Source organism: Anastrepha ludens, chromosome 2 (genome assembly GCF_028408465.1).
Source record: "Anastrepha ludens isolate Willacy chromosome 2, idAnaLude1.1, whole genome shotgun sequence".
NCBI classification, from domain to species: domain Eukaryota; kingdom Metazoa; phylum Arthropoda; class Insecta; order Diptera; family Tephritidae; genus Anastrepha; species Anastrepha ludens.
In genome coordinates, this window is record NC_071498.1 from 4,574,857 (window position 1) to 4,696,752 (window position 121,896).

Sequence of the window (121,896 nt, forward strand, 5' to 3'; positions counted from 1 at the left end):
TTTAAAGTGTCCGATTAGGCGGGGTGACTCCAAAAAAATTGATAGATTAAATAAACATCTAGATTTTTTGCGGTCATTAAAGTTGCCGGGAAACGCACGCGTTAGGTGCATCGAAGGTTTCCGCATAACGATTTTAGCGATGCAAAAGTTATGCGAGGAACTTTTTATTGAGCAAAGCTCCCTCAAATTTATTTTCACCGGGAAAATAAATCAAGATGCGTTAGAAAACTTTTTCTATCGCATACGAGCTAGTCAGGGTATGAATACCCACCAAACAGCTCACGAAGTTCAATACATAGTTGCGCGACTGATCTCAATGAAAATTTTACGCCAGAGATTTGAGAAAAAAGGTTCTTACTGTGCAGATGATGACGATACAAATTTAGATTGGAATATAGGCCCCGAGATTCGTCATCTTGAGACAGCAGTAGGAGACCAGCGAAATGAGGATCTCGTTTTAGAAGAGATTGATGGGGAAGACTTAAATTTTGCTGAAGAAAGTAATGAAGCTGAGGTACAAGTGCAGCGTTACTTCACTGGCTATGGTATTTACCAGAAAGTTCTGTGCAAGTTACAATGTGAAAAGAGCACTCACGCCATGACGAAAACAAAAGGGGAGCTGAACTTGCATTCAGAAGCCCTGATAAGATCAAAAAACTTCACGGATGACAGCGATTTAAGGCTTGTCAATCATGAAGACAGGGTTTTCGAAGTGTGTCGACTTCAAATGGTGTGGTACCGTCAGCTCTTCGCAAAATATGTGTACATTGCAGGTTTTAGATGTTTAATGTTGTCCGCTCTAAAAGAAAAAACCCAAACATTATTTCCCGACTGGTTTGTAGGAACTGGCGAGTGTAGAGATCATCGCGTGAAGCTATTAGATTTTCTGTTAACTGTCCTTTTATTCAAGAATGCAAAGCAGCTCTTGCAAAATGAGGTCAATAGTGTCAAAGTAAGAAAACTCCAAAATAAATTAAAAAAAGCTGTAGTAGGTTGTAAGCCAGGGCCCCACGAAAAGAGATACACCGTTCACTCAGGTAATTAATAATCTATTAGCTATCTTTTGCATATGATGATACCTATTATTTTATTTCAGGGTTTTCCACTTTTCTATATTTCAGGTTTTTTTTATTTATATATTTTACAGGTATTTTCCGTTTCAGGTTTTTTCTATTTTTTAGTCTACTTTACAGGTTTCTTTCTTATTTTTTCTTCTCTTTCAGGTAGCATCCGAGCCTAGATTTTTAAAGCACTACAATTTTTTCTTAATCATGATGGATTGAGAGTAGTGTTTTAAAAATCAGGTAAATCGCAATGACTTAATCGATGTCAATATCGAAGTCGTGTGAGAAATTGTTATAGTATGAGAACAATTTCGTAATTCGTGCTTTCACAATTTTATATTTTTTTTTTTCATTTCAGGAAATGTAAATACCTATTATTTATAGTATTGTAATATATATACATATACATATAAGAGTACTTAAATTACTTGTGAATAAAAATAAAAAATTAAGATAAAAAAACTAGTTTTTCATTTTCTTAAGGATAATAATATTTATTTGGTAAGAGGAACTTAAAGAAACATATACCAATAATATAATTCGACAGGATTTCATTACAAAATCAATACCCGGAAGGAAATGTTGCAAGTGGAATGCTTATGTCAACAGCACTGCTCCCAGAGCGCTTCCAGTGCTCCTTCTCGAGAAGTGAGTAGGCAAGGTGTTACAAAATAAACTGTCCGCTACGTAGCTACGAGCTAACGTTTGTATACACAATTGTCGAAATTTACAGTTATAGGGGTACAAACAAAAAAAAGCGACGCGTTCATTTCTGTAAATTTATTAAAAATGTATTTTTGTGATGAAAAGACGTGCTTCGGAAAGTTAGAAATAACTTAAGTAAAACTTATAATAAAAAGAGTGAGTGTAAATTAAATAAATAAAAAGATGGGTAGAAGAGGAATGAGCGCGAGTTCTATAAAAAGAAAAATTTTAAAGGAACGAAATAATTTAATACGCAAACTTAAGCTATGTGAAAAAAAGAATGAAAAAGTAGAAGCTCCAAAAAAAAAGTGTAATGCAGAAAAAATCAGAAGTATACTTTTACAAGAAAGTGATGAAATAAATGTTTCTAGTTTTGGTGCAGTAGATAACAAAATGCAAATAGATAACCAAATGCAAAAGAATTTAATTGATAAATTAAAAGAATGGTACAGCAACTACCATCCAACAAGGGCTTGTATACAAGCGGTGTTAAATATTTTAAATTCAGAAGGACTAAATGTGCCAATTTCCCTAACTGGACTTCTTAAACATGGTAAGTCAAAAGCTGTTTTAAGAACTGTGTTCCCTGGAAAATATTTGCACATTGGGTTAGAAAAGCAGCTAAAAAAATACCCGAATGTGTTTTGTCCGATTATGACGAAATCATACTTGATATTGGAGTGGATGGACTACCACTTTATAAAAGCAGTTTAGAGAGTTTGTGGCCAATAATTGGAAGAATTGTTAATATCCGAAAAATTTAAGTATTCTTGATTGCAACCTATATGGGTAAAAAAAAACCGCATAATGTAGATACTTATCTTCACGACTTGGTAACTGAACTAAAGATATTAAAAGAAAATGGCCTTGTGCTAAATAGCCGGGAATTTAAATTCGAAATCAGAGCTTTTATATGTGATACACCAGCACGTTCCTTCATGTGTGATACTATGGGTCATAACGCTTTAGCAGGCTGCGGTAAATGTTACCAGAGAGGGGAAAGAATTAAAAATGTTACAACTTTCAAAACTAAATCATCGCTATTAAGAACCGACAATGACTTTAATGAAAGAAAACAACCTGATTTTCACAAAGAGATGTTTAAAAATAATCCAGCAGTCTACAAACAATAGGCATAAAAATGATCACACAATTTCCGTTGGAGTCCATGTACTTGTTGGCCTTAGGCGTTATGAAAAAGATGTTGCACATTCTATTTAATGGGAAAATAGATGTTTCAATCACCACCGACAGAAAGGAAATGTTATCCACTCGGTTATTATCATTAATTTCATATACTACGAACGATTTTCAGAGAAAACCGAGATCTTTTGACGAAATTTCACGATGGAAAGCCACGGAATTTCGTCAATTTATTCTCTACACTGGACCAGTTGTGTTGAAAAATATGGTTGACGAAAACTTTTATTATGAATTTTTACTCCTTCATTCGGCATATAGATTACTATCTACTCCTGCGAACGTCGCTTCGATTGTTATTACAGCAAATGAGTTATTGACCTTGTTTGTCGAAAATTTTCCAATAATATTTGGTGAAAATAGTGTTACATTTAACATACACAACTTACTCCATATTAGTCAATGCGTGGTAGACATAGGTGTATTACCAAGTTTTCCAGCATATTATTTTGAAAATTTTATGCAAAATGTAAAAAAGAAATATCAGAAAACCATGTAAAATTTTAGAACAAATCCATAACAGATATTATAATGCTGATATTGGTTTACGTGAAGAACAGGAGAGATTTATAAGAAATCGACATGGCAGAATTATAAGCTACAGAACTAAAAACTGGTTCCTAAGTACTAACTCCCCAGATGATTTCTGTTGTATGAGTATAAGCCCATTTACCCTAATTAAAGTGACAGGCTTCTTGGATGGAGCTGGAGGACGTGTTAAAGGCTTGAAAATACAAAATTTAAAAAACTTTTTTGACGAACCACTGCAATCAATGACGTCTTAAGGCATCTGCACAGGAGAAATTAAATCAGATCTTGACGACGACATTCTTAATGTCAATGAAAATGTTTGCAAAATAATGTGCTTACCATATGAAAATACTCACGTGCTTATTCCTCTACTACACAGCTGTATGCAGTTAAAAAATTCTAATTCAACTTTGACATAATTTTAAGGCAAAAATGGCAGAAAACAAGAATGTTTTTCGGCGAATGGCTGGCAACTTAGGCGTTACGAACAAATAAATAAATTTGAATTGGAAATGAGTGCCTTAAAAGCGCTGGTAACTCAACAGAACGAAACTATAAAACAACTGCAAGAAACTTTTTTAAGCCAAAATGAATTAATTGTGAATGAGCTAGCATTCATAAAAATATACGTTCGCCAGCTAGCAGCCAAAAATCAACAAAACTCCCACATAATTCAAATGTTTCCATTAAAAAACATCGATGAATTGAAGCGACTTGAGGAAGAAATACCAAACCTTGCAGAGAATGAATTGGTAAATAAAAAGCCTAATTACTTTTTTACAACATATATTTATATGAAACAGATAACGAGTAAGAAACCCACACTAAAAATATTTTAAAAAACTTTTTTGATCGTTACTCCATGACTGTAAATAAATACTTCATTCAGTTCTCCATGTAATAGATGAACTTGTAAATTGTCTTTTACTTACAGATTAATACCATAACAAAAATATGTGAAAGGGGTGGCATTTCCAAAAATATGCACAATTTATTTGGAAAAGACGTATTCCCTAATTTCAATTACGACGGAATACAAGGAAAAGAATCATTTAAATGTTATAAAAACGTAAATGATATTTTGTATAGAAAGTTGCAATAACAATAATCATTAATCCAATGTCTAACATAAGTATTTCCTTTTAATTGTACAATATGTTGCAGAAAGCGTAATAACATGGGACAACTATATTGTTGAACTTAAAAAAGCTTTCAAAATCGCAAAGAGTCGAGTACACAAGACTACATGCCTTGCTAAGAAAAAAATAATTTAATTACATTTATTTATCTTTTTTGTTTAAAATTCATATTTAAATGTATACATACAAATTTGTAAAAACAGATGCACGTATATGTATAAATCATCTATTAAAATACTTATAATTATTAAAATTAAAATACTTTTTTGAAATTATCGTTGCTGTTTGGAAGTAAGATAACATCACATGACAAAAACGGGTTCCTGCAGCCCTTACAAAGTAAGCGAGCAAGAAGGACGTACTGCCACCGCTTGAAGACAACTCCTTCTCAAAAGCATTCTCGTACAAGCGGTGGCATAATGACTTGCAATAACACCTTCTATAAGATGTTCCGTCACAAGCGAAAATGCAATGTCTTGCGTTTTGGCTCATTTCATATAAAAAATAATTAAGGAAATCATGCAGATGGTAAGGCCCTCCAGATTCCAAAGAAGAGCATCTGTAATCGCTTTTCACTCCTTCTTTTTCTACTGGGTATATTCGTTCAGCTCAATAAAATAAATATCTGCATATGAAAAATCGTTCCTATGGACGTGCAAAAGCAAACACGCATATATAGTACATAAATACATGCAAGTTAACGCCTCCTATACCACACACCACTAACCCAGTATGTAAACAATTAACCATAGATTAATAGCGCTTACCATTAGCGAAGGTGTCAAACATGTCATTGACACTTTGCTAATGGAGGAAGTGGACATCATATATCACGTATGGTCCGCTTTCAATAGAATTAAGACATACATAGAATTAACCTAGGATTTAAGCTTCACTTATGAATTTAGTTGTAAGCAGATTCTGTATAAATATTGAAATTAATAAAGTTTTTTTAGTTTTTATCCGTTGTGCATTGCGCGACAAGCATCACAATAAAGACTCACATTTTTTAAAAAGCTTTTGCTATTGAAGCAAAAGTTAATTGGCGATCCTGCCAGGAGCTGTTTAAGTTCTGGTGGACCAAATAAATTAAAGTTGTGTACTATAATAGCCTATAAAAAGGCAGTGCATAATTTAAATAAATAAGTACCCCTGAACCGGAAAAGGGAGAAAAAATTTAATAAACAAATCATTACAGCAATTTACAGCTGCAAAAATTATTTTTTATTGTGCCAAAGGAAGTGCTATGAAAAGATTGTGTAAAGACTAAAAAAGGAGAAAACCAAAAAGTATCCTAGTTCTAAAAAAATAATAAGAATAAAATATCGATGCAATTCTGAGTAGGCTAGATTTTGCCTTCGCTGATAAGAGGCCGTGTCACATAATAGAACAGGAAATGAGTGTGCTTAGGCAAGGACCTGGTACCCTAATAGAGTTCTACAACGAGGTCAATAAAAAACTGACGTTATTAATTAATAAAACGATAATGACGCACGGAACGAATTTTCAGAACAACTTAAGGTATCCACCAAGGAATATCCAAGCAAATGAGGTCAAACAAAATCGTCCAGAGCCAATGGACGTTGATCCATCATTACAGATCACAAATAGGCCCAAATCGGTACAAACGTACCAGCAACAGGTGAGAGGCAATAGAAATAATTCGCAGACCAATTATAATTATCAGGCAAATGCTGTGCCAAAGAGGTCGAATGATAGTGCGCAAATAAGTACGCAACCTCAACAGAAGGTACAAAAAATTAATAACATGGGAGAAAACCATTTTTTAGAGTAAGGTCTGATTTGCCCTACATTGTCAAGACGGATAGGAAGACGGGGCAAATCTTCAAAATCTTAGTTGATACGGGAGCAACAAGCTCATATATACGGGCCGGGCTCTATGTAAATAAAAATGTTTTAGAAATTAAGAAGAGGGTAAGAACCATTCATGGTTCGACCATCATAAACTTTTTCCATAATATCAATTTATTTGATGTTCAGGAGCGATTTTACGAGATTGAAAATTTGGAAAGTGATCTCTTAATTGGAATCAATTTCTTGAGTAGAATCGAGGCCAAGATTGATATTCCAAATCGGGTGTTGATCTATGGTAATAACAAAACAGAAAAAATTCATTTTCTTGATGATTTTGATATACCAAACCCCTCGGGACAAGAAGGTCCTGAAACGTCTGTCGAAGATGTTATCAATAAACCAAACGGGAAAAATAATGAAAGAAATACCAAAAACGGTGTGAAGAAAATTAATCAGAAACCAGTAGAGAAAAAAGGTCAGAAGGGGCTTGCCAAAAATTATACTAGAAACAAAAAAAATAATAATAAAAATTTGCAAAAAAATATTTCGGAAAACCTAACTCCTAAAACGTTAGCTGAGGTAGATACCGCGAAAATAAAAAAATTGAAAAATCAAGATAAGAATGAAGATTCCCAAATTGGAAATTCATTGAATAATTTAAAGTCGGAGTCCTCAAAGATATCCTTTGAAGTAGATAGGTCGAAGGTTTGCAAAATAAGGTGATCGAAGGTTTGCAAAATAAGGTGATTGAGGAAATTTCAATAACACATAGTGATGTTAATTTAGATTTACCTTTTCGTACCGACGTAAAGGCGGAAATACGAACTTTTGAAGAAAGGCCAATTTGGTCAAAACAATTTCCTTACCCAATGTCAGTGAATGATTTTGTTAATAATGAGGTTCAAAGCCTGTTGCAAAAGGATATAATTAGGGAAAGTAAAAGTCCATACAATTCTCCAGTATGGGTGGTTCCAAAGAAAGGAGTAAATGATGACGGAAGTCCTAAATTGAGATTGGTCATCGATTTCAAAAAAATTAATGAAAAAACCACATCTGATAGGTATCCAATGCCTAATCCGGAGGTTATACTTTCGAATTTGGGAAAGTCTAATTATTTTTCTACAATAGATTTGGAGTCTGGATTTTACCAGATATTAATGAAAGAAGGTGATATAGAGAAAAAGGCATTTTCGGTAAACAACGGGAAGTACGAATTCCTACGAATGCCGTTCGGATTGAAAAATTCACCAAGTATTTTTCAACGAGCTATGGATAATGTATTAAGGGAATATATTGGAAAGTTTTGTCACGTTTATGTCGACGATGTTATAATTTTTTCAAAAAATTTGGAAGACCATAAAAAACATTTGAGTTTGGTAATTAATATATTAAGGGAGGCAAATATGAAAATATCCTCTGAAAAATCTAAGTTTTACCAAAGAGAGGTGGAATTTTTAGGATATATAGTGGCAAAGAATATAATCAAAACGGACCCAAGAAAGGTTGAAGCCATACAGAATTATCCTATACCAAAGACATTGCGTCAATTGCGGGGATTTTTGGGGCTGACAGGCTATTATAGAAAATTTATACACAATTACGCGGTTGTGGCAAAGCCATTAACTAAGCATTTGCAGGGGGAAAACGGAAAAATTTCCCAGTATTTGTCAAAGAAAGAGATAGTTAATCTAGATCAAGACGGAGTGGCTGCTTGTGAAAAATTGAAGAATTTACTGGCTCAACAGGTTGAATTGACACAACCTGATTATAACAAAAAAATTGTTTTAACAACCGATGCATTAAATGTAGCTTTGGGTGCAGTATTGTCACAAGAGGGGAAACCTATTGTCTTTATATCAAAAACATTAAATTCTACGGAGCTTAATTATGCTACAAATAAGAAAGAGTTGTTCGCAATAGTCTGGGCTTTGAAAGCATTGCGTAATTACCTTTACGGTGTTAGTGATCTGGAAATACACACTGATCATCAACCTTTGTCATTTGCAATTTCGGAAAGAAATCCGAATATTAAGATTAAGAGATGGAGATCATTTATTGAAGAATTTTCTCCAAAAATTATTTACAAACCAGGTGCAACCAATGTCGTTGCTGATGCATTGTCGAGACAAATGCTTAATAATTTGACGGATTCCGAAGAACATAGTGACTCCGGTGATTCGTTAGCGGACACACAACATTCTGCTGAAAGCAGTGATGAATATCAGATTCATGAAACAAAAAAGCCATTAAATCATTTTAAGCAACAAATTTTGATAGATAACTTGGCGAAAATAACCGTGTTAGGGACAATTTCTTATTTTAATAATAAACGATTTTTGATCGAATACGACATACCGGAAAATATTGTTGGATTTTTAAAAGAATATATTAACCCAAAGTTGGTTACGGGAATATATTGCACACCTGAGGTGCTTTACGAAATAACGAACGTATTGAGGGAGGCATTTCCAACTGTAAAATTTGTTCATACGAAATAGTTCCCAAACGATATTACTAATAGAGAGGATCAGGGAGCGATTATTGAGCAAACTCACAATAGGGCACATAGAAATTATAGGGAAAATTTGGCCCAAATTAGGCAACAATATTATTGGCCATTGATGATAAAACAGTTCAAGCAATATGTAAAAAATTGTAACATATGCAACAGTAATAAATATGAAAGGCACCCAAAACTTATTCCGATAGGAGAGGCACCTATTCCGGAAAGGGAGGGATAACAACTCCATATTGATATTTTTTTCGCGCAAAAATTAAAATTTTTAACTTGTATAGATTCTTATTCTAAATATTTAATTGTAAAATATATTGGGGATAAGCTTAATTTGGAGGAAAAAAATTTGGAACTTCTGAAAACATTTCCAGATGTTAAAAGTATGGTTATAGATAATGAACCAGGTTTAGGTACGATACAATTCAGGTCTTTAATGGAAAGACTCAACATACAAATCTATTATTGCACACCACGTTATAGTACGAGTAATGGTCAAATAGAAAGGGTTCATTCCACACTTATAGAAATATCTCGATGTTTAAAAGAGGAACACAGTTTAGTTAGCGATTTCGAATCGATTATGAGGGCGGTGCAGCAGTATAATAAAACTATACATTCAGTAACAGGTAAACAACCTTGTAATATTTTGTTTAATAAAGAGAAGCATGAGAATATAAGGGATATATTAAGAAATAATCAGGAAAAAATGTTAGAATACCACAACAAAAAGAGGCTTCAAAAAAATTACCATAGGGGTGAAATTATATATGAAAAAGTATATGGGGAACGAAATAAATTAAAACCCAAATATAAAAAGCAAGTAGTAGTAGAAGATTTGGGAAATAAAGTTAAAATACAAAACAGAAACAGAATAATTCACAAAGATAACATTAAAGTTTAATTGCATTATTTTTAGGAAAAATGGGGAAATTAGTGACACTTATATTGATATTTTCATATATCAATATCATTACAACAGATATAATTGATTACACAAGAGAAAATTTTATACTTGTAGAAGAAGAAGATGCAGGAATTTTTTAATATTATGGATCATTATACCATTTAACAAATTTATCATTATTTGAAAATGTTGTAAACAAATACAAAAGCAACGAAGAAATAATATTAATTGATAATTCAAGTATGGATTATGAAATACGAATGATAGAAACATTACTAGGACAATGGAAGGTTGATAACAAAAGATCGAAAAGAGGTATTAATGAATTAGGTACTGTTTGGAAATGGATTTCGGGTACGCTTGACCATGATGATTTTATGAAAATAACGAATAAAGTAAATGATCTAATAGAAAATGATAATAAGCAGTTTACAACAAATTCACAAATATTCAAAACAATCACAGAAATAACGCAAATCCTTAAGCAATTACAGGGCAGTTCTAATGAAAAAACTGTTTTAAGGCAAAGAAATAAATTAATAATTACAGAGCTTGAAAATATAGTGGAAACAATTACCTTGTCAAAAGTAGGAATATTAAATCCTTTAATTTTAGATATGTCAGAAATAAAAGAAATAATAAGCAATGAGCAAGTAAATGTAACAATATCAGATCTTATAGATGTTTCGGAATTTAAAATGGTACAAAAAAGTAATTTAATAGTTGTTTACATTAAGTATCCAAAAGTAAAAAATGTTTGTAAATTGTATAAAGCAATAGCTGTAGCGCAAAATGATGGAAAATTGTTGATTGAAAAATGAAATAATAAAATGTGGAGATAAATTTTATTCAGTCAAATTTTGTAAAAAGGAATTAAATAATGCTTTTTTTATGATAAAAGGAAATAACACATGTTTGTCCAATATGTTAAATAATAAACATGCCAACTGCACAAAAATAAATGAAGCAAACGAATCAATAAATATTGTAAAAGATGGTGCTATAATAGCATCAGGAAAGCATAAAATTAATAATCACAATATAGAAGGAGTTTATTTGATAACTTTTCAAGATAATGTTATAATTGACAATAGAAAATATGAAAATCCTACAGGAAAAATTTTAAGATATTTAAGAGAAGGAAAATTAAAATATTTTTTTGTAAATAAATACATTGAAACAAAAAATATTGATTTAAAACTAAACAATGAAATCCTGTTTGGTGGACATTTACCACTTTAATTGTAATAATATTGTATTATCTGCATATTTTGTCTTTACATTTATCATATACATTAATCTGAAAATTAAATTAAAAAATGCAAAAGAAAAAGAAGAATTATTATTGCAAATATCAAAGAGAATTAATCACTTAACAGCTTTATATTCGAAGACGGGACGCTTCGATTTAGAAGAGGGGGAGTTAGTTAACGCCTCCTATACCACACACCACTAACCCAGTATGTAAACAATTAACCATAGATTAATAGCGCTTACCATTAGCGAAGGTGTCAAACATGTCATTGACACTTTGCTAATGGAGGAAGTGGACATCATATATCACGTATGGTCCGCTTTCAATAGAATTAAGACATACATAGAATTAACCTAGGATTTAAGCTTCACTTATGAATTTAGTTGTAAGCAGATTCTGTATAAATATTGAAATTAATAAAGTTTTTTTAGTTTTTATCCGTTGTGCATTGCGCGACAAGCATCACAATAAAGACTCACATTTTTTAAAAAGCTTTTGCTATTGAAGCAAAACTTAATTTGCATACAAACTGCCATAGACATACTTGCATATGTGGCTGCGAGCACTTGCCAGAGAAAAAAATATTTATTGCTGTCGAGAATTTAGAAGACATACATATTTATGATGCATACATATGTACGGAGCCGCGGCCACTCGACTTGACAAATTCAAGATTTAACAAATATTGGCAAATAATTTAACGCGAAATATTAAAATATTGACTATTTTCGAATTGACGAGAAAATTGTCATATGGGCATATGAGCATATGAGCTCGAACTTAGTGTTATAGAATATTATGGATTTTTCAGCGACGTTGCGACTAAAAAAATCATGACCGCTACGACTGCGCCTATGAATGTATTTTGATCTTGCAGCCGCTAGGCTTATAATTTTAGCTTTGCTTTGTGTGTGCTTTTGTATGTATATACATATGTGCTGTTGTATGTATATACTATAAGCATAGTTTTGCTGGGAATCGAGAATGTATGTATATGTATGTACGGACATACATACAATAGGGCATCAAGTGTGCACACTTACTGATAATTGCCTTTGCATTTGTTAGACAGCAATTCGGTCACAACAATATGCCAATACGTGAGGTAGGTCATGGTTGCCTCAGTACATTGAACTTTTGCTTAATTGTTTCTTACATGTGTATGTATATATGTATGTACATACATATGTATGTAATAAGAAACAGTTTAAACAGATTTTTTTACTGATCCAAATATACAGTGACGAACAAAAGTATTGGCACAGCAAGATAATTTCACTTTAACATTACTTTTTGTCCACTTATGAAGTGATTTTTAATCGCAAATAAAAAACGGGCTAGATAGAAGAACATATTACCAATCATATTTCCTTCAACTCATTTTATTATCTTTTATATTTAATTAACACTAATTATAATATAAAACAAAAGTACTTATTATAACGAAACAAAATTATTGGCACACTTAAGTTTTATCAGGCTTTTTCGTCTAAATTTTATTGATCTAGCAACTTTCTTTCAAAAGTCCCGTTATGTTCACACAAGCAATTGAGTTTTTGTCAAAGTTCAAACTACAAACAGCATAGTGCCTTCAATTACACCAAACTTTGCTTAAATTTTTGCAAAATGAGCAGCAAAAAAAGTGAAACCACCGAATCTCAGCGCAAAATAATATTATATTTGAATAATCAGGGCAAATCATACGCTGAGATTGGTGAAATGATGGACAGAAGTCGCTACACCATACGAAACATTGTTCAACGTTTCAAGAGCGTTTCATCTTTGAAAAGCGTGAAACGTACGGGCAGGCCTAAGGCTTTAAACGACCGCCGCCAAATAGTCAAGAAGGTAAAAAAAACCCAAGAATATTCTCCACACAAATCGCAGCAGAAGTTAAGGAAGAGATGGGAAAGGATATTCATCCAATAACGGTCCGGAGGGTATTGCATGAGGAGAACTACAATTCTCGCGTGGCTAGACGCAAACCTCTCATTTCTAAAGTGAACCAAAAGAAGCATTTAGCCTATGCGAAGGAGTACTTAAGCAAGCCAAGTGACTTTTGGGACAATGTACTCTTCTCGGATGAAAGCAAATTCAATATCTTTCAATCTGATGGCCGCCAAACTTTGTGGAGAAAGCCTAACACCGAACTGCAAAAACAGAACCTTGCTGCGACTGTAAAACATGGTGGTGGAGGAGTAATTGTGTGGGGCTGCATGTCCGCTGCAGGTGTTGGTGAGCTGGAATTCATTGACGGCATTATGGATAAAAACTATTAATAGGACTATGAATAAGTTCGTGCGGTTTTTTTCGAAATTTGAAACTTTATTGACGTAAAATGGTTACAAATTTAATATTCAAAATATTGTCCATCGCTTACTACTACTTTTTCCCATCTTTCTGGCAATTCACGGATTCCCTTTGTGAAAAATTCGGTCGGTTTTGCCGCAATCCACGAATCGATCCATTTTTTGACTTCATCGTAATTACGGAAGTGCTGGTCAGCCAGGCCATGTTGCATCGATCGGAAGAGATAGTAATCGGATGGCGCAAGGTCTGGACTATACGGCGGGTGGGGTAGGACATCCCATTTGAGCGTTTCTAAGTATGTTTTGACCACTTGTGCAACATGTGGCCGAGCATTGTCATGTTGCAAAATAACTTTGTCGTGTCTATCGGCGTATTGCGGCCGTTTTTCTCGCAGTGCTCGGCTCAAACGCATCAATTGTCGTCGGTAGACATCCCCCGTAATCGTTTCATTCGGTTTCAGTAGCTCATAATACACAACACCCAGCTGGTCCCACCAGATACACAGCATAACCTTCAGGCCATGAATATTCTGCGCCGACGTCGATGTTGAAGCATGGCCAGGGTATCCATACGTTGCCCGACGTTTTGGATTGTCGTAATGGACCCACTTTTCATCGCCAGTCACAATTCGATGCAAAAAACCCTTTCTTTTGTGCCGTTGAAGCAGTTGTTCGCATGCCATAAAACGGCGTTCAACGTCTCTTGGCTTCAATTCATACGGCACCCAATGGCCTACCTTTCGGATCATTCCCATGGCTTTTAAACGTTTGGAAATGGTTGATTGATCAACTCCCAAAGTTTTTGCAACCTCTTCTTGCGTTTGAGCCGGATCTTGATCGAGCAATTCCTCCAATTCGGTATCCATGAACTTTGGCGGCGCACCCTCGCGTTCTTCGTCTTCCAAGCCAAAATCACCACTTTTAAAGCGTGCAAACCACTTCTGGCACGTTCGCTCAGATAGAGCATGCTCACCATAAACTTCCACCAAGATACGATGACTTTCGGCTGCTTTTTTCTTCATATTAAAATAATGAAGAAGAATTCCCCGCAAAAACACATTATTTGGCACGAAATTCGACATTTTCAAGTGTGGTAAAAATATTGTTGTTTACGCTTCAAATAAAAAACTTATACTGACGTTTGTGCCTTACGACAGTAGCTCTCCAATGAATGTTTGGAAATGTGGATCGATGGAATAATAATCAAGTTACGCCATCTGTTGTAAAACCGCACGAACTTATAAATAGACCTATTATATGGAAATCCTGAAGAGAAACGTCAAAAAAAGTGCCGAAAAGCTGAAATTGCCCGGTTCATTTTCATTTCAACACGACAATGACCCGAAGCATACTGCTCATGATGTGCGTATGTGGCTTGCGCACCACATCAAACATTCATTGCCGCATCCGCCTCAGTCGCCTGATCTAAACCCAATCGAACATTTGTGGGAAGAGCTAGATAGGCACAACAAAAGCAGAGTTGAAGGTGGCACTGGTGGAGGAATGGCAGAATATTGGGGCAGAAACCACCCAAAAATTGGTTTCATCGATACCAAGACGGCTGGAAGCAGTCATCCAGCAAAAGGGCTTGGCTACAAAATATTAATTTGTTTATATTTTACTATTTTGTTTTTTTATATTTTAATGAAGTGTGCCAATAATTTTGTTCCGTTATAATAAGAACTTTTTTTAATATTATAATTAGTATTAATTAAATATAACAGATAATAAAATGAATTGAAGGAAATATGATTGGTAATATGTTCTTCTGTCTAGCCCGTTTTTGACGTGATAACGTCTTATAATTCGATTTAACAGGCTGCACGCAGGAAAAAATGTGTCGTTACCTTGCTCATTTGTCGTTACCTTGCTCATTTGTCGTTACCTTGCTCATTGCATTGAATGAACTGCAAGCGAAAGCGCGGAACGAACGACAAAGCAAACAAAGCAAACGAACGGCAACGTTCGACATCTTGCTCTCTCCTACTTAAGTGAGCGTATATATGTATGTATATGCGCATATGTACATATATAAATTCCCGTATTTGTATTTGCATATGCCTTCTTATTGATTATTATTAATTTGATTCACTTGAAGAATTTAAAATAAAACCAAGTTTGTTAATAATACCTGTTGTTTTAATGTTATTATTATTAATTTTTTTATTATATATGAAGGAAAAAATTTATGGTAATATTTACCATATACCTTATAAGATATGTAGTATACTAATATATGTATATAAACATGCATATACATATACAATTTCGCGCAATTTTCAAAACGAACAAATCTATATGTAAAGATGCATACAAATCATATGGACATATCAAATATACGAATCTATTCCGTACGCAAGCAAATGTAAGCTAATGTGCTTGAACTGCAAGCGAGAGCGCGGAACGAACGACAAAGAGCACAATCGGCCCCCGCGTTCGGCAACGTTCGACATCTGGCTCTGCCCTACTTGAGTGAGCATATATATGTATGTATATGCGTATTTGTATATAAATGCACATACAGTGCACTCGCGATAACTCGAACTAATTAAAACAGGCGCTGTTCGATTTATCGAATTTGTTCGACTTATCAATTGAGTGTGCTATGTTAAAAAAACAGTCATCGATATCGATTTTTCGATCGATTGTTGAAAATGGAAGCCAGTAGAAAATTTCTGTAGTATAGTTTCGTTATACGAATTACATTTTGGTCCATTGGCTGGATCAATGGTGTCACATTCGGCGGCATAAACATAGTTAAAATTAAACCATCCTCGGACTTTAATTCGATTTCGTTGGGATGTGATGGGGCATTATCAATTAGAAGAAGAGCCTTCTCAGGTAGTCCCCATCTTTCAAATTTTTTCTTACCTAAATATTAAAGTCATTTAACTTGGTTAAAAAAATTGTTTTAATGAATCTGGATTTTACCTGCGGCACGAACGAATTATGAAACCAGTCTTTGAAAATCGCCGAAGTCATCCAGGCTGATTTGGAATTTTTGTACTCCACCGGACAGTTACAATTTTTGAAAACACGAGGATTTCTTGCTTTGTCAATAACGAGAAGTTTAAGCTTATGGTTGCCGGTAGCGTTAGTGCAAGCCATAAATTGCCTTATCTTTCTTTTTTATAAGACTTATGGTGGACTTGGCTACCCCATATTCCTTCGCTAGAGAAGTAACACTACGTCCACGTTTAATTTTGTTAAGGACTTCAGCCCTCTCTTTTAATGTTAAACACTTCATCCTTTTACGATCCATTACTCACGTGCACTGATATACTACAAATGACAAATTTAAAGCAATTTGGTCAATGCAAGATGTTGTTCCCAGAAAACTAACGGGATATTAACGTCGAAATATTCATATGGACAATACACTAGTATACATATAATTTATATACATATACTATTACATATGTATCTATGTACAAAATGTAATTACATGTTTGAAAAGAATGTGCGTACAAATAAATTTGTTTTTTTGTTCGAGTTATAGCGCTTTTTTATTGTTCGAGTTACAAAGAAGTCAATAGGGGAAAAAATGTGTTCGAGTTAGCACGTCGTTCGACTTAGCGGCTATTCGAGTTACCGCGAGTGCACTGTACTTGTATTTGCATATGCCTTCTTCCTGTGTGGATGGTAATGAACCATTTCTCTGTTGAGAATAAACGATGATAGCAAAAATAGGAATTGAAAGGGAGTGTTTCAAGTGTAATGTGTCTTGAGAAAGTCAAATCGATGATGATGCCTCTTCGTGTTGTTGACTTATTAACGTCTGATACACAATCGAAATTGAAGATATCTTTCATGAATTTGATAAATGTTTCGTCATTTTTCACGTTTGTGTAAATGTAACTTGACCTATTCCATTTACCTCCTCCTCTATATCCATACAAAATATCTATCAAACAAATAAAATTAAAATTTTGTTTTGAAAATTACAACCGTTCCATCAATATTTTTTTATGACGTTGTCACGTTAAACTATCGTCAGTAAACCGACTTTACAGACAACCTCTTTTTTTGCGATTAAAAATCAATTCATAAGTGGACAAAAAGTAATGTTAAAGTGAAAGTATCTTGCTGTGCCAATACTTTTGTTCATCACTGTACATACTTACGGTAACATACGAAATTGCTTTTTTATCCGATAAAATATGTAAATATGGAGGATATCTTGGGTTTGTTAAAATTATTCTTTTATTTATTTTGAATATCCAAACTTGTATAAGTTAACCCAAGCCAAGTTAGCAAACTCTTTGCTTCTTATATTTTTCATTTATTCTTTTTAATTAAATTGCTTATTCAAATTTCATACTGATTTCTGCAATAAGCTTATAATGCAAGTATAATATTATAAAATTGCTTACTCAAATTTCATATTGATTTCTGCAAAAAGCTTATAATGCAAGTATTATAAAAATGCTTATTTAAGTTCCTAGAATGAAGTCACGCCACTATTTTTATTAATATAAATTAAGTAGTTTACTTGTTTAAGCAGCTTTTTGGTTGAAGAACTGTGAGTGAATAAAGAGCGGTCAGTTGGACCAATAACAAAATTTTTTTTTTAGAAGTTTTCAAGTTCTTAACTTATACAAACCATGCTTGTATACCTCCTGCAATAGGATGTGGATGAAAAATTACAGAACAGAAATTAAAACGTAATGCCTCAAATGCCTTACAAAATGCTGTCGGTCAATTTTATTTCAAACAAATGTATAACAATGCCTATTTTCTTTTTGTCCAAAAATAACAAATATATACAGTTATGTGAAAAATAATAAGGACAGTTGTATTCACCGTTTTTTGTGTTTACGAATTCATGTAAAATGAAAGAATTTGTGCTAAAAGAGAGTTGTATAGGAAAGCTTGTAAACGACATTGAGAAATCCCGTTACAATTTGTGTGTCTTTTTCTTTCGTTTAGATAACAAATTATTTTCTTTAAGAAGTGCGCGATTTCTGCTGTGAAAAATAATAAGGACAGTTTTTCGTTTTGGTAAAAATACAATACTAAAAATTAGAGAGACTTGTTTTTTTAAGTAAGTGCGTAAAACAAATTCACAGCTTCACATTAATTGCTAAATAAATTGCAATTTTGTAACTTTTTAGGCAAATATGGGTAGAAAAACGCACTGCGACCACGCTACTAGAAATAATATTAAAAATTTAAGTAAAAGCGGAAATTCGTACAGAAAAATTGCACAAATGCTCGGTATTTCAAAAACGATGGTCGAAAATGCTATTAAATGGATTCCCAAGGATGAAACCCGTGGTAGAAAAGCAAAAATTACACCTACTATAAAGATAAGTATTATTCGATGCGTAAAAAAAGATCCATTTATCACATCTAAAAGAATAAAAAATGATTTAAACATTGACGTTGACACATCAACGATTCGAAAAACACTCATCGGCGAGGAATTGAGAGCCCGTAGTGCGAGAAAAGTGCCATTGTTATCCAAAAAGAACATAAAACAAAGATTACAATTTGCTAAAAATCATATCAATTGGCCTAAAGAAAAATGGCGTAACATTCTGTGGTCCGATGAAACAAAAGTAAACTTGTTTTCTTCTGATAGAGGTGTCCACCATGTAAGAAGGCATATCCATCAAGAATTCAATCCAAAATATACTTTAAAGACGGTCAAACACGGTGGTGGTAGCATCATGGTATGGAGGTCATTCTCTTATTATGGTGTGGGTCCTCTATATCGCATCTAGAACATAATAAAATCGGCTGATTACATTGAAATTTTGAAAAATACAATGCTGCCGTATGCCAAAGAAAATATGAAACTCATATGGGTCTTCCAGCAGGATAATGACCCAAAACATACGGCAAAGTCCACAAAGAAGTGGTTCCAGGACAACAAAATCAATGTTTTAGAATGACCAGCACAATCCCCTGATTTGAACCCCATAGAAAATTTGTGGAACGAAGTTAAGAGGGCAATCAGGGGAGAGTGTCCATCAAGTTGCGACCAGCTTTGGCATCTTATTCAGGATGCGTGGAACGCAATACCGGTACATGATTGTCAAAATTTGGTCGACTCAATGCCTAGAAGATGTGCTGCTATTCTGGATAACGAAGGATACGCAACAAAGTACTAATATGGCACTAAGGGTTTATGCAACAATATTCAGTTAAAATATTCATTTAGTTTTACTTAAGTTATTTATAGCTTTAAGATTTCATGAAGTGTTCTTATTTTTTTTCACACGTTAAACTATATAAATTCATATAAAATCACAAACAAAAACAAAATATATTATAGGAATAGCAAAAATTTTGTTATTAATCTTTTTTCTACCGTTTAAGAAAAAATAAATCGTTTAAACAGGAAAGAATTTTCGATTTTTTATTCGGTCGTAAATATAATATAAGTTTGGGTAGGCAGTGTCCCTATTATTTTTCACATAACTGTATATGCAAATACATACGTTTCTTTGAAGTTTTCTTTTATTTATTTTAAATTTCAAAGTTTTATGCTATCTATAAAATGCATACATATATTATTCCATGTAATAAATCTAAATTGAAAAAAATTTCGTTTGCAAAGGAACAAATGAATGCATATTCAAATGTAAATATGATAAGGTGGTGCGTCGGGAGATAGGCCATTGTTGCTCCAGTGCGTGTGCACGCATGTAACTCTATAAGAGTTGAAGATGCAATTGAACTTTTGCACAAACATAACTAACATACAGTGCTGGAAAAAATAATAGAAACGACAATCACTTCATATTTCATATAAAATTTTTAGTTTGTAAGTATGTACCTATTTATGCAGATACACACTGTGTAATACTGTTTGATAACGGTACTTTATTTTGTCTTGTTTTTATGTGCATAATCGCAAATATTTAGGCTCAGTATTCTTTTTGGTGCAGAACCGCGTGTTTTAGTTGGAAAAAAAATAGAAACGTTTCGGAAAAATTTGAATAGCTACAGTTAAAATTAATAATATACTGTTATTTTTAAACTGTTTGATATTTTGTGGGAAAAGTATGTAAAAAATTATATTTATTATTGTCTTGTTCATAAAATATTTCTTATCTTATGAATATTGCATTCAGAATGGGACGTGGTAAACACTGTACTGTTAATGAAAGAGAAATTATAAAAAAACTAAAAAGTGATGGCCTTTCTATGTCACGGATTGCCGATTTAATGAAATGCTCAAAAAAAAGGTGTTTTCTGCGATTAATTTTAAAATTACAGAGGAAAAACGAGGACGAAAGCGCGCAACATCAAAGAAGTTTGACCAACTGCTTATACGAGAATCGAAAAAAAACCATTTTTATCCTCAGAAGAATTGAAAAATGTTTTACAAGCGCCAGTAAGCAGTCGAACAATCCGAAATAGATTAATATCTGGGGGATTAAAGGCCTATAGTGCAAGAAAAGTACCATACCTTAGCAGAAAAAACATAACCTGCAGATTATCGTTTGCAAAGAAACATCTACTGCGTGCAAATTGGAAAAACGTATTATGGTCAGATGAAACAAAGATTAAAACTCTGCATACGATCCAAAGCACACGTTGAAGACCGTGAAGCATGGAGGTGGTAATATACTACTTTGGGGATGTTTTTCGTCGGCAGGAGTTGGTCCTTTATTCTGGATTAAAGATAAAATGTGCGCTGCGGACTACGTAAATATTTTAAATAATGTTATGCTTCCATATGCCAAAGAAGAAATGCCATTGATTTGGGAGTTTCAACAAGATAACGACCCAAAACACTCCTCTAAACTGGAGAAGAAATGGTTCCAGGATAACAACGTAAAGTTAGTAGAATGGCCTTCACAATCCCCGGACTTGAATCCAATAGAGCACCTGTGGGGCATTCTGAAGAAGAGAATTGCCGCCTATAAGGCAAAAAATAAAGCACATTTGTGGGAAAAAGTCCAAGCAGAATGGATTAGTATAAACCCATCAGTTTGTGCCAAGTTAGTGGACTCAATGAGCCGGCGTTGCACCGCAGTCATTAAAGCCCAGGGTGCAACAATCAAATATTAATTTGTTTACAATTTTAAAAGTTTTGTTTAATTATCTTAAAGAAAAATACTTATGTTTATTAGCTTTAAGGACGTCGTTTCTATTATTTTTTCCAAGGACAATAAAATGAACTTCATGATTTCGTTTTTACAAAAATGTAGCAAGAGTTGAGTACCTCTATTTTTATATATAAAACTGTTTCTTTATACAAAGATATGAACTTCAACAGCAAAAATTATTTTGCAAGAAATATACCCAAAAGAAAGAAATATTCACATCGTTTCTATTATTTTTTCCAACACTGTATATTGATATACATACATATACATCAATATACCACACACTTGTATGCTCTATGAATTCTTGTCTAAAATTAATTTCGACTCGAAAAATTAGTAAAAATTTTCATCAAATTTGTATGAAGTTTTAAAACAACTAAAATTTTTGTTTAAATTCATCTTTTTAGATTAAATCAACAAACAAAAAGTGATGAATGTTGGCGCATAATTTCATAATTGTATTTGTTTGAAAATATAAAGTGAATAAAATTACGTTTCTCAAGGGAACACAGGAATGCACAAGCAAATTCTTTGCAAAATGCCGTCGGCATTCGTCCGAAAACTGAGCGGAGCCAATGTACTTGTACACAATTCATTGTAATCAGATCTGTTAACCCTTTCGCGATATTGTTGCCATATGGCAACAGTAAACTTTAAAAGGCCGTCAACACTCTCTTGTAAAAAATATCAACTTTTTTGTTACATATTTTCAAAAATTGAAGTTTAATGGTTAAACAGAAATAAAATAAATAATAACCGCCCATTATATATCGGTAATACAACATTTTTAAAGAAAGCCTTCTGGCATATAGCACTTCACTCTGAAATTTGTATTTTGCATTTTTAGATTTTTGAGGCATTTTGGGCAAATGTTTTCAACAATTTTTGAATAAAGTATATAGAAAAATGTTCAATCTGTCATTTGGCATATAAATATTTTTTTGCCAGCAGCTTTAAAAGCTGTGCTAATTTTTAAAACTAAGCTTGTTGCCATATGGCAACAAAGTTCTCGTAAGGTGTTAACTTGCATTAGATTGCAGAAGAAGTTTATTTGCGATTGAAACGAATACACAACATTTGTTGCCATATGGCAACATTAAAAAAAAATCACTTAACAAAAAAAAAAAAAAAAAATTATTTGTATTGTTATTGGTCCTAAAATAAAGACTCAGACAAAAATTTGAATTTTTTGGATGGCGCAATAAAAAGATGTACCGAAAGGGTTAAGGGGGGATTCTACTGTAAAAATCAAATTTTCATGGATTTTGTTTTCATACTTGTATTAATTTAATTAGTAAAAAAAAGTTTAGGGTTACATAAACACAGGTCTTGAGTGTACAAAAAAATTTTTTAAATTTATTTTCATTTCAAAATGGCAGCTGTACAGCCGCTCCCCCGAAACGCCTTTTGAAATCTGCCCACACTGTCGCGCATTTAAAAAAAATCTGAAATGAAAAAAAACAATTTTTTTTTATTATATATCATTATTTTTAGTTGTTAAGCCTATTACTTGCAAAAAAAAAATTTTTTTGTAAAATTTTTGAAGTTTTTTAAAAAATCGACATTTTTTTGTTGTCATTTTGTTATTAAAAAAGGGGTTATAAATAATAAATTTTTTCCCACCATAGCTTTAAAAACTAGTAAATATTGTTAAAAATATACTATCAAGGTTTGAGCTTGATATGTTAATATAATTTTTCACGGAGCTGTGATGTGGGCAATTTTGAAAACGTGGTTTCGAGAAAAACACGCTTAAACAAGCGCATTATCAAGCGCATATGACCGTAAACGCTCGAGCGCTCAGTTTATACCTGCTTTGCTAAAACTTTTATAACTTGAAAACTATTCAAGATTCCTTTTTAAGATTTTCATGGAACATTCTGGAGTTGTTTCTGAGTATGTTTCAACAAAAAGTAAAAAATCGATTTTTTTTAAGTTTTACAGTAGAGGCCCCCCTTAAGAACTTCCCCGCTGTCGAGTTGAGCGCGGTAAAAAAGTGTTCGCGGTTTCACTTCATTTTTGACAATTCACACTATTCGTAGCTCGTGAGAATTCTCTATCATTAACGTTCTCTGAGAGAATATTATAGAAAAAAAAGGCAGAGAAAAAAGTGAAGAAAATTACTAATAAGACCGAACGAGAGAAGCGAAGCAGAGAAAAGATTGGAAAAAAGCATAAAAACAAACAGAGAAAAGAAAAAAAGTTTTGCAAATCTAGTGAGTAATACGCCACCACAATCAGATGACGACTTAGCCGCAGTACCTCCAGAGAGAAGACAAGTAGGTAGAAAAATCGTTCGAAAAGATAAGGCCAAAGCATACCAAAAAATAAAAAAAAAACAGGATAAAATATAATTGAAATAAAGCGGAAAATTGCGTCTTTAAAGGAAAAACTAGTAAGAAGAGACGCAAAAATAAAAACTGTTCCAAATCCCATCAACAAAGTTGATGCTTTAATTAAAGATATTACTGTACCTCCTGAAGTACGCAAACAACTTATATTTAGCGAAGTATTGACTAAACAGTTGCAAGAAAAGGCTGATGTTTCACCAAAGAATTCAAAAGAGAGAAAAACCTTTCATAAATGTATCAGTGGAAGCACTTTGCGAAAATACAAAATGCTACATATGGCCAAAAAGATTTTACCAACTAGACCGAAGAAAATAAACTATACATTAATTTTAAAGTCTGATACCAAAGTTCGCAAAATTGTTTTAAAGCAAGAAGTTCAACAAAAAGTCATTGATTTCTTCGAACAAGATCATGTAAGTCGAATGCGCCCGTCTAAGAGAGACTCTGTGAAACATAATGGTATCAAAAAAACAAAGACGCGTGCTTTTACACTCAGTTAAAAACCTGGTGTAAAGATTTGTAAAAGAAACTGGAATTGTATTATCACACGCAACGCTGCTGAGAGCAAAACCATTTTGGGACGTAGCGCCAAAATCAAGGGATCGAGAAACATGCTTGTGTATCAAGCATGCAAATTTTGAAGAAAAGTTCAATAAACTGAAATATGCAAAAGAGTTTAAACACGCGCGAAGAGTTGATTGAACAATACACTTGTGATGTTAAGTGTCATGACTGCATGAATAGTTTATGTGAAAAATGCAAAATTCCTGAGTTCGAATCAGAAGATAATAGAGATACTTTGACATATTTCACGTGGAAGTCCGTTCAAATGCGATAAAATTGTAAAATAACAAAAAAAATCTTGATTTCGAGTACAGTCAACGAATTAAAAATTGCTTTAATTGAAGATATTCCGGCTATGAAGAAACACTTGTATGGCATTTATAGTTACAAGAAATTGAAAAAAGAACTAAAAGACAATTTTCGATAAAACGAGGTAATGATACAGATAGACAGATACTACGAAGTACGCAAATGAAATACAGTCGACACATTTTGCTAAGAACCAATTACACTAGTTTACAATTTTTCACTTTCAAAAATGGTCCTCAACCAAAAAGCGTTTTTTTTAACTAATTTGAGGTCGCCGAAACTAAAAATGAATTTTTTTTTCCAAAGAACGGTTTCCAAAATATTCCCAAAAAACCTGTTTTTTGGGCAATAGTGCAGTTATTACCTGCAATCTCTAAAACAGTGCGCGCCATTTCTTTGAAGTGCGTAAATTTCGAAAGGCACACATATAACCTACATGGCAATATATAATTCGTGTCAATGGAAATCGTAGTTTTCGGAAAACAACTGTTGAAAGTTAAAAAAAGGCATTTTTGACGTTTTTTACTAAATTATCAACGTTTATTAACTTTTTTCTGGAACAAAAAGTTTTTTGATATCGACATAAGATAGGTTTTCTGAAAGACAATTTTCTCACCTACATTTGAAGCCTAAGTTTGTCTGAATCGACGAAATATTGTAGAAGTTATGGCCCTTCTTAATACTGCAATCCGTTCGGCAACGGAACATTCCAGACAAGAATTTCAGGCCCGCATAGATGAATTGACAAGCAGGCTATCCAGGATTGAAACTCCAACTCAAGTCGTTCAATATGAACCAGTCACAATCGAACCGAAAATAGTATGTGACGAATCCTTAGATCTGGTAAAAACCATGCCAGAATTCAAAGGCGACTCTACCCGTTATGTATCCTGGAGACAAGCTGCGCATTAGAGCGTCTCGCCCTACAGGCAAAAAAAAAAGTCGCCCGTACCTCCCCTCATATGAAGAGTTTTTGAAAAAAAAATGTTTTTTTCTGGCAACCCTAGATGTCGCCCAATTGCATTTTTCTTCATATCTTCGGCATTTATTGTCGGATTTTAAAGTGTGATACACCAATTTTTTTGTCTCAAGGAGTGGGTTTTTCCTAAAAAAGCTCATTGATCACAGGCGCTCCGTTGTGGTACCTGCCCACCATATCTCAGTTGCTACCACCCTAATGTACCGATCTAATAACAGCAAATTAAAGACCGTAAAAAATCGTAAATCTTTTACGAAAAAAGTACTTCAATTAATTCAGTAGAACTCGAAATAAAACCAATTTTGTTTTTAGTTGAAAGCCATATATTAGGTGCCTTATTTTCTTTATACATTTTTCGGCATGCTCCACCTAATTTTTTATAAATTAACTGGACTATTGTTTATCTACTTTTTTCTGTTTTATGTTTTGCCCTTGACATCATAATCAATTGTCATTCTACTTGGTGCGTGTTAAAAACTGCAAAAACTTTAAAAATGCGTTTTGTTGATTGTGATTTAAAAAACCAACTGCCAACTAAACGCGATATTATTAATTTCGGGTTATATAATATTATATCTTCGTCATAGAAGTGATCGGCGTAGAAAGTTGGGAGTTTATAAGCAAGAAATGTTAAGGAAAGTGCGTCTTTCGTGGCAACGTGCAGGTATTCCAATTTTATCTAACAGTGTTACGCGTAGAAAATTAGATAGTGTTGTGAATAAGTACTATAACGTAGTAAAACATCCATCGAAATACGATGAAAACGAGTGGAATACATTATTTGTGATATCGCGTTGCGTATATATTTTTGAAAAAAATAATTTATGTAACTGCACAACCTGCAATAAAATTCCAGATGATACTAAAACTTTTTTCATCGATCAGTGTGGTCCACGATTAATGACTCTTGATAATGTAGATGTGAGGTCGACGAGCGACATACAATAAATGACGACAGTTTGTTCATCAAACACTATACGTACCGACGTTTACTCTATTGAGTACTTACCAGACAGCGAAGAAGAACAGGAATTTGAAGAAAATGTAAGCGGAACGAAAAAAAAAATGTATCGATTAGGATATTTCCTTGCGTAATTTTTGTTCGGCTTTGGACCGCAGCGACACCTCTGTTCGTTACGGTGCAATGCTTGCGACTATGCTGATAAAAGATTTGAGAATTTCAATTGCTGCAAAAGCCAAACAGGAGGAATCAGCAGAATCACTTGCACAAATTAATGAGTTGTTTGATGGGCTTATCATCGACAAAAACAAAGTATATAGGGAACGTGTGAAGTTCCGCAAACAAGCATTAACGGTGGCCAAATGTGATGACTCTGTAAAGTGTATCTCATTCGATGGCAAAAAAGAGAAAGCTTTAAAAAGAGTAACAGAGGCAAATGTGATCCGGAATGTTGGGTTAAATGAAGAACATATCACCATCGTAAAAGAGCCCGGTTCGAAATTTCTCGACTATGCCACGCCCACTGAAAGTTCCGCAACTGGAATACAGAGGAGCATCGTAGGATATTTAGAACAACAACATATAAGTACGGATGACTTGGTTGCCATTTGTTGTGATGGAACTCCTACCAACACTGGCTACAAAGGCGGGGTAGTTGCAAAAATGGAATGTCATCTACAGAGACCGTTGCAATGGTTTGTGTGTCTTTTTCATTTTAACGAATTGCCTTTTAATGCACTATTGAGATCCTTGCTTGGAAGACAGAAAAGTCATGGGGTATGGCCGGGAAATATCGGAGCTTGCATTCAAAACTGTATGCTTTATTCTGTATGTTTATACAACCTCTGTTTTTAACTCACTTTGACTTGTCTGTGTTGTCTCAAAACCAAATTTGACAAGGGATTACGGAAAATCGTTCCAACACTCATCATCTCTTTGACTTGTTTCGTATAAGACCATTAAAATTACACTGTTATAGTTTTTTGACTTTTTTTGTCCGCAGACGGACGATAGGTCATTTCTATATCATATCGATGCGCTGAATTCATTGGTGTTATTTTTTTTTGCAAATAAATATTTTTTCCTTATAAGCATGGAGGCGCCTCGATATTCGCAAAGGAAACATTTATTATTATTCGCTTACTTTGCAGACCGGTTAAAGCCATTGAATTCATCGTATCGAAATGATATAGAAATGATCCATACCACGTCTGTTGGATTTTTCAACTATAACAGTGTTATCAATATATTTTTTAACTTGTTTTGTTTTGTTAGGTTAAAAAAAATTTCCAACGCATTCCAATGGGTGAGATGCCAGATAATATTGAAGACTTCAATATTCGGGGCGACCAATTATATTTATATCGTATGGTCCGGGCTATTCATACAGGAGAGTGAGACGAGAGTTTAGCAAGCGAAAAGCGCGGTGCTATGAGTACAACCCGTTGGCTGACAACAGCGTCTCGAATTCTTCGCTATTATATAACGTGCGAACAACCCTCAATAACACTAAAAACACTTGCTGACTTTATTGTAAAAGTTGATGCTCCTTTCTGGTTTCTGGTTAAAAACTAACCACTTGCAATTCACGGATGTCGTCACGTTTTCAAATACATCACATGGATTCGCCAATTGCCACAAGACATTCAAAATATTGTCCGTCCGGTCATAAAAAATAACTCATACTTTCTGCACCACCCAGAAAATATTTTGATATCGATGATAACCGATACAGATCCATTCGTACGTTCAGATGGATACACGAAGATCTTAGCAGCCCGCAGAGAAGCTAATGGATGTGTTCGTCAAATGTTTGGTCCGAAAGAGGATAATTTTATAAATTTTTATAGATTCGAACCGGCTGAACCACCATGCTTGCAGTTCTTCGCGAAAGATCACCTCGAAGCATTACAATATTCTAACGAAATAATTGAATTACCAGGTATGCACAACGAAAACCATAAATTTTTCTTTGTTTCTCTTTTATCGGCTTTTTCACTGATCTTTTTCACAGAATATCCTTGTCATTCCCAAAATACCGAGCGATTTGTTCATACAGTTCATGAATCTGCAATGGCGGTCACCGATGAACAACGCATGGGCCACATTTTATCTAAGCTCGACAGCCGGCAGAAATACAGCAAGCTTGAGTCCCGACAAAATTTTGTGGACTAAAATTTCCGTTACAAGGCAAACAATTCACTGTTTCGCGAGCGAGGAAAATAAATAAAATTTACTTCTTCTTGTATGGCTTTAGACTAAAAATAAATTGTTTATATTTCTGGTTCTACTAATTGAATCGAAATACTTTTTTCGCAATTACATTAGGGTGGTAGAAACTAAGATATGGTGGGTAAGTACCACAACGAAACGCATGAGCCCAATCAACTTTCTTGAGAAAAACCTCCTCTTTGAGACAAAAAAGTTGATGTCTCACACTTTAAAATCCGACAATAAATGCCGAAGATATGAAGAAAAATGTAATTGGGCGACATATAGGGTTGCCAGAAAAAAATTTTGTTTAATGTTTTTCAAAAACACTTCATATGAGGGGAGGTACGGCCGACTTTTTTTGGTGATACGCTCTACTGCGCATACTGCCTATAAGGTTTTTGAGAGATTTCAAGGTAGCTCTAAACACTACCAAGCCGTAGGTATTATCAGGAATAAGGTGGTAGGGGCAGCAGATGGTGTTCTATCGTCCTTCAACACCGTTTTAAATTTTCAAGCAATTATTTCACGGCTAGATTTTGCCTACGCCGATAAGAGGCCCATACATTTGATAGAGCAGGAACTCTCCACCTTGAGACAGGTGGCCTGCCCATCCGAAACACCGCCAACCAGACTATTGGACAGGTAGCACCACGACCAGAAAAGAGATCACACGGGAGTGATCAACAGCCAATACAAAAGGTACAACGAATAAACAACCTTGTCCAAGAACACGACGAACTCGAAGAAGAATATGGTAATGATGCTCTATATGACAATTACTACCATAATGTAGAGTGGAACCCAGTCGAGTGTCAAGATGAACCCAAAGACGACGTGAATTTTTTAGGACGACATCCCTCTTGCCCTATGTCGAGCGGACAATCGGGGGAAGAGGCATACAATTCCTTATCGACACCGGTGCCGCAAAGAGCTACGTAAAACCGCTCGAAGACTTAAGGGGAATCAAACCCGTAAGGCACGCCTTTACGGTGAAATCAATCCATGGCACCACTAGGATTGACAAATACTGTACCATAAACATTTTGAATAGAAACACCAGCTTCTTCATCCTACCCAGTCTTAACACCTTTCACGGTATTATAGGTTTCAACCTACTCAAAGAAGTGAACGGTAAAATAGATTTGATGAGTGGACTTTTAAGTTACAACGGTGGACAGGAAAAGCTTTTATATCACGATTGTCCTGACGTTAATAAATTAATAGAAACGGATGTCGAAACGCCAAATAACGAGTTAAGTATTCCTGCATTGTTGAAGCGGCACGCTAGAGTCTTCGCGGACCCTAATGAAGCACTACCATATAACACTGACATTGTAGGAACAATAAGGACCACCGACGATCTTCCCATTTACTCTAGGAGCTACCCATATCCCATGGCATCAGCCGAATTCGTCAATAAAGAGATAACGAATTTGTTACAAGACGGTATAATAAGACTAATCCAATTTGGGTAGTAAGTAAGAAGGGCGTCGATGAAGATGGTAATAGGAAGTCACGACTCGTAATTGACTTTAGGAAACTAAACTTGAAAACAGGGAGTGACAAGTATTCGATACCCGACACGTCTGTAATTTTGGCAAACATGGGAAATGCTAACTTTTTCTCCACGATAGACCTTAAGTCTGGTTTTCACAAGATTAAACTAGCTGAGAGAGATCGAGAAAAAACTGCATTTTCGGTCAATAACGGAAAGTACGAGTTCTGTAGACTTCCCTTGGGCCTAAAAAATGCTCCCAGTATTTTCCATAGGGCCATTGACGATGTACTTAGGGCAGAAATCGGAAAAATATGCCACGTCTATATAGATGATGTCATAATTTTTTCAGAAAGCGCTGAGCAACAATATGCTAGTGTCCGCCGACAATTCTAAATTCTTTCAGGAAAGTGTCGAGTTTCTAGGCTTTACAGTATCCAAAAGGGGTATCAGGACACGCTACTCCCAAATCACTAAGAGCTTTACGATCGTTTTTGGGATTAGCTGGCTATTACAGACGATTTGTAAAAGACTACGCTTCGGTTACCAAACCCCTAACAAAATACCTACGCGGGGAAAATGGAAACATTGGCACTAAAAAATCTCGGAAAATAGAAATAAACTTAGACGAAGAAGCACTCAACGCGTTTAATAAAGTTAAAAACATTCTTGCATCAGAGGATGTACTACTCCTTTATCCCGACTACAAACAACCAATTGACTTAACAACGGATGCTTCTTCACACGCAATAGGCGCCGTTTTATCCCAAAACGGCAGACCTATCACAATGATCTCAAAAACCCTTTCCCCAATAGAAGAGATCTATGCAACCAATGAAAGGGAACTCTTGGCAATAGTATGGGCACTACAAAAGCTTCGCAATTATTTGTACGGCGTAAAACACCTGAATATCTTTACGGACCATCAACCGCTCACCTTCGCTTTATCCGACAAAAACCCAAATGCAAAGATGAAAAGGTGGCGCGCTTTTGTGGAGGAATATTCACCAACGTTCCATTACAAACCAGGCAAGGAAAATTTTGTTGCTGATGCGCTCTCACGGCCACATATTATATAAACACATTAGGCCACGAGCTAGACTCGGAAAGCATGGTCGCTAACAGTAAGTTGTCACTGACTCAAACGATACCCACGGTAAAAACACCGATTAACTGCTTCCAAACCCAAATTATTCTGGAAGAGGGAAAGACATTACCAGTTAGCACGACTATTATTTTTAGGACACGAGTTAGGCATAAAATAAGTTTTAATAACTTAGGTGACCTAATGAAATCTTTAAAGCAATGTGTTAATCCGAATGTTGTTAAGGGATTGCTATGCGAACTCCCTACTTAACTTAAACAAATTTTTTATATACTTCAAAACACGAATAAAAACATGTAAAAACTTTAAAACGATCGCATTTTTTTTTTTTTAAAAGATTCATGAAAAAAACGTCGAAATTTCGGTCGTTACACCGTTACCTTCACTACTACAAAAAAATGTCAAAAAATTGTTTTTGTATCCTATATGATGTCAATAATAACATCCAATAAAATCAAAAGGATCGCATTTTATTGTCTTAAAAAAAAAATCCCAAAAAATAACACTGAAAGCCTTCTGAATAAGACAATATTTTTCTTTTGTGTTTCAGGTGAAAACTACGACCGCAATCTAACAAGCCATTTTACTAGCGCGCAAAGAGAAGCTGAGATGAGATCCTTCATATGTCCGCCATTTTGTTTTTTTTTTATTTATGTTAAAAAATTGTTTATTACCCTTCAATCCTTCCTTCAAATAAATGCAAAAGATTATTCCTGTGTGTCGCTTTTTTCGCCTCAAAAAGAAAAATTAAGAAAAAACACCTTTTTGAAGCCACTGATAAGAGGCCCACCTTAACTCATTGTAATTTCAACCACCCTCAAGTGAAGTACAATTTGCAAATAATCTAATTGTTTGGTAATGCAGAAAACGAAAGCAGCACAGTCAGCGCAATCAACATAAACGCGGCCCTCTCTCATCTACTCTAACACAAGTATAGGTATATCTGTGCCTAACAGCTGCAGGGCAATGGCACTCGCAATTTGATAATGTACCACGTCGCGCGGATCAGTTTAAGATGCCTTAACTTTGTATGTGCCTTTACGTTGAATATAACACATCATATATTACGTATATGAAATATCAAATATCATAATGCGAACATTTCATAAAGTTGTATCCCACGGATAAAGGACACTTCACGCGCTACAATAAAGGATGACGGCGCATCAACCAAAATAAGGAATTTTCCCAGCACATGCATGTGCAACGTGACCTGGCCGAATTTTGGGGGGGTCGAATTCAGCGCCATTTTTTTAAATTATTTAAATTAAAAAACATTTTTTTTTAATTTTTGTATGGGTTGTATATGGTTGTATGTGCTTTCTCCTCAGGCCTACCACAACAACAGGAGGTATTGCACATACAGGACACCAGTGTAGACTCTAACCTACATTCCTATGGGTATTAAAACTCGTCACGACGTACCTATTAGGCAAATTCATTATTTACCCTGTATTTTGGCTCCTCATGAGTTCTATTATTATGCGCAATCCAGTAATACAACAGTCGCAGCCTATGCCAACAGACACAAGCCCGAGTTACTTGATGAATATGATGCAAACAATTTCACAAACCACCACATATTACACAAGTTTAAGCGTAAACTCCAGCCGTGGAGCTATGAAGAGTATATCGACTCTATGGACAGCACCAGCAAACAAGGATTTTATAGCCGAGTTTACCAAGAAATACAAAATGGACGAAAAATCTCGAGTGGCATGAATAAAAAAAAAACCCGTGTGGAGTTGCCTGATCTCCCATCGGGCGCGTCCCAGGTGGTGGATAGGGAAGCATTGACATCACACGAGTGGCCTTCCCTGATGGGGTGGGTTCAACACTCGAGTGATGACTCAAAGTTGGCACAGAATCAGGGTGCCGCGAACCCAACTGGCTAGGGAGGAATCCCGAATAAAAACCAAAAACCGGGTCTACGTGCCCAGAATCCGGGTATCAGCACGAGACTTTGGCGAGTCCCCTCGTACACAAGAGCAAAAACCGGGAAGGAAAGGAAGGGGCTACTCTTGTGGTGCGAGTGGATGAGGCCAGTGTTGATTACATGGGCTCACGGTACGGGAACCGTCTGTCACTTTCCATGTCTATCCCAAAGGAGTGGCTCGGACGGTTCCTGTAGCTACCGTCCCTACCGCAGCATTCCAAAGCCGCTACTGCACTACTAAGTAGAAGGCTTACCCAGCTGCACACATTACCCCACATAACAACAGTGCAAGAGCCCTGGGTCTTTGGGGGGCGCCTCTGTGGCTTAAGCACGTTGAAAGGGGCCACGTTATTATATGACAGGAGTTCGAGTAGACCTAAGACCGGTCTTATAGTATCATCCCATCTCACTGTGACGGGTCTTGAGCAATTTTGTTGCCAAGACCTGGTAGCGGCTGAGGTGTGTTACAGAGGTAGACGCGGATGGTCGAAGTTTGTGATTGAATCTGCTTATTTTCCTTACGATACCCGGGAAGGCCACTAGTCTCGTGAGGTTCTGTGAGCGGCGAAATCTGGGCCTCATCCTATGTTGCGATGCTAATGCCCAGTAGGGTGGTCCAAAAAAAATTTGTATGCTGCCGCCCCCCAAAATAGTAAAGAATGAAAAATAAAAAGACCCGTATTTTTTTTTTTTTAATCAGACCATATTTAATGGTGCCGCCGGAGCTTTGAAATATCCCATGTATTTTGCATGGGAAAAAAATACTTTTTCGTAGATTTCATGTAAAAACCTGGAAAATGAATATATTTTAACCGGATAACTCAGTTTCTCTTCATAATTGGTCAGGGAATAACAACCAATTATGAAATAATTAATTTTTTTTGTATTAACTATTTTTTATAGAACCCCAAAAAGCCCCCATAAAACGAAAATCTAAGAAAAAATCGAAAAACAATATTTTATATTACTTTTATGATATTTTTTTGTGAGATTTGGTTGTTATTCCCTGACCAATTATGAAGAGAAACTGAGGTATCCGGTTAAAATATATTCATTTTCCAGGTGTTTACATGAAATCTACGAAAAAGTATTTTTTTCCCATGCAAAATACATGGGATATTTCAAAGCCCCGGCGGCACCATTAAATATGGTCTGATTAAAAAAAAAAATACGGGTCTTTTTATTTTTCATTCTTTACCATTATGGGGGGCGGCAGCATAAAAATTTTAATATAAATTTTTTCCCATGCATTTTTGGACCACCCTAATGCCCAGCATACAATCCGGGGCTCTCGACTATTCGAATTTATCGCGTCATCTCGCCTAGACATACATAACAAGGGCTCACAGCCAGCGTTTGTAACAGCCAGAAGACAGGAGGTGATTGATCTCACCCTATCAAACTCAAAACTTGTTACTCATGTAACAGCAAACAGCTCATTCTTTTTTAATTCATATAGAAATTATGGCATTAATAAACAAAAAAATTGTTGGTTTTTTGTATTCGGGTCATTGATGCCGATGCTACAATGCCCGCCAATTGAGAAGCCCCGCTGCGGCCTTCCTGGAAGAATGGAGTGTACATCCGCAATTTTAAATGATTTAAATAAAAAAAATTTATATTATTTTAATGTATAAATAAACTGTATGCCAATTTAAAACAAAATATATTGACTTCTTCATTTAATAACCGACTTTAACAACCTTCTGACAAAAGATGAAGGCTAAAAGCAATATGTCCAGCAAATTGTAAGCAAATGCCGAGCATTATATCCTGTCGTTTCCTAAACTACTTTAACAAAAGCTATAGAATAGATTAGATAACTATGTATCTGTGTCTGTTTTGTTTATTTTAAAGTAAAGAGTGTCATTAGACTTATTGGTATTGCTTGGTTTTTTTTTATCTTTTTTGTCTACTTTAATCTCAAAAATATACCAACAAAATCAAAATTTATCACTTAATAATAATATATAATTGAGGTTAAAGGCTGTTGTAACTCGATTTGACCTTCCCCCGCTGCGACCTTCCTGGAAGAATTAAGTGTATATCCACCATTTTAAATTAATAAAATAAAAAAAAAATTATATTATTGTATTTTAATATTTAATGTATCAGGGAAAAAATTACCGTTTACAGGTATCTGTCCCCTTAACACGTTTAGTGCGGACAGCGTCGAAAGACGCCCTCCGCTTCTGTGGCGGGAGGCGAACGGCGTCTTTCGACGCTCTCTGCAGGATTTCTTTATATACTTTAGTAACTCATCAGCGTTCGAGCAGCGATGTTGTGTTGTTCTCCGCACCTCGTAAGCGTGTTGAAGTCGTGAAAATTTGTTGCCGTTTTGTTCCGTAATGTCTGATAGTGAGGCAGGGCCCTCAGAGCTGAAACGCTTTAGATTAGACAGAAAACCGATTACACAAAGGGTCCATTTAACACAGGAAGAATTAGAGCGATATTTGCTTGATTCGGATGACGATATTGGTGATCCTGACTATGAGGAATCGGATGACGACTATGACGATTCCAGTGATAGTGATGAGGCCGAATTAGATTTGTCTACAATTATTGACGCTAATTTTCCCGCTAATTTGGACTGTAATATTTCTGTAAATTTACCAACCATAGTAGGAACCACTACAACGCCTACACAAAGTTGTGCCCAAGCCTAAGCTCCTGCAGATCCAGTTGTTTGGGATGCAAAAAATTCCGATTTCAACCAAATACCATTCACAAAACAGAGAGAAACTAATAGTTCAACCTGAAGGTATAATTTAATTTACTAATTTAAATTTTTCATCATTATTAACCTTTTTTTATATTGTTTTAGAAAATGATGATTTTCTGGATTTGATAATACAGGAAACTGAAAACTATGCCGAAGACATTTTTCTTTTGGAAAATATTAAACAAAATTCGCGAATAACTCATTGGTCGAAATTGTCAAGAGAGGAATTGAAAATATTTATTGGCCTTGTATTTCATATGGGTACTATTAGGCTGAATAGACTACAGGACTACTGGAGAAAGCATAGGCTTTTCAATATTTCTGTGTTTTCTAACTATATGAGTAGAGACCGTTTTATGCTGATATTAAGATGTTTACACTTCACAAGGAATCCAAGACCTGAAGATGCAAAACCGACGGATAGATTATACAAGATAAGGCCTGTTATAGAATATTTTAATACAAAAATGCAAGAAGTTTATTACCCAGAAAAAGGAATCGATGGTGCTGTAGCGTGGCCATTTAGTTTTTCGCCAATATATTAAAAATAAACGCCACAAATATAGAGTAAAATTATATTTGCTAACGGAGCCAGATGGTACGGTTCTAAAATTTTCTGTCTACACTTGTACCCTAGATGATTTTGGCGGAAAAGTACATGCTGCCAATGTAGTACTCTACTTTTTTTTTTTTTTTTTTTTTATTCCCCATTTATTTTATACATCTGTCCTTTGACATTAAGTATGTTGTTTAACAATTTGGTCAGGATTTATATACATCGCTTAATGGCCACTGTCAAAAAGCGATAAAATTAAAATAATCGAAATAATAGCAATTAAATAATATACAATAATACAATACAAGTTTCACTTTACATGATTACATTTTACAACTATTTTTAATTATTTTTTTTTTACATATTTATGGTTTTTTAGCATTTATCATACTAGGTCGCTTGGTCGGGTTCTCTTTAAACGCCTTTTCCCGTTTCTTTCCCTTTCAAGAAGTTTGTTGATTTCTGCATTACTGTGTGTGTGTATTTTTTCAAAGTGCCTTGTTGTTTTCTTTTTGATTTCTTCGTCTACTTTTGCTATATTAAAAGTCCTGTGGATGTCATCATTTTTCGTGTACCTGTCAGACATGGTCAAAATTCGAGGAATCTTTGATTGCTGTCGTTGGATTTTTTCTATATGAGTTTTTTTAGCCGTTCCCCACACCTGTAATCCATATAGCCAGATTGGTTTAATTATAGTTTTGTACACTAACAGCTTGTTCTGTATAGTGAGTCTGGATTTGGAGCAGACTAACCAATGAAGTTGTCGAAGTTTTTCTTTTATTTGTTTGACCTTTTGCTTTATGTGGTGACTCCAATTTAGTTTGGAGTCCAAGTGAATTCCCAGATATTTAGTAGTTGATTCTATTGTAATTGCTTTATCATTTATTTTAATTGGAACTGCGGTAAATTTTGTTTTGTTAGTAAATATAACCTGTACGGTTTTGTCTTCATTTATTTTTAGGCACCAGTTATCAAACCATTCCTTAACTGCGTTTGTATATCGCTGCAGTTTTTGAGTAGCGATAATTAAGCTTTTGTCTGATGCTAAAAGTATTGTATCGTCTGCGAACGTAGCAATTGAAGAATTAGTTTCGTCAGGAGGTGGTATATCTGCGGTGAATAAAACATATAGTAGAGGGCCAAGAACGCTTCCTTGCGGAACTCCAGCAGTTATTTGATGAATATCTGAACATTGATTGTCATATTTAATGTAGAAGCTTCGGCCGGTTAGATAGCTTTTTATGATGAGATAGTAGTCAAAAGGTAGCATTCTTTTTATTTTGTGGAGTAAGCCTTCATGCCACACTTTGTCAAACGCTTTAGCTACGTCAAAAAATACTGCGGCACAGTATCGATTGTTTTCAAGGTCTTATTCGATTTTATTTGTAGTTCTATGGATCTGTTGAATAGTAGTACTCTACTTGATGCAAGAAAAACTGGATGTAGGGCATTCACTATATTTAGAAAATTTTTTTAATAGCTATCACCTGGCGTGCAAATTATTGCCTAGAAACACATATTATACTGGTACTCTTAAGAGTTGACCGAAAAGATAATCCAGTTGAAGTGAAAAATGCTAAATTAAAAAAAGGAGAAACGATTGCATGCTACTGTAATGGAGTTATGATCGCTAAATGGAAAGACAAAAGGGACGTCTTCTATATATCAACAGAATTTGGAATAAATATTATAACAGATGGCAAGAGGAAAAAGAAAAACCGGAAGCTATTTGCGAATATAATAAGTTCATGGGAGGTATAGATAAAAAAGATCAAATGCTTTCGTACTATCCCTGTGATAGAAAAACTTTGCGTTGGTACAAAAAAAATTGGAATTTACGTTTTCAATATGCTTTTAGTAAATTCTTATTTTTTGTTCAAAAAGTACGAACAGCCAAGAGTATCCTCGTATGAATATCGACTTCGTGTCCTTGAGTACCTTCTTCCTGAAAAACAAAGCCCTAACCCCGCTGAAAATCGACGTGCAACGAACCATGTACCAGAATAAAATCCTCAAACCGGAGGAAAGAAAAAACATGCCCATCGAAAGTGCACTAATTGCTGCAAAAAAAAAGGTTCGCAGGGAAATCTTGTCCTGGAAAGCCGGCCTTGTGTATAGAGCCTTGTTTCGCTGAGTTTCATAAGAACATGAGCTATAATTAAATTTTTTTAAGATTTCGTTTTATAAATATGTTATATATGTATGCGAGACATCTTTAGACGTCTTCCGCCTCTAGTGAAAATTTTTTAGCAGGAGGCTGACGGAGTCTTTAGACGTCCTAGCCCTAAGGACATTACTTTTGAGTTTTTTAAATAAATATATGCTTTTTCAGTTTTTTATTATCGAAAGTGTGTATTATTTCCAAAAAAACTATTTCAGTTTCTGGGATGGGTATCTTCATTCTAGTCAGCAGTCAATGTGTTAAATAACAACAATTATGTTTGGAATATACATTTTTAAGAACAACATTAGCGTTCCTGTGAGATATTAAGCCTGTTTTTATTATACCCTTCGTGAGTTTCAAACTTTGTGCGACGAATGGCGCGGGTTAATGTCGTTTAATCGAGCTCAAACTTCAGCTACCTCAATATCTGGAGAGGGGATTGTGGGGTCCAGATGAACGAAATTCCGTCATTTTCCCCCTCTATGAGATCCGGTCACCCTAATATTCATAGATGAATAACCTTATCTATCAATCACTTTAGTATATATCCATATATGGGCCACTAAAAGCTCCCACATAAACCAAACATACCAACAAACACATAAAAACACAAATATAAATACACCGATGTGACTTAAATGTTAACAAGATGCAGGTGCATCTTCCTTTCCTTCCATCGAAGATAACAAATAAGAAATGGAAAAACCAACTGGTTCTCAACATATTTTTAAGCGTATAATAATTATGTCTCAGCATAATTTTAGCTTTTAAGAATAATTTTTGAATAATTAAAAGTTAGTCTAAGAATATTAATCAAGTGTTTCACTACAAGTTATCTACATACGAGTATATCCGTTGGAAATTTACACTCCTGCAGATCACTAAAGGTTCGCGTTCAAAGGTTTTAATGGGCATGAAAGTAATGAGACGGGCTCATAAGATTAGATTGCGTAAGTATTAAATGTTTGCATTTTAAAAATACTAAAATAAAATTGGAGGGGAATAATAAATCATAGAATCAAAATATGTTAATATCTTAGTTGAAGGACGGACGCGTTTCTAAACGCGACACGAGAGTTTTATAAAAAGGTTTGCATTTTTAAACAACAAAACGTGCATTCATATAACTAACTAGTATCCAACATGCTATGCTGGCGAGTCTTAAAATGGACATGTCAACATGGTCAAGTAACCGTAGTATCCCAATGTGATTAGAAATACTGAGATGTTTCTTTTTCATTTCATTTAACAAAAGCTCACTTTAAATAACGCACAATAAAATTACGCATTTTCGGACATTTGCATTCACCGTATACGGCAAACCGTTGCCATGGTATGAGCATTGGCTGTGTTGATTTTTATCGTATATGCTGAAATTGTATAATGCATTACCAATAGGAACAAAAAAGCAAAAATGTGTAGAAATCATAAGACACAAATAAGAGAAATCATACGATGTTATTGTTATTACTAGTGAAATAAATAATATATGTTGCACAGTCTGGCAGTACATTCAGAGTAAATCCCACTATTGCTCAACCGCAATCCTGCAATCGCTGATTGGCCGATAAAAAAGCTAAGAAAATGGGAGCAGTTTAGCAAACCGGGAGCCGTGTGCGCAATGAGGCATAACGTGAATAGAGGGCAGAGCGATAAGAACTATTTTTTAATCTTTTCGTATAAAGTTAAATTTAATGAATAAATTCTTTACGGATTCTACAACAGAACTTATTTTTTAATCCTTTTGTATAAAGTTAAATTTAATGAATAAATTCTTTACGGATCCCAAAAAAAATTTTGTTTTAATATATATATGTGGGAGTGGAGCGACAAAACTACTGTCACTTGACTTCAAGAGAAGAGAAATATGAGAGTTGGAGTGAGTGGAAGACGAGCGCGCATAACGTGACGAAGACGAAGCGACGTGTTGTTCCTTTTGCTAAATTTCGTACAATACTTTGTAATTTAATTTCCATATTTCTTTGTACTTTAATTTCCATATTTCCGTGTAAATTCAACTTAAACAATCATTAAACGTTTCATTCAATCTAATCATAATAATGAAACTTTAAGCGTGTATTTAATTCTCAGTAAAAACAGCGTAAGTAAAGCCGAGTACATCCTACATATGTATATAAGTTAACACCAGTAAAATTCAAATTCAATTTATTACTTTCCCATAGAACTCGAGTGAACTCGATACTAACAAAATTGTAAGCAGACATTAGGTCAGCATAAAATAATGAACCGTGCCAAAAACGCAAAGGTATTCGTATCGTAGTTACCAACGGAAATGCAAACGTATTCGTATTGTATTTACTAATAAGTTTAATTAGACAAATAAGTTGTAATAAAAAAGTATTGAAAGTGTATAGTCAGTCTGAAGTTTGAAGTGAAATAAAGAAGAGCTAAAAGTTCTAACTATTTTTTAAAAACATCAAATTAATTATAATTTGAAAACTGGCGCCCGAGCAGGGACAAGTCGCGGTTCGTGAAAATCAAGAAGTGTAAGTCTGACATAGTCAGCCGCGTTCGTGAGTGGATAAGCAAAAATTAAAGGAAAAAGGACTTTCCTGCACTCAACATTCACACCATCATTCCGGAGGACTCCTGCAGCAAAAGCAGCAGCCGGTGTAACCACTAAGCGACTGGTGGCATCAAATAAGACTCTGTAGTGCCCGTCCGCAGAGCGCTCCGCAACACAGGATCCTTAGTAGTACAACCAAAAAGGAGACATCCTAACAGCCGGCGGAGAAATACAATAGAATGCTACCTTTAAGCCTAATTCATTGGAATCAACCAATGCCAGAACATAGGCATGATCAACCCTCACCTATCCAACAATGGCAACGACAACAAAATTTAATACACGGCCACAAATATTTAACCAACAATGGCAACAAGTTTCTCCTTGACCTTTTGCACCTAAACCATTACCAAAACCTGAACCAATGGATATTGACCAAAGTATCCAAACACGAAGAGTTAATTACATAAATCGACCAGCACCGAATGCCTTTTTAGGAAAACGTCCCCCCCATCCAACCCAACAACTACATAAGCCCAACAAATTCCAAAGGAACTTCCCTATAAATTCTGAAATACACGCTAGAATGAAGGCAACAAAATTGGCTGAATACATTGCAAAAAAGGCAAGTAAAAAAACTTTGTCAGTCTTACAAACAAACAAATTTTCTATTATTGTTGACGAAATGACATTTGACGTGGGACATTTTGTACGAACGATTTGGAAAAATGCCGTGGGGTATTGGAAGCGTGTTCCTGCGTTTCAAAAAACGCAACCCAACGGATGAAAACGAAATAGGTTCAAAACTGGGGAAGTGGAGTAGGATCTCGGCATTGAAGACATCCTCGAAACCTCTCTTAACATCTTGGACGAGAAGGTGAGTGAGCTGGAGCAAGTATCCAACCCCGTGAAGGAACCAAAGCCTGATGCTGAAGGTCCTTCAAATTAACCTTCACAAAAGGAAGGAAGCCTCAGTTGAGCTCCTTCAAAATTTAAATGGGTCAACTACGACGTGGCTCTAGTCCAGTAACCATGATTCAGTTCGGGAAACCATTGAGACCTCGCAGGTTCAGCTCATGTGTTGAACTGGAAGAGAGTGTTAGAACGGTAACAAGGGCAAAGCATATCACGCAGCATGCACTCCCCTACGCTTAAAACGCAGATCACAACCACCTTGGTGGAACAAGGAGCTGGGGCCAAACAAACGCAGCGTTACAGTATTCTATAAGCTGGCTCGAGTAGCCGATATTGAATCCTGCTGAGAAGAGTATAATAATCTACGACGAACATACACCAAAAAGGTGCGTAGAGCCAAGAGAATGTCATGGAAACACTTCTGTGGCAGTATAGAAAGTACAAAGCGGCTGGATTCAGGAAACTGTTATCAAAACACCCGACGAGGCCTAACTTAATACTTTAATCCAACAGAGACTGGACTGATAGTTGTGAAGAATCACCACAAGATCTATCTAGTCAGTACGCATTTTCCAGGATGCATAGACTACTTAGGTCAGAAGCCTGTAAGGAATAACGCAGTAAACATCCCGAAAGACATTATTACAACGCAAAAAATTGAATGGGCAATAAGCACTTTTAACCCATTTAAATCACCAGGTTTAGACGGATTTTTTTAAACCATGCTCCAAAGGATGGGCAATCTGTTGGTACCCACGATACCTGAAGTTTAACTAACTGTCAATACTCTGGAGAGAAACAAGGGATGTGTTTATACTGAAAGCCGGTAAAAGCAACCCCACACCCTCAAAGGAATATAGTATTCATTCGATTGAACTCTTTCTGTTCTCCAAAACTATGTATGTTAATTGTGTTTTTGAGTTATTCAATTTTTTATTAGTCTTAAGGCTTAGAAATGGAATACCCAACATTTTCGACAACTGCTATTCTTTGCTTTTCATCGATGTCAAAAAGCCGCCGAGTATACAGCACGGAAAGTTACAAAGTTCAAAAATGGCGACTTTGACGTCGATGACACGTATCGCAGGGGAAGGCCTTCTGAATTCGATAAAGAACTTCTCAAATCACTTTTGAAGGAGGACGGTCGCCAAACCAGTCGTGTATTGGCGAAAAAAATTAACTGCGATCATAAAACGATTCTCAATCACCTTCATTAAATGAGATTTACGGAAAAATTGGGAGCCTGGGTGCTACACGAGCTCAACGAAAAAAACGAAGAAGGTCAATTGCTTCTCAGCATCTCGCCCGCCATCGAGCAACACGCGGTCATAAACAGCGCCTTTTGTACCGAATCGTCATGAGAGATGAGAAATGGTGGGAAGAGGTTGTAAACAGCAACGGCGAAAATATAATTGATTAACTTATTGATATAATTATTGTTTTTTGTTTAAGGGGGGAAGCTGGTCTAGAATTTTGAAAAAATCTAAACATTTTTTTTTGTCTTAAAAGGTGCTTTAGGGTCTTAGAAATAATATACCAAATGAGGGATGCCAGCAAAAATTTCTAAATGCCCAAATTTTTCATTCGACGGCAGTGCCTCGCAGGTATGCCCCGAACGCTACTTACAACTTTAAACGCGTTTTTCTCGAAATCACTTTTTTTAAACTGGCCGAAGACATAACTCGAACAAATCTTTACCGATTCTTACGAAATTTTGACAATACATTCGAAATACCTTTCTCCGGAGACGTACGTAGGATTTTTTATTTATATTACATAGTTTTTTTTAATCAACAATTTTATGTCGTTCTTTATAGTGAAAATTGTAACTTTTTGTTCAAACGTGCACCATTTCGCGAAAAAACAAAATATCGAAAAAATCCTACGTACGTCTCTTTCTGTTGTTATATAGAAACTAAAAAAATTTTATTTTTTGATCCAGGACAAAAATTAAGGAGTTTACGTCTTCGGCAATGGACCCACTAGAAAAAAAGGCGCCTTAGGAGAACTGCTGGACAGCGGCCATTTTGAAATTAATTCAGACGAAAAATTTTGTATTTGTACCATGAAAGCTATATTATTAAACCTATTTCACAGATTTTCGATTGATTCCTTTGTTGAGTCAAAATAAATTCATAAAATATGCCCATTTTTTGCGCTCTAAACGCTTCGAACTTATTCCCCAACCCAATACATTGTGTTAATAGTTTCGGGAGTGTAAGAGTATTGATTTATGTACGAAATGTACGTAGAAATCTTTTTTATAAGTATTTATTTTAAATAAATTGACGTCTGAGCGAAATTTGTGAAAAAGAAAATAAAGAAATAAAAAAATGTTTACCCAAAAAATTTTAATACGATTTCGGCAAATTTCTAGCCGCCACAGAGTTCATCGCTTTTAAAGCCGAATTAATTTCTACAATGCATAACCACTAATCAACACATTGCAAGGCATTCACATATACACTGTTTTGTATTTCTATCTACGTAATTCAGTAGTGGCATAAGATTCGAAAGGGTATTCACGTTGGTTGTTGAGTTGCAAATCACTTTTTTATGTTATTTTTTTATTGTTTTTAATACCATTATCTATGTGCAGTAAAATTTTTTTAACATTTGCAATTTGCACCATAAAATTTCACTAACTATAAATATGTAGAATATACGTATCTACATATTAACTTTTATTCTAATTTTTTTCTATATCTGAAATACGCACCACAGCAACGTGAATTTCCCCCGAACGCATAAATTGTTTTTGTTCTAGAACGTAAGTGTCTGCTGCTTAAGTAATTGTCTTTTCCTTGAAGTTTATAATCGTAAAGAATCAAGTAACTTTTCTTAGCTTATTTGAATGTACTATTTAACGTAAACTATAATTTTTTCTTATTAACTAGTAATTATGTAATTAAAGCGCACAATTAATGAACTTTTATCTATACATATACATTAAAATGTTGCTTTAAATTTTTGGTACCGCTTAATTGTACAATGCGTTTTTGTATTTAATACTAATTATAAATATTTACCGAACTTCAAAAAGCCGGCCGTTTTTGTTTTTGTTTTTTTGTTTTTTTTTTTTTGCCTTTTTTTGGTTTTTTTGTTGAGCTTTTATTCGTCATCTTCTTAGCTTATAATAATTGAAACTAATAAATTTTTGGTTGATATATACGCAAAGCGCAAATGACTGATGGAGACGTGCGAAGAGTAAAAAAAGAAGAATCAACAATACATTGCTTAGTACTTTTTTCATTTCTTTTTTTCAAACACTTTGACGTTTTTTTCTCTTTCAGTTCGGCATTTCTAAAGCCTTTGGCTTTCGTTAATTTACAGTAAATTTTGGTTTTGTTTTACAACTTAATACCATTGAATTTGTGGGGCTCTTCTGAAAGCCATCTAACCTAACCTACTTTCAATACTTTTTGTATATGTATTCTTGCATGTATTCATACACACGTGTATGTATTTATGCTATGACTTACCTCACTGTGCAGCTACTACATTTAATACTCTTACTTTCCTCTTTAAACTTGCATTGCAATGGTTGACATATCCACACTTCTAATCCGTCATGAGTGTGCTTATGTGTGTGTGCGTATATATAATTATTTGCTACTTCGGTGCGTGCCATTTTTTGTTGCTTCTTATTTAAAGAAAATGCGTTAAATCTCATTCGTTGACATCCTCTTCGGATGATGAGCTAGCAGGGATTGTAGAAAACCATGGTTCACGATTGTTATTTTTGATTGGACTGAAGAGATAAAAATAAAGGTACAATTAAATTTCATACGAAACTATTTTTGAAAAGCGTCCAATATTAAAAAGTGGCAATTTCCAAAGAGTTTATAAAAAATAAAAACTCATTCACTGCACCCTGCTTGATTTTTTCAAAGGCGAATCGATTAAAGGTGGTGTTGGTAAATCAGCTGAGTTGATTTTTTCTTTCGCCGTGTTCATGTGGCTGTCAGCTCAGAATGAAACAAAGCGAATTCATTATTTCTTTTTAGTTTCTCAATACTTTGCTGTGACAATCAAACGTACAGAACATTGTTGTTGGTCTAGCGCCACCACCTTTAATGAATGCGCCTTCATTTTTTCCGTTGCAGAAAATACTGTGACCCATAAATGGCTAATAAATGGCTTGAATTGGCAGATAGAAACTTAGCATACGTTCATATGAAGAGCGTACCAACACAACAAACAAAATTTAGGCTAGTAGCAACGCACTTTTTTATCGAACCGCAAAACTTATTGAACAACATAGTATACAACTTTCAATAAAGACAATTCTCACTACACTCTCGAGATGTCATCGCATTCTAAAAATAGCACTGTTTGGTGTGATTGGCACTGTTTGTGTGATTTGGCCGTGTTTATATTGCCAAAGGAATAATTTCTAAGGCTGAATCTGACCAAGCATTCATCGGACGCATCATTACTGGAGACGAAACGTCGGTTTATGAGTACGACAAGCAATCCAGACATCAAGCGATTGAATAGAGAACTCTGAATGAATCATGACCATAAAAAAAACGTCGTTTTCAGTCAAAAAAGAAAGCGATGCTCACGGTTTTTATGGATTACAACATTATTGTACACCACGAGTTCTCGCCAAAAGCTCAGACAATTAATAAAGATGCACCGTCGTGCAGTGCCATCATTATTCGTGAGTTTTTGATCAAGAACGAAACGAATACCATCCTACAGCCAACGAATTCAGGTGATATGGCTCCCTGCGATTTTTGTCTGTTTGATTGGCTCAAAAAACACCTACGAGTTACGGAGCATGCGTTTTAACAGCCGAAGGGAAGTAATGGAAAAAGCTACGAAAATATAGTTCCAGAAATGTTTTGAGAGCTGGATCGAACGTTGGCATAACTGCGTTATTGTTGATGGGGAGTTGATGCGGATAATATGACTTTTGAGGAATAAACTTGTATTTTGAATTTTCTGAATATATTCCGGGAACTTTTTGGTCAAGGTATTATAACATCGACATTCCCTCCACGGCCAGGTATAGCGAAATAATAAAAAAAAAGTTGTTTATGTTGTTAGAACGACAAACAAAAAATTTTTTTGAACATTTTAAAGCACTTTCTAATTTTAAGTGACGCAGTATTTATCTAGCATAGGTTTGAAACCATAAATAACACTCACGCATTCTTTTTAGGATTCGTTGGTAGTGTATGTGAAATACGATAATATGCTTGCTCTTGCTCGTCCTTATTGTCATCCATCGATTTACGTTGCAGTGTCATTGTCTCTTGCGGTGCTGCCTCCACTTCCTCAGCATTCAAATAATATTTGGCGCTCTGTGCTATTTTACAATTCTCACACTCACTTAAGTAATCATCATCCAAACTTGTGTCATTCGGTAGAAAATGCTCCTTCGGATTGAGGCAATTCTTAGAGGTGGTGCAGACAGGTAAATGCTTGGCAGATGATAATGTATTGCCATCAACAACGCTGGAATTGAATTGTGTTGTTGCATTGGCTGTTGTTGTTCTTGAACTTAGGGTTTCTTTGGCATGGTGGCTAGTATACTGTTGTGGATAGGCGGGCATATTACATTGCGACACTGGTGTTGTGGATACTGCCGCTTTTGTCGGTGCAGATGAAATGCTATTGGAAGGTGGTGACCTATTATTGATATTAATGCTGTTGCTGTTGCAGTTGCTGCTATTACTAATGTCTTGCTGTTTTTTGGCACGCAATATCTTTGGCAACGTTGTGCTACGTCCATTTGCATTGACACCCCTCGATAATGATGCTGAAGTGTCATATTTGCTGTTCGTGGCACTTACATTATTACCACAGCCACTATTGTACTCATAGAGATCGACTTCGCCACCACCGATTGGAATACTGATCACCGAAGGCACCTTGCTCACCACACTTGCAATGGTGCTATTCAACGAAACTTTTCCACCGATGTGTTTTGGCAGTGTATAGGTCACGTGGCTATTTTGCATCGGGTAAAATGTGCTTGAATTTATTTTACTCGACTTCTCAGTAGAGTGCGAGTGCGAGCCAATAGCAGTGTTGGAGCTGACACCGTCGTTACCATTGCTGTTAATTGCAGTACCAATGCTACTTGCCATCGCAGGTGATAGCGGCAATGTGAGTGATGGCGGTGAATTCTTGCTGGTACTGCTGCTTCCACCGCTGTTGCTTATTGGCTCGTAGTTATTATGATGCTCCTTGCGCGTCGAATGGGACGCGGTGGACGTGGTTGGTTTACTGAGAGTGTAGATCGTCTGCACGGCTGTACAGCTCGACGAGACAGTGGCAGTGGCAGTTGTGGTGGGGGTAACAGTAGCAGCAGCAACAGGCGCAGCAACGCAAGAAATCGCTGTTGTTGGAGTCGTAATACTATGATTGTTGTTTGTTGTTGTAGATTTTAAATTCGTTAGAGATTTGTGTAGTTTCGGTGGTAATATTGGATTTGTATCGTTGGTTTGTTGTTGTTGATGGTGGTGGTGGTGCTGCTGCTGCTGCTGTGCGTGTATGGTGTTGAAGTGTTGTGGCTGTGGAAAGTTCAGGTAAGCGTCGCCCTATTGTTGTGTATGAAGTAAAAAAATTCTATTTAAAACAATTTCAACGAAAAAAATGTTAAAGCATATTGCAGAGTGCTCCAAATAACTATAAGGGTTTTCTTTTAATTTAATTTAATTTATTCAAACTATGGCATTGCAATCTAGCCTATAGCGTACAAAGTTTGTTATTATTTCAGTCAACCGAATAATAGTACCTTACTGTCAAACTAATTAAAATAATTGTATCCTAAGCTACGGCGCCGTAGCCGAATGAGTTGGTGCGTGACTACCATTTAGAATTCGGAAAGAATTCTCTTAACGGAGCATTTTTAGAGTAATTCGAACTGGGTATTCGCACATAAAACATTGAATAGTGTCTAAGGTTACGCTAAAGTGGAATCTTGCTAAAAGAGATGCATCCATTTACGATATTAATTAGATACGATATTTATTTCTAAGACAGTTCTGCTTTTCATGATTTCGAGATTAGCAAGCTGTCAACGGGATAAAAGGACAGGGGTTCTGTGAAGTTAAATGAAGAGCAAATTTTATAATAACTCTTTGTATACGCTCTATTCTGTTGATATAGCGTGCATGGTAATGTATCTAGGTAACGACGTTAAACGTAATTCAATGTAAATTTGATCTCACTAAGATCTTGAACGTAAAGGGTGATCAGATTGAAGATACTTTTTCCCAATAGGATTTTTTTGGCAGATCATGCGTGACTACTAACTAACGTTTACAAAAACGTACAATTGTCTTACGAAAATCGACGCACTATTCGGCAAGCCATAGGCAAAATTGAGAATAATTTGACATTATTGGATCGAGTATAATCGATTAGACTATGTACAGCCCGAAGTGAAGAGAATATTGCCGCTGTAACTGAGAGTTCTGCCGAAGGCCCAAAAGAATCGATTCGGTACCGACTGTTTGGACCTACTTGGACGATTTTACGCAAATATCTTGATTTGAAAGCGTATAAAATGAAGCTAGTCTTAGGTTTGAAGGCGGCCAATCTTTCAAAGCGTCATAATTTCAGTCTCTCGCCTCTTCAAAAACTCGCTGAAGATCCGCATTTTGGGACCCGACCCGAATCTTGTTCAGCGATAAGGGCCATTTTTGGATTAATGGCTACGCCAATAAACAAAATTGCCGTATTTGGGCTATAGAGCAACCCGAAGCCATTCATTATATTCATTGAAAACAACCGTTTGGCGCGCCCTTTGGGCTGGAGGAATCATCGGCCCATATTTCCTTCAAAGACAAGGGTGGCGCCAATGATAAACGACTTTTTGATGCTGTCTCCAGGAAGGCATTCAAAATTGACCGGATTACGGCGCAGATGTGGCCAACATTTGAAAGGGATTATCTTTGAAAAATGCCATGAATATTTCTACAAAAAAAAAAATGCGTTACGATATGGGATCGAAAATGGTAAACCATTACGTCGAACGATGGCTAATATAGCATACGGATGATACGAGCACAACTGATATACGAAGAAATTTGAATTTTGTGTCAAAATAAAGAGCTAAGGCTTTAACATCAGTTACTTGCTCGAGCCTGGAGTCCAAAATGATGTTTTAGATTGTGCGTTCCAGTGAAGGTGCAATGAGAGCACTTTTCACAATTTCAGGCCAAATGGTGTCCAATTATACTCTTCCCCGCTTAAAATCTTGTGGTATTGGATTACTAGCCTCACGCGGCTAGAATATGACCGCTGTAGCCCAGACTATACAACAATTCGGGTAATTAAGGATCGTAACAAGTCAAGCAATTCACGGAGCAATTGAATGCAAAATATCAACCATTTTGTTATTAAGGAGTCGTTTCCGTAATGTAGAATGGCACTCGTAGGAAAGTTAATTGGCCATCTGCTTGGGCAGTTCCCTTGAAGATCAATGTTATGCGAGCAGTATGAAACTAGTCAGGCCCTAATGGAGCCTGGTACCGTTGATAAAGTCTAAACAAATTAGTTTAAGGGCGGAAACCAGTTTGGACTGATCACAAAATCGACTTTTTTTATTGTATAAATTGTTAGTATAACTACTCAAGGATATGTGGTTAAAATGTTAAAGCGAAATTCGCATTATTCCCAATTCTAGGAGCACTTAACTGACCGCCCGTCGGCAACGTAGCGCGCGGTAGTTAGAAGGCCGTGTTTCTCGAAACGACTTTTTCCAACAGGTGGGCACTTTAGCTCAAAAAGTTATGAACCAATCGTTATGAAATTTTTTCTGAGTATTCTTTATACAACTCTAATTCATATTAACCTAATTCTGGAATTATATTATCATTAAAAATATATTTTTTAAGCAAAATAGATGAAAAAATATGAAATGAAAAAATTACACTGTGTTGAAGCGCCTCAAAAACATGCAATTTTCAATATTATTTTATCACAATTAGGTTCATATTCCTAGTAAACATGTTGTTAACGAAAAAAAAAATTGTTGTTGATTAAGAGAAAAATTGCAACTTCAGGAAGGCCCACCAGCAAGCCACTCGGATGGCGATCGTCCATGAACAGCACTCTCTAACGCCACTATTTCCGGCGGAAATGGTTTGAAAAAAATTTAAAAGTGTATTTAAAAATATGAATAAAATACCCTCCAAGTTTAAACAATTTCTGATTATTCCTTCCTTGTTCAAAATATTCACGGACAACACGAAAATTTCGGCTTCCTAAACCGGTTTCCCTCCTTAAAAGGATGAGTACCGCAAAGCCAGTAGAAGGAACGACATACATTTGTAAATCAAATCGTGTCACATACTGCGAGCGTCAAAATAAAGTGTACAAAGCATTTTGTTATAATATGAATTTTATTTCAGTCTTTTATAACAAAACAATATATTTTAATTTCATGTTTTTTAAATTAGTATTTGATTATCTACTAATTACTAGAAAACAACAAAAAAATAAATTACAACAACAAAAGTTGTAAGACAAAAACAAAATTTAGTGCATATTTTACGCGTCAAAATAAAGTGTACAGCGAACATCAGTAGCTTTTTAGCGATGTTGTACGGTAAAAAATACCGTTATATTTGGCTGTTTACTTCCTTTTTCGATGTAATGAAACTTTTTTCATATTGTATTTTAATTGGTTGCAACCGGCAGAGTGAAAAGTTTTTGTCTACAGTAAATTAAATTCTATTATTTATTTTTTTTTAATAATGGGTAAACAAACTTCGACTGATGTTAGAGAACTGGTACTAAAGCTTCGCAATGAAGGTAAAACCTTTCGTGAAAATGGCTCTATTGTCAACAGAAGCCATAATATATTACTGTGAAAAAAATAGTTGACAAATACAAAAAGTTCGGCAAAGTAGAAAATCGCCCAGGTGCAGGCCGTCTAAAAATTTTAAATGAGATTGAAGTAAGGTCTATAGTGCGTGATGTGAAGAAAAATCCCTTTAAAAGTGCGGTCAAAATATCAGAAGAAGTTTCAACTGCACCAGATACTAGCATAAGTGCCAGTACAATACGTCGAGCGTTGCACGCAAATGGGTTACATGGTCGTCTCCAACGAAAAAAGCCGCTAATATCGACGGACAGTTAATAAAAAAAAACGTCCTGATTATGCAAAAAAACACGAAAATCGGGATGTTTCTTTCTGGAATAATGCCCTGTTTAGCGATGAAAGTAAGTTCGAGGTCTTTGGGCAGAAAAAACCGGTTAAAGTCTGGAGAATCAAAAATAAAGAGTATGCCGACCAAAATTTGATAACCACAGTTAAGCACGGTGGGGGTTCGGTAATGGTGGGGGATGTATGGCGGCAAGCGGAGTTGGCAATTTGGTTTTTATTGAAAGTACCATGAACAAAACAGATTATCTGAATATTTTACAAAATAATTTACTAACCAGTGTGCAGAAATTAGACTTGCAGGGATCTTGGATCTTTCACCAAGATAATAATCCCAAGCACACAGCAAAAATAGTAAAAGAATGGCTGCTTTATAGTACTCCTAAGACATTGGATCATCCTCCACAGTCACCGGACTTAAACCCTATTGAACATTTGTGGGAGCATTTAGACCACCAAATCCGGAAAAGGACAATCATCATATGGATATTCTGAAACTCGCTATAAAGGAAGAGTGGGATAAAATTTCATCTGACGTGACAAAAAACTAGTTGAGTCGATGCCCCGAAGACTGTCTTCCGTTATCAAAGCAAAAGGGAAATCAACAAAATACTAAATCGATACCATTTTTGTAAAATATATCTCTGTACACTTTATTTTGACGCGTAAAATATGCACTAAATTTTGTTTTGTCTTACAACTTTTATTTTTGTCTTACAACTTTTGTTGTTGTTTTCTAGTAATTAGTAGAGAATTAAATACTAATTTAAAAAACATGAAATTAAAATAAATTGTTTTGTTATAAAAGACTGAAATAAAATCCATATTATAACAAAATGCTTTGTACACTTTATTTTGACGCTCACAGTAAATAAGCGAAAGGTTTCCTACCTTAATGTGATTTTAATTTTATTTGTTGTACAAAAAATAAACCTTGCACTTGGAACACTCTTTCCTACATGCAAGTTAAATGACAAAATTTTGCTAAATTTAATAGTAAAACGATATTTTTCTTTTAAATAGGAGTAACGGGCCAAGGTGACGCCAGTTCAACGACAAAGCTGCCGGCAACGTGGATGATAGCTGTACTTGTATACTCTGCTCGACTCAGCGGCAGCGACGTCAAGCAGCCAAAGCGGAACTGACTCAGTAGAAGTGGGCGCATCCACGACGGCCGCGCTGGGGAATGACAAAAGCGAAGCAACAATGACGATGGTATACATTCGTTTCCACGACAGTCGGTTCTACGTAACCGGAACGACCCGGATTTATATTCGACCAAGGACTGTCACTTCAGCTGCATTCCCCGTATATATGTATGGGAAATGTTTATGCTGCTACAACAACAACAACATTGTATACAACGAGCGAGTAATAGCAAACACGGACGCGCGGACGCCGAGGCAGAACCCACAGTTTATAAAAACCGGTCAAATGATAATGGGAGCACGTTTAGAAAACCAGCTGCGGATATTACACCTAGAAGCCGAAATCCACAGACTCAAAATGGGCAGAACAAACCACACCCTTCCGATTGAAAAAGTATTCCGAACAATAGCGATGCCAATCAAATTATCGTATGCGCGTATGGACGTTATCACGAATTTTGCCCGTCAGCCGTCAAACTGAGTGCTCCACTTTTCCTATGACCACCTTAAAATTACGCTTTAATTTGTTCAGCGCCGCTATCTCCGACTTATTGGCGGTTAGGAAAGTTTACTTTTTAATCATTTTTCTTTGAATGAACAAGAAGAAAGGTATCAAATTCTTACTTAGACTCCAATGCTGAGGGCTATTTTGAGTTCTTCTCTCATGCGAAATGCTACTCTGGCAAATGCATTATTTATTTCACTCTTGCATAAGCATTTTTTGAATGAAAAAAAAAATGAACTGTATAGCTCTTTTGCAGTAGTTTGTATTCATAGTCAAAAAATTTTAAGCATTTTCATATGTACAGGTATTAGTAGAAAAACTTCTATGTATTAACTTCCACCGTCAAATTATTGTAGGGTTGCATCAAAGGGTATTATTTTTAATAAAAACATACTTAAAAAAACTTACTCTTATTTTCAAATATGTAGGATACATTTTCTTATCTAAGCAATACATTTCTATCCAAAAGATTTACATACATATATATTTCTAGGCTACTGGCAACGCTAGACGAATTGCGTACATTGATGAAGCATATTTCTGGCAGACTAGATTTTTGATTTGACAAAATTCTTGCATAGGTGTGATCATCGCCAAGTTTTTGAAGATGGAACCAATGTTATCGTTAGCAGTAAGCTCTCCAGCCAAATGATTCGTAATTTTTTGATTTTCCACGCCAACACCCAATCATCTGATTGATAAGTGATTCCAGCAAGACGGTGAAATAAGCTAAATCGTGTGAATCCATAATTGTATGGTCAAATTGTTGACAAGTATCGGCTTGTAATTGACCGCCTATGTTGTTATTATTGTAACAAATCGGTTCATTAATCTTCGAGACAATCCCGGATATATAAGTCAGTCAAGCGCAAGGGCACAAAGGACCATGAGGTCGAAGTGCAAACCTCATAAAAAATCTAATCTAAGTCAGTCAGGCAAAAAACCTCAACTACGAGGAAAAAATAGTTTAGCCTGTAATTTAGTTGATTATTCTGTAAGGAAAAACATCACATATCAATTTAATGCAGATGCCCTCTATTTGAAAAAGAAACAAATCGCAGAAACCTTTCAACCATTTTGAACATTCTTCACGATCTTGGTATGTCTTAAGTCCAGCGCCGAGAATAAGCACGACACTACGTGTCTTGTGCTGACGCCAGTTTTTGGAGCTCTGTGTAGCTAGAATAGGGATGAACTTGGTTTCTTCATTATAAATCTAAGTCGAAACACGCGTTGATGTGTTGGCAGAAGAAGGATGAAACAATATCTAAGAAGTTCAGAATATTATTTATTTCTAAAAATGAGGAATAAGCTTCGAGGAAAATTTTGTGTTCGTAGTGATGCTATTCTGAAAGCCGAAACAGAACATTTTTTTTTATTTATGATAAAAATAAATTTTATAAAAGATCTGAAAAGTGTGTTCGACTTAGGGAATGCAGTCGCGGACAAGAATAATAGAAGTGCTACACATTGCTAATTTTTGATTTTGCTAATTTTTTATAAAAATATAGTTCATACTTTAAGACCAAAATCATATATATGTATGTATATAACTAAAATTTTCAAACTTCTGCATATGCGATTTTGCAGCCCATTCAATTCTGTGTAGTTTGAAGTGGCTAAAAATTTAGCTTAAGTTTCAAATTTGATGCAAACTTTATGCATATTTTTTGTAATTTTGCGCAAATTTCAAAGCTTCGAATTATATGTTTTTTTGTAGTAAACTTTTATAAAACGATAAAAAAAATTAAATACAAAATAAATAGTCAAAACTTTCCAACATGTCGCGCTGCTATTATTTTGGCCGCTCCTGTATATCGAAAACCAAAACATTTCACACCCTTTCTCTCTTTATTCCAAGAACTTTTTGAGCTCCCTAGAAGATTTTCATTACAGCTTGGCATAAACATAAAATAATAATAGGGCCCTTGTCCTAATCAAATTAACAAAATTTTGTCATTCTACTCGCGTCATTTTGTTTGAGGCTAAAAATTATTGCTAAAATAGATGTACATATATTCTTCAATTGTACCTTACCTCATCTACCACTCACCTTTCCATTCAAATAAATCGCAGCCGCGCTGCTCTCCAACTGGTGTGCGTTACTGTTGGTGCTGGAACGACCACTACTAGCACTGCGTGCACGCTCACGCTCCCTTTCGCGCTCACCACTAGATCGCTTTTGCACACGTCCCAGCACAATGGGCATACTCTCGTCATGTGTCTGTGTCGGCAATACAACAACGCTGTGAGCATGGTGTGCGTGGTGCGCATGATGAGCTGCGTGATGATGATGGCTACCTACTGAACTACCGTTTAGGTCTGCAGCAGCGCTATCGCCAACTTGTTTAGAAATAGTTGCAATTTTCGTATCATAACTGCCAGAGCTATTGCTGTTATTGTTGTTTTTGTTGTTATTAGTGGCTGTGCTAGTGCTGGTGCTAGTGGTGTGCATGATGCGCTTCAAAGTGCCACCTCCACCAAAGCTATTCACATCGTTGGCCGACGGTTGTTGCAAACTATTGGAGGATTTCGCACGTTGTGAGTAACCCAACGAAGTAGCGCTGTTCGAACGCGCCGAATTGCTGCTGCCATGCGAGGTGACTAATGTAGATGACGCTGAGGACGTTTGGGATGCCGCTGACGACTGGCTTGCTGCGTTCAATTTGCTACTTAATGCCGAGAGAAGCGCGCTATTGCTGGCACAATGCGCAGCATTGGTTAGTTGCGTAGCCGCCATATATGACATTGGCACATGTTGCACTGGGCACTGACACGTGGGTTTTTTGGGAGCAGATGTTGTAGCCGTCGTAGTATTGTTTACGCCAATGCGTGTGCTAGTATCTGATTTACTTTTACCAACGCCATAAGCTTCTTTGGCACTCAACGGATCGGTGAGCGCGAAGTAACGCGGTATGGTGCGATGGTAGCGGCGTGAGGAGGAAGGGGTTTTGCTGCTTTGACTGCTGGGACTGTTGGCGCTGCTACTGCCACTTTTGAGCATCTGTGTGTGTGTATTTGTGGGCAGCGTATGAGGGCCAGCAATAGCGCTTAGTGTAGTTTGTGTAATGGAGTCACTGGTATTGTTGGAGATGGTGGCAATTTCACCGCCCATCAATGGCAGCACATCAATACTGGGCGTCGAAATGGCGCCTGCAATGGGCGATCCAACATATTGCGATGTTGTGGGCACCGTAGTCGAGGTGAGCATTTCGATTTCACTACTACTGCCACCCATACTGCCGTTACCACTCGGTAGTGAATGATAGCCAACGGTGGCACCGCTGATTTCAACATCAGCAACTGTTACAAATTGCTGTAGCATATCATGTGCCGCATGCGTGGCTTGAATTGGAAGTATAGTGCGATGCTGTGGACGACGCTGCTGAGTTCCGGCCACAGCCGATGCTGATGTCGACGGTGACTCTGATGTGGTGCTGGTGCTTATATTGAGATGGCAATTCTTATAGCTGCACTCGTTGCTGGTCGATGGTGACCCGATCGTAGACGCCATTGCTTGTTGTAACGCCTGACAAGCGACATTTGCAGTGAGCTGATTATGATGATGATGCTGCTGCTGCTGCTGATGATGATGATTCAGCGATTTGCTGGTACCCAGCATTTGTGTAGACTGAGAAGGTTGCTGGGTGCTGGAATTGGCGATTCCGCCGCCGCCGCCACCAGTGAGTGTTTGTACACAAATTGAATTACTGGGCGCGGCGGCAGTCAAGTGGAGTCGTCCACCACTGCTATTGGCTATGTGAGTGGTATTTATTAATTGTTGTTGATGTTGCAATGTCTGTGATAACTGTTGGTGATGCTGCGGTTCCTGCATAACATTGCCACTACTCTCGTGTTGCAAGCTGAAAAAAGAAAAAATCATATAGATATATTACATACATATATACATGTATACAGAGTTGCATAGTAATAGCGCAACGCCATTTTGGCGGGGTTTATCGCTAGGCAAATACAAACACAAACGGTCGCAACTGGGTAAAAATTACCACATAATACATAGGTGTATAATTAATTAAATATTTATTTTACGTTGGGAGCGCATCTTTTGTTTCTATGCAGAAAGGTACTTGAAGCGGCAGGTCACGATATTTTGTAGAAAAAAGTTAGAAGTGGTTTTATTACCTCTGTGGTATTTTTTACCCAGTAGCGACGAACGCGGGGTATGGCTTTGACTAATTTTTTCTTATAAAAATATAGGTTATACTACAAGAAAACCCGTATAACGTATAAAGTTTCACACTTTGTACCAAATTCAATCACCAAAATCACATTTCCTTTAAAATTTCAAACATTTTAGTAAGAGTTTTTAGGAGTGTCAAAAATCGCATTGCTTTTTACACTAGCGCACTTTTTATACCCGCACAAAATAATGGTTTACCAAGATTTCGTGTTTTTGTACGCAAAGAGAAATTGAGAGAACAAACTAGCAAGGCTTTGCTGGATAAAGATTTGCCAGTAAGAAAAACAGCTGTTCACAAGCATATACGAGATGCTCAATTTTGGAAAATTTGTGGATAAAATAAGTCTTTATTGGAGCACTTGCAAAACGCATCGAAAACGGGCTATCGGATTCCCAAGATAGATTTGAACAAAGACTATAAAATACGAATACCTGACAGAAAGGATTGGCAGACTAGAGTCAAATCATATAGTGGTGGATAGTGGTCCCCATATTTATACTGACCGCTCAAAGATGGTCAATGGCACTGGATGGGGGGTGTTCTCGGAACAATTATCTTTAAATTGCTTCTTTAGGCTTCCAAACCGCTGTAGCGTCTTCCAAGGTGAGATCTACGCTATAGACAAAGCAGCAAAAACGATAAAACTAATGGACTTACCTCCGGGAAACCTTACTATTTTTGTTGATAGTCAAGCAGCGATCAAGGCACTGGCCACAGCGTTCATCAATTTAAGATGCATTAAAAACATGTAGGAGGTCCCACTCGCTTATCCAACAACACAACACCACAATTAGTTGGGTTCCCGCAAAGTCTGGAGTTGAGGGAAACGAAAGAGCGGGTATGTGTGCAAGGAAAGGCCCTGAGTTTGATCTTCAACAAGTGATAGAGGGCATTTTTCTAAACGAACTATATACTGCGTTTGACTTGAGCGTAATCGCAGAAACTACTAACTGTAGGGTCTCCAAAGCGCTCTGGCCAAAACTGAATCTTAAAAGAACAAAATGTCTGTTTGGACTCAACATATCAACTACCAGCGTCCTCACAGGTGTTATAACGGGTCACTGCACTATTGGCACCTTAGTCAGTAGAATGGGTGTACCTCACCAGACTTCTGCAGGATTTGTGGAGATGAAGAAGAATTTTAGTCGGTACAACACCTCCTCTGTGAATGTCCTGCACTTCAAAGAAGCCGTGCCAAATATCTTGGCGATTATTTCTTCGAAAACCTGGGAAATTTGCAAGATGTCTCACTGGAGGGACCAGTCACCTTCTTAAAATGATCTAAGTGGTTTAAGCAACTTAGTTAGGGGATGGAAATCAAATGCAGAAGAATCTTCGAAAATTAGCTGCTAGCAAGCTACTGGAAAAGAATGGGAACACAATTATTGGCATGGATGTACTTGCCCGTACTCCTATCACAATTTTGTAGCTAAAGAAATCGCAAATACCATAAGGAAATTACGATATTGCCAAAGCGGCTTAAATAAAACATGTATTTCAGCAAGACTCGGTATCTGCTCACCAGGGAAGTAAAAAGCCGGCTTGGCTCCACAGCAGTCTTCTCTGCGACTGATAGCCACTAAAATCTACTGTTTGGTGTGGTTTTGAACTGGTAGAGTAATTGGCCCGCTCGTTTTTCTCCGAAGTTTAAAATCAAAGAGCTGTTACTGTCAATGGGTATCGCTATGGACCACTGATTGCAGATTTTGAGTGGCCTGATCTTGAAAGAATAGACATAGACGACCTTCATTTTCAACACGAAGGAGCCACAAGTCACACAACATAGGAACATTTTCCATTATTACAATCTAAGCTTGCCTGTCGATTAATTTCACGTAATGTGGTATAAACTGGTCACAGATGATGCGATCTAATTCCACTAGATTCTTAAGAGCCGTATTTTGAATAAAAATAAAAAATAGTTTAAAAAAACTAAAAAACACGCTTTTATTGCTAATCGAACTAAAAAGTAGAAAATAAATTTCAATGACAAAGGGACCTATAATGAAGTAATAGCAAATCGAACGATCAGTCATAGTCTACTACCTCAGAACAGAATTATAACAATAATTAAGATACAAATAGAGTAATTCAAATTAGAGTTAAAAGCGTGGGATACTTGATATAGTAAATATTACAACCATTCTATTGGCAACTACCTATGTACAGAGGGTTATGAAAGTGAAGCAAAATGCATCCCACGCTTTTAACTCCAATTTGAATTACTCTATTTGTATCTTAATTATTGTTATAATTCTGTTCTGAGGTAGTTGACTATGACTGATCGTTCGATTTGCTATTACTTCATTATAGGTCCCTTTGTCATTGAAATTTATTTTCTACTTTTTAGTTCGATTAGCAATAAAAGCGTGTTTTTTACAATAGTTTTTTTAAACTATTTTTTATTTTCTAATTTTTAGTTCGATTAGCAAAAAAGCGTGTTTTTTAGTTTTTTTTTTAACTATTTTTTATTATGAATGAAAATTATTGTTATCATTGCAGTCAGTGAATAAATGATTCGATATATTCGTGTTATATTTAGTTCCTTTCTTATCGACTGTGAGTCTAAAGCTATGCAGTTATCGGCCGTGATAAAGAAGTAATCGGGATGAAGAACTTATTTCGTGGAGGGAGCCTAAATAAAAATTTTTCATTTTACAACCAAATTCACCTTACTTTTTGCCCACAGTAAAAAAAAGAAAATTTTAATCCTGGCAATCCTAATAAGGATAATGGAAAACTTTTATCAAATTATTGCATTGTCATCGGTCCTTGATAAGTGTGCAAAATTTCAAGTCGATCAGATTTTTAGAAGCCAGTGAAAATTAAGCTCAAAGATTCCGTTACATACATACATACAACCCGAGCTAATAAAAGTGTATTAATAATGAAACCTGAAAGAATTTAAATTTATTCTTGTTTTATTTTAAAACAACATCTAGGCACGCCTTTTGAAAGACTCTTTATGAACAAAATTAGGCCTATAAGATCCGCGTCACTCAACGCGCACACTTGTTGACGGTATACATCATACAAGAAACACTGTAAAGCTTTTACAAAGTTAAATATGTATATAAAAAAATCAAACGGACGCACTTTATTCGCGCTTACAACTCTTTTTGGTTCGTTTTTGATCACACCCAAATAGTCACAAATAATACCCTATTTATTAAAAACAAAATAGGGGTTTCCGAACTTTGCATTGAAGTGAATTTAAGCCTAAAGAGGCAAACTGAGTTTTAAGCGCAATCCGTGATCCATGCTTATGCTACGGCAACTTATCAAAGACTATTGAAGAAATTTCACTATTACTTGTAAAAACAGTTGCACCAACACTTCTGCGCTTATCACTCTTGCGATGTCACTTTTCTGCAGCGCAAGTCTCGTACTATCTCCCTTCGTACCCCTAACCAAACAAGTGTAAAACAGCTATAGAGCAATTGAATTTGTGCTCTTGAATTTTGCGGTTCCGTATATATGTATGTATGTATGTACTAATACCTAGAGCTCAAGTTTCGAGAGCTGAAAAGTTAAGGCACAAAATTGCCTTGCGCCTACATTACAAATAGTGATAAGAGATTGAATACATTTGATTGGTTGTGCAACAGTATCCCAAATTTTTAGAAATTAGAATTATTAAATTAATTCGCCTTCATTGTAGCCAGCACGCATTTTAACTCTAATAAGCCGTTTTCTTTCTTTACTTTATTTACCGACAGGCTGAAATCAAAAGCGAAACGCAACCTACACTAGTCCAAAGGGGGTCAAGGTCATACGTCACAGGAAACTGTTAGGACAGGTGAGCTAGCTAGACAGAAGTTCCATAAGGTGGTTTGAAGTTGCCTCGACTACCTGTGAACTGCTACTGGAAAGGTGAGCTCCGCGTCAACTCATTGAGCACTGGGCAAGTGCGCAAACGTGCATGGTCGCGACATACTCCTGGCCACGGGTAGATCGGAGGAGCTCGAGGGAAAGTCTAAAGCTAAGCGAAACTGAGCTCTCGATTATTGCGGATATCATATTAGGGAAACTTTGCACTACTGCGAGTCCCTTCAGCGGCAGATGAGATGAAATCATAACAATATATTCTCCTCAGCTGTCCTGCCTTTGCGTGACTGAAATTTGGGCATCTTGGTGCTTTGGTTCTTATTTTTTTTTGCTGCGCTTGCAGATAAAGAAGCATATCATGCCTAATGGATTTCACCAGTATTATGAAGCACACAACCGTAATAAGTCATCGATCGGTCTTTTTTCATAACCCTCCCTCCTCCTTATCTCTTTCCCAATTTTTTCTCTCCCTTTTCTCCCCCAAAGTAAGAGGACCATCTCATGGGTAACCATAAAACATAGTCTAACTATAATAGGCTCCAACTCCGATAGGCTATTAAAAGTTAATAAATAATTGACGTGTACACTTCTGTTAGCTGTTTCGTTGAGTTCCTAATGTTGTTCCACAAATGGAGAGACCTACAGTTTTAAGCCGACTCCGAACGGCAAATGGTTTTTAAGAAAAACTTTTTCATGGCGGAAATACACAACGGACGGCCAAACGCTATTAGGAAAAATGTTTTCTATTATTTGATGTTCATGCACGGAGATTCGAACCTACGCACTCTCGAATGATAGTCACCCAGCAACTCATTCGGCTACAGCGGCCATCCTTCCAAAACTTTCAGAATGTAACGCCAATTTTTGGTACTCCTTCAAAAAATTCAAAACTTTCAAAACCTTTTACGATGCTCCCATATTAATCTTCCACTCTTTTGTCATTATAAAAATAGACGTACGTTATCAGAAATCGGAAGAAATATTTACAACCGAAACAAATAATAATAAATACTAATCAATAATCTTGAGCGAGAATATCTCAATCCCTGCTTGAGACTCCCATCGTAAGCATTTACCTGTACGGCGGTTGATGATTTTCACCCGTGGCAATAGTGGTCACATTGCCGCCACTATTGATATTAATATTAATCAGGTTGGTTGTGCTTTGAGTTATTTGATTGTGTGATTGTTGATGATGTTGCTGCTGTGCTGTTGACGTCAGTGCGCCAACATGATGTTGCATTGTCTGTGTAGCGTTAGACATGCCGGCAACGGAGGCACTATTACCATTTACGCCTCCAACGCTCTGATGCGATGCCGGTTGATGTAAATGCATTGAATGTTGTTGGACCAACGTTTGTTGCTGTTGCTGTTGTTGTTGCTGTTGCTGCTGCTGCTGCATATTGCGGCGCATTTCGGCAGTCAACTCAACCGGTGTAACAGTTGCATTAAGGCCCATAGCACGATGCGCTGTTGTTGCCACACTAACCGTGCATTGTGCACTTAAAGCTTCCGCTTGTGAAATAGCAACAGCCTCCTCGTATGGTGGCGGCGCTTCACCGCGCGGGAAATAACCACTTGCTGGCTTCCACAGTGGATAGTGTGAAGCACCACTAGCGTAGGAATAATCCATGCCGCTCATATTGCCCTCCATATAACCCATATTACCGGCTATATAGCTGTACAAGAGAAATATATTATTGAAATTTATTTGTAATGGGATTGATCTTTTGCTCGCTCGTTCACTCACCCAATGCTACCGACTATACTACGCTGATCTTCGGCATTCTGTCGACTCTCACGTGCGCGTATCTTTCGCTGTCTCAGACGATTTACCAGAAAGAAGAGTAAAGACAATGACAGTGTGGCTGTAATGCCACTGGCTACCAGTCAAATACCAAAATCAGTACTACCATCTGTGAACTGATCATCGAGGCAAATTACTTCGCAACAGTTGTTGCCGCTACCCACTTGAAAAGATTTGCATTTACTAAATGCCTCACAGAGCACCATTTTGCAGGCCTTCGGGAGGCCACTGTCACATATACATAGACGGCAAGAGTCCGGTCCGGGCATGTAATGCATACCCGTTTCATAGAGTTTTCCATTGTAATCGCGACAATGGCCGCCTGGTATGAGACTCGAGCTAGCGGAGAGTGCACCTGTGAGAAAGAAAAAATATAGAAAATAATTTTTGTATTGTAATAAAATAAATTTTTGCTCTAGTTGCAACAGTTGTAACTTTTGGGTAATGCTGCTGAGTGAGAGTCTTAAGCGTATACTTAATAATTAAATTAAAAATTAATTATATTAGAAAGTTGTGACAGCTGTCAAAAATATTTAACTCCTACTAAAGTATCTAATACAGTCGCAATCGTACCCCCGAGTACAGAGTTTACCTGCAGCACTTTAGGCAAAGAAATTCAGGGTGATTTTTTGGACGGTTTTAATATATGCAACATCCACTTGATCAATGGTGAGTAGTAGAATTTTAGAACAATCAAATTATTCAATTAACAATAAATTATTATTCCTTTCGAATTCTCGACGTGATCGAACGCCACAGGAATATGAAAAGCCTTCTTGAAGACGTCAACACGCTAATAAAGGGTGTTTTTTTTAGAGGTTAGGTTTTCAAGTTGGCACTACTTTTTTCGTAGATGGTCTTTTTGACAGCTGTCACTTGATTTATGCTCAGTTTGGTTTGCCATTTCATAATGAATAGACTTACACCTGAACAACGTTTGCAAATCGTGCAAATTTATTACGAAAATAATGGTTCGGTCCAATATTCGGTCGACATAATCGTCCATCAGAGTCACTAATTCGATTAACCATGGATCGGTTTCGCACTACGTTTGCTCTAGTGGATAATACGCATCCTCAGAGACGTCGTACAGTGCGCACCGAAGACGCTATTGCTGCTGTGGAGCAGAGTATCGAAGAAGACCCGAATGAGTCCATCCGCCATCGCGCGCAGCAATTGGAGATGTGCCCATCCACTTTATGGAAGATTTTGCGGAAGGATCTTGGTTTGCGGGCTTACAAAATCCAACTCGTGCAAGAATTGAAGCCGAACGACCATCAAGCGCGTCGCACGTTCGGTGAATGGGCCCAAAACGAGATGGCCACCGATCCCGATTTTCACAAGAAAATTTTGTTCAGCGATGAAGCTCACTTTTGGTTGAATGGGTATGTCAATAAGCAAAATTGTCGCATTTGGAGTGAACATAATCCACAAGCCATTGCTGAAACGCCGTTACATTCTCAAAAAGTCACTGTTTGGTGTGCTCTATGGGCAGAGGGAATCATTGGTCCATATTTCTTTAAAAATGAAGCCGGCCATAATGTTACAGTCAATGGAGAGCGCTATAGAGCCATGATTAATGACTTTTTCGTGCCTGAATTGGACGATGTTAATGTGGACGACCTTTGGTTCCAACAAGACGGCGCTACATGCCATACAGCCAACGCAACAATCGATTTATTGAAGGAAACTTTTGGTGAGCGCATTATCTCGCGCCGTGGACCTGTGGCGTGGCCTCCAAGATCGTGCGATATAACACCGCTGGACTATTTCTTGTGGGGCTATGTGAAGTCGCTTGTCTACGCAGATAAGCCCGAGACGATTGACGTCTTGGAAGAGAATATTCGGCGCGTTATTGCTGACATACGGCCCCAATTGCTGCAAAAAGTGGTCGAAAATTGGGCCTCTCGGCTGGAATTTATTCGAGCCAGCCGCGGCGGCCACTTGCCCGAAATCATTTTTAAAACATAATGGCAAACCCTTATCTTTATAATAAAGCTAAATTCTTGGCCATAACATTAAATTATATACGTTTTATTTCATCTTGAAAACCTAACCTCTAAAAAAAACACCCTTTATTTGCTAGTGCGGCCTTTGCCCGCAAAGTGGTCTTTTTAAATCTTAAAATTGAACTTATAATTTTTCAATGAGCCAAGTAAAGTATTTAATTGCTGCAGAGGAAATTAGTTTCCATCAATAAGACATTTTAATTAAAGCACCGCAAGACTTCAAATTGTTGCCGATGTATGTGGTCAGGTCAATACATACCTATGTTTGTACCAGTGGCAAACGCAAATAGGAGTTTATGGGGATTCAAACCCCTGAAATGCCTATAGAAATATTTAGAAATTTTTCTTTCATTGGTTAGTTTTGGTCTGGATTTTAACGTTTTTCGAAACTTTTCAAATAGTCAAATTGCCGTGTAGTGTACAGTATACAGGGTTTGATTGAAAAGTAATGAGCCTTCCCGCGCGGAGCGTCTGCCAAGCGATCAACCGAATCGGCTGGTGGGGGAAAATGATCGTTGGACCTTCCCCTTCCAGTAGAAACCGGTCCCAGTTCGCTGGCAACAGCGGTGCAGTCAACATCGCTCCACGCGTGAAAGCTGTTTTAAAAGTGTGTTAGGATTTTGCAGTGGCGAAAATGCAGCGATCGTTGAAGCAACGTTACTCGATCAAATTTTGCGTAAAGCTAAGCAAAACGGGGACCGAAACCATTGGGCTACTCAAGGAGGCTTACGGGGACCAATCTCTGTCCAGTGCCCAGGTAAAGCGGCACACGAGCCAGTCGCCACGAACCAAGAAGGCGCGTATGTGAAAATCCAAGGTCAAAACCATGCTGATCATCTTTTTCGACTCTCGAGGCATCGTCTACAAGGAGTTTGTACCTCCAGGAAGCACTGTAAACGCGGCATTTTACAAAGAAGTGCTCCTTCGGCTGCACCCGCGTCGCCCGGGTTCGGCCCGACCTCGTCAACAATTGGACCCTTCATCACGACAATGCACCAGCGCACACCGCCTTCCCCTGCGCCTCTGCATTGGCCAAGATGGGGGTTCCGGTGCTTCCCCACGGATGAGTTTAATAAATGTTTTCTGAAGTGGAAGGACCGCTACCACCGGTGTATTGACGCTCAAGGGTCCTATTTTGAAGAATATTAGTTGTATAAGCCAAAAGGTTTAATAAAACTGCTTAAAATAAGGCTCATTACTTTTCAATCAAACCCTGTATTCACAGCTCTCTGCATCCCGCAAATCACGGTTTTCATTTCCAGCGACCGAATTTATACATTCACGTTCTTGCAAGTTCCATCTAAGATGTGTTTTATTTTTATCGCCGAAAAATAAGCTAAAACGAGAATATAAAAAAAAAATAAAAATAAATAATTGGCGCGTACACTTCTGTTAGGTGTTTGGCCGAGCTCCTCCTCCTATTTGTGGTGTGCGTCTTGATGTTGTTCCACAAATGGAGGGACCTACAGTTTCAAGCCGACTCCGAACGGCAGATATTTTTATGAGGAGCTTTTTCATGGCAGAAATACACTCGGAGGTTTGCCATTGCCTGCCGAGGGGCGACCGCTATTAGAAAAATGTTTTTATTAATTTTGCTTTCACCGAGATTCGAACCAACGACCTCTCTGTGAATTCCGAATGGTAATCACGCACCAACCCATTCGGCTACGGCGGCCGCGAGAATATAAACTGCTTGAAAATCCATATTTACTTAATAAATCTTGGAAACAGAGATTTAATGGTTTAGCTTTTCTTAACATCCAAAAAGATATAGAATGGCGAACGAAGAAATATTGAAAAAATTACCAAAAAAAAAAACCAGGCAATTTACATAAATTTGTAACTGAGGAAACATTGAAGAAAAAATTTAAATAGACATATTGGAACTCGAAACTCATAATTGTTGGAACTGATTGAATGGAAAGAAAATACATTTTTTTACCACCTCCCCTAGAAAAAAATGTCTGCCTTCGCCCACGCTGTGTACATACACATATACATATGTAGCTTATTGCGATAGTCAGTGAATAATTGACTGCCCGCATGCATAATTGCTTTAATAACGATTTCCGCTACGTATTTTAATTAGAAGATGCAAATTATTGAAGAAAAAGTAGAATGCACTAACAATTAGCAATGTAATGGGAGCACCACATAAGACACCCTCATCACATAACAGAAATGAAGGCGGTCGGCTTTAAAAACTAAACTTAATTTCAACTTAAATTCTATTTCAGCCAAATCTTAGCTACATACAACTTAAGATTTCTTTTAAATTTCCGTTTCACAATTCATACTTAAAGCATGGAAAATATTTGATTCAAAAATATGGTAGCATCGCAGCAAAATACTTTGAATACATATTTTCACATTTGTCCACATGTGAAACAACTGAAGAGAGAGCGGTTGTGGTTTTTCCTTTTAATTTAAAATATCACATAATTAAGTATAATTGTCATTTTTAATATTAACATAAATTTTCAAAGTCAAACAAAAAGTGGAACACCCTAATTTTTTAGTATATTATATTTTAGTAAAGTTACGCAATACAAACTTTTTTCATAAGTGAACTGCGAAAGTTAGTTTTATTGCTCACATTTTGCCTTTGACATTGTAAGCTTTTAAGAGTGAAGATGAATAAGCAAACAAGGAAGGGAAGGGAAAAGTGTGCGTCAAATCGCCGAAATTTTGAAAAAACCCAAGTCTACAGTATTTAGTATATTGAAAAATATAATTAAAACCATTATCTTCTTAGAAAAAGTGGTACTGGAAGTGTTTTCAAAATTAACTCAAGAAAGGATTGTACGTTTAATAAATGAGAACCCGAAAATATCTGCAGCTAATATTGCCAAATCATTTAAAGATTCGTCAATTGTGAAGATACACCTACAAACTATCAAAAAATTTCTGCACAGTAACGAATACATAGCGCACACTCCTTGAAAAGTGCACTTCTTGCAAGGATTAATGTGAGTAAAAGCTTGACTTTGCTAAAGAATACGTTAGCAATCTAAATGAATTTAGGAGCAACTTATATTTCACCGTAGCTTTGTCGGGAGAAGGGAAGGTACGGCGCTCAATCCGTCTAACGAGGCTGGTACTGGTGGCGGACATGTTATGATTTGGCAATGGTAATGACGGGAAATTGGGTGGGCACGTTTTGTTTTATTGAAGGCACTATGACTAAAATAAATTATCGGGAAATATTGAAGGAGAATATTCCCAAAACTGTCGAAAAATTACAATTGCGTTTACCTTCATGCACGACGACCCAAAGCATACTGCGCTGATTGTAAGGGAATGGTTGCTTTGCAATGTAAAAAAGTATTGCCCCCTCTTCCTCAGAACCCAGATCTCAATCTCATTGGACTCTTGTGGGCCCACATTGAAAGAACATTGCGCAAATGGCAGATTAGTGGTAAAAATTACCTAAAATCAACCATTGAAGAGACATGGGAAAATATTCCAGAAGATGCCACCAAAACTTTAGTAGACTCCATGCAACGACGTTTACAAGTTGTAAGTAGTGCAAGGGGATACTGCACAAAATATTAGCATATCAATTTTCCTTTCTTTTCATTACTGTCCCACTTTATGTTTGAGTTGTAAAATTAAGTTATTATTTTGCTTAGTGGAACACCTCCAAATAATTTAAATTTCCCTTTTTTATAATAAAATACTGTATTGAATATTGAGTATGGGAATAAGTTTCCGTCCTTTCTTAACCAAAGTTACGAATTATTTAAACAAATAAATAATAGATGATATTATGTAAAGTATGTGCCATTGGTAGCTACAACTTTACTCCATCTTTCAGGCAGCATACGGATTCCTCTGACGAAAAATTCCACTTCTTTTGCCTTGATCCATTCATTTAGCCAGTTTCGGATGCTCTCGTAAGAAGTGAAGCGCCCTCCAATGAGGGCTGACTGCATTGATCGGCAGATCAATTTACTATTTTTGTTTAAAATACGCCTCTCAACAATTATATGGGAAAAATTAAATCATTTAAATGTCCATAATTAGCTGAGCACGTCTCCAGGTAAAATCCACCAGTCGATTCATGACTGCCTAATTGTTAAGAACGGCCAGATATTGAAGGTTGTTTAGCAACACTTTGCGCTTAAGCAGCAATAATCTCAACAGAACGATCAGTTTGGTCTGTCAATCCTTCTTCTATAATCGACAGAACCAGTTTCTTGAATTTTTTTCACCAAACTTTAAATTGTCGACTCATTCGGACCATTTTTGTAATAGTTGTTCCTAAAGATCGTCCATTTTCATAATATGTTTCAATAGTTTTAGTTATAAATAGTTGACAAATGTCAAAGATAACATAAAAAAAGGTCTAGGAATTATCCTTTATTGGCATCTAAAGTCCCTTTACTGTTGCGTATTTAGTTTGCTTACTGATTCGAAATCTGTCACGAAAATTTTTTTTATCATATATTTGAAAAAATCGTGGACGGTTCACCTTGGTTCTTCGCACTACACTTTTATTTATACTCGGAATCACTGCCTTGACGCAGATGTTCACGACTTAAGTTGAACTTAGGTTATTTCCAAAAAAGGTTGGTTCAATGCAAATATTAAGGCCGACTTAAAAGTGCAACGTAATGCTAAGCCTAAGGAAAAAATATTAATTTTTAATTAATTAAAACTAAATTTTAATATAAAAATTTTACATTATAGTTGGCTAGCCAGTCTCACGAAACTAATTTATTTGAAAAATGTTGTTTTCAGTTTCAGCTTTTAACTTGAGATAGATAGAAGTTCATTTTATTAACTATATAATTTATAAAAGAATAGTAAAATACAAAAAAACTAGGGTCTGTCAGACTCACGCACGGTAGAAGTGAAACTTCTAAGTTGGTTGTTCCATGCATGGGAGCCCCGGTTTAGATCTCTCCCCCCTCTCTCGTGTTAAATTCAGGTTTTCATATTTTTTTTTCTATATCACTCCACATAAATTTGTACTATTTATTTTTGTCCTTATTAGCTTCAAATTTGACACTTGGGTGCAGTGTTGCACTTGACGCTGACATTTCTTTGCACTTCCAATGGTATTTTTTGCCTACTTTTGGCGCGATAATCAATTTGCTTTGATCACCGAAACGGTTGAAATGTCATTTTACAACCTTCTACTTCAACTATCGTCACTCGTTTGGCAAACGCACTCATTGTATCGCTTCGTCTCCTCCATACCTACCATCTATTTACTTCACAGCAGTTTCTTATTGCTTTCCCGCTTACACACATTCAATCGGCGCTTTATCTGATACTCACACACAGAACTCATTTGCACGGGCTATGGCTATCTATAATACCCGTTGTCGGTTGTCGATTGTCGGTTGCCTGCATGTCGCCAGTCTACTTCAATGCTTGCGATGCGAGAGAGCGACAGAGAGAGCGAATAGGCGAGAGTGGGAAGGAGCAGCTGCTCCTTGGCCCCGCCCATTTGACGGATTTCGGTAACGCTCCGAACTTACCGTTTCACTCGCCTATTTTCAATCTGCCTTGGGGCCCCCGACGCGCCTAAAGAAGTTTCACTTCAAAAATATACTACATTTAAAATGAACATACAGTGATGACCTATTGAGTCGTTTGCCAGAAAAAAGATCAAAATTATTCATCTAATATAAATCGCCTACATTGTAAAGTACCACTAACTAAAAATAAAATTGAACGAAATTCTGTGCCTATTCAAATCGTCCCTAAAATAATTATGTCCTGTATTATGATTTAAAAGCTTGTATATCCTGTCAGTACTATTCATTGCATGTTGCCACATTGATTCTTTTTAATGATATTCAGGATTATTTCGCATTTGTCATTTCAATTTCTTGTGTTCAACATTTCCTATTTTTTTGACAGAATATGAGGCAGTCCTTTATTCTTCTATTCGAATAATGTCTTATGTACATATGTATGTATATATAGTATTTAAAAAAAAAAGCACCACATAAAAAATATTTGCCTTTCGGTGTCGGTCCCTCCATTTGTGGAACAACATCAAAATGCGCACCACAAATAGGAGAAGGAGCTCGCCCTAACACCTAACACGATTATTATTTGTTTTCCCATGTACTATCACTTTTCTTCTTGTCCTAACTTTCCCCCTTGTCTGAAAACCATTATTACCAGTTTTGCAAGATTCACCTCCATTATCCATTTTTCGCAATGCCTTTCTGAATTCAATTTGACTTTAACTTAATTTTCATTTAAATGGGACTTCATCAAGGGCTTCGACAAAGCAATACTACCCTTGCAATCGGTGGATAATGTTAACATATAACATTTTGTGTATATAACAATTTATGAGGAAAACATATACAAGTAATACGAAATTTCGAATGTTTGTAATTTTTATGTATCAAAAAAACGTATTATGCAATGGTAGGTGTGCACTAAATTTACACTACCTATGGAGATAAAAACCGCAACCGCCGTAGTGGTAAGTGGTCCTGCTGCGCATAAATTTCTTTATACCCTCTTGACCGACTTCTAATGATGCATTGAAATTGGGCAGGTGCATTGAAATTGGACAGGTGCAAAGTGGACCTGATGCATTGAAATTGGACAGGTGCAAAGTGACAATGCCGCTAAATCTAGCCGTTGCACATTAACCAGGCGCGGAAAGCACAACCAGTAGGTACAACTGCATGAAGTGAACTTTCATAGAAAAGAAAAACTAGTTTTTGTGTTATGTATACAAAAATTATTGAAAGAAAAAAAAATTTTTTATGGATGTTTTGACACTGGAAAATTCTCTTTTGATGCTTCAAATTCATTCGCGGTCACACGGGCGAAGTCACTTTCGGCAACATTCGTTGCTTTTGACGTTAACTTCTTTAAGTTGGACAATACGAATAAGAAGCACAAAGACTGTCGCCAAAAACCCTCTCTCTTCCCCGTTCCCCTTATCCCACAAACAAAATGTTTCCATTCGAAATGTTTCCCTGTGTTAACAGGGACTAATTAACATAGCACAGGGGCTTGTCCACAAGTTTTGATATTTATATTCTATTTAATAATCTTGTGTTTTTTTTTTTTAAATATAGTTCATGCTCCTGCAAAAACCATGTATACAAATAAAATTTTAAAAACTTTATAAAAAAATTTAACTAATTTATAAAAAACATGCAACAAATTATAATTAAAATTTAAACTAGTAACAATAGGAACAAAAAGGAAATATACATGTGGTCATTAAAATAGGTACGAAATAGAAATAGATACGACGCAAAAAGAATTTAGTGATTTTATTAAAATTTCTGTTTAAGTTGTGGACGTTTAATAAGTAACCACTGTGTCAGCCATGATAGCCAATGACTTTTTGTATTCGATTTGGCATACAATTGATAATCCTGCGACACATTTCTGTGGAAGTGGAATACCATAGTTATTTGATTTATTGCAATAAATGCCGTTTATTTTTACTGTTTCCTTCCCGATACGCTTCTTTAAATCTCCCCAAAATTTTTCAACGGGGTTTATTTCGGATGACGGACTTGGCCAATCCATAACTTTAACATTGTGTTGACAAAAAAAAACCATTCACGTACTAGCATTGAGGAGTGTTTTGGGACATTGGCCACCGAAGCGTCATATTATCCTCAGCAAATGATAGCATAACTTCTTGAAGTATGTCCTTGGTAAATAAATTTGTCCGTTTTATTGGTTAGGAGGTGCTTGGCTGTTCTTTTGTTTTTTTTTTGTAAACCGCGGTGAAAACTCTTCTCTTTAGGACGTCTGACATCTCGCCCAGTATCATTTCCAAATAAATTTATTTTTATTTAAGTATACTCTATGGTCCACACCACGACTTGTGCTCTTAAGCAAAACCCATCCTCTTCCTTAAATTTACTTATTTCAACAGAGGAACTTTACGACGCCGTACATTTCTCGGATCCCAGAAGGATCCCTTTTGGTAAGAGCCACAATCAAATTATCAGTAGTACAAGCCCTTTTTTTGTCACCATGTCGTTCTGTGGATTTTCTGGGCTTAAGTGAATATGCAACAAAATTTTTGGACCATCTAAGTGACTCAACAGTGCAATGCTGCACACTACCCATCGTTAAAAGAAATTCATATTAGTTATTAGATATTAGATTCGCTAATTAGTTAAAATGCAAGAGTTAACCGCAAGGTACCTGTTTAATGGTCACGCTGAATTGCACTTTATGAAAATAACCAAATCTGTGCAACCAATAACGGAACTTTTAAATTCATAACTAAGCAGAGATGCTATTTTTAAAAAGGGCTCCAACTCCATGCACTACCCCCTCACTTGTTTTGAGAGAAATATTACGAATTTTCCAATGAAATTCACAGGAGATGTTGATTTTGTGCTTATTTTGCTATAACTATATATCAACACTATTCAGTTAATAATAGTTTTTAAGTTATTTGTTGATAAAATTTGTCTTTTACCTTCACCAAATTTTGATACAGTAAGTGCACTTATCACATTTATTTTAATAATTATTCAAAACTACATTAACATACACACGCGTTTTTAACTCTTTTTATGGATATATACCATAAATTAACAATTTAAATTGCATTTATAACTTGCAAACACTTGACGCGCCAGCTAAATTAACAATTTTTATGCTAATATTCTAATTATATCTATTAAAATTAAATGCAAATTCATTTGCCTATGCAATCACATTCCAATTTTAAGCGCGAACAAGAAGAAGATTGGAATTACAACAGTATGGTGTTGCCGGATGCCTGCAAATGAAAACAAAAATTAAGTACTTGAGTTTAGTGTTAATGATGGGAATGGGGGGGTTATTGTGTCTGCTTACTACATACACGCATATGACGTTTTAATTTTGGGTTCAATGGTTTTAACACGGAAAGGAGTTTTACGCAAAAATACTGTGCATTGCGTAGCCGGAGTTGGACTGATGAGGGTTATTTTTTTGAAGCGCGGCCGAAGGCCGCCTACGCGATAAGGAGTTCCACGCAAAAATACTGTGTTAATTAATTTAATTTAATTTTAATTACTTTATTATTTTTTGTGATACGCTTAATATCATTGTTTTTAAGTTTAAAAGAGTTGTATGTTTTTATTTTCAAAATTATTTCTCATCTTTAAATTACAGCAAAAAATACTGCAGTTTTACAATGAACATCCCTGCGAGCGAACTTCGTTTTCATTTCAGGTGTATGGCAACACCAACTTTTCGCTAAATTAGAGAACTTTAACATTAAATTACTTAAAAACTATAAGCCTCCGTCAGGTTCTGTTTTCAGATTTAAGATGGGGATACACCCCTCTATCACCCCCTTTTTACCGTTTTTTCCAAAGCGATATACATTATACTAAATTTTAGCCTTTTTTTTTTAAATAAAATATATATACACATGGTAGAAAAAGTCTGCGTTCACCCTCTGTTATAAAGTATTAAAATAATTTAACGTGTTTATCTTAAAACTTTCAGTTATTTCTTTTCACTTATTTCAAAGAAAATTATTCATAGAGGTTATGAAAAAAATTTTTTGGAGTTTGAGCTGCGTCGTGTTCAGATAACGGGATTGTAGTACAGTTACTTAAATAGGCTAAGCAGAAAAAGTGTGCGTTCATTTCGAATAGTGACGATTATTTGCATGGCAATTACGTTAAATTAAATTTTAAATCATTCATGTAGTTGACGCGGTTAAGAACAAATCTAAAGAGGGAAAAATTGATATTAGAAATACATTTTTTGTTACTATGGACCAAAGGCGAAAAGAAATAGATATTGGTAAAGGAAAATCATTGTAAGCTTGTGGCAAAATAGTATGAGCTATCGGGAAATCGCGAAAATTGCTGGGAGGCAATACTCCTCGGTCCAAAGAGTGATAAACAACTTCAAGCAAACGAATTGTTTGGAGTCTAAGCCTCGTTCTGGGCGTCCAAAAAAACTGACGGAAAGAGAAGAACGCAACATAACTATTCTTGTGAATTCTAATCCACGACTAACAGCAAGCCGAATTTCAAAAGACATAGAAGTAAAATACCAAAAGAAAGTACATCCAGATACAGTAAGAAAAATTCGAAAAAGAATCGGATTTCACGGCAGAGTGGCCCGAAAAAAACCCTTCATATCGCGAGTAAATCGACTTAAGCGGATGGCTTTCGCCAAGGAATACGTAAACAAGCCACCTGAGTTTTGGAATAGTGTGATTTTTTCAGATGAGGGCAAGTTTTGCATTTTCGGGATAAAAAGTCGTAAAATTATTTGGAGGAAAAACGGAACGGCACTTGGAAAGCAAAATCTGGTACCTACGGTAAAGCATGAGGGAGGAGGTGCCATGATATGGGGGTGTATGGCTAGTTCGGGCGTTGAAAATATGCAGTTTTTTGAGTCGATAATGAACAGACATGATTATCTCGATATTTTAAAAACGAATTTGTGAGAAAGTGCAATCAAACTGGGACTCGGTGAAAGATTTGTTTTCCAACAGGACAACGACCCGAAACACACAGCAGAGATTGTTAGGTTGTGGTTGTTGTATAATGTTCCAAAACAACTTCGCACACCCCCACAATCACCTGACCTTAACCCCATTGAGCACTTATGGGACGTTCTAGAAAAAAAAAATACGAGAGCGTACAATAACTAGCAAGGAAATGCTTAAGAACGCGCTTAAAGAGGAATGGGTACCCATAAGTCCAGAAATAACAGCCAACCTAGTTGGATCAATGAAAAGACGCCTCCTAGAAGTCATAAAAAGCCGGGGATATCCAACTAGCTATTAATTTTAAAACATTTCTATGATCTTAAGCCTTTTATTTTATTATTATTGAAGTGAACGCAAACTTTTTCCGTTTAGTTTGAATGGCCTTTTTAATTTTATGTGATCTCATTTTAAATTTGATTTTGTTATTGGTAGCGAAATATGTGTGATAGTTACGTTTAAGTGAACTTAATAAAACTCATTAAAAAAAATTTCTGAAATATTTATTGTTTTGAACTTTTTCTAATGCAAAGAATATTTGCATAGGTGAACGCAGACTTTTTCTACTATGTGTATGTATATATATATATATCATATATTCTTAATATAGTGAAAATTTGGAATAAAAAATCGCGCGACTTTTTTTCTTTTTTTTTTTTTAAATATATATATGTATATATATATATATATGATATATTCATAATATAGTGAAAATTTGGAATTAAAAATCGCCTACAAGTGAGGTTTTCTCTTTTAGAAAGTAGAATGCCCCCTATACCCCCCCTTATTCCCCTTTTTTAAAACATACGGGGTAGGGGATGGGTATTTTCCCCAGTGACTCTTCTTTTGTGCATTATAGTTATTGAGAATTCAAAATCGGTCGATAGCTTTTTCGTCTGCATGAAGTTTAATGTCTCAATGTTTCATTCAATCAACTCTAGCAGATAGGTTTTGTGAAGATTTAACAAGCCTTTCGAATCAATTTACTAATAGACCATTGTCCTTATCGTAAAACCGAATATGTTTATATTCCCTCTTAACAATGTCTGCTCAGTCAAACTCATACCATCATCTAACATTTACTAACGTTATAAATCACCGAACAACATGGCTAGTTTCCAAGTGCAATTTCGCAACACTTCGGCCCACACCATCTTACCCAAAACTGAAACCCCAAAAACCAGGCAAACAACTATATGTTCAACAACAAAATTAGAGATTTCCATACCACTCGACACACCCATCATTTCATTTGCACCCAAACGACTCCCAGCGCCCCATTTAAATAGTACACTGAACATACACACACCTTATTGTTGTTAAAAAGGTGTTGTTGCACTTCTCCAACCACTTCACAAACATGCACGCTCATCTGTACAAAATATGTAGCCATATAAATATGTATATACATGTTGTTCGTCCTGCTCCATGGCCTCCTTCAATCGGCAGCTTCGCTTTAGCAATCTATTCGTATTTGCTCCTGATGCGCTTCGTGCATAAATTAATCAGCACAAACGAAAGTACCCGACAGGCTTCACATTTGGAAGTCAAACTAGACGAGGCTAACATCAAACAGGCGAACGATATGACGAAGATGAACACAAAGCAGAGATGAAGAAAATGGAAGTTGAGACAGTACCACGACGCAGCGCTGCGTCAGCAGAAGAAGTGCCCCATAAATTTGGTACTCCTCAGACGTTGGCCATGGACCATTCGTTCGTTCTTTTGTTGTTGTCAATTGCGAACGCAATGAGAAAATATGAACTGCTGAATATTATGCGACGAAAATGCAATTGACACCATTACTAATATTTTAAACGAGCTATTTTTTATGCTATAAGGCAAATGAGTGTATATGTATATACATTATCATCTCAACAATTTCTCACACTTTGCACTCATGGTTTTTTTATCATCAATTTCCTACTGCACTCCACCAACATGGAGATACATTTACATTTGTAGATTGGTATATCAATATTCCACTTTACCTTGAATGAAATTAAACGCAAGCACAGCAAAAACATTCATTATCGCGCACTTAACACAATTTTCTTAAATTTACAAACAGTTTACTTCTATTTCCAACTAATTAGCGCTCACAATTTCAAAGTTAAAGCACACAAATCTTTTTCTTGTCCTATTTTTTAGCACACTCGCCCCGAATATTTTCGTTCGCCAACTGGACTCAGCGCAAACCAACCACAAACAAGTGCTACCAGACCAACTTTAAATTTAATCGGGGAAATTCGATTTATAGTCTAAAAGAATTGGAATTCCATACGCTTTATTATTGCATACGTAATTAAATATATTGTGAAAGCAAATAATTCTCTATAATTATTTCAAAAATACGTAAACTCACTCATAACGCCAAAAATTTCTAAGGAAAATTTCTGAACTTCCCGCTTAACTTAAAACTCTGGCACTACTACAGAAAATTTCTGGTTTGATGCAACAATTCAGCGCGTCGAAACTCAGCAATGAATTAATGAACTGGTGTGGTTGTCACTACAGAAAAATTCATTCGCTCAGCTGGAAAGATAACAGTAGACAAATATATTTGGCATATCCGGCGCATTGAGAATTTACTTAAAATTTTACGTTATTTAACTTTTGCTGGTGCAATTTGATACGCCTTCTGAGAGTTGAATTCAGCTAATTTTATGATATAAATACATATCTATAAATTGCTGTAAATTCGTAAACTTAGATTGGAACTAAAGTCTAATCAAATCAAAAAGGGAGTAAGATTATTTCATGAGCTATTGAATTTTAAAAGAAAATACGGTATATGTAATTTATGTTTTGAAAAAATTAAAAATTAAATAGATAGTTAAAAGATCTATAAAATATACAGAATATAAGATTTCAGGAACAAGTTAAGTGCGTCATTCCAGAAAAATCAGTATCGACTATTCTTCTAGAATTTGCAAAAATTTAAATAAAAAATAGCTAACAAGATTTAAACTTATTAAAACACTCATATTTCTTTTTATTTGAGTGACTCTGTTCAGTATAATTTTAGTTAAAAGCTGTTTTTATAATGTGTATTATTGACTAAAATATAAAACTTGCTTTAAATTGAAATAGGGTTTACTGAAAACTTTAACTACGGGCCATAATCGTAAAAGTTAGTTCACGCAATTTTAGGGACAAAAATGTTTTCGTATTTCTCTGCAAATTATATTAAACAAAGTGAAATAAATATACGATATTTAATTTTTCTATAACCGGCCGCCGTACGCGAATGGGTTGGTGGGTGACTAACATTCGCAAGTACACAGATTCGAAACGCCGGGCACGAAAAACAACTGATAGAAACCGTTTTTTTCTAATGGCGATTGCTCCTCGTCAGACAATAGCAAACCTTCGAGTGTATTTCTGCCATGAAAAAGCTGCTCATAAAAAACCATCTGCCGTTCGGAGGCGGCGTAAAACTGTAGGTCCCCCCATTTGTAGAAAATATCAAGACACACACCACAAATAAGAGGAGGAGGTCGACCAAACACCCAAAATGGGTGTAATCGCCAATTAGATATACACATATATATATAAACATGAAGTTATATAAAGTATTAGGTGCGCAACTAAGTTCTCGCTATCCTCACACGGATCCTCATTGAGCAATGCTTCCAATTCCGCGGGTTCAAAGGTTTTTGGGCTTCCTTCATGCGAACGGTCGTCAACATTAAAATCACCATCTTTGAAGCGACGGAACAAATCTCGGCACGTTGTTTCACTTAAATCAGCATCTCCATAAACTTTTTGTAGCTCTCGATCCGCTTCAGCCGCCGTTTTTTTTCGAATGAAAGAGGAAACTCAACACGCAAATGACGATTATTCGGCACAAAATCAGACATTTTCACAAAACCAAAAGTATATGATACCAAAACAAAATCACTCATGTGTCGAAGCAGTTTGTTTACCATATGTCTAAGCTTGGCTTGGTACACACTGCTGACGGCGTCTATTGACAAACAGCGGGAACTTAGTTGCACACCTAATAAATTAGAAATGTTCTTATTTCAGAAATAAATCACATGTTAAATGAGGGTTTTTGAAAAAAAATGTAATGCTACGCTATTAGGCATGAACCATTATGCCAAATTGAGCACTTTAGAAGTGATTAGCTCTTGAAACCCACTGAATACCTTTAATTAAATTTTCATCTCCACTACTGCCATGTTCCAAACAGCAAATATTGTGAAGAATACATCCATTAGAAGTTGAGCGATTTATTTTCCTTGAAATTCAGTAATCGTCTGACTCTTGTTTTGAGTATTTTGATTGCATTTTCGACCATTCTGGTAGAAGAATGTAATACATTTTTTATGTCTCTTCTACTTCGTACTACCAAAACAGAAGTTTTATATCAGAGCTGCCAACACCATAACAATGAATTTGAATCAACAATTGGTTATGGCAACATTTTGTAAAGTAAGAATGAAAACCAAAACGTGTATACAAAAATTGTTATATGGACTAGGCATCTTCACCCTAAATTTGTGATTGCGTTCAATGGTAAATTTGAATGAAATTACCAGTCGAGACGACAAATTGAATGAATTTGACATTTCATGTCCCGAAATACTTAAGGCCATATATTGCCAGCTTCACATTGGCAGCATCTTTCAAAATGTTTATTTTTGCAGACTATGAATTCCCTTCTTTACAAAAAGGAATACATGTTTTAAATGTGATAGATAGCTATTTATACTTCTCCAAAAATGGGAGAATAATTATGGAAACAGGCTACAGTGCTGGATTACTCAAAGAAACAAGCTAAGTTAGTAAATAACTTGATATTCATTCAAGTTAATAAAAATGTCCTTTCCCCATACCACAAAATAACTTGAATATTTTGTCAATAGCCCCTGTTTTAGCCTAAAAGCGCAGATTCGCATGCACGTACATACACATTTACATACATATACTGATGTATGAATTTACTTTCCAAAATTAAATAAAAAAATATTCGAGGTTAAATGAATAAGTGCATAGGTATGTACACATGTATGTGTATGTAAATACTCAACATTATCGACAAAACCATTTTGCATAAGTAATTTTTAAATTAATAAGTAATGATCCTATTTAGCTATTACAACAATAATCAAGACCTTTGAGTTACTTCTAAAATTTACTTGCACGAATTTTTTTGGTCACTTCATATTTGCTATTGCTTTGTTTCTGACTTTGTATTATTTTCTAATAGCAAAAGCTCAATTAAAAGTAAGGAACTCGCTTTTCCAAATTGTTTTATACATAAAATACCCGCAAAAGCTTTTACCTACTTAAATTTCTATATGTATGTACAAACACATTAATTTATTCAAGTGAAATCAAATGTACTAAATTCGCTGCAGGGAAACCAGTAATTTAAAACTGTTCTCCTGCATTCGCAAATCATGACTAGTTTGCTTCCTTCTCTTTCTATACTTTTACAAACGACAGTTTTATTATATTTTACTCTTGAATGATCTAAACAATGCCAGTTGTCTCCCATTAATACTTCCCATTTGAGAAATAATGTAGTTATTTATTTCAACAAATGGAAACAGTACTGTTATTCTTCTAACTTGGTGAAAATGTTCTCCCTAATACGAACGCCTACTTTTCATTCATGCACAACTCCTAACTCTACACACATACATATGTACTTCAATCATAGAATCGCATGAAAACCGTACATGAGACGGCCAATCAATGATTTGCTGAATTCAGTGTAGTGAACACAACAACAAATCAGCGCCACACGCATCTTAAGCGGTCGCTAGCCAGGAGCGATTAAGGGCAGAAGAGTAAGAGGTTTACCTCCAGGTAATTTAATTTAATCGTTCCTTCAAAATAGATAAATATCATATTATCTGTTTTGTGAAGTTTACAGTTAAATGTACATGTGCATATGTATCTACACTAATGCACTTTTATGTATGTGCATGTGTAGCGGTATGTATGGCATGCAAGTACTAAATGGGGTGAATGGAGGTAAAAGGTGCTGAAGGTACGCAGTTAGCCCGTGTATGATGAAGACCTCATTTACTTCTAATTACTTATTATTTCAAGTATTTTTGAAAAATGTGCTGCTCAAACTTATAGGTGTTTAAAATGTAGAGGCAAGTTTTACTACCAATAAAATATGTGACTCGTCAACTCCTAAAAGTATTCGCAGCGGTACTTGTTGTCGTTGTAACACATAAAAATTTCTCATACATTTTTCGTTGATGTTGCTGAAATTCTAGTACTTGGTCGGATATCCGGCAACGTAGAATTGTCTGCCGAAGGAACGACAGTCGTTTTCCGTTGTGAAGAAAACATAAGACAGCCTCTGTGTTGAATATACCAAGTGGAGAAAGACATGGTCCCACTCAGCACTTCTAATAGCCATCAGTCAGCACAAGGAAGAAGATACGAAAATATCAATGCAGGCTGGACTGGTTCAATATGTCTTTCTTCTTCAAAAGCCTCTCATGCAAGTCCGCGACAATCTCCCTCTTGGCCCAGTTTTTGACTTTAGATGAATAAATCTAAACCATTAATGGAGAAATTTCATATTTCAGTCTAATATACGATTATGTACGTATATTATTAAAAATAGTTTAAATATAGCTTTAAAACCGAGAAATTTAAGCAAATTGATTCAAGTGCTTACGTACAAAATAGTCTCCTTTATGAACAACCTAAAAACTCCTTGCTGAAAATAACCCTCTTCCGAAGTTTGGTGATCTGTCACTGTTTGTGTTGGGAAATGTGTTGGCATGCAAACTTGTTGACAACCCAAAATAACTATGGGAGGTATTTTCAGTTAAGTTAAGTGCGCTAATTTAGTTTATTCAATTTTAATACCCGCGCGTACTTGTGTCCATATGTATTATAATTATCTTCACATAACGGTTGTATGTAACACCATAAGGTAATCGACATACTAAAGACATAGACATACGTATACTCTATACTAAAATATTTAGAATCAGCTTCTGTCGATTTAATTAGGTTTGCCCATCCGTCTGACCGTGCGCACGATAACTCGAGCAAAAATTAATAAATGTCAATGAAACTTGGTACACATATTGTATTATTCTTTGGCCGAGGTAGGTTGTGATTGAAAATGGACAAAATTGTTCAATAACCGCGCCTACCTCTCATATAACGACAAGAAAGAGAAAACGTGATACCTCTGTTATAAATAAAGCGGAATTACTCAAATTTAGTACAAATAGTAAAAATAAAATTCCGAAAAATTGGTGGCCAATTTTGACTGAATAATACTTGGTACTTGATTAGATCCGACTTAAGTATTATCGAGAGCGGATAAAAACCACGACAACTTTTCCTTACTTGCTCTATTTTTGTTTTAGTTTTAATTTTATTTGTTATAGCTAACTTTAATTTGTTTTTATTTTTTTAATTTAATTTAATTTAGTATTTTATATATTTTTCCTTTATTTTAGTTGTTTTTATTTCCTTCGTAAAATAAAATTTATTTTCTTCTTTTTTTTCAATTTTATTTTAATTATTTGAAAATTTCACTTTTAGGTTAGTATTTTATTCCATTAATTTCTGAATATAGGTATGCACACTCAAAATGCCGCATATAGCGTAATAACTGTTAACGTTTGAATGGAGCCATATACATACACACAAACAAAATAGGTGCAGGCACGCTAATTTAGTGCAGTTAATTTCAAATCTAATTCAAATGTGAATGAATAATTGTTGTTGTTCCTATAGTTGTATTGATTGTTGTTGCTGTGGGTAAATTGTTTTTTTTTAAGCAAAAGCTTTGCTAGCCATTTTTTGCAAGGAACCACGAACACGATTTGCCAGTAATAGTCAGTAAACAACATATGACACTAACATTCTTTTGAGTCAACGGAAAGATCCAAATACCTAAATTTTTCTTAACATTCACATCGGGTTTGCGAAGTTGATTGGTTTTCTCTTCAAGTATGTAGTATGTATATATGTATGTACTTATACATCTAAGATAAAGTAAAACATTTGTGCGAGATGACTTCGAAAGTGACAAATGTCTCGGCATCACAAGCCACAGCTTTAAAGGGTGTTATGCGCAATAGCAGTTACGTTATACCAGGATTATACGATCTTAGTGTAGAGGACACAAATTGGGTACTGACATCATCATTCATAATTTTCACCATGCAAACGGGTAAGACATGGAGCAGTCGTGAAATTTGAAAAAAAAAATACCATAACATAAAAAAGATGAAATAGCTACTTTAAGGATATAGAAACCTCTAGAAACAAATCTTAAGAGTTTACAACATTAACAACATAGTGCTAATCTTGAATATTTAAATATTGAAAGCACGAGGATGGGTTTAGGCTGAAAAAACAAAGTTGATTTTCCAAGCATTTTCCATTTTCACACCAGCACTGACTCCATCAAAAGGAGTCAGTAATTGGTTTATCGATAATATTTATGGTATATACACATACCGGTGTACTATAATCAGTGACTAAAACTATCTGTACTGTTTCGTTTTTAGTTTAATAAAGATAATCTCGCCCGACCTTTTCAAAAAGCAGGCAGTTATTCTTAATATTACGAAAAATCCGGTGGATACCGTCTCCATAATAATAATAGTGCAATACGACTCCTATAAAACTCATCAACAGCCCATTATACTTAACACCAAGTGGAAAGTTTTTGCTTTGCAGACGATTCGGTTGAATAGTTTTTTTTTTTTTTGACAACTCCAGGCCGCAAAAAATCGTTTCGCGATAAATGAGTTTAAAGTTTGAGGTACAGGAGCGAGCGGACCGCTCTCTACCTAGTTAATGGGCTGTAGAAGCTATAATATTGGGAATTCCAGCATGAAAATTTCACAGTATATTCTAAAAAATACTATACTTTCGAAATATCGAAAAAAAACAAAAAAATATTTTTTGAAATTTCTAGACTACCGGGTCCCCTGAAGACATTTTATGAAGCAGCGGAAAACAACATTAATAAGTTTAGACTGAGTACCAATTTCACATAAAGAGTTCTAAAACTTTATATCTTTTCCGACCGGCAAATTTTCCATGAGAAGATTTTTCATTGTATTAATTGCATCGAAGGTTTGTGTTTTATATGCATGATTATGCATGTATGGCTTGATTCCCATAATTTGCAATGCAATACAAAAACTAATTTTCCTGCTTTGTATTTTCGCTCATTGAAGGACTTTACTGTTTGATTGCCTGCTCTGTCTAAAGAATCACTTGCGCGTAAGAGTGAATATTTATTGAATGTCAAAGCTGGCATTTTTACCGGGGTTAATGTTAGGCGGCCGCCGTAGCCGAATGGATTGGTGCGTGACTACCATTCGGAATTCACAGAGAGAGCGTTGGTTCGAATCTCGGTGAAAACACCAAAATTAAGAAAAACATTTTTCTATTAGCGGTCGCCCCTCGGCAGACAATGGCAAACCTCCGAGTGTATTTCTGCCATGAAAAAGCTCCTCGTAAAAATATCTGCCGTTCGGAGTCGGCTTAAAACTGTAGGTCCCTCCATTTGTGGAACAACATCAAGACGCACACCACAAATAGGAGGAGGAGCTCGGCCAAACACCCAAAAAGGGTGTACGCGCCAATTATATATATATATATTAGTATATAATCAGTCTATCAGCTTCCGAAGATTTGTTGAATTGAATGATGCGCTATGCTACTGTTGTTGTTGTTGTTCTTACTTACATACGGGGAATGCTGCTGGAGTGGCACTTCTTGGCCGGATATAGGTAAATCCGGATCGTTTCGGTAACGTAGAACCGACTGTCGTGTAAACGTGCGCTATGCTATTCGTAGCTGCTTATAGTCTGAAAATATTATACGAGTATGGTATATTGACAATTACCTCGTCAATGTTAGGATTTAGGATTTGATTTAGATTCTTAATCTTACGTGACTTTTTCAGCATATGTATGTATATCTTTGAATTTCACGAAAATCATTTCAAATTTTTTTCTCTCTATCCCACAGGATTTGGCATGCTAGAATCGGGTTGTGTGTCAATCAAGAATGAGGTCAACATAATGATGAAGAACGTCATTGATATTGTGCTAGGTGGCTTCACCTATTGGCTGTTCGGTTATGGAATGAGTTATGGACGTGGACCACTATCCAATCCATTCATAGCAGTCGGAGATTTTCTACTAGACCCGCCCGTGGGTGATCCTTTGATGGGGCAAATTTTTGCTGCTTTTCTATTTCAGTTGTCATTCGCCACAACGGCAACAACGATCGTTAGCGGAGCTATGGCGGAGAGGTTCGTTAATATGGAATTCACTAATCAGAATCTGTACACAAAAAAACTCTTTTCACTTGTTAACTTTTTCGACTAAAATTAGTCGACACTTACGCAACTATTTATTTGAAAATATTTTGTTAATAACTTTTGAACGGTTTAAAAAATTCTCTAATATTACTATTGGGACCAAAATGCGTTGTTTGCCACCCATGTTTTTAACACATTTTGGCACCTGTTCGGTGAATTAGCTAATTAAAGAAAATGTAGGATTATAGAAAATGATGTCGCGTTCTAGCAGAGAAGGTGTTCAACACTCTGAACTTCCGCCTCCTTTGCAGTAGTCAACTACCCGAAGGCTCAGCTTCAGCACTTCTGAGTGGATGCCACTACCGACCCTATTATATAGTCTGGAGCCGTCAGTGAAGACAGTCCTTGAGCCTGAGTCAATGTCCTTAACGTTATATCATTCACATATTTCTTGGACTCTTTTGGAAAAATTAATTTCAAAGCAGAATTGTGGAGCAGTGCAGTCTTGCTCCCGGAAGAGTTCCGAGAATTTTCGAGTACCTGAATCTGATATCTGTCCAGGGTAGGCATGGATACGGTCAGATTACGGGGAGATCTATGGGAAGAAAGCTTAATAGAGTCTCAAGAGCCTTGGTAGAGGTGGAAGGCAGCGTTCCGGAGACAATCATGGAGGATGTCCTTCATACTCTTTCCAGTTTGCTTCCAGTTTACAATGCTGGCCCCCAAACAGCGACCCTGTAAAAAAGTTTTAAGAACCGGTTTTAAGCACCGCCTTTCACCTAATACCCTGATAACGGAATCCGGATACGAACTACCTAGTATACATTCGTTGAAGACAAACCTCCTTGCCTGTAGAGCTGTGCCCACGAACCTGTTCTTAGAATATTCGTGCCGATACGGTGAAATGAAATTCGGGTAGATTTATTGTCGGATGTGGACATCCATAAATCTCTCAACAATTTTGAAAAGAAAGTAGGGTGAGTCTTTTTGGCCTAAAACCCTTCTGAGAAGCGTGTTTGTGGAATGAAGCTAACAGTGACGCTTTGGATTTCCTTCAGTCCATACTCCTCCTATTTCTATAACATGAGAGGATGGGAGCTTTCAAAAAGAGTTTGAACGTAATGTGGAGATGATCAGAGGAGCAGAGCTCTCGGCAAGCATGCCAGTCATTGATACAATCTAAGAGAGTGCAGGAGACTTGCGTGATATGTAGGACTTGCTCTCTGTTAGATTTGACAAAAGTGGACTTATTCCTGTGGTTATATATATATAATTGGCGTTAGGCCGAGCTCCTCCTTCTATTTGTGGCGTGCGTCTTGATGTTATTCCACAAATGATAGTTCCTACAGTTTCAAGCCGACTCCGAAAGGCAGATATTTTTTATGAGGAACTTTTTCATGGCAGAAATACACTCGGAGATTTGCTATTGCCTGCCGAGTGGCGACCGCTATTAGAAAAAAGTTTTTCTTCATTTTGGTGTTTCACGGAGATTCGAACCAACGTTCTCTTTGAATTCCGATTGGTAGTCACGCAACAACATTCCGCTACGACGACCACTCATTCCTGTTGCTTGTAGCAAAATAATAAATTAGTATAATCAAGAAGTGACACATCTCTGCTTGTGTCAGATTTGCTAGAGCCCCAAAGTGAACGGTAGGAGTTGGAGTCACCATGGGGATGTTTCTACTGTTTGCTTATTCTACTACGACTTTGTCATATATAATGACCCTAGCTATATTGGTCTTCTTTCCAGCTCCATGCTTTTGCACACTGTAACTTTGTCACGGCATTGAGAGGTTGGAAAATTAGAAAAAATAGGGAGGTCAATCTTCATCCTCCCTACGATGCCAACCTCAGTTACTGTCCTAACAATGGAAAAATTAACATTAGCAGTTGAGAACGGTTTTATTTTATTATTTGAAGCACTTTGTCCAATCGCATTTCCAGGACGTTTTTAAAATTGTTCGTGATTCAACGCGAACACACCTCTTTTACCGTCGTACTAGTGCCCAAGGATGCCTCAATCTCACGATATGTAGCATGACGATCTTGTTTACTTATTTCGGGCACAGAATCGATTTTTTCTGGTGCAACAACTGAATTTTGACGACTTTTGCGGAATTGATCGGTAAGCGAACTATATTATAGTATACCGCTTTGGTGTTAGATCTATCAATTTAATCTGATCTAACAACATAAAATTTCCAATATTTTCAGAAAGTAGTTAGTATTTGTAATGGTTTCTTAGTGTTCCTGTAAACATCTGCCGCATATAGTATGAAAAATGTGATTTGCCTTTATTTATTTTTTTTTTTTAAATCGTAAGAAATGATAAAGTCCAATAATCGCAGCTACAGCAATATTATTATATCCCACTAAGTTGGACAAATTGGATGTTATCATCTTTTTTGATTTATCATAGTAACAAAGGTTGACGATCCTGCTCGCCGTTTAATGATTTTAGTTCATCGATGAATTCTTGCCTTGTTAATTCACGTCGAAAATTGTGGCAAGTTTAATTCCTTCTTTTTGCCGAGATGATTTTTAAAACCCCTGTAAACAACACATCAACCATTCTAAGTGCGTTTATGGTAAAATATGTCAAACTTTCCCATGGAAACACCAGCAGGGTCTAATGCCAGAAATTTAAATAGCAACCCTCGTACATATGTATATCGTTATATTCATCATATCCATCAGATCCACCATTAAATGACCCCTTGACCTGTTTAAATGGTACGACCCACCTTCATCCTGTTTAACCTCATTTTTCCAGATGCAATTTCAAAGCGTACTGTTTATTTTCGCTACTCAACACGGCTGTCTACTGTATACCCGCCGGATGGGTGTGGGGTGAGCATGGATTCCTTAATAATCTTGGTGCTGTGGACATAGCGGGAAGTGGGCCGGTGCATTTAATTGGTATGTACATATTTATACATATACCTATGTATGTGTAAAACACACTCGTATTCATACAATTAAATTTATATCGCAGGTATCGATTGAAATACTTGTTGTTGGTTTACTGTAGTTATTATTGCCAAATAGCGTATAATATGTAAATACGATTGTGTGTCTGTATGCATGCATTTATCGCCATTAATTACTTCGAACCTGCCTTGATTTAAAAAAAAAGCTCCTAAAAGTATACTATATTAATATGTGCACGTTTTAAGAACTATTGAGTCGGAGGCTCGTCAACGGGACAGTTTAACAAACTTTGAAGAAGTAGATATTGATCCATGGTAAATAAAAGAAGCGCTCCAATATCTTTATTCGGTACACAGCATTTGCCTACCAGGAGGTACGATTGTAAGGCGATTTCTCTATTGAAAAAGGCTGCATACGGACTATCAAATCAGCAGAATTTCCCAAATTTATGTGTAATGTTTTATTATGCTACAATACATAATCTTGGCAAAAAGTATAAAAAATTAGAATTTCGAAAACTGGAATTGTCCGCCATTAAGTTGGTTGATGACCCAAAATAAAATGAAAGCTGACGCCATTGTCATTCTAAAAGTGCCTTGTATACGACAAGACAAGCATAGCAATTCATTGGGCCTCGTAACGCCTCCTACAGTTACCGCTTGTGGAAAAATTTATCTTTTATTGGAGTTTTTTCTGGACTGTTTGGTCTGTTTTTTTTCAGTCGAAAATGCTTTGACGGAAAACAAGGACGCATTGTCAAGTATATATATATATATATATATATAATATATATGTACTTTGTCCAAAGTAGCGCTTGTTGGCAAGACAGATTATCCATTGGATTTCAAGGCTGACATTGTATAGGTGTTAATGCTGGTTCCGAAATAACTGCCAACTATGACGTGGGTGCTGATACGCGCGTGCGCCGACTGTTTGTTTGAAGACGGAACTTCACTTTGTCCTCGTTCACTACCAGCCCCACTCCTGGGCCGAATATAAATCCGGATCGTACCGGTAACGTAAAACCGACTATCGGGGAAACGTTCTAAAAGCAGTCGCCGCCCTCGGATGGCAATGGCAAACTCCAAGAGTTATTCTCTTATGAAAAAGCAGGCATGGATTCCTTCGATTGTATGAAGACATCAAAACGCAAGCCCGAATTTCAGCGATGTATGCGTCAGTCAGTTTTAATCGACGAAGAATGCGGTGCTCCCCCGACAGTCACGTCCTTCAGCAAAAATTTGTGAGAAGTCTTGTGTTCGTTACAACAATAATAACATAAACACAAGAAATCCACTACTCAGCTGTTCATTCCTCTCTCTATTTAAGAGCAATTATATCCAACCTGACGACACACTCAAACATTGAATGATATCTCATTGGCTTGACGAATGACCGCAGAATTCAACTGAAAATACCTCTCGTAGTCATTGGCTGGAGCCAATCGGAGCTGTAATCGTAGTGCCTAAATTATTTTATATACGACTACGACCACTTTAATTGTAATCATCATGATTACCATTACGATCATAATAGTAGTAATCCTAAAAGATTTAAGGCTACCTAATCACGGAGTGCATAGCAATTCATGTAATTGTTATTCAATTAAAGTAATCGTAATCATATATTTAATATTTATCGAATTTTTATTATTTATTTATTTAATATTTATCGTAATCGTAATGTTAAACACTTTCTTCATTATAACTACAGTAATCGCAATCCTAAGTAATCAAAGTTCAAGCGGAGTTCTAATTGCTTAGCTCTGATTATAGCATTGGAATGAGAGTATGTCTGCCTGTGACGTAACAAGTGGCAAACAAGTGGCAAACAAGAAAGATAGTGGTATAGTACGATAAGTTCCTTCGATAATAAAAATAAAAATGAAATGCCTATCATCGTATCAGGTGGTTTTTGCCAGGAGAGTCGAAGATGGTGACCGAGGAGTAAACTAAAACTAAAAGTCTCCTGCTATTAAACAAACAGTCAATTTATTTGGATCGTCCCTCTTCTAGAAAAATTTTAATTTTGAGCATTTTATTCCTTTTATATTTCCCCTAACAAAGTGATGTCCACCAAGGAACGCGGTAAAGCTGTCACAAAAAGTTTGTTGGAAAGAGTCTGGTGCGTAGATTCTGGCGCGTAGTGTAGATGAATCTGAATGATTCATCAAGAAAAATTGGTGCATACATACATATGTAAATTCATTTAAGAAAATATGAATAAAAAAAACTAAATTCATATCAACTCAGCCACTTAGATCTCGTATACTCTTTTCAGGAGGCGCCGCGGCATTTGCCTCTGCTGCTATGCTGGGTCCTCGCTTAGGTCGTTACTCAGACGGCTATGATCCCTTGCCGCTCGGTAATCCCGTGAATGCATGCATGGGCCTCTTCGTGCTCTGGTGGGGATGGTTGGCTTTCAATTCAGGCAGTACCTATGGTGTAAGCGGTGCCAAATGGCAATACGCTGCGCGTGCTGCTGTCATGACTATGATGGGCTCATTCGGTGGGGGCATTACAAGTTGCGCGTAAGTTTGACTTCATATTCTTTGGACCTATTTTATGATGAATTACACTATTTCTAAATGTTTCTTTTATCATCGAACAGCTATTCACTTTGGCGTCATGATGGTCGCATGGACATCATCGATCTGATTAATGGTGTGCTCGGCTCATTGGTCTCCATTACCGCTGGTTGTTTTCTGTATCGCGCTTGGGAAGCGCTTATCATCGGAATGTTAGGTGCATTGCTTTGCGTGGTCGCAATGCCTTTGTTCGATCGGCTAGGTGTCGATGATCCAGTCGGAGCGAGCTCTGTTCATGGTGTTTGTGGAATTTGGGGAGTAATTGCAGTCGGCTTTTTCGCAGACAATCCTGTGCCATTGGAAACAACAAAAGGACGTTCAGGACTATTTAAAGGGGGCGGTTGGTATTTGGTGGGCATACAGAGTTTATCAGCATTATGCCTTGCCTGCTGGGGCATTTGTTCAACATTCCTTCTACTCTATATTGTTAACAAATTTATACCACTGCGCATGGATCCCAATGAAGAATTACTCGGCGCCGATTTAATGGAACATCGTATACGCCATTCACAAATTGGGTTATCGCGCGCCATATCTGCACTGGCACCGATTAAGGTCAATCTTAATGAAATTGCTGGTATTCAGCCAATTGGATTAAATCCCGGACATGAGAAGAGCATTGAACAGTTACGAGCTGCAGAAAATAAATTGTTGCAATGGCAACAATATCTGGAACAAATGGGCCCACATCTACCCAAACATGTACAAGAACAATTTGCCGCTGAGGAGCACAACATACTCAAGACGATTCATAATTCGCCCGATCTTAAAGCTCACACGGTTGGTAATGTCTTTAGTCGCAAACTTAAGTCAGTACATATCAAAAAGGATCCGGATCGTAATGTGCATACAGATATAACGCAGGGATTCTATAAGCCGAATAATAACGAATTACCGGTGATTTCAACGAAGCAAATCGACAAGGACACCAACTTCGCATGGGTCGATTGAGATGTTAAAAAAATGAGAAGTTTTGTGATTACCGATTTTTAAATGGAAGAGCATAGAACGTCTAAAAATTCAGTTTTGTTTTTGTTGCTGGCTATTTAAAGCAAAGTTTTAATAAAGTTAATCAAAACACGTTAAGCAAAAGTTACATGATAAATAATGGTAAACACGAAGTAAATCTTTTAAATGAGTTGTTGGTAATCTGTAAACTGTAGCCCGCAGAACTTATTCAGGTAACTAATTTTTTTTCACGAAACACGAAATAGTCATAGCTGCGCATGTCACAGAGAATGTGAAGATCCCGATACCCCAATCGCAGACGATGGAATTGTCGTTCCGCTACCCGACCATGACGAGGTGAGAATAGCGATAACACGGCTAAAGAACAACAAATCCGCGTTCCCGACGGACTGCCGGCTGAGCCATTCAAACATGGCGGCGAGGAGCTTGTAAGGTACATGCATCAACTTCTATGCAAAATATGGTCGGATGAAAGCATACCTGCCGATTGGAACTTAAGTGTGCTCTGCCCAGTCCATAAGAAGGGCTATGCAAGCTGAACTTGCTCAATACGAGTAGCGCCGTCGGAATTAGGAGGACCTCACCGAGCCATTTGATACGAAACGAAGTTTCGAGGGACTTCTTTAACCTGATGTTGGAGAGGATCGCACGAGCCGCAGAACTTAATCACTCAGGCACAATTTTTTATAAGAGCGTACAATTGTTGGCGTATGCCGATGATATTCACATCATCGGCCTTAAAAACCGCGCTGTTAGTTCTGCCTTCTCCAAACTGGATAAAGAGGCAAAGCAAATGGGTCTGGTGGTGAACGAGGACAAAACGAAGTACCTACTGTCTTCAAACAAACAGTCCGCGCATCGGCACTCACGTTACTGCTGACAGTTATAATTTCGAGGTTATAAAAAACCTCGTTTATTTAGGAACCAGCATTAACACCTATAACAATGTCAGCCAAGAAATCCAACTTAGAATCACTCTTGCCAGTAAGTACTACTTTAGACTAAGTGGGCAAATGAGTAGTAAAGTCCTCCCTCGACGAACAAATCTAACACAACTCTACAAGGTTCTCATCATGCCCGTCTTAACGTATGGCGCAAAAGCTTGGACGATGACAACATCCGATGAAGCGACGCTTGGAGTGTTAGCTCGAGAAAGAAACTAACGAGTGCAATTCGTAAATTTTAATACGTGTTTGTTTTTACTTTGCGATGAGTTGTCTTTCTCACTTATTGTACAAATTCTTATAAGTAAAAATTTATCCAGTAAAAATTTGCAACTTTCCCTCAAAATGAAATATCATTTCGCTCTCTCATGTTCCCCTACTTTGCAAGTTTTTTAGGTACATGAACACCAAAACGTGATAATTTGTAACAATTGTTACAAACTATTTGCTTCATGAACAGACCTATAGTTTTTGTTGTTAACAGTAATACCAGTACCAGTCAAAATGACTGGCGCAAGTTTCTACGTGATGAAAGTGCATTGGAGTAGTTCAACAGCTGATAGTACTGCAACAATTTTTCGGTGCAAATTCTATATATATATAAAAAATAAGCCGAAAAAAAGTGTGCGTTTGTCCGGGGTAATCTCAGCAACGCGTGTAAGGAACACAATGAAAGTTTCACACATTGTTGGTGTTGTTTTGGCAAAGGTTTCTGTGAAGTTTGGTTGAAATCCGATAACGCGTGTGTGTGCGGTGCATCGGTTAAGTGAGTGTGTTTTTGCTATTTGCCGCACGTATTTTTTGTACCGCACATAGCATTCATTGGAATTGAATACATTTTGGTCCTGTGTGTCTGGGCCGATTATTATGAAATTTGGTATATATATATATTGTTTTCCACGGAGAAGGTTAGTATAATATGCTTATTGATTCCACTCGCCACCAGGTGGCGCTGCCGAAGGCCAAAACGAGGACTCGGGTAACCCTAGGATGTGTCTTTACATTGTGGGTATCAAATCAAAGCTACTGATGAGTGCTTTAATACAGAGTATTTTTTAGATCTCTGAGTGACCAGGGTCTCGAGATATAGCCGAAAAGGTGGACCAAGGTACCCTTGGATGTGTTTGTACAATATGGGTATCAGATGGAAGCTGTTGATGAAAGCTTTTAAGTAAAGTAATTTTTACTGCCCGTTTCCGGGATAAAGGAGATGGAGCTGGAGATGGAAAAGGAAAAGCTACAGGAAGAGGAAGAGAAAGACCACTTCTTATTAAAAATTAAAAAAAAAATTCTAAAAAAATTCAAAAAAAAAATTTTAAATGTTTTATTATATAAACGTTAATCTGAAGTCAGTTAAAGTGAAAAATTCATTGTATCATTGCCGGCGTGATTGGTGATCGTTTCCTTAATTTTTTGCAGAAAGGTTATGCTAATATGAGATATTACCTATATCATTCATATATTTACGTATTACCTGTATACTCACAAATATACGGTTGAAGCAAATATATGTCAGTTTTTTTACTTCGCCTGGAAAAGTTTATATAAATTTAAGAAGAGTAAATAGAACTTATTTTATATCAGACTTCACGCAAAAAAGTCATTTGCACCTGAACACATAGCTGGGTTAAAGCGGGGGGGAATAGAATAGTTCTCTTCTCCTTCTCCGCTTTTTCGCACACGTAATTGTATGGGATGAGTGCACGATGGCACATAAAAAGTCACTGGAAGCGCTTGATAGGACATTACGAAATTTACGTAGTAAAAATGAAATGTTTGGTTGTGCCTTAGTGCTGCTGGCAGGTGGTTTTAGAAAAGGGTATATTCAGAAACGCATTATAAATGCGCAGTAATTGCAGCGCTGGCAACACTGCCAATGTGACAAGTGATGCAATTGATAGATTTGTTAACGATTTGCAAAAAGATTTGTTGCATTTATGAACGCGTTTTACACTAAAATGGAAGTATTATTGAGTTTAGTTGTTGACGATATATTTGAAGTAAAAAGTGATAGTTTTTTGCTAAATTTAAGAAAAAAAGACGTGTAAAGCTAAAAAAGAAGATCACATATAGTAAGATGTTCATTAAAACGAAAAATTCCCAAAAATAATTTTTTTTTTCCTAGTCGCTAATGCTTTTCAATTTATTGTGATTGTAATTCATTGCTTTTCCAATTTTCAAAAAAAAAAAATCTTTTTTTGAAACAATTAGAAAATTTTCGCTGCCCGATTTGCTGCCCGTCTATTTTCAAATCTTTATTCACTTTTTTTATTTCTTCCGCCACCTTATTCCACAAAACACTCTTTTTCCTCCTCCCTGAAGCAAATTCACTTTCCATGCTCAGTCGGACTCTGAGAAGCAACTTTACTTCCGATGTACTTAGATAATCGCTAAAATCAAGAAAAATTTAATAAAATATTGTTTTAATAACGTATATTTAATATATCTTTGCATTAAAAGCTAAAAAAATTAGTTTTATACTCACTTTTCATCAGACATCATATTAGCGTAATCAGCGGCAGTATTAAAATTTTTCCTGCAAATAATGCGTGACGTTTGATACAAAAATGGCGTTTTGGAACACGATGCATTTGCAGTACTGCCATATTTGCATTTCTGAACGCATTGCCAACACTGCAAAAGTACGTTGCGCATTATAATGCGTTTCTGAATATACCCAAACACTGCCTTTTATTCCGCGAGCAACTGTAGCAGATGAATTGTCTGCATGTTTGAAATCATCATATTTATGGAGACATGTTCAAACACTCAAGCTGACTACAAATGTACGTATTCTAATGCAAAATGATCCATCAGCTGGTGAATTTTCACAGCAATTATTGGATATTGGAAATGGCAAAGTTCCTGTCGATAATTTAACTGGCTTAATAACTTTACAACCAAACTTTTGTCAAATAAGTCAAACGAAAGAACAGTTAATTCAAAGTATTTTCCAAAATTTGCTTCAAAATTACAAAAATCATGATTGGCTTAGTGAACGAGCCATCATGGCTGGCAAAAATAAAGATGTGAATGAAATGAATGCGGCTATTTTGGCTAACATACCAAGTCCAGAACAAACATATCGATCCGTTGACTCTGTTACAAATCAAGATGATATTGTAAATTATCCCACTGAATTTTTGAATTCCCTTGATTTACCTGGATTACCGCCACACATGCTAAACTTGAAAATAGAAGCACCGATTATTATGTTGAGAAACATAAATCAACCACGACTATGTAATGGCACTCGATTAACAGTTAAGAGATTGATGAATAACGTCATTGAAGCAACAATTTTGAATGGAAAATACTCTGGTGAAGACGTTTTAATACCGCGAATACCAATGATACCATCGGATATGCCGTTTGAGTTCAAACGTCTTCAATTTCCTGTTCGCCTTGCATTCGCGATTACTATTAATAAGTCACAAGGCCAAACCTTATCAGTTTGTGGTATTGATTTAGAATAGCCATGTTTTTCTCATGGCCAACTTTATGTTTCATGCTCAAGAGTTGGTAAGCCATCGGTATTGTTCATTTATTCAACAACGCATGGAAAAACGAAGAATATTGTATACCAAAGAGCATTACAATAAAAAAAGTAATAAAGTAAATCACATCAAACGTTTTTTAATTGATACTACTATTCAAAACCAATCGCGAGAATTTTTATAAAAAACACACAGTATTTTTCGGCTTAATTTAATTAATTAATCTAGATTTTTTTAAAGACGACCAGCGGAACGGGTGGGTTTTCGCTAGTTATTTATATTTAGTTGTCACCAGGCTCTGAAAATGGCAAAATGAATGAAACTTTCTGCGTATTCGGAAAATCCAATTTGCATACCTGTGGTAATGTCCATAAATCTATTTATGCATTATTACAATATTATTTAACTTATTTTGTCACAATAAAACTAGAACCTCGCTAAGCACTTATTTTAAGGACTAGTGTTTTTTCAGAAATAGACTAGTTTGGGATGAAAAAGGTATACTATACTCAAGTTTATCAAAAATAAAGTAGCGGTTTTCGGAAGGCTGGAACTTCATTAGGCATAGTGAAATGTATCACACTTCATTGTGTTTTGAAAACGATCTCTGATTACTGGCTTTCCTCTCACTTTCGTTTATCTTTCTTCGTGTTTATTTTCTGTACTAATGTCAAAGCCCGTAGGAAGGAACAATCTTTTATATTACATTATTCTTGCGAAGAACCGTCAAAAACAGAAAATAGGCAATTAAGAGCACTCGCGGAAGACTTCATCAGATGACCCAAAATAGCAAATTTTACAAAATGGTTTGCAATTAATATTTTATACAGCTAAATTAGGAATTTTAATAATTTACCCCAATTCCCCATTCACCTTTACACGCAAATACAAAACGTAAATTAAAAGCAACATAAATTGATTTTGAAACAATCGCTTTATTTAGAACTTTTGCTTGAATATTTTCGCGTGCACACATAGGCGTGTGCTGGTAATTCTATTTCAGTTACTTTTGAAATGTGTCCATATAGCAGATCTTGTTTTTGCATAAATTGTATTATTTATTACATTTCTAAATGGTTACATAAGCGCAATTTCTATATGTTTGTATAGTATATGGTTTTTGGTAACTTGTTTCTTGTTTATTCAGGCAAAAAAGTGCATACAATTGGAAATGTTTTTTATTGTTGTTTTGTTGTAACTATTCAGGAGACTCGAAGTGGTAGGTAAAGATCGGTTTTTTTTGTTTATACTGCTTAATCGCAACGAATTGCTTAGTCGACCTCCTCGATGGTGGGACCTGCACCGGCACCAGCTGCACCAGCACCAGGAGCACCACCTGCTCCTGGGAAGCCACCAGGCATACCGCCGGGCATACCACCTGGAGCACCACCGGCTCCTTGGTACAACTTGGTAATAATTGGATTGCACACGGATTCCAATTCTTTTTGACGGTGCTCGTATTCTTCTTTCTCAGCCAGTTGGTTAGCATCCAACCATTTGATAGTTTCGTTGCACTTGTCCAAAATGGTGGTGCGGTCTGATTCGGACAACTTAGTCTTCATGTTCTCCTCATCCAAAGTAGCCTTCATGTTAAAGCAGTATGACTCCAACGAGTTCTTGGCGGCGATTGTCTCCTTTTGCTTCTCATCCTCAGTGCGGTATTTCTCGGCCTCGTTGACCATACGCTCAATATCCTCCTTTGACAGACGGCCCTTATCGTTAGTGATGGTAATCTTGTTTTCCTTATTGGTGGAACGTTCCAGAGCGGTTACGTTCAAGATACCGTTGGCATCAATATCAAAGGTGACTTCAATTTGTGGCACACCACGTGGTGCTGGTGGAATACCAGACAGTTCGAATTTGCCCAGCAAATTGTTGTCCTTCGTCATAGCACGTTCACCTTCATATACCTGAATCAACACACCGGGCTGATTGTCCGAGTAGGTAGTAAACGTCTGAGTCTGCTTGGTTGGAATGGTGGTGTTCCTCTTGATCAATACACTCATCACACCACCAGCGGTTTCAATACCCAGGGAGAGGGGAGTAACGTCGAGCAGCAACAAATCTTGTACTTCTTGCGATTTGTCACCGTGCAAGATGGCAGCTTGCACAGCTGCACCATAGGCTACGGCCTCATCGGGATTGATCGACTTGTTCAGCTCCTTGCCGTTGAACAAATCTTGCAACAATCGCTGCACCTTGGGGATACGGGTTGAACCACCGACCAGCACAATATCGTGAATGGCCGACTTATCCAATTTAGCGTCACGCAAAGCCTTTTCCACAGGATCCATGGTACTGCGGAACAAGTCAGCGTTCAATTCCTCGAAACGAGCACGAGTAATCGAGGTATAGAAATCGACACCTTCGAACAACGAGTCGATTTCAATGCTAGCTTGAGTGGATGAAGACAAAGTACGCTTCGCGCGCTCACAAGCTGTGCGCAGACGACGCAGAGCACGCTTGTTGGAAGTCAGATCCTTCTTGTGCTTGCGCTTGAACTCCTGAACGAAGTGAGTGACGAGACGATTGTCGAAATCTTCACCACCCAAGTGTGTGTCACCAGCAGTCGACTTAACCTCGAAGATACCATCATCGATGGACAGAATAGACACATCAAAAGTACCACCACCCAAATCGAAGATCAACACATTGCGTTCACCAGCAGCCTTTTTGTCCAAACCGTAAGCAATAGCAGCGGCAGTTGGCTCATTAATAATACGCAATACATTCAAACCAGCAATGGTACCAGCATCCTTGGTAGCTTGACGTTGAGAATCGTTGAAGTAGGCGGGCACAGTGATGACAGCGTTGGTAACTGTCTTGCCCAAATAAGCCTCAGCGGTCTCCTTCATTTTGGTCAACACCATCGATGAAATTTCTTCAGGGAAGAAAGTCTTCTTCTCATCCTTGTAGGTGACGCTAATCTTTGGTTTGCCATCAACATTAACCACTTCGAAGGGCCAGTGCTTCATATCAGATTGAACATTGGCATCGTCGAATTTGCGGCCAATCAAACGTTTGGCATCGAAAATCGTGTTAGTGGGGTTCATGGCAACCTGATTCTTGGCAGCATCGCCGATCAGACGCTCTGTTTCGGTGAAGGCAACATATGATGGGGTAGTGCGATTACCCTGGTCATTGGCAATAATTTCAACTTTGCCATGCTGGAATACACCCACGCAAGAGTAGGTAGTACCCAAATCAATACCAACAGCAGGAGCTTTAGACATCTGAAATTTAAAATGGAAAATAGTGATTATTGTAAAAGTCTAATGTTACTATTTCTGCAAATTTTGTTTGTAAAACGGAATTAGGGAAAGGCGTTAAAGACGTGGAGCAATTTGCTGATCGTTTGAAAATTTAAGGAAAGCAAACATGTGAACAAAATTATAAAATGGAACAAATAGAAAAGGGCGTACAAAAAAATATAAACTGTAAATTTCTTATCAGTTTCACAAAAAAAAAAAAAAACGAAACATGTTTGCTTTGGTGTTTTTTCTTTAATTTTAATTGCTCATCCTATCAAGGTTGAAAACACGCCCAAATGCACTCATATATACATTTTATCAAGGCGTGGAATTTAGATATTGACCTGGCGTAGTCAAGTTTAGTTACTGACGTCTGTTATGAGGGCATTCTCAGCATATTTGACATACAAAAAGTGCATTTTGCAGATTTTATCTTTTATAGCTTTTAGCTTTTTTATAAGGAAAGGTGAAATCACTGTCACTTTACAGGTACCATATTAACTACCTAACCCTAACAATGAAGCCCCATTCCCCAAATATATATTTTAAATGTCAGTAAAAAATTAAGAGAACCTAAAAACCTATATTACATTAATGTTTTGTTACATGTCATGTAAATTTGTTTATTTAGTTCGAAACAAAATGACTCGAGAACTTTAAAATGTTGATTGTTCACGCCAAAAATGTTCAATCTTGCAAGGCTATGCCCAATGTTTACATCTTTAGTAAAGTCAAAAATCGGAATGAGTTGGATTTAACGGAATCAATGTTTGTTATTTAAACATCTATGGATTATTGCCTTAATCGCCAGGGCATTGTAGAAATCGTAATAATTGTATTAATTATTAGTAATTTCCTGAACACTTAATATCTTCCTCGATACAATTCCTTTGTTTGATTGTATAAAAGATCTTATTTGGCATATACAATCAATAATTTTGAGACTAAAATGGTAAAACATGAAGTCGTTTGGCAACACGTCATCTGTTTGTAAGAACGTATTAATCAACGTTTGGCAAATAAACGAAGTGCGCATGAGTATTGCGAGTACAACGATGCCAACAATTTCGAAAGACTCGTAAAGTTGAAACATCGTGATGGCAAACTGTAATGAAAACGAATTCACAACATATGTACATGCGAAAAATAAAGCAGAGTACAACAAATCTTATCGATCAATGAATATTTGGCAAGATAAAGGCAATCAACTATGAAAGAATTACTAAACAAGTAATATGTGCTTAATACAAATACAATTCATAACAACGCAATAATCATTCACACGAATTCAGCGAAATTGATCGGGAACCCTAGCTAGCTAAAGTACTCGTATAAGAGAATACTGAGCGTTATTTAAAAAGTACTTTTATTACTCAATATTAAGTAATTTTACAGAACAAGTTACGCTGAATTACCATAAATGGCGGGTACAAATCTATTGTTTCGCTCTGAAAAGGCTGAAAGCAGAAATACATACGCACGTACGGTATTTGAAGACAACTTGAGAGTAAAACTAATTAGCTTTAATTTTGGACATAATTTAATGAAACTTCACGAAGTAGCTTATTTATATCGATAAAAATATTCAATAAAATTTCCATTAGCTGCAATAAGCTGCTCGATTCGGTTACGGGGTTAAACTTCACTTTCTCTGTACACTTGACAATATAAAGGGTGGTTAAGTTTCAAGGGCCGGAATTGATTTTGAATAAAATACAATTTTTTTTAGGAAATTATGGTCATTTCTCTTTATTAAGATAATATTGGTATGCCTCAATTACGTATGGAACAAAATATCGGCCAAATGGCCGCCGCGGCCTCGGCGGCACGCCTTCATCCGATGGTCCAAATTTTCGATGACCCTGAGGTATAATTGAGGTTCTATGCCGTTAATGTGCCGAATTATCTCATCCTTTGGCTCTTGAATTGTTGCTGGCTTATCGACGTACACCTTTTCTTTCAAATAACCCTAAAGAAAGAAGTCAAACGGTGTCGTTGACGTTTAGGAGTGGTTCACATTCAACATCGGCCATACCAATATTATCATAATAAAAAGAAACAATAATTTCCTAAAAAAAAAATTGTATTTTATTCAAAATCAACACGGATCCTTGAAACTCTCCACCCTCTATTAAAATAGAGCAATATTTTATGTATTTACATATTTATACATTTTCTTTACTTTATTATTATATAGTATTTGTATATTTAATTTATTGTTATTTTCCATATATTAAATTTGTATATCAATTTAGAATAATTCCATTTGAATATTTTTGATTTTTTAGCTTATTTATGTATTTTATGCTGATTGTGCTTATTTTTATTATATGTAGGTGTATACGGGTGATATACATATATTAACGTCAGGGGTGGTGTGGAAACTGCAAAATTCCCAATTTTTCGTTCAAAAGTATCCAATTCACGTTTCTACTGGTGTGGCAATACTGACGAATGATATAAAAAATGCACATTTTTCAGTGCTCTCACGAGAAAGTTTCGCATCTAGTCATCTATGTCTTCAACCAAACTATCGCGAACAGCAGCAATATTTTCTGCAGTACGAGCTGTACGAGCATGCACTGCTGTTTTCACATCTCCTACAGACCCGGTTTGCTCAAACTCTTGCACAATTTTTCCGATTGTACGCACATTTGGACGATTATCTTGACCGAAAAAATCACGAAGTGCGTGATATGCATTTTGATTTGAACACCCGTTTTCATAATAAGCCTGAATAACTTTAACGCGTTGCTCGATTGTGTATCTTTCCATGATTCAAATTGAGTTAGTCTGAAATTCAAAAATGTCAAATGAAATGCAGAAAAAACTTGAAGTTTAGGTGTGGTTCACATTCAACATCGGCCCTTGAAATTCAACCACCCTTTATTTTAATTGTACGAATATTCACCAAAAATATTAGGAAATACTCATAACTTAATAAGGCTAAAAAATGTTTGAATGCCGAAAAAAATTACTGCATAATGCCCGATATAACGTATTTCAACTATTGATAATTTTTATTGCCAACATTAAATTTATAAAGTTTTTATTTTAACCGTGAGCTTCGCAACTACGCTCTAACTTTATTAAACGTAAATTGCCTATCACTTCCTTCATCAACATGAAGAAGGATGAGTATCAGAAATTCCTGGTGGACCACAGAGTTCTAGCATGGTCTAAAAGCGATGAGTAGGATTAGACAGCTATCCTAAGCCTGCAATTCTTCAGAAAAAAAAACAATAGGCACCCAAAATTGTAGCGACTGAACACAATTTTTAAGGGAAATCCTAGTATATTGGTCGACGAAGGGATTGTGATTGAAGTAGACAATTATTTTTGCTTTTTTAATTTTTATGTTACAGTAGCATCAGTAAGTATATATTGAGGATCCAAATGTACATATATAAATATACTTGAATATATACATACACATATATTTACTTGACAGACAAATTTATATATATGTACGAGGTGTGTAAGGCGAAAGTTTCAAATTTCGCGGGCTACGTACATTCGACTTCCGATTATTATAATTTTTATGTTGGTATACGCGTTTCGAAGATACGTTCACGGTTCGTCTTATTTTTTGAACCCACCATATATGTATATACATATGTATATATAATTAAGAAATTGACCCTGAATTAGGTAAACTCTAATATAAAAAAAAAAAAAAAAAAAAACAATTCAATAGGGTGGTAAGACCAAGTTAATTTTTCGTTCATCTCTAACACTTTTACATTTTCAATAACAATATATTTAAGTTGTTGCCAATACTTACGAAATTCATTTGGTAAGTACAGTTAAAATTTAATGCCAGATGTAAAGAGAAGGTGAAGAAGTTTGATACCTAAGTGTATGAAATGATTGAAAAGATCAACACCATGGAAGTATTTTTGTTATTTACTTTTTAAGAGTAAAAAAATGTATTTCGCTACTTTAGATTATTAATACGCGTCGATTGGTACTTCCCTTGACGAATTGTGATAAAACTTTTCCATGTACCCCATAAAGTGGATAATTACCGGTAAAATCATTATACCTGCGACGTACCATATTATACATATTTTACATCTTACAACTAAGCAACAAAGCCTTGCAAAAAAAAAAAAAAATCCACGAGGCAAACAAGTATGATGCGTTCTTTAACATACTGTAATGGCTGCTTTGCTTGTATGGCATCACGAAAATTCACCTCGGAGAACAACGATGAGTCACAGAAAAAACGAAAAAAAAAAAAAAAAACTTCTCAACAAAAGCAAATACGGTATGAATAATCATAGCCTAATCTAACACAACGTTACCCTACAAACCTGACAAAACGGAAATTTCCAGTGCTAAAGAGGCATAACATGCCGTCGATGCATACAAAAAGAAAAAAAAAAAAAAAACAAACGTGTCGAATAAAATAGTACAACTTTCATAGTAAAGGAAACCATAAAATTTGTAAACCACATGAAAATAAAAGGATTAAGGTTAGAGATTGCGTTCAACCAAATGTTATGGTCTGCGGGTAGTAAAATCAATATTTGAGGACTCTTGCCTGTACTTAAAAAAAATTTTAAGTTTAATTATACACCGACACTGCCCATGCCCTGCTAATAATTCTGCTCCAAAGTTCACGCTCAATGTCATTGCAAAAACTTGCGGTAAGTCCGATGAACCTCAAATTTTCGGTTTTCAGTCTTTTCTTTCTCTCCAAGAGGACAAACACTCAACAATTCCGCAAGTCATGTGAATAGTTTATGGTATATTTTAATTGCACATTTACCTAAAGCAGCTACTAAGTAACCACGTGTATAAATTGTATTACACGCGTTTAACAGAAAAAAGAAATTTCACAAATTCAGCAAATTTCCAACGTCCAACATATGTATTTCAGATTTTATAATGTAGTTATTACTTACCTTTAATGTACTGTTTTATTTAAAATGCACTTAAATTAAATAATCGCAACTTGCTACTTCACTTTCTTTAACTATATATCTCGCGTTCTAAGCGACTGATCTAACACACACTTTTTCAAGGAATGGTGGCAGCGCGCTTCCTCCAACAGTTTTTATAAATTATCCATGACAAATATTCTAGCATGTTCTGCGGAGTGTTGCATTTTAACTGGAAAAGGGAAAAAAATGTACAAAGATTTACAAGAATTTGCTTAGTTCTTAATTTGCGTCCTTGTTTGGCGGCAGCCATAGCCGAAGGACTTTAAGGGTGTTTACCATTCGGTAGAGCCTAGGACCGAAGCCCACTATTGCCATGAAATGATTTCTTTTATTGCGTCCACCCTCGTTAGGTAATTGCAAGCCTCCAAATGTATTCCTGCTACGAAAAAGCTCCTCCTAAAAACTCTTTGCCGTTCGGTGGCGATATAACATCGGTAGAATAACATTAAGACGGACACACCACAAATTGGAGAAGCAGCTTGACTAAACACGCAACAAAGAATTCCCGCCCAACTTAGAAATACGCTTAAGTCGAAATATTACATTGATATACAATGCAATACATATAATATCCGTTTGAATTTTTTTAAGAATTGAGTAAAAGTCTCCTTAAAAAACAACAAAATTGTACTTTTCAAATTATCTATGGAACTGCACTACTTTCCGAAATGTTATCAATGTGTCTATCTCATTCCTCATTTTTGTAATAAGAACTAAAATTTAGTTAAGGTAAAAAAATCAGAAATTGTCACATTGCTACTTTTATAAACTTATTTTATATCGTATTAAACGAAAAATACTTCTTATTAAAGGGAGATTTATGGGCCTGAACTAAGTAAAAAATGCAACACAGTTCCGGCCTGGAACTTTTCTTCCATTTTCATGGGATGCCGAGTTCAGCTAATTTCGTAAATGGATGAATGGATACGAAACAACACAGGAACCTGTAAGGTTTTAAAAATTTGTTTCCACCCGGACCAACTTAGTGTGTATTGGCGGGATAAACCAAGGCGCGTCTATTCCAGGTGGTAGAAATTTTTTGCCAAATGTTCACCACGCAATTGGAAAATAGAAGGGTTAGAACTGAAATAAAATATATGCTTACAGTTCTTGTTGCATTCATTTTGTTGTACCTCTGTGTTTACGTATTTGATTATCATTCTAATAATAGGGATAATAAAATTAGAACTAATTTCAGTTTTTTTTTTAATATCTACTGGTTAAATACATTTATTAATCATTTAATAATCTCATTTTGTTTCTTTATTTTCCACCTAAAGTTATTTTATTCATTATTTGTTCAATAAAATGAACAATAAATAATATTGAAAACTAGTTATCAATTTGATAAAAATTAATTAGCCATACTTTTGTTACAATACCATTAAATTCCTTTAAGGGGGTATACGCAGTTATGAAGCAAATAAAAGACGGGTTGTCAAGGATTTATCCTGAAGAAACTTCAGAATATTTTAATTTGAAAATTTTTGGCGGTTATAAAAGCATCCTTCAAGAACGTAACAAAATTTTTTATTTATGAAAATGTTGATTATAGAGCGCGCTGCAGGCGATTTCTGGAACCTCCTTTAAAAAAAGACGATTTACGGTGTACATCGTAACTCAGGATTGGATTACCTGAAATCAAAAAACCAAACAAATTTTGTTATTGTAATATATTAGATTATCTAGTAATTAATCGTTCGGCTAATCAAAATAGTGAATTTTCACAAAATGGCAGCTTTTAAAAGAAATGATTTCGATTTTTACGTTAAAATTTGGCCGTAAATTGATTATAAAATGGAAAATAAGTAACAGATTTACGATTAATTGCTAGAAAATGTATCTTTAAAGATTGAGTTAAAACGGTTGACCGATCAAACAAGCCGTTTTCGAGATATCGTGCACACCGACTTGAAAAATGCCGTTTTGAAAAAAACACGTTTAAAGTTTCAATACCTACCTTAAAACGTGCCGAGGCATCTCCACATATTTAGGTATAACTCCGAAAGTATTGCTTAGATCTACTTCAAATTTCGTGCGTATACTTTTGAATATATGTACATTACAAAAATGCAATAAAAAAATCGATTTTTTTGAAAGTCATAACTGCGTATAACCCCTTAACAAAGTCAAACTAATATCTGCATATCAAAATCATTCACAGACGTGCGAAAAACCAAACGCGCAGATATACAGTGCTGGACTTAAGTATAGGCACAATCCGCTTTATAAAAAGAACTGCAGTTTTATTTGTATTCAGAAAAACGATATATTTATTTTGTAGGTATATTATAGGTGTAGAGTTTATACATTAAAAGATAGCTATGAAAACTAAATACATTTTCTTTGGAAATAAAGTTCAAAAATAAAAAAATTAAAATTAATTCGATATTTTACTGGACAAAAGTATAGGCACAACTACTTGCATAATTTTTTGTGCGCGTCTGTTTCAGTATCTGTTTCAATTATCTGGCAACACTTTTATATTCAGCACATTCCTATGTGTACCGTTATTATTTTTTATTGATTCAAACAAGCGAAAAGTTGATAACATTTTTGTGAATAATTATTTTGTTTGTAAACTCTTTATAATGAGCCCAAAAACAACTGAAACAACAGTATCGGAGCGTAAAATCATTTTACACTTGCATAGCCAAGGAAAATCGTTTGCAGAGATCGGTGAATTAATGGATCGTAGTCGCTTTACCATACGGACCATTGTAAATCGCTTCAAAGGTGAAACAATCTTTGAAAGTGCAAGTCGCTGTGGTCGTCCGCGCAAATTAACAGAGAGAGAACGTGCTCAGGTCATACGAAAAGTGAAACGTGATCCAAAAATTACATCTTCACAGGTTGCTGCAGAGGTAAGGGCAGAAATTGGCAAAGATGTACACTTTAAAACTGTACAAAGAGTGTTGCATGAGGCTGGTTATAACTCTCGTGTGGCTAGACGAAAGCCCTTGACATCTGCCATCAATCAGAAGAAGCGATTGGAGTATGCCAAAGAGTTTGAAAACAAGCCAAGCGATTTCTGGGATCAAGTATTGTTTTCTGATGAAAGCAAGTTCAACATTTTCCAGCCTGATGGACACACAAGGGTATGGCGAAAACGTAACACTGCAATGGAATCTCGAAATCTTTTGCCAACGGTTAAGTATGGTGGTGGGGGGATGTTGGTATGGGGCTGTATGTCTTCTGCGGGTGTGGGAGAGCTTCTTTTCATTAATGAGATTATGGACAAGACGGTTTACTTAAACATCTTAAAGGAAAATGTGAAGAAAAGCGCTGAAAAACTGAACTTACCCGGGTCGTTCACATTTCAACATGACAACGACCCGAAGCATACAGCCCATGACGTCAAGATGTGACTCGCTTATAACGTTTCACACGTCTTACCACACCCCCCGCAGTCACCAGACTTAAATCCGATAGAACATTTGTGGGAGGAATTGGAGAGAAGAATTTGAAAACGCACAATTTCAAATAAGGTTGAGCTAAAAGCACCTTTAATGGAAGAGTGGCTTAATATTGGCGAAAATGTAACAAAAAAATTTGTCCACTCAATGCCAAATAGACTTAAGGCCGTCATAAAACAGAAAGGGTTACCAACAAAATATTAAATTAAAATTTCAACGCATTTTGGTTATCGTTTAAGTAGTTGTGCCTATACTTTTGTCCAGTAAAATATCGAATTAATTTAAAATTTTTTATTTTTGAACTTTATTTCCAAAGAAAATGTATTTAGTTTTCATAGCTATCTTTTAATGTATAAACTCTACACCTATAATATACCTACAAAATAAATATATCGTTTTTCTGAATACAAATAAAACTGCAGTTCTTTTTATAAAGCGGATTGTGCCTATACTTAAGTCCAGCACTGTACATATGTACAAACTTACATGCAGCATCCAAAAAGCAACCACCATTCGTCACAAATATGGTGAAAAGATGACTTATGAACACATATACATATATGCGGACATACACATACATGTGTACATATATGTTTTATCAGTGAGATAACCCGAAATTTAATAAATTTAGCATTTATCTACTATGAGAGAACAAAAAATTAAGGCTTCGAATTTTTGGTTGTATCGAAATGTCTAATGTAGAACTTTTCTTATAAGAAAACGACTTGTGGTTGTTTTGTGGGTCTTATTGGCTCGCCACAATGGGTTCTTTGTGACAATAAATTTGACTACCAGGAAAATACATTATGTGTATTTGAGTTGAAGACTTACGTTATGCCGGCATGCCAAATGTTTAAAGAAAAACATTTCTATACCACGCAAAATTTGTATCGGCGGTGTTTTTGCTATATAAAATGAAATGCAGGAAATGAATGGAATTTAAATGAATTGAACAATTTAAATACACCCCTACCTTTCACCGTCTACATCTACCATAAATTGTATCAAAACCCTTTTTTACTTTAATAAGGATTCATTCTATAATATATTATTTACTTTCACGACAGGAACATCTGTTTTTTTTGTTTATATGCGGCATTACTTTCATTGTGATCCCATTTTACACGTCACATCAGTCAAATGCATTGCCGCAACGAATGCGCTGTGTCTATCGAGCATTTAGAAGACATATTTACACAAAGCAAGTAGAATTTAGAAAACGGCAGAAAAATTTCCTTGTCTGCAAATACCGACTTAAAGTTAGCTTCTCAATTATTTCCAAAGCAGCAGCGTTCTACCATATTAATATATCTCACATCTATAAAATTTATGTTTGAAAAAGCTTTAAATCGATTTATTTGTTTAAACCTTGGATTTTTTTTTTATTAAATATTGTAAGATTTATTAAAGCTAACAAATTTAAAATTCAACTTCTTAGTGACACTAATATACTACATATCTATTCATGCCGCTGGTCAAATTAGAAATAAATTTAAACAAACCCGTGCAGTCAAAGTGTCGTGCTGTCGTCTAAATAATTGCATTCGTAAAAACGTGTCTTTTAGTATTAGGTAAATTCTGTCTGTCGTCGTCCGACGTCAATGTGTGTATATTCGAAGTGGTGTCGTTTTCTATGTGTTTGCGTATTAGTGGTTATCTCAACTATTCCTCAAATTTTGGTTTAAAGGTATTTATCATCAGCTGTTAGTTAACCGCCCATAATCATAAATACCAAATTATTACTATTATAAATAAATGTCCAAAATAATAATAGATCAACTAAATCACGCACAAAAGGTGCGTATTTTATATAAGACAATATTACGCTTGCACAGAGGTAGATTTTATTGTCATATCATAATTTTTCTTCACATCTTATTAATTACACTTCACCTGCAGGCTTGCCAGAGGAATTGCGTGATTTAGGTGATAAATATGCACGCGATGAATTTAGGCGGCATCTTACATGTGCACCTATGGAGGCGCAACTATTTATGACGGAATGGGCCGTAAGATATTTACAATATACTAAATCATGTATTACTTTCCATTTTATAGAAATACGCAGTAACGATCACCTCACAACTAGGATTGAAAGGTAAACCAACAGGGGCAATAGGTGATGAATTGGACACCAGTACCGTTGAAATGCTTAAGGACGATCAAGTCGTTCAATTATATGAGCTCATGTTAGCTGCTAAAGGCGTTGAAGGTGACAAAATTACAGTTGAAGATGTGAAAGGGAAATAAAAAAAAACATTTTTTCAAATTGCTACTCGGTATAATTGGCATTTCATTGCTTTTCTAACACTTTATATTCATATTGAATTCCCCCTTCCTGTTGAATACCCAGTTGCATCTCTGGATCGGGTTCAACCTCTTGAAAATCGGCAGGGATATTAGGAAAGAACGTGTCACATTTAAAATCTTTGAGAATTTTAGTTAAGTATAGTCGATGGCAGCGTGGCGAATCCATGGCCTCTTTATATACTTGGCTACCGCCAACAATCCAAACCGTATCAATTTGCTCCTGTTGATCGGATTGTTCCAAATGCTGCATTGCCGCCTCTAAACTAGAATGCAATAACACATTTTCTGGCAATTCGGCTGGTTTGAGTGTTGTACTCAATACGACATTTACGCGATCAAAAAGTGGTCGTTTATTTTCAGGTATGCCATAATACGTTCTTCGTCCCATTATCACTACATTGTGCTTCTTGGGATTTTGCCGGCGTCTCGTTGTGGTCGAAAAGTATTTCAACTCCGATCTGCTAGAAATAAGATTTGTAGTCAAGTGGAAAATACAATCTACAATTCGCAGAAATATTACATACTTAAGACGCCATGGTAATTCACCATTTAGGCCAATACCGGAATTCTCGCAAACCGCGACGATTAAGTTAAATTTCAACATGTTATATGATAATAAGCGGGACGCTTACAAAAACAATTAAGCTGCTGAAATTGTTACCAACGATAAAAAATATCGTGGAAGCACCTCAAATATCGATCATTTCTTTTCATTAAAAGCTACTATAGAAGGTGGCAAATCTATTTTTGGTGATGTTGTCAATTGAGGGACGTTAGTGCGTTTGCAAATCACTGAGCGATTTTTTTGTTATTTTTTTAAATATGAATAAATTGTTCTAGTTATAAAAATAGATAATTCCTCCTCATATACAGAATGGTTAAATATGTATAATTTCTGTCTACCAACTAGTTGAATAAGATGATTAAAGTTCTTTATGTTCATTCTAAAATATTGGGAAATTCTTGTAGAATCTACACGTCTTTACTCAACATCTCGACACCCAATTGATCATTTTATAACAACTACATATCAAATTTGATTGAATGCGATAACAATATTTTAAGTGTGGGCATTGCCATGTTAAGTTGTAGTGATTTTGGAAATGTAGGCAAGTACGTTGTGTCCGCGCTCTTGATTGTTCGAAAACATATGTATCTTGATTTATACGACGAAGAGGAAAGGACACAGAGATTCTCGGTGAGTCCTTTTTCGCAAAGAAGGGAAATGCATAACCTGGAAGACTAAAATTATCAAAGTTGCTGCCACAAAAAATTCCAATTTACTGTCGAACATGCAAAATGACAGCCCATTGATTCACGTATATTGATATTATAAGACTTGAAATATTCATGGAATGAATTACTAACTTCATTCAATTCACTGTCTCGATTGTCAATTTCATTGACGTTAAGTTAGCTTGGTCCGTTAACGTAGAACCGGCTGAAGAAAAAAAGGTAATATCTGGTAGCAACGACGCTGAATTACCCCATATCTACACCTTTTAGGGATTAAGTTATGTCAGGTGGAGGTCGCGTGTTTCACTGCTAAAACAAATCTGCCGTATCGAATTTCTTGCAATCACTGTCTCAACATAAGCTGTCATTTCGTAGTTTGATAACTCAATTTTCATTTTGCCGCGCCATTTGCATTATTTTAGATTTGTGATTTTTAAATTAAACAAACTAATGAAGTGATGCTGGCACGATGAAACTAATGAAAGACCCATGTAAAGGAGTCCTCATCACCGTTCCGTTCCGTAATATCGTAGATCGTTGTCGTGGGATTTTAGATTTTTCCGTTGAATGAAGTCAGCTGATTGCTCTCCCACCACACAGTGTTGCCAAACAGTACATTATCGTACTAGACGAATTTGTATAAGGCGATGTTAATAAAGTACCTGATTTGATTTTTTCTTGGGATTTGGTCGTTTGAATGTCAAAATGATCTGTTTGTTTGCACATTTTTATTGAAATTGTGATATTCAAACCACAAAATTGCAAAAAAAGAAACAAAAGTGAAACTTTCAAGGCAGACAAAGAAATAGGGAGAGACCCGAAAGAGAATGAGAGAGAGGGAGAGAGAAGGAATATATATCTAAATAAATTCATTTATTTACATTTATTTATTCGTTCATTCAGTCTACAAATAATTCCTACAGACTATATTAGAAAATTTTTAATTATTAGTTAATGATTATAAACAATTGTTGCCTAAAACTATATAAACTTAGTCTAAAGTCGAGGCTAAGATAATTGTTGCAGAATCGAATGCATCTCACCATTGGTTCATTGAGGGCATAGTTAGTTCTATACCGTTGATCTACAAATAAACGAACCTGCCTTAAATCATGGTGCTTTGTTTGATATGTAATTAAACTCTGTAACTCACAGCAATTTATATTGAAATTTAAAAGATTATACACGAAGAGAATCGAAAAGTAGATTCGTCTGTCCTCAAGGCTTTGCAGTCCAATCAATTTGCGTCTGCCTATATAACTAGGGAGCCCTTTAGGCCAGCGCAGCTTACACAACACATATTTGGTAAAGACTTTTTGGAATCTTTCAATCTTATTTATATGACATTGGTAGAATGGGTTCCATATTAGAGAACAATAATTTAGTCGGCTTCAAATTAAGGAGACGTAGAGTGCTTTCAAAGTCAAGGGATATGAAAAGTCTTCCGTATTACGACGTAAAAATCCAATCATAGAAAAAGCTTTAGAGATAATATAATCAATATGTTTCGAGAACGTAAGTCCTGAATCGAAGATTATGCCCAAGTCTTTGATTTCCTCTTTCCTACTAAGTATAATATTGTTCAAAAAGTAATTATAGATGAATGGATTAGGTTTCTTCCTGTATGAAACCACGCAGCATTTGTCGGTATTCAAGTGTGGTTCAAGTGGAACAATCTTCAATACAGCTGATTTGTAAAAATAACTTAACATCATCTGCAAACATTAAGTATATTACATATTGAAATATTTTAGGTAAGTGAATGAAAATATGAATATTAGGAAAAGAATTGGCCCACAGTGAGTCTCTTGGGGTATTCCAGACCAAGCATTAATTAATAATGTAGATTTAGACGATGCTATTTTAACAAATAATTTCCTTCCCGTAAGGTAGAGAATAGAATCAAATAATTTCGAAATGGTGCTTTGTTTAACTATTGGGCGATAGTTGCATACGTCATTTCGGCTTCCTGACTTATAAATTGGCGTGATTGAGCATATTTTCCAAGCATCTAAGAAAATCGATTTGTTTAGACATTTATTGAAGAGAATTGAGATCGGTTTCGCTATTGAGGTGGAGACGAGTTTAAAAAATACGGGACAGAAACCTTCATGATCGGTAGATGAGCTATTATTATTCAGTTTTGAAGCTGCTTGTATAACATCATTGGTTGAAACAGTAAAGTCATCATAAGATTCAGAAGAGGATACATTAAAGTTAAAAGTGTCTAATTTGCCAAATTTTTCATAAACTTTTTGGAAAGATTTTGCAAAGAGGTCGCAAGAGTCTTGTTCATTATCCGAAACAATGCCATCATAATTTAAACAAGTGGGGAAGCCGTTGGTCTTCCGTTTATTGTTGATATAACACCAAAAGCTAGAGGGATTTGATTTTAAATTTGGATCAATTCTAAATATATAGTGTTTAAACAAGTAGTTATGAAGACAATTGAATTCCCTTTTCAATCGGAGTAAGTTGTCTGGATCGATTATGCTATTGGTACTTTTTAATTTCTTGTATGCTTTATTTTTTAAATTTTTCAGATGATAAAGCCTCGAGTTAAACCAGGGGGGTTTATTATGAGATTTCCAATTTCGTAGAGGAACAAAGCGGGAAATTGTTGATAATAACTTGTCACATAAAATACTATAAGATGTTTTAGGATCATCGAAAGAGTCCAAAAATGACCAATCTGTGTTATCAATGTATTCGCTTATCTTTGTAACATCAGCTTTAGAGTAATTGCGTCCAGGTGTAGTGATCGACGATAGTTTATCGAATTTATAAAATTCAAAATTTATTAAGAGCGCTTTATGATGTTGACTATTACTTAAAATAGGTAAATAGCATTGTTGGCAGGATGAATTCAAGTCTGCAGAAATAAAAGCTAAATCAATATTCGATTGTTATCGTTTGGAATTGAATTGATCTGTATAAGGCCAAACTATAATAAAGTGCTTACAAATAGTAACTCAATTTCAGATTTAACGTTAGAAGGTATTAGATTATTATTATATGACAACCATGAAATATTTCCTAAATTAAAGTCTCCAAGATACAAAATTTCATCATTTTGAGTTAAATTATTTAACGTTAGAAGGTATTAGATTATTATTATATGACAACCATGAAATATTTCCTAAATTAAAGTCTCCAAGATACAAAATTTCATCATTTTGAGTTAAATTATTATAAATAGATGCTAAATTATTTAAATGCTTTTCATAGATATCATACGTGCTATCTGGTGGAATGTAGGATAACAAAAAGAAGATACAGCGGTTCAATGAAAATTTTATCTTAACACATATTTGTTCTAAACTGTTAGAGTATAAGTTTAGAGAAACATTACTACTACACAAATTAGCTTTTACTGCCCACAGTACTCCACCTCCTCTAGAAAGGCCAATGGTTGTTGGGCTGCGATCTAAGCGATAGACGTGATAATTTTCGTCGAACATTTCTGATGAAAATATTTGCTCGTGAAACCAAGTTTCTGATAAAGCAATAATTTCGTAATCGTGTAAATGCATATCACGACGAAACTGAGCAGATTTAGTTCGCATTCCACTAACATTATGATAATATACAGCATATTTGTTAGTAGGTTCACCAATATGGTCTTTAGCAGTAGTATGTAGTCAAATTGATTTCTCTGCCGGCTGTTTGAAAAAATTTAAAGGGCCGCACGTTTACATTGGCTGGCCATAAGTTTGGATTCATCAATTTATCATAGTATGATGAAGAGATGCCTATTTTAAAATTCACCCTCTTTAGCGAGTCAATTTGGACATCTCTTTTGATTAATTTATAGCAAGAGATAAGGTTCTGGTCGATGTTTGCATATTTCGCATGATACCGACGGTTTAAAAGATGAGATGTGTAACCATATTCAGCGAGTAGCGACGTCAAGTTCGCAGTTAACGTTTGCACCAGAAAGAAGAATATTATTTTATTTTCTCTTACGCTGTATTGCTAAGCTCGGAACACACAATGAAGAGTTAGTATTACATAAAACAGCAGGTGAAGAGATTACACCTGCGCCTTTGACATTTGCAGCAGCAGTAGCAAGGCATATCTATATAGTAGCAAGGCATATATAATAATTATTTTGACACTTGTGCCAAAAAAGCAAGAACAAAATACATGTAACTTTTTGTTTTTGTACAACTGCTATTACCTTGTATAGATATGCCTTGAGCAGTAGTATTTGTAGAGGACGGGAGAGGTGTTGTAACGGTTTCAAGGTGAGCGGGAACTACAGCATTGGCTTTAGCTACGGCGGCAGTTTGGGCGTAAGAGAGAGATCCAGCGAGAGAATTAGCAGCATTAGAGGCAAGGCGAATTTATTACAGGTGACAGCAAACACATATAAGTAAAACCCCTACATGTATTTGTTGTTGCGTTTGGTCCAACCATCACGTCAAAATCAGCAAGCAAATGTAAACATACGAATGTAAACATACCAATACATGCAAACAAAGCATATAATTTTGACGTAAGCCATACCTACCGTGAAAAATTCAGCTGGGTGAATGCTGTCACCTTAATAAATCCACCTTGATTAGAGGTCAACACATTAGCATCAGCAACGATTAAAGTATCAGCATCAGTATGCAGAGTGGACGGTCTAAGTTGACAGGGAGAGCTACTTAGAGAGTTTTTAGCGTTGTTTTTGGACCGAAGAGCTGGCGCATCCAGTTTTGTTGCTACGCAAACATTGTTAGGTTCATTGACCTTTGCCTTAGATCTTGTTACAATTTTATTATCAGCAGCCTTAGTGTTGTTGTGAGAATGCAGATTAAAAACTAAATTAATAAATTCTTTAATATGATTTAGCTTATCCATGACTTCATCAATTTTTTTCTGGCTAAGAGATAGCATGCGATCTTTGCAGATACCACACCTGTATACTATATTTAAATTGCAATTGATTACATTTATGCAGCTGGGACTCAGATTGGAACATTTTATATGCGTTAATGAGCAACATATACCGCACGTAATGTACTCGTTCGCTAAGCACTTTAATTTGCATGACACACAATTAGCCATAACAAAAGACACAATTAAGCAGCTACAGCTACTTAGAGCACAGTCGATATTAATTAAAAGTCACTAAAATCACTAATTATAGCTTATTGTATGGAGAGTAAATAAATACACGTCCGAACGCGACGAATGCTTGTATGCAACACAACATTTGCAGAGAATACATATAGACAAAATTTACAAAAGACGGACACAAACCGTGGTAACATCCTGCACTCCTCCTAGCGTTTATCACCCACACAAACGCAGCGATTCCAGGACCGCAGCAACGGCACAAATTACCGCAAGGCAATACTAATAAATCCGACCCCGGAATGGATAGCACTTTATAGTACGCACAAGCACTAGCCATCCAACGGAAATAAGCGCCAAAAAGTAGGCACCAAAAATAAAACGCTAAAAAAATTGGGACCAAAGAACAGACCAAACAGTAGGCACCAAAAATATATTTCCTACAAATTTGCACCAACAAACAAGCGCCAAAAAGTAGGCAGTGTTATTTCTCACTTTTTAGCAATCATAAATTAGCAAGCACAAGGAAAAACTCAGGCAAAATAGCCTAAAGTCTATGTAAGATATATATAAGGTATAAGGTATAGCTCTCTCTCTCCTTTTCCTCTACGTTATATCTTTTTTCTGTCTCGCGGAACGAAAATGCCCAAAACGTTGCATGGCCTTGAAATTTTACTTTCCATTCTCGCTCGTCCATCGACGCCTAAGAAGTTTCACTTAAAAAAAAAAAATACAAGTAAATGTGGTTGTTGCTCTAGTGACTTTAGATTAGTATAGTGACTTCACCTTGTATAGATTCGTCTTGGCTGAAGTGAACTAGCTCATACAGCATGCAAAATTAAAAAAAAACCCGTTAGTTAGTTATGTTTGTTTATTTAGAATTGGCAAAATTAAATAAGAATTTATTTATGTATGTATATTGATGGGTACATATCATAGTTTGTTTGGTAGTATTACTTTTGTAAAATTGTATATTCGTATTGTATACCATTTTCTTCTTGTATGCCTGTTGGAGTCTCCAGATCTGGTTCTATCTGTTTGAAGTCGTTAGGTATTTTGGGAAAATATTTATCACATTTAAAATTTTGCTTAATTCTTGTAATGTAGAGGCGGTGACAACGCGGTGAAAACATAGCTTCTCTATATACGCCACTTCCGCCAACAATCCAAACCGTTTCAATATTTTCGCATACATTTACTTGCTCCAAGTGCTTCATTGCCGTCTCCAGATTTGGGAATAAGAGCACATTGTCAGGAAGCTCAATTGGTAAAATCGTTGTGCTTAAAACAATGTTAAGTCGCTCTGCAAGCGGCCGTTTACTCTCGGGTATACTTAAATACGTACACCGTCCCATTATAACAACGTTCTGCTTTGCAGTATCACGTCGGCGTTTTGTTGTGCTTGTAAAATATTCCCACTCTGACCTTGATAACATATAACAAAAAAAAAATTATAATTTGAACCTGTTATAGTTGCCTTCGGAATGTGTAGAAAGCGAAAACAAAACATACACACTTTAAACTCCACGGCAGGTCTCCATTTAAGCCAATTCCGAAGTTCTCACAAACAGCGGCAATCAAATTAAATTGCAACATTTTGAATTATAGTAGTTTTTATTAACGTTGTCGAATATAAACACTTTGAGCAAGTAATACTGGGAGTTCGTTTCTTTCTCAACAAAGTGCCGTAGATTTGGCTTTGCCTACAACCGTTCACTTTGAGTTTAATTTGATGAATAAGTAAATGTAGAATATAGAAATGCTTTTTCTTATTTCAGCACAAATCAGCGATAAGACAGATAGATCTATCTAATTAGTGATTAGCGATTTTGAGTATTTCTTTTACTCAAAGCGTTTAACGTAGTATATATCAACAATTTTTATTTTCGGTATGAATCTAATATATTTTTTATGTACATCTACAAAACTTGCGCGAAAAAATTCTCGGTCATGTCTGATTGTTACATTCTAGAAGGCAGTAAAGTAAATATATTTACTTGAAAATTTTCTAGTGAAGTAAATAAATAAATATTATGAATCGAATTTAAATCTTTCAATCGAAAATTTCAAAAGCGTATTTAATGAATTTGCTCTTTATTGATGAATTGACGAATTTTATTCGTTTTGTAAAACATATCTCACGGCTATCTGGTGTAATTTTGATAAACAAGATTTTTCTACGAGGGTGTGGCTATTAATATTTCTGGCCTAACAAAGGAAAAATGAACATTAGTGGTTGAAAACGGTTTTATTGTTTTTCAAAATATTCTCCATGGTGATCAATACACTTATGCTTTCGTTTGTACCAATTTTTGACGCACTTTGCTTAATCGCGTTTTCAAGACGTTTTTAAATTGTGTGGGACTCGAACATACCTTTTTGTATCACAAAGTGATCATGAAACATCTTATTGATTCTTGTCTTACTAACTCTCAAGAATGCTTCAATCTCACGGCATGTAACATGACGATCTTGTTCAAACATTTCGCGCATCATTTAGGTGAAAATTCATTGTACAATTTTTTTGTAGTGCTTCCTGTCCTTAGCAGGCAATGATGTATTTCCAACATCCAATGCGATGCCCTCCGTTGTTCTAGCAGTTTACTAGGCCCTGCCAGTGCGGAGTAGTCACCGATCGTCATCGGTCCTCCTAATTTCCTATAAAAGAACATTATTAGGAACTACAGCTTCGTTTGCAATTAATACCTACTTTACTCATTCATTAATCAATTTAGAGCATTTTGGGAATACTGCCCAATTAAAAGTTTCCGTTTTCACTTGTATTTGGCAAAAAATAAATATTTAACATTTTCGCAGAGGCTTCACTGCAAATATGAGAATAAATATATATAATATGTATGTATATATGCATATACACATGGTAGAAAAAGTCTGCGTTCACCCACTGTTATAAAGTACTAAAATAATTTAACGTGTTTATCTTAAAACTCTCAGTTATTTCTTTTCACTTATTTCAAAGAAAACTATTCGTAGAGGGTATGAACAAAATTTTTTGGAGTTTGAGCTGCGTCGTGTTCAGATAACGGGATTGTAGTACAGTAACTTAAATAGGCTGAGCAGAAAAAGTGTGCGTTCATTTCGAATAGTGACGATTATTTGCATGGCAATTACGTTAAATTTAATTTTAAATCATTCACGTAGTTGACGCGGTTAAGAACAAATCTAAAGAGGGAAAAATTAATATTAGAAATACATTTTTTGTTACTATGGACCAAAGGCGAAAAGAAATAGATATTGATGAAAGGAAATCATTGTAAGTTTGTGGCAAAATAGTAAGAGCTATCGGGAAGTCGCGAAAATTGTTGGGAGGCAATACTCCTCGGTCCAAAGAATGATAAACAACTTCAAGCAAACGAATTGTTTGGAGTCTAAGCCTCGTTCTGGGCGTCCAAAAAAACTGACGGAAAGAGAAGAACGCAACATAACTATTCTTGTGAAGTCTAATCCACGACTAACAGCAAGCGAAATTTCAAAAAGACATAGAAGTAAAATACCATAAGAAGGTACATCCAGATACAGTAAGAAAAATTCTAAAAAGAATCGGATTTCACGGCAGAGTGGCCCGAAAAAAACCCTTCGTATCGCGAGTAAATCGACTTAAGCGGATGGTTTCGTCAAGGAATACATAAACAAGCCACCTGAGTTTTGGAATAGTGTGATTTTTTCAGATGAGAGCAAGTTTTGCATTTTCGGGATAAAAGGTCGTAAAATTATTTGGAGGAAAAACGGAACGGCACTTGGAAAGCAAAATCTGGTACCTACGGTAAAGCATGGGGGAGGAGGTGCCATGATATGGGGGTGTATGGCTAGTTCGGGCGTTGGAAATATACAGTTTATTGAGTCGATAATGAACAGACATGATTATCTCGATATTTTAAAAACGAATTTGAGAGAAAGTGCAATCAAACTGGGACTCGGTGAAATATTTGTTTTCCAACAGGACAACAACCCGAAACACACAGCAGAGATTGTTAGGTTGTGTTTGTTGTATAATGTTCCAAAACAACTTCGCACACCCTCACAATCACCTGACCTTAACCCCATTGAACAC

General features: G+C 36.0%; 6 protein-coding genes across 7 annotated transcripts; 2 read left to right on the plus strand and 4 right to left on the minus strand.

Annotated features, from left to right (window-relative positions):
• Positions 1–45,340: 45,340 nt before the first annotated feature.
• LOC128862266 (myb-like protein Q) lies at positions 45,341–78,592 on the minus strand. The gene is given in 6 exon segments (XM_054100806.1): positions 45,341–46,049; positions 47,456–48,852; positions 56,134–57,943; positions 63,187–63,789; positions 63,861–64,272; positions 78,374–78,592. Coding segments are annotated over 6 exon segments (4,344 nt in total). The 5' UTR covers positions 78,414–78,592; the 3' UTR covers positions 45,341–45,967.
• Positions 78,593–78,996: 404 nt separating this feature from the next.
• On the plus strand, positions 78,997–93,300 carry LOC128862301 (putative ammonium transporter 2). 2 transcript variants are annotated; one of them, XM_054100867.1, is made up of 5 exons: positions 78,997–79,129; positions 86,373–86,658; positions 89,444–89,589; positions 91,882–92,131; positions 92,212–93,300. In XM_054100867.1, exons 2-5 carry the CDS (start codon positions 86,381–86,383, stop codon positions 93,137–93,139), a joined length of 1,602 nt encoding a protein of 533 aa, XP_053956842.1. In that variant the 5' UTR covers positions 78,997–79,129; positions 86,373–86,380; the 3' UTR covers positions 93,140–93,300. The 2 variants fall into 2 exon arrangements, with proteins under 2 accessions (XP_053956842.1, XP_053956833.1); XM_054100858.1 differs by lacking the exon at positions 78,997–79,129 and adding an exon at positions 84,198–84,555.
• Positions 93,301–98,513: 5,213 nt separating this feature from the next.
• LOC128862315 (heat shock 70 kDa protein cognate 4) lies at positions 98,514–105,896 on the minus strand. The gene is made up of 2 exons (XM_054100877.1): positions 105,760–105,896; positions 98,514–100,831 (listed from the first exon to the last, which is right to left on the minus strand). The coding sequence occupies exon 2, from the start codon at positions 100,829–100,831 to the stop codon at positions 98,870–98,872; it is 1,962 nt and encodes a 653-aa protein (XP_053956852.1). The 5' UTR covers positions 105,760–105,896; the 3' UTR covers positions 98,514–98,869.
• A 4,967-nt stretch (positions 105,897–110,863) lies between these two features.
• On the plus strand, positions 110,864–111,499 carry LOC128862334 (succinate dehydrogenase assembly factor 3, mitochondrial). The gene is made up of 3 exons (XM_054100899.1): positions 110,864–111,051; positions 111,114–111,223; positions 111,273–111,499. Exons 1-3 carry the CDS (start codon positions 110,970–110,972, stop codon positions 111,462–111,464), a joined length of 384 nt encoding a protein of 127 aa, XP_053956874.1. The 5' UTR covers positions 110,864–110,969; the 3' UTR covers positions 111,465–111,499.
• On the minus strand, positions 111,403–112,293 carry LOC128862327 (dihydrofolate reductase). The gene is made up of 2 exons (XM_054100890.1): positions 112,049–112,293; positions 111,403–111,982 (listed from the first exon to the last, which is right to left on the minus strand). Exons 1-2 carry the CDS (start codon positions 112,126–112,128, stop codon positions 111,508–111,510), a joined length of 555 nt encoding a protein of 184 aa, XP_053956865.1. The 5' UTR covers positions 112,129–112,293; the 3' UTR covers positions 111,403–111,507.
• A 6,298-nt stretch (positions 112,294–118,591) lies between these two features.
• On the minus strand, positions 118,592–120,507 carry LOC128862340 (dihydrofolate reductase-like). Its single transcript, XM_054100908.1, has 2 exons — positions 119,341–120,507; positions 118,592–119,249 (listed from the first exon to the last, which is right to left on the minus strand). Exons 1-2 carry the CDS (start codon positions 119,418–119,420, stop codon positions 118,778–118,780), a joined length of 552 nt encoding a protein of 183 aa, XP_053956883.1. The 5' UTR covers positions 119,421–120,507; the 3' UTR covers positions 118,592–118,777.
• Positions 120,508–121,896: the final 1,389 nt, after the last annotated feature.

What these genes read in the sequence shown, in the direction of transcription:
- LOC128862301 (XM_054100858.1), top strand. Translation starts at nt 84,396, where the DNA reads ATGACTTCGAAAGTGACAAATGTCTCGGCATCACAAGCCACAGCTTTA. An exon ending in AGCGGAGCTATGGCGGAGAG is followed by an intron (nt 86,659 to 89,443) that starts GTTCGTTAATAT and finishes TCATTTTTCCAG; the next exon opens with ATGCAATTTCAAAGCGTACT. An exon ending in TGGGCCGGTGCATTTAATTG is followed by an intron (nt 89,590 to 91,881) that starts GTATGTACATAT and finishes TACTCTTTTCAG; the next exon opens with GAGGCGCCGCGGCATTTGCC.
- LOC128862315 (XM_054100877.1), bottom strand. Translation starts at nt 100,831, where the DNA reads ATGTCTAAAGCTCCTGCTGTTGGTATTGATTTGGGTACTACCTACTCT.
- LOC128862334 (XM_054100899.1), top strand. Translation starts at nt 110,970, where the DNA reads ATGTCCAAAATAATAATAGATCAACTAAATCACGCACAAAAGGTGCGT. An exon ending in AATATTACGCTTGCACAGAG is followed by an intron (nt 111,052 to 111,113) that starts GTAGATTTTATT and finishes CTTCACCTGCAG; the next exon opens with GCTTGCCAGAGGAATTGCGT. An exon ending in TATTTATGACGGAATGGGCC is followed by an intron (nt 111,224 to 111,272) that starts GTAAGATATTTA and finishes TCCATTTTATAG; the next exon opens with AAATACGCAGTAACGATCAC.
- LOC128862327 (XM_054100890.1), bottom strand. Translation starts at nt 112,128, where the DNA reads ATGTTGAAATTTAACTTAATCGTCGCGGTTTGCGAGAATTCCGGTATT. An exon ending in GAATTACCATGGCGTCTTAA is followed by an intron (nt 111,983 to 112,048) that starts GTATGTAATATT and finishes TATTTCTAGCAG; the next exon opens with ATCGGAGTTGAAATACTTTT.
- LOC128862340 (XM_054100908.1), bottom strand. Translation starts at nt 119,420, where the DNA reads ATGTTGCAATTTAATTTGATTGCCGCTGTTTGTGAGAACTTCGGAATT. An exon ending in GACCTGCCGTGGAGTTTAAA is followed by an intron (nt 119,250 to 119,340) that starts GTGTGTATGTTT and finishes TATGTTATCAAG; the next exon opens with GTCAGAGTGGGAATATTTTA.